The sequence below is a fragment of the Chiloscyllium punctatum genome, chromosome 44 (assembly GCF_047496795.1).
Source record: "Chiloscyllium punctatum isolate Juve2018m chromosome 44, sChiPun1.3, whole genome shotgun sequence".
Taxonomy (NCBI): Eukaryota; Metazoa; Chordata; class Chondrichthyes; order Orectolobiformes; family Hemiscylliidae; genus Chiloscyllium; species Chiloscyllium punctatum.
The window spans coordinates 13,459,766-13,581,661 of record NC_092782.1 but is presented as its reverse complement, the minus strand read 5'-3'; the positions used below and the strand labels follow the sequence as shown (position 1 = coordinate 13,581,661).

General features: G+C 44.2%; 1 protein-coding gene across 1 annotated transcript; it reads left to right on the top strand.

The window, feature by feature from the left end:
• The first annotated feature begins 5,621 nt into the window (after positions 1–5,621).
• st8sia1 (ST8 alpha-N-acetyl-neuraminide alpha-2,8-sialyltransferase 1) lies at positions 5,622–97,901 on the top strand. The gene is made up of 5 exons (XM_072562272.1): positions 5,622–6,284; positions 42,187–42,331; positions 42,832–42,941; positions 72,361–72,453; positions 91,681–97,901. The coding sequence occupies exons 1-5, from the start codon at positions 6,103–6,105 to the stop codon at positions 92,156–92,158; spliced, it is 1,008 nt and encodes a 335-aa protein (XP_072418373.1). The 5' UTR covers positions 5,622–6,102; the 3' UTR covers positions 92,159–97,901.
• The last annotated feature ends 23,995 nt before the right edge of the window (positions 97,902–121,896 follow it).

Here is a 121,896-nt window from a genome sequence, read left to right as displayed (position 1 = left end):
TCAGGTGAACAGCTTTTAAAATATTCTTTGCACTTCTCCAGTGCTTCAATATATACATACTTTATGTAATATGGAGACTAGGGTTTTGCATGTGTGTATTAGTGGTGCTGGAAGAGCACAGCAGTTCAGGCAGCATCCAACGAGTAGCGAAATTGACGTTTTGGGCAAAAGCCCTTCATCAGGAATCAGAAATTTTACCTTTTTACCTTTTACCTTTTTGCATGTGTGGGCAAAGCAATGTTCTGTACAATTTTAAGCACTCAGATACTGCGGTGGTCATCATGGATTTGTAGCATGGTTACAATGCAGGAGAAGGCCATTCAGCCTCTCCAATCTGTACTGGTTCTGTGCAAGAGCATTTCAGCTAGACCCACTTCCCCATAACTTTAACCGAATATTCATCAGGCAATGCAATCTACATGCTGGTCACCCACTGTCTTCCTGTGTTGCCTTTTGGTTCATTCATTAATCATCTTAAATCTGAGTCATATAGAAGCAAAATACTGTGGGACGCTTGAAATCTGGAACATAAAAGAGAAAATGCTGGAAAGGACTCAGCAGGTCATCGAGTCATGGAGCACAAAATAGACCTTTCAGTCCAACTTGTCCATGTAGACCAGCTATCCTAACTTAATCTAGTCCCATTTGCTGGTATTTGGCCCATATCCCTCTCAACCCTTCCTATTCATAAACCCATCCAGATGCCTTTTAAATGTTGTAATTGTACCAGCCTCCACCACTTCCCCTGACAGCTCATTCCATACACACACTGTGCGAAAAGGTTGCCCCTTTGATCTCTTTTAAATCTTTCCCCTCTCACCTTAAACCTATGCCCTCTAGTTTTGGACTGTCCTAATCTGGGGAAACGACCTTGACTATTCAGGCTGGCAGCATCTGTGAAAATAGATGATTCCACAACTGATAAATCAATTATTGAGTTCTGATCTCTATATCTGCTCAAAAAGTGGACCATGCATTCTATAATTCTCTGTCTAAATAACATGAAATCTAATCAATGAATATAAAAGTTTAAACTGAGTCTAATTTGTCCTGAAGATGTCATACTGAACTCAAAATGACTTGGAGGAACCAGTGTTGGACTGTGATGAACAAAGTTAAAAATCACACAACACCAGGTTATAGTCCAATAGGTTTATTTGGAAGCATTAGCGTTTGGAGCGCTGCCTCTTCATCAGGTAGTTATGCACCACCTGATGAAGGAACAGTGCTCTGAAAGCTAGTGCTTCCAATTAAACCTGTTGGACTATAACTTGGTGTTGTGTGATTTTTAACTTGAACCCAAAATGCTAACTCGGTTTCTTCTTTCTGTGGATGCTGCCAGACTTGCTCTTGCATTTTCTGTTTTTATTTTAAATCAGAGTCCTCCATACCCCTCAGTCAGTGGGTAATTCTATCCGTCCACTCTGCCCAGAGCCCTTATGATCTTGAACCTCTCTACCAACTCTCCTCTCAATGTCTTATTGAGGGAAATAACACTGAGTTTCTGTCCCTCATCCCTGGAACCATTGCTTTCTGCTTCCTCTCAAAAGCCTTCACATCATTCCTGAAATGTGATGCTGAAATATAACTCCAGTTTAGGGAAAACCAGAGTGTTATAAAAATTCACCATAACTTCTTTACCTTTGTACTATATGCAACTATTTATAAAATCTAGGTCATTTTATGCCTTATTAACCATTTTTTCATCCTGACCTGTCAGCTTCAATGACTGGTGATTGTGATTGCTCTGTCTTCCTGATCACCCACCAGCCAAAATGATCTTTCTCTGGTTGTGCACAGTAAGGTCTGTCGATCTTGCTCACCCCTTTACAAGCTGTTCCTTGTCACATTAATGATGTTGATCTAAAATTTCAACACTCCTCAGGGGCTGATTGGCTTAGGAGCTTTGTTTATTTGAAATAGAAATCCACATTACATGTTCTATAACTAACATTACAGATGCAGTGAGTTTACCACTCATTATCTTGTGTGTATCATCAGATGCTGATCTGTTCATGCATATACGCCTGGTGGAATATCAGACTATCTGAAATAGTAGCCTGAAGGTACTTCTTGTGAATTGTGTTAGCGCCTAGCTCTGTGATGTTGTGTCAGTCTTTGTTCCAGTGCTCTGCCTCCACTAATGGCCTTCACTGCCGCATGCCATCCAAAACTCAGTGAAAACTGAGTTTATTTACATCAGACACATCTGTATCTAGACCTCATAGCTCAAATGCTATTTGAATTTTTTAAATTCTGTCAGGAGGTCTGCTGTGTCCCAACTTAAACTAGGGAATTGTGCGGAAATTCTGACAATGTGCCTTTGACTATCCCTTGTTAGCTATCAATCTAGATTTTTTTTGCTGTTGCCTATTCATTTTTAGAGAGAAAATCTTGCTGCATTTTCTTGTAGTATTGTAATAAAGCACTTGAGAAGCTTTTCAAGCATTGCAGAAGTGTTCTTGAATCTTTTGTAGACCACTTTCAAGACCTTTTAAATTTACTCAGTCTCCTTGAAACATCAGATGAATAACCTTAGCTTCTTTTCGAAACAAAATGCTGAATTTGCACATTTTCCATTTTCTACCCGCAGACTTCACAATTCTTTTAAAAAACATCCTTAGTTTTCAGGTGTTGACTTTTTTTTCTTGGTTTGGTTGGCTGATGCTTTGCCTAGCATATAAATGTATAATGTGACATAACAGTTTCAGTGTTAGTGTGTTGCCAAGAAGGTAGTCCATATGACCCAATGGCTGGTGGACTGTATCATGGGCGGCACGGTGGCACAGTGGTTAGCACTGCTGCCTCACAGCGCCAGAGACCCGGGTTCAGTTCCCGCCTCAGGCGACTGACTGTGTGGAGTTTGCACATTCTCCCCGTGTCTGTGTGGGTTTCCTCCGGGTGCTCCGGTTTCCTCCCACAGTCCAAAGATGTGCAGGTCAGGTGAATTGGCCATGCTAAATTGCCCGTAGTGTTAGGTAAGGGGTAGATGTAGATGTAGGGGTATGGGTGGGTTACGCTTCAGCGGGGCGGTGTGGACTTGTTGGGCCGAAGGGCCTGTTTCCACACTGGAAGTAATCTAATTCCAATTGACATGCCCTGTTCACCATTCACAGCACGAGCATGCTGATTGTCCTCAACCAGACTGTGCTTGCAAACCTTCAAAACATTTGGATGTGATTCGGCTAATGAAAATCAATTGTTAAATAAACCAGACTGTGCTAAGGATTACACCAAAAACTAATTTAAGATCACCATTGTGATACATTTGGATGTGCTAGGCACTACATACATAAGTAACACAGGGCCCTGTTCTAAGGAATTTGAAAACTTCAACTTTTTCATGAAAAAGAAGGGTGATGGGGACAACATAATTGTGCTGCATTGCCATAGCAACATCTTGACCAATCAAAACCCACCTGCCTAGCTCTGAGAATTCTTGCTATATCTCCAATCAATCAGCTCCTTCTTCTTTTGCTCTTTAAAATGAAAAAAAATTGAAATAAGGATATTAATCTATTACACTGGCACAACCAAGGGGAAGATGTTACCTCTCATGCCTTGCTTTGTAATTGCATCACTCTGATTTTCTGCTTTGTTTTCGTTGTGTTAGCTTTAGGTCAGTTGGCAGCCCACTTACCCCTGGATTCCTGGCATAAGTACAAATAGCAAAGCTCACCTTTCTGTGCAGTCCTGAGGGAGTGCTGCATTGTTGGAGGTGCTGTTTTTCGAATAAGGCATTAAACTGAAAACCCAGCTGCCTCTCAACTGGATTTTGAAGATCCTGTGGCAGTCTATTAAAGACGATCAGGGGAGTTATTCCTGGTAGCCTGCTTAATCCTCAATGAGCACCCTCAGAAAAAAAATTCTATATGGCCATTGCTGTTTGTGTGAGCTTGCTGGGGCGCAACGTTAGTTGTTACGTTTCCTACATTATAACACACATGCTTCAAAATATACTTAGTTGGCTCAGCATTTGGGGGCATTCTGTGGCTGTGAAAAGGCTCTGCATAAAGGCAGATGGAGGCTGGGTCATTGAACTCATTTGATGTTGAGTTAGATTGTCGATGGACAAGGGAATCAAGGATTTGGAGGGGGGAGTGGGGGGTGGGGGGAGGTTACAAGGCAGGGAAGTAAGTTGAGACCACAACCAGATCATTCAAAATCTTCTAATGGTGGACCAGGCTTGAAGGGGTTAATGGTTCACTCCTGCTCCTGAGTCCTCAGAGGTTCCTGAAACTTTAATTTATTAATACCCTTCCATTTAGCTGTCTCTGACCAAGTGCTGGGTCCCCACAAACCCTCCAGAATCACCATCTGTAGCAGAACAACCATTATCTTGGCCTTGCTTCTCTGAAGGGTTTGGGACCTTGCTTTTATTGATTTGATTTGTTTGATTTCAAGCCACCAAATAATAAATGCAGACTGGTACAAAGGACTGAATAGAAGGAAGTGACCTTCCCCTGCCACTGCAGGAATTGCTAAACCTGCATTCCTACCTCTCCCTCACCTCCGTCCAAGGCCCCAAAGGATCCTTCCACATCCAACAGAAATTTACCTGTACCTCCCTCTTGACCGTCTTTTCCATCTATCCGGTCTACCCTCCTCTCCGACTTATCACCTTCTCCCCCACCTTCATCTACCTATGACATTCCCAGCTACCTTTCCCCCAGCCCCATGCCCCTCCCATTTATCTCACTCACCCCCCAATCCTGGCCCACAACCCTCATTTCTGATGAAGGGCTTATGCCCAAAACGTCGATTCTCCTGCTCCTCAGATGCTGCCTGACCTGCTGTGCTTTTCCAGCACCACACTTTGGACTCTGAATTGAAATTTAGCCAATGCTGCCCCAGGCTACAAACTTGTGGCCAATTTCTTACCAGTTGATGGTGGTTTGAAGGTGAACAATAGAGGGTGGAAAAAGAATGACAGTTGAAGTACCCCAGGCTGGTGCCAGGGATAAACCTAGGCAGTTTGTAGAGGGTGGAAAGAGAAGGAGACAGTAGAGGGTGCTCTTCTGGTAATAGGTATGAGATTGGGGTTAGAATGAAGAGGACATTTGGGCTACAGCTTTCTGGCGAGTGTTCATTGTATAAAAGTAGATAGTTAAAGATCACACAACACCAGGTTATAGTCCAACAGGTTTATTTGGACTATAACCTGGTATTGTGTGATCTTTAACATTGTACACCCCAGTCCAAAACAGGCACCTCCAAATCATAAGAGTATAAAGAGCACCTCATTCTGCAGTAAAAGCATCGGAAACAAAAAGAAAACAGAAATTGCTGGAAAAGCTCAGCAGGTCTGGCAGCACCTGTGCAGAGAGAAATCAAAGTTAACGTTTCGGGCCGAGTGACCCTTCCGCAGCACTGGGATGATAAAGAGGCATTGATGTTTAAAAGAAAACTTAGGCGAATACCCATTGCTAAAAAAAAATCCTTGTCATGATAATAACTGGAGAGGGAATAACCCCTTCCATACATGTAGATTTTTTTCTGTTTTTCTAAATGAAAAGCCTCGAAGCGGATGATGAATGGGCACGGTGGCGGTTTTGATCAAGATGTGAGTTGGGGAGGGGGTGGGGGGAAGAGAAAGGCGAAAAATAGCCTGAGTAGAAACCCTCCCACTGCCAGCAGACGGGGCAAGAGGCGAATACTCTCTGGCTGTGGCTCCCACACAAGGAAGGCTTTGTGCATTGGAGCGACAAGATTGCATCTCTCCCCTCTCTCTCCTTCCCTCATGGATGCAGCAGCCGCTGTCTGTGATAACCTGCCTTTCTGATTTATCATTATTTCGTATTCCAGGCACCCTTCCTGCTTTATTGCCGATGCACTGAGATTAAAACAGAGAGAGAGAGAGAGAGGGGAAGGGAGGCAGGGAGAGCAGAGATTCTGATTGTTTTTGAATCCTTTTAGAAAGAGGGGCTTTTTTTGTGTGTTAGTGGTTACAGTGAAGCGATGGGGATGGGAGCTCTCCGTTCGCACATCCCCCGCAGACGCTGCATTGGCGTGACCTGCATCCCAGCTGGAAGGACACTCAGCCGGGGGACTATGTGAGGTTGGCCCGTTCCCTAAGCCCCTGTCTCCGGCCGCTGTTGGAGCATGCTGTGGAGGGGGCTATGCCCCCGCTCCCGGCTCTCTCTCGGGCTCGCCCTCTGTGTCTCGCTGCTGTGCTGGCTTTATGTCTACCCGGTCTACAGGATCCCCGACGAGAAGGAGATAGTCGAGGAGATCCTGCAGCAGGCGCGCTGGAAGAGGAACCAGACAGCTATCGCCGCATTCAGGTACGGCAAGGACAGGGGAGGGGGAGGCTGGCTTACACCGACATACATAACGGTACAGCAAGGTACCCGGGGGTGGGGGAGGCTACAGGGCACCGAGGGATCGTCACAGCAACTGACTCAGGCTACAGCACCTCAAATACACACACATTAGTATATCTCACATATGCATTTAAACATATCTCACACATCTTACACACAAACATATCTCACACACAGAAATATCACATACAGAAACATCACATACAGAAATATAACACACAAATATCTCACACAGAAATATCACACACATAGAAATACCACACAGAAATATCTCAGGCACAAAATTATCTCAGAAATATCAGATACAGAAATATAAGACACAAATATCTCGCACAGAAGTATCACACACACAGCAATATCACACACATAGAAATATCACGCACAAAAGTATCACACACAGAAATATCTCAGCCACAAAAATATCTCACACACAAATATCACACACAGAAATGTCACACGCAAAGAAATATCACACACAGAAATATCATACACAGAGAGATATCTCAGACACAAAAATATCTCAGACAGAAATATCTCAGACAGAAATATCTCAGTCACACAAATAACACATGCACAAATATCACACACACAATTGTATAACACATAAATATGTAGCACGCACAATATATAGATATGTACTGCATGTTATAAAGCATTGGAGGTTGGATAGGAAAATGCCTAAATTAATATATAACATAATATTTATAACAGACATTCGTATATGAAACATACATTTAACACATGCCTTTATGTATCATATAGTATATGCATAACACTAATGCACATGACATAAAGACAATGCACCTGAGTACAGCACGTGTTCATAGATTCATGCTATTTGAAGTGCATATATACAAATTACGTTATATATCTCATGACATATTATGCACGCATACAAAAATATAAAACACACCGTGCATGCAATATATATGATATATATAAAATGTCAATCAAATATGTATAATATGTATAATTAAATATGTATCAATGCAGAAGGCCACATATTTAGGTGTGTGTGCTGGACTTTGCACCACTAGGAGTCTGAGATCATTAACACAGCAATCCGTTCCCAATAAAAAGTCCCTTCTGTCCATACATTCTCCATTTGTAATCTTGATCATTTTTTGACTCACTGACAGTCAAGCGGTCTGATAGCCAAAGCCAGCTATCACTCCCAGTGTCTCTCAGATAGCTTTAATCTTCCTGTGAGTCCGCAGTGGCGAGACTTCAGGACTGGTGAGGTGAATTGATTTTACTTTGGTGCTGTGACTCTGCCTGCACACACACACACACACACCCACCACCCCCCCCCCGGAGCGTTTAATCATTCACCCATTCCTTTTGTTTCAAACTATGTGTGGAGCCGCAGGAGATGGGGGAGATACTAAACGAGTGTTTTGCATCAGTGTTTACTGTGGAGAAGGACACGGAAGATATAGAATATGGGGAAATAAATGGTGACATCTTGAAAAATGTCCATATTACAGAAGAGGACATGCTGGATGTCTTGAAACACATAAAAGTGGATAAATTTCCAGGACCTGATTGGGTATATCCTAGAACTCTGTGGGAAGCTAGGGAAGTGATTGCTGGGCCTCTTGCTGAGATATTTGTATCATCGATAGTCACAGGTAAGGTGCAGAAGACTGGTGGTTGGCAAACGTGGTGCCACTGTTTAAGAAAGGCAGTAAGAAAGGCCAGGCAACTAGAGACCAATGAGCCTAATGTCGGTGGTGGGCAAGTTGTTGGAGGGAATCCTGAGGAGCAGGATGTACATGTATTTGAAAAGGCAAGGACTGATTAGGGATAGTCAACGTGGCTTTGTGCGTGGGAAATCATGTCTCACAAACTTGATTGAGTTCTTTGAAGAAGTAACATAGAGGATTGATGAGGGCAGGGTGTGATCTATATGGACTTCAGTAAGGCGTTTGACAAGGTTCCCCATGGGAGACTGATTAGCAAGGTTAGATCTCATGGAATACAGGGAGAACTAGCCATTTGAATATAGAACTGGCTCAAAGGTAGAAGACAGAGGGTGGTGGTGGAGGGTTGTTTTTCAGACTGGAGGCCTGTGACCACTGGAATGCCACAAGGATCGGTGCTGGGTCCTCTACTTTTTTTCATTAATATAAATGATTTGGATGTGAGCATAATAGGTATAGTTAGTAAGTTTGCAGATGATGCTAAAATTGGAGGTGTAGTGGACAATGAAGAAGGTTACCTCAGATTACAACAGAATCTGGACCAGATGGGCCAATGGGCTGAGAAGTGGCAGATGGAGTTTAATTTAGATAAATGCGAGGTGCTGCATTTTGGGAAAGTAAATCTTAGCAGGACTTATACACTTAATGGTAAGGTCCAGGGGAGTGTTGCTGAGCAAATAGACCTAGGAATGCAGGTTTATAGCTCCTTGAAAGTGGAGTCGCAGGTAGATAGGATAGTGAGGAAGGTAGGAGAAAGTGAGGACAGCAGATGCTGGAGATCAGAGCTGAAAAATGTGTTGCTCGAAAAGCGCAGCCTGTCAGGCAGCATCCAAGGAGCAGGATGCTGCCTGACCTGCTGAAGAAGGGCTTTTGCCCGAAACGTTGATTCTCCTGCTCCTTGGATGCTGCCTGCCCTGCTGCTCTTTTCCAATAACACATAATGCAGAAGGTGTTTTGTATGCTTTCCTTTATTGGTCAGAGTATTGAGTACAGGAGTTAGGAGATCATGTTGTGGCTGTACAGGACATTGGTTAGGCCACTTTTGGAATATTGTTTACAGTTCTGGCCTCCTTCCTATTGGAAGGATGTTGTGAAACTTGAAAGGGTTCAGAAAAGATTTACAAGAATGTTGCCAGTGTTGGAGGATTTGAGCTATAGGGAGAGGTTGAATAGGCTAGGGCTGTTTTCCCTGGAGCGTTGGAGACTGAGGGGTGACCTTTTAGAGGTTTATAAAATCATGAGGGGCATGGATAGGATAAATAGACAAAGTCTCTTACCTGGAGTGGGGGAATCCAGAACTAGAGGGCATGGGTTTAGGGTGAGAGGGGAAAGATATAAAAGAGACTTAAGGGGCAACTTTTTCACGCAGAGGGTGGGACGTGTATGGAATGAGTTGCCAGAGGAAGTGGTGGAGGCTGGTACAGTTGTGACATTTAAAAGGCGTCTGGAAGGGTATATGAATAGAAAGAGTTTGGAGGGATATGGGCCAGAGATTAGGTGAGACTAGATTAGAGTGGACGCTCGGAAATTGTTTCCATTAGGTGAGGAGACTAGGACCCGTGGACACAGCCTTAGAATTAGATGGGGTAAATTCAGTACAGAAATGCGGAGACATTTCTTCAGCCAGAGAGTGGAGGGCCTGTGGAATTCATTGTCGCGGAGTGCAGTGGAGGCCGGGACACTAAATGTCTTCAAGGCAGAGATTGATAGATTCTTGTTGTCTCGAGGAATTAAGGGCTACGGGGAGAATGCGGGTAAGTGGAGTTGAAATGCCCATCAGCCATGATTGAATGGCGGAGTGGACTCGATGGGCTGAATGGCCTTACTTCCACTCCTATGTCTTATGGTCTTATGGTCTTAAGGTTAGGCTATCTGGTCGGCATGGACGAGTTGGACCAAAGAATCTGTTTCCGTGCTGTACATCTCTATGACTCTCTGATTCTATGTAACTTTATACCTACAGGACGCCACTGATTAAAGGGTCAGGAAAAAGATGATAACTGGGCTTTTGCTTTTTTTAGTAAATTAGAAGTCTCGCCGTCAAATCATCCACTGATTATAAAATGTAAATTCTCATGGGAGGAAGAAGTGTGTGGTTTTTGCAGAGCCTCATGCAAGAACCCTAGTGGCAGCTCCAAGTTCCAGGACCATTGCTAAGAGACCAGTCTCAAGATATGCTGCTGATAGTATTTCATCTTAACTGCCCTCTCGTGACCTCCCCCAGCTTGGAGAATGGTGTGTGGGGATTTGAATACAGCTTAGTCTGGGGTTATATATCAATAGGAAAAAGATGGCAGAATTCAATCTTCTCCTGAAGTATTGAGAAAGAAAGGTCCTTGCATTGAAGTGTTACCTCTCATGGCTTCAGGATGTTACAATCTTACAGTCAATCTTTTGAAGATTGTAATAGAGGAAAGGCACAGCTAGCAATTTGTGTGCTGTACAGTCTCCCAGAACTGCAGTGCTGATAAAGGCAAATTATTGCGGGTTACTGAAAATCTGACATAAAAACAAAACCGGAACGCTGGAAGTATTTGACAAGTTTGTCTGTAGATAGGGAGAATCTGCTCCTTTTCCTAAAAGATAAAAGAATAAGAGGACATAGATTGAAAGTGATTTGCAGATGAATCGATGTTGTTTCGACACAGTGATGTTTTCACACAGTGAACACTTAGGGTATAGATTGAGGTGAGTCAATTGATTCAGTTCAGGAGTTGCTGCATGATTATTTGGATAGAAATGCTGTGCAGGGACCTGGGGAAAATGTGGGAGAATGGTACTGGGTAGCGGAACACTGACAGATGTATTGGGCTGAATGGCCTCCTTCTGGGCTGTAACAATGGCGTGATTCTGTGATAAAGTTATTTTTAATTCATCATCATAGATCATCATAGATATAAATATTAGCCAGAACAGCCAGCAGAACTCCCCCTGCTCTTTTTTTCTGTCCTTAATGAGTGTGACTATATCATTTGTAATGAAGGCCAAAGTTCGATCCATTGCCACTGAGCATGACCGGACAGCCTCACTGAGAGGCAAGCTATGCAAATGTTTGCTGGTGCAATGTAAGAGCAGGGAGTTGCTAAGTGATGTATAGAATAAGGTATGTTCTCACAGCTCACTGTATCAGCCTACGACAAACTGCCTCTGCTGAAGTGCCTTTCCAGGATATTTTAAATGAGTCCTGTTTCTTGTGTGGTCGTTTCCTGATGAAGAGTTTTTGTTTGAAATGTCGACTCTCCTGCTCCTTGGATGCTGCCTGACCAGCTGTACTCTCCCAGCGCCACACTTTTTGATTCTGATCTCCAGCATCTGCCGTCCTCACTTTCTCCCCAATTCTGGTGTGGTCAACAATTAAAACAATACATTTTAAAAAAATTCATTCACGGGATGATGGCATGCTGGTTAGGCCAGTATTTGTTGCCCATCCTGGAGGGCAGTTAAGAGTCGACCATATTGTTGTGGGTCTGGAGTCACATGTTGGCCAGATCAGATAAGGATGGCCATTTCCTTCACTAAAGAACATTAGTGAACCAGATGAGTTTTTTTTCCTGACAATTAACAACAGTTTCCGGGTTATCCAGACTTTTACTGAATTCAGATTCCACCATTTGCTGTGGTAGGATTTGAACCCAGGTCCCCAGAACATTTCCTGGGTCTCTGGATTAATAGTCCAGTGATAATACCAGTAGGCCATTGCGTCCCCTCAAATAACTAAAATAGTGGCCTAAATGGAGCAAATCAAAAAATGGACAAAATTGGCATACTTCATTAAAGTGTAGCATTGGGCAGAGCATAATTTAATTATCATATTACCATTCTGTTCAGTCCTAGCTCAAATAAATGCCTGTGCAATCATAGGACTGTGCCGCACTTTGGCCGTATCACTGTGTTTGAAAATGTAAACTGGCACAATCTTGGGTTTAGTAAACTCTTGAACAAATTCGATAGAAGGTTTACCCATTTTTAGTTTACTTGTAACTTGACCTATGTTATTGCTGTCCAAAATGTGGTCTTCATTGTAACGTCTGTCTCAGATATACTAACAGCTGTTTGGTCATGCAGGACTTGACCTAAAAACAAAAGACACACTTTGTTGAAGCTTTTCATTTGCACTCATCAGGACATTTTGCAAGAATACTAATTCGAGCGGAAAACCACCATTTATACTCCATCAGAGGAGAGTACTGATTTGTTGGCAAACGGACAGTGAGTTGCAGAGGCAGTGTCATGGAGAATGCATCCATTAATGCTAACCAACGGGCACAGCTTCTTACTCAGTGCCAAATGCTGCGTGTGCCCAGTATTTCCCATATGGAACTCTAAGGTAGCTTCCAGGTGCAAATGTGGAAAGTTTAGAATATATGTTTGTAATTTTGTGAATAGTTGCAGAATCATTCATTTGTAATTTAACAATTTTTAATCCTGTGCAATTGAGAGAGATCATTAAAGCAAGAGTAGCAATGGTTGATTAAAGAAAATAGGAATTTAAAGATGAGCAAAGATAGCATCCTGGAAGTCAGACAACAGTATTGAAGTTGGTGACTTATTGTAGTGATCTCTAATCTCGCTCAATTAATGGTAGGGCTTTGGGTAGTGTTGTAGAACAGAGGGACCGAGGGGTGCAGCACATAATTCTTTGACCTTTACGTCTCATATAGACAGGGTCACAAAAATGGCGTATGGCACACTTGCCTTCATTGCTCAGTCTTTTGTGGATAGGAGTTGGGACATCATGTTGAAGTTGTACAGGACATTGGTGAGGCTTTGTCTGGAAAATTGTGTCCAGTTCTGGTCGCCCAGTTATAAGAAGGATATTATCAGGCTGGAGAGAGTTCAGAAGAAGTTTACCAGTATGTTGTCAGGTATGGGAGATTTGAGTTATAAAGAAATGCTGAATAGGCTGGGACTTTTTTCAGTAAAGTGTGGGAGGTTGAGAGTCAATCTGATAGAAGTTTATAAAATAATGAGGGGTACGGACAGTGTTAATGGTTGTTGTCTTTTCCCAAGGGATTTTAAGTCTATGGGACACATTTTTAAGGTGGCATTTAAAAAGACAGAGCAAGCAATTTTTTTTACACAGAACGTGGTTGATTTGTGGAATGAACTTTCTGAGGAAGTGGTGGATGTGGGTACATTTACAACGTATAAAATACATTTGCATAAGTGCATGAATAGAGTCATAGAGTCACAGAGGTATACAGCACGGGAACAGACCCTTCGGTCCAACTTGTCCATGCCAATCAGATATCTTAAACTAATCTAATCCCATTTGCCAGCACATGGTCCATGTCCCCCTAAATTCTTTCTATTCATATACCCATCCAGATGCCTTTCAGAGTCATAGAGATGTACAGCTTGGAAACATACCCTTCGGATCAACTTGTCCATGCTGACCAGATATCCTAACCTAATCCAGTCCCATTTGCCAGCGCTTGGCCTATATCCCTCTAAACCCTTCCTATTCATATACCCATCCAGATGCCTTTTAAATGTCATAATTGTACCAGCCATCACCACCTCCTCTGGCAACTCATTCCATACACGCACATGCTGGAGATCAGAGTCGAGAGTGTGTTGCTGGAAAAGCACAGCAGGTCAGGCAGCATCCGAGGAGCAGGAGATTCGATATTTCAGGCAAAAGTCCTCCATCAGGAATGAGCCTGATGAAGGCCTTCTGCCCAAAACATTGACTCTCCTGCTCCTCGGATTCTGCCTGACCTGCTGTGCTTTTCCAGCACCACACTCTTGACCATCATTTCGACATTCTCCATTCTACCACATTCTTAGATTAGATTACATTACAGTGTGGAAACAGGCCCTTCGGCCCAACAAGTCCACACCGACGTGCAACCCACCCATACCCCTACATTTACCCCTTACCTAACACTACGGGCAATTTAGCATGGCCAATTCACCTGACCTGCACATTTTTGGACTGTGGGAGGAAACTGGAGCACCCAGGGGAAACCCACGCAGACACGGGGAGAATGTGCAAACTCCACACAGTCAGTCACCTGAGGCGGGAATTGAACCCGGGTCTCTGGCGCTGTGAGGCAGCAGTGCTAACCACTGTGCCACCGTGCCACCCATTCTGTTTTATCTTCACTTGAAAGTAAAAGTTTAAAACATAACTGTCTTAGAAATCATTTACGCCACCACCTGCACATAATTTAATGCGATTAATATACATTTAAGCGATCCCTTCTATCTATTTAAGAAATAGTTAGAGCTTATATATAAAACCAAAATTTCAAAATAAATTGCATTAATAACTCCATATTCTGTACATTATGAGACATGTTGCCTGAAGGACCCCCAATAGTTTCTTCACTCCATGGCAAATAAGGTTAATGAGAACCCAAAGAGATTCTATAAATACATTAAGGACAGGAGGGTAACTAGGGAGAGAATAGGGTCCCTTGAAGATCAACAAGGCAGTCTATGTGTGGAACTACAAGAGATGGGGGAGATGCTAACCGAGTGTTTTGCATCAGTGTTTACTGTGGAGAAGGACACGGAAGATATAGAATACGGGGAAATAGATGGTGACATTTTGAAAAACATCCATATTACAGAGGAGGAAGAGCTGGATGTCTTAAAATACATGAAGGTGGATAAATCCCCAGGACTTGATCAGGTGTACTCCAAAACTCTGTGGGAAGCTAGGGCAGTGATTGCTGGGCCCCTTGCTGAGATATTTGTATAATCAATAGTCACAGGTGAGATGCCGAAAGACTGGATGTTGGCAAACGTGGTGCCACTGTTTAAGAAAGGTGGTAAGGACATATCAGGGAACTATAGACCGGTGAGCCGGACGTTGGTGGTGGATGAGTTGTTGAAGGGAATCCTGAGGGACAGGATGTACATGTATTTGGAAAGGCAAGGAATGATTAGAGACAGTCAACATGACTTTATGCGTGGGAAGCAACATCTCACTAACTTGACTGAGTTTTTTGAACAAGTAACAAAGAGGATTGATGAGGGCAGAGCAGTGGATGTGATCTATATGGACGTCAGTAAGGCGTTTGACAAGGTTCCTCATGGTAGACTGATTAGCAAGGTTAGATCTCATGGAATATAAAGAGAACTAGCCATTTGGATACAGAAGTGGCTCAAAGGTAGAAGACAGAGGGTGGTGGTGGAGGGTTGCCTTTCAGACGAGAGGCCTGTGACACGTGGAGTGCTACAAAGATCGGTGTTGGGTCCACTGTTTTTCATCATTTATAGAAGGTAAAGGAGGTACAGTTAGTACGTTTGCAGATGAAATCAAAATTGGAGGTGTTGTGGACAGCAAAGGAGGTTACCTCAGAGTACAATGGGATCCTGATCAGATGGGCCAATGGGCTGAGAAGTGGCAGATGGAGTTTAATTCAGATAAATGTGAGGTGCTGCATTTTGGGAAAGCAAATCTTAGCAGGACTTATACACTTAATGGTAAGGTCCTAGGGAGTGTTGCTGAACAAAAGAGACCTTGGAGTGCAGGTTCATAGCACCTTGAAAGTGGAGTCGCAGGCAGATGGGATAATGAAGAAGGCATTTAATATGCTTACTTTTATTGGTCAGAGTATTGAGTACAGTAGTTGGGAGGTCATGTTGCGGCTGTACAGGGCATTGGGTAGGTCACTTTTGGATTATTGTGTGCAGTTCTGGTCTCCTTCCTATCGGAAAGATGTTGTGAAACTTGAAAGGGTTCCGAAAAGATTTACAAGGATGTTGCCAGTGTTGGAGGGTTTGAGGGCTATAGGGAGGGGCTGAATAGGCTGGGGCTGTTTTCCCTGGAGCGTTGGAGCCTGAGGGATGACTTGATAGAGTTTATAAAATCATGAGGTGCATGGAAAAGGTGAATAAACAATGCCTTTTCCCTGGGTTGTGGGAGGCCAGACCTAGATGGCATCAGTTTAGGGTGAGTGGGGAAAGATTTAAAAGGCACATAATGAACCACCTTTTCACGCAGAAGGTGGTGTGTGTATGAAATGAGCTGCTCGAGGAAGTGGTGGAGGCTGGTACAGTTACAACATTTAAAAGACATTTGGATGGGTATATGAATAGGAAGGGTTCAGAGGGATGTGGGCCAAGTGCTGGCAAGTGGAACTAGATTAGGTTAGTATATGTGGTCAGCATGGACGAATTGGACCAAGGGGTCTGTTTCCATGCTGTATATCTCTATGAGTCTATGTATCTAATATTGTAAAGTAATCACAACGGTTGATGGCTTGCATCTTCTTGGTTGATTTGAGATATCTCTTTTCCCTTCAGAAATTGGTTCGAGCCCCGGCGATGTCAGTCAGTCATTTGACAGATGTTGCCATTTCTCACCGACACTCCTTGTTGTACATTATTCTTTAAGGAAAGATTGCCGAATAGTTGTAAATGTTTGCATGACCTTCAGCATGGTGATTGCACAGATGTGCAAAACATGTAAGAACTAAAATTCCATATCCAGTATTTCCTTAGGAATTAATGTTTCAGCAATGGAAGTACTTTTATTTGACCTTCCTGTTACATTTCCCATTTTTGCTGATACAAACAGCTGCACTCAAAACCCCAGCAGCATGGGAGGCATGTGAAAAATAACTGGTTTCATATTCCTTGGACCTAATGGTATGCAGTTAAACAGACTGAATTGTTTTTAATGCTTTATTTCCCTTTGAAACATTTTCTACTTTAGTGTGTTCTGTTGCAGTACTTAGCTCGAGCACATGTCTAAGTTCCGAACCAGCTCAAGTTTCTCAATTTCTCTGTCTCTTTTTGAGCTGACCTGGTATGTTTATTCAGGTTGAGAGTAACACTCTCTAAGTAAGATTGTCGATTTAAAGTTCCTCCAGACCTACTTTGAGGTCCTGTGGCGCAGTAAGTATAGTCCTTGCCTTTAAACTAGACGTTCCTGGTTTGAGTCCGACTCCAGGATCCTGATGGCCACTGAACCTATATGTTCATAACATGACTGAGGAGGTTGAATGTCATCCAGTACATCTTTCCAATGGCAGATGGTGAGAATGTCAGAGTCTCCTAATTAACCATGTTAATGTAGAGGGGCACCCCCTCAAACTGTTCCACCATCAACAGGAGATAATGACTGTGGAATTGAACATAAGAGGGTGCTTTCTCTGTCTCATGCATGAGTGGATGTAGAAGTCTTCTGTGTTTAGAATCTACTGTGAGTAGTATCTGAACCAGTGTGTTTAAATACCTCCCAATCTATTTCCCATTTTTAACATATTTATTCCAACATTTTTAATATTCTCAAATCCCGTGGTGAAAGAAATCAACAACATGCATCTTAAAGGTGCCTGAATGTTCTCTTTGTGACACCCATAAAATGTTCTAGTTCAAGTGTTTAAAAGACATTTGGATAGGTACATGAATAGGAAGGGTTCAGAGGGATGTGGGCCAAGTGCTGGCAAGTGGAACTAGATTAGGTTAGGATATGTGGTCAGCATGTGTTTAATTAACTGCAGTTAGTAAGCAAAACAGAGCCTGCTGAAATGATGATCGAGTTTCACTTGTGTATCTGTGCTGCCTTTTCAGTGGTGGCTGGGTGGCAGGGAAGATTTTGCGTTGTGCGGGCGTTGGGATTGTAGGTCTTAGTTTCTGAAGTATTTCCATCTAAGAGTTATTGCCCTGTGGAAATCTGGTTTGAATTTTGATTGGTCTGCACTCCTGTGGATATGTTGTCAAAGGACCAACAAATATTTTGAAGATAGTGTAGACAATTATGGGAGAGTCTATTCTAACAACCACACAACCCAGTCTCCCAAACCTTGAGCAGTTAGCTGCACTTTCGCTTTCTGACTCTCATTCACAAGAAGAAGTTCTAAAGATATCAGATTTGAAATGTTAACTCTGCTTTTCTCTTCACAGATGCTGCCACACCTGCTGAGTTTCCCCAGCATTCTCTGTGTTAATTTCAGAACTCCAGCATCTGCAATATTTTGCCTTTAATTGAACGTTGCATTCTCCATCACATGCTTGTTTGCGGATCTATGAGCCATCTTCTGATCCAGTATCAGAGCTTGCACTACTTTTTCTTACTCCTCATTCTTCCAGTGCATTCTGCCAGTCCATGGACCTCACGTCTTGGCCATTATCCGGAATATTCAGCTAATATTCAAACTTCCCAGTAGCATTTCCCTGCAATTTATGTCAATGGAGTATGCATTCTGGCCTGTTAGCTTGTGGATTTGTTATCTCTGTCATGATCACTCATGTTATCATATCCAACCAGTTGCCTAATGCATTTGGTTCCTCAAGTATTCATCAGAAAACCCAAGTGCCTCATTTATTTCATTATCTTTTACGAGTTAAAAGTTTGTAATTCGTACTGATGACTTGATGAATGAACTGCAACAGTTTCATTTCGTGATTTGGAGATGCCGGTGTTGGACTGGGGTGTACAGAGTTAAAAATCACACAACACCAGGCCAACAACCACCTGATGAAGGAGCAGTGCTCTGAAAGCTAGTGCTTCCAATTAAACCTGTTGGACTATAATGTTGTGTGATTTTAATCTACTTTCATTTCAATTTTGGTGAATACAATTTCCCATTATACCTATCACTTTACCTGGTCTTTCTGTTCCCTCTGACACCCCTCTTGTAAACTATACCAAATTTTCTGAATTGAAATCTCATTCAGATGGTCATATAGAGTCCCTCATTGATCTTGAAATATTTTCAAGACCTCGGCCTTGAGGAAATTTTGTCTCCTTGCTTCTGGAGAATAAATGGAACGACTTACTGTAACTTCCAGAGCAGGGTGTCTATTGCACAGAACAGTAGGCACTATTCATTGTTACTTTGATATCCTCCAAACATCTGGAGTGAACTCTGCATGAACTGTATCAGGTGGTACTCGAGTTGATCAGCTCCGGATTTATGCACCAATTTGTCACTCACCATATGATTCCTTTTGTAAAGTGTGTGGCTGAAAGGAGTTTTGGATGTTGTATTCAGGAACGTAATGTTTCTGTTTTCACATATGTCATAAGAAAAACCGACATGAGGAACAAATTCTCCATTCACAATAAAATCTGAGTATTCCAAACCAGATATCTGTTCATTTCTGTGTGATTTTGGGGATGATCACCCTTACTAAATATTATTGCAAAAAGACTATTCCTGGTAGTTGGGTGAAAAGAATTGTAAAATTGAACTATGTCTACTATTGCAGGCAAAAGTGAGGACTGCAGATGCTGGAGATCAGAGTCTAGATTAGAGTGGTGCTGGAAAAGCACAGCAGATCAGGCAGCATTTGAGGAGCAGGAAAATTGCGTTTCGGGCAAAAGCCCTCCATCAGGGATGATGAAGGGTTTTTGCCCGAAACATTGATTTTCCTGCTCCTCGGATGCTGCCTGACCTGCTGTGCTTTTCCAGTACCACTCTAATCTATTTCTATTATTGTCCCAGAGCATGACAATGATCGTCTTAAAGTCATATACCAAGGGAAGGCTTAGAGGAAGACTTAACGGCACTCTCCAATAATTTGTATAGACCTTCACAAGTCTTTTTTAAAAATTAATTATTGGAATCTGGATGTCACTGTCAAAATGAACATTGCTGCCCATCCCTAAGTCCCCTAGACAAGGTGGTAGTGAACTGCCTTCTTGAATTGTTGAAGTTCTCGAGATTTTGGGGCACCCACACTGCTTTAACGGTGGCAATTCCAGGATTTTAACTCAGTGACTGTAAAGGATGTATTTCCAAGTCAGGGTGCTGAGTGGTTGGAGGGGAGCTTGCAGGTGGCACTGTTCCATAACCTGTTTTCATGGTTTTTCTAGATATTAGAGGTCAGGGTTTGGAAGGTGTTATTGGAGGAACCTTGCAGTGCATCCTGGCGATGGTACACCCTCTGTCCACTAAGATCATGACTAATCTGATAGCCTTCAATTTCACTTTCCTGCCTTTTCCCCAAAATCATTGATTCATTTCCTGATTAAAAATGTGTCTCTCAGTTATGCACATACTTTGCAACTCAGCCTGGACAACTCTCTGTCGTTTTAAAAAAAAATCCGCAGATGCACTTCCCTCTGAGAGAAGAAATCGTCTGCATTCTCTGTCTTAAAAGGCAACCCGTCACTCTGAGGTGGTGTCCTCTGGTCCTAGATTCTCCCAGAAGGAGAAACAACCTCTCTGTGTCTACCCTGTCAAGTCCCCTAAGAATGTTTCATGTTTCAATAAAGTTGCCTTCTGTTGTTCTAAACCCAGTGAGTAGAGGCTTAACCTGCTCAACCTTTCTTCATGAGAAAACCCCTCCATCATCAGGATTAAACCTAGTGATCTTCTCTGGACTACCCTCCCAATGTCAGTAAGATCTTTCTATTGATAGTGGGACTAAAACCATTCACAATGCTCCAGCTGACCCAGGGGCTTTTATAGTTTTAGCAAGATGTCCTTGTCCCTATACTCCAATCCTTTGGTATCAAGGCCAACAATCCATTTCGGTTCTCTATTACCCACTGAACTTGAAAGCTATCTTTTTCTCATTGCTGTATGAGAACCCCCAAATCGCTTTGTCATTGAGTCATGCAAAATATCTCCCTTAGTCTAAGAATGAAAATGACTGTTTCCTCATAATTTTTTGTTGAAAGCACCAGATGCTGAATCCTTCTCTGAGCAGTTAGAACCAATTGATTCGCACAACCCAGTAATTTAAATACCCAGTAGCAATCCAGGAACCCCCCAGACTAATTTTGATAAATTTTTCCTTTAATTTTTAATGTTCAGTTAAAGTCATAGAGTCATACAGGGCAGAAAAGATCCTTTGGTCCAACTTATCCATGCCAACGAGATATCCGAGATTAACCTGCCAGCATTTGGCCCATATCCCTCTAAACTTTTCCTATTCATATACCCATCCAGATACCTTTTAAATGTTGCAATTGTACCAGCCTCCACCACTTCTTTTGGTAGCTCATTCCATACACATACCACCCTTTGAGTGAAAAAGTTTCCCCTTAGGTCCCTTTTAAATCTTTACCCTCTCACCCTAAACCTATGCCCTCTAGTTCTGGATTCCCCCACCCCAGAGATAAGATCTTGTCTATTTACCGTATCTGTGCCTCTCATGACTTTTAAACCTTTATAAGATCACCCTTCAGCCTCCAATGCTCCAGGGAAAACAGCCCCAGCTGAATCAGCTTCTCCCTGTCGATCAAACCCTCCAACCCTGGCAACATCATTCTAAATCTTTTCTGAACTCTTTCGTGTTTCTCAACATCCTTCCTATAGGAGGGAGACCAGAGTTGCAGACAATATTCCAAAAATGGCCGACCCAATGTCTTGTATAGCGGCAACATGACCTCCTATCTCTTGTACTCAATGCTCTGACTAATAAACAAAAGCGTACTAAATGCCTTCTTCACTATCCTCTAAACATTCAAGTTCTAAATTGGAGAAAGGCCAATTTTGACGGTATTAGGCAAGAACTTTCGAAACCTGACTGGGGGCAGACGTTCGCAGGTAAAGGGACGGCTGGAAAATGGGAAGCCTTCAGAGATGAGATAACGAGAGTCCAAAGAAAGTATATTCCTATTAGGGTGAAAGGAAAGGCTGGTAGATATAGGGAATGCTGGATGGCTAAAGAAATTGAGGGTTTAGTTAAGAAAAAGAAGGAAGCATATGTAGGGTATGGACAGGATAGATCGAGTGAATCCTTAGAAGAGTTAAAGGAAGTAGGAGTGTACTTAAGAGGGAAATCAAGAGGGCAAAAAGGGGACATGAGATAGCTTTAGCAAATAGAATTAAGGAGAATTCAAAGGGGTTTTACAAATATATTAAGGACAAAAGGTAACTAGGGAGAGAATAGGGCCACTCAAAGATCAGCAAGGCGGCCTTTGTGTGGAGCCACAGAAAATTGGGGGAAATACTAAATAAGAGTCATAGAGTGATAGAGATGTACAGCATGGAAACAGACCCTTCAGTCCAACCTGTCCATGCCGACCAGATATCCCAACCCAATCTAGTCCCACCTGCCAGCACCCGAGCCATATCCCTCCAAACCCTTCCTATTCATATACCCATCCAAATGCCTCTTAAATATTGCAATTATCAGTACTTACTATGGAAAAGGATATGGAAAATATAGACTGTAGGGAAATAGATGGTGACATCTTGCAAAATGTCCGTATTACAGAGGAGGAAGTGCTGGATGTCTTGGAATGGATAAAGATGGATAAATCCCCAGGACCTGATCAGGTGTATGCTAGAACTCTGTGGGAAGCTAGAGAAGTGATTGCTGGGCCTCTTGCTGAGATATTTGCATCATCGATAGTCACAGGTGAGGTGCCAGAAGACTGGATGTTGGCAAACGTGGTGCCACATGCTTAAAAAGGGTGGCAAGGACATGCCAGGGAACTATAGACCAGTGAGCCTGACCTCGGTGGTGGGCAAGTTGTTGGAGGGAATCCTGAGGGACAGGATGTACATGTATTTGGAAAGGCAAGGACTGATTAGGGATAGTCAACATGGTTTTGTGCGTGGGAAATCATGTCTCACAAACTTGATTGAGTTTTTTGAAGAAGTAACAAAGAAGACTGATGAGGGCAGAGCAGCAGATGTGATCTATATGGACTTCAGTAAGGCGTTTGACAAGATTCCCCATGGGAGACTGATTAGCAAGGTTAGATCTCATGGAATACAGGGAGAACTAGCCATTTGGATACAGAACTGGCTCAAAGGTTGAAGACAGAGGGTGGTGGTGGAGGGTTGTTTTTCAGACTGGAGGCCTGTGACCAGTGGAGTGCCACAAGGATCGGTGCTGGGCCCTCTACTTTTTGCATTTACATAAATGATCTGGATGCGAGCATAAGAAGTACAGTTAGTAAGTTTGCAGATGACACCAAAATTGGAGGTGTAGTGGACAGCGAAGAGGGTTACCTCAGATTACAACAGGATCAGGCATGAGCCTAATGAAGGGCATATGCCCGAACTGTCGATTCTCCTGCTCCTCGGATGCTGCCTGACCTGCTGTGCTTTTCCAGCACCACTTTCATGCTGAACATAATCCCAAACTGAACTAGTCCCATCAACCTGCTCCTAGCCCATATTTCTCCAGACATTTCCTATTCATATACTTATCTAAGTGTTTTTTAAATGTCATTACTATGCCCACATCCACCACTTCCTCAGGAAGTTCATTCCATAGGCAAAGCAAAAGTATGTGTAAAATATTTCCCATTATGCCTTTTTAAAATCTCACTCACCTTACATGGTTGGTTTGGACATTTCTATCACTGTTTGCTAGTGGTGGCAAGAACGAGTGTTTAATGTGGTAGAGGGGGTGCCAGTCAAGTGGGCTGCTTTGTCCTGGATGGTGTCAAGCTTCTTGAATGTTGTTGGAGCTGCACCCATCCAGGCAAGTGGGGAGTATGCCATCACACTCCTGACTTGTGTCTTGTAAATAGTGGACAGGCTTTGGGGAGTCAGGAGGTGAGTCACTTGCTGCAGAATTCCAAGCCTCTGACCTATTTGTGTAGCAATTGTATTTATATGGCTGGCCCAGTTCAGTGTCTGCACAATGGCAAGCCCAAGGATGTTGATTTTGGTGTCTCAGTGACGGTAATTGAATGTTTAGTTGGTTGGTTTCTATTTTGCTCAGATAATAATTGCCTGGCACTTTTGTGGTGTGTATGTTATCTTGCCACTTAACAGCTCAAGCTTCAATATTGTCTGAATTATGTTGTACATGAGCATGGACTACTTCAGCAGCTGAGGGGGCCATGATGCTTAACATGGTGTAAACGTCCCAAAATTCACAGTGTTGAAGGAAAGGTTACAGCTGAAAAAGCTGAAGATGCTGAAATTGAGATGGTTGACCTCCAATAAATTCTTTGTGAGCTTTTCCATTGGCTACACATCATTGTTGACCACACCTGCATTTTTTTATGGGGTTTATAAGTTTTGTCTAGTAGGGTGAGCACACTGACTCTATAATTTCTCGATAATTTAATTTTTGCCTTGCTAATTCCTCTCACTTGATGCTATTAACACTTGTCTAATACTCTGTTGAGAAAAATCAGTTTTTTTTTAAAAGAGATACAACAATTTTCTGACAGGGTCATCTATCCATCAGATTTCCAAAAGTAGTTGCCTTACCTCATGTCAGGACTTATTTGTGTCTTTCTCGTTAAAGTTTTATGACATCTCACTGGAGGATACAGCGTTACTTACGAAGTGGCTTAATCCAGCTGTTTTATATGGAGTTACAACTCTCCATAGGGATCTCACATTTACTGCCATTGCCAAATCTGAAGCAGGTAGTACTTGTGTGCTCATTAGCCTTGTATTGGTAAGTGATTTAAGTACTCTGTAGTACTGCATAGTTAAAGGAGTCTGTGACTAATAACTAATTAGACTGAAGCTCATTGTGACCATTATTATTTGTCTGGGTTCATCATTATTTTCATCTTCGTCCTTGGACTCTCACATGTCATTTTGAGAACTCAAAAAAGCTTAGAGTCATCTATTAACTGTTCTATAGTCATTCCTTGGATGTATTGGTCCATTATTGCTGTTTATTTTTGTCATTTGATGTAAACAGCAGAGTCCCTCGAGGTGCTTTTATACTCATTACACTTGCCTTCAATCCTGCCAATGGGTTAGTGCCTGCAATTGGCAATTCACAATCAGAGAAGTGTGAAGTCCTCAAGGCTTTGCATCACTGCAGAAGATCTCCTTTGGCCTAAGAATGAAAATGACTGTTTCCTCATAATTGTTTTCAATGCACCAGATGCTGAATCCTTTCCTGAGAAGTGAACAGCAGTTGGAACCAATCGATTCGCACAACTCAGTAATTTAAATCCCCGATAGTAATCCAGGAACCCCCAGATTAGTTTTGAACAATTTTTCCTTCAATCTTTAGTGTTCAGTTAAAGTCATAGAGTCATACATAACAGAAAGAGATCCTTTGGTCCAACTCATTTGTGCCAACCAGATATCCGAAATTAACCTGCCAGCATTTGGCCCGTATCCCTGTAAATGCTCCCTATTCATGTGCCCATTCAGATGCCTTTTAAATGTTATAATTGTACCAGCCTCCATCACCTCCTCTGGCAGTTCATTCCATATAAACACCACCCTCTGTATGAAAAAGTTGCCCCTTAGGACCCTTTTAAATCTTTCCCCTCTCACCTTAAACCTATGCCCTCTATTTTGGAATCCCCAACCCTGGGGAAAAGACCTTGCCTATTCACTCTCCCATGCCCTTCAAGATTTTATAAACCTCCATAAGTTCACCCGCCAGCCTCCAAGGTTCCAGGGAAAATAACCCCAGCCTATTCAGCCCTGCCCTATAACTCAAACCCTCCAACCCTGCCAACCTCCTTATAAATCTATTCTGAACCCTTTCAAGTTTCACAATATCCTTCCTGTAGCAGGGAGACCAGAACTGAACACATTCCAAAAGTGGCTAAACCAACGTCCTGTATAGTCATAACATGACATGCTAACTCCTATACTCAGTGCATTGACTAATAAAGGCAAGCGTACAAAACACCTTCTTCAATATCCTGTCTACTTGTTCATATCCTTCCATGCAATGCTCACCTAAGATTGATCCGAGTATAGCAGTGCCTCATACGTATTGAATAGATTGGCCTTTGTGGAGATCGCTTCCAAGAGCTCTGTTGGAAGGTCCAAAGCTTCATCACTAACAGACTGCTGGGCCTTCACCTCACCAGGTACTTCTGATTTAATTCCTAGCAGGAAGCAATTAAAACAAGGCAATACCTTGTTTCCTATTCAGTCAGGGTTTGCCCCTTGTCTAGATATCCACTTCATTCTTTTCCTCATCATGTGGTTCAGAACCAGAGAACATTGCAGAAGAATCAACCCCCAACAAGATACACAATGTTTGCCACTTTTTACAATAGCCACAGGATTTTAGTTCCTTTGATCCAATGTCTGTCTTTAGGCAGACATCCTCTGCTGCCATATAACATTCCAGGGAGCCGGCAGTGAAGGATGGATGTGGAGTCAATCCTTTTGCAATCCTATAAGCACTTATTTGCAGAGATACACATGACAGGTATGTGCCTCCCTACCTATATCCACAGTTTCACTCAGTTCCTTTTAATAGAATCCCAAGTTAAAGTTCAGCACCTGACATGCTTAATATACAGTAACACCTAGTGCATCTCTTTCTCCCTACACAATTTTTCCCCTTCCAACTATGTATCGAATTTTTTGTGATCATCCTACAAGACTCTGTCTTGCCAACTTTGTGCACAATCTTTCATGTTACTGTCGGAGAAATTTGCCGAATAAATTAGAGATCACAATGCACAGCTCGGAGTGAAATTGACAAACAGTTCATAACAAGCGAAATCGCTGGAAGAGAGATAGACTAGGCGAACACAGAACTGACAGTCTGTACAAGTAGATCAGAATCTCTCTTCCCAGAGCTGAGGATGAGAGCAGTTTTTATAATAATGCTGTACAATAGGTGATTAAGAAATGGGGAAAATGAAGTGTATCTGGAAATGGAATAATCTAGTTACAAGGATGCTCATTGGAAAACAGTTTTCGGATAAATGTCCTGTTCCTTCACACTATACAATATACTGACATTATCGATAGTTCCATTCCTCTTCACAGGTAGGTGTTAATGTCTCCTCTGAAGTGGTGAGGTGCTTTCATTGTCCTGTTCCTGGAGCTGGTGCCTCTCTGACCTGCTCCTTGTGTGGCTTTGATATTGCTTGGTTGTGAAACTGCCCTTGGGGATTTGAGATATCTGTGGCGCTCTGTCATTGTTAGAGAGCTTGAAGGGTATTCCCTTGTCTGTGTGAGCTGTCTGATTTGGCTTGTGAGCCTGCTTGAGAATTCTGGACGTTTTTGGTACAGTTTGGCCAATTTTGCTATTGTGGGCCTATCGTGGGTTGGCAGGGTGGCAGATCTTTTCCCACAGTTACATTAGCACATGTAATTAGCAAATCTCTTGCACCAGTATATCTTCATTATTTTTCACCTCTCCCATTTACTTTATGGCAATTTTCATTCCAGCACTGGAATTATTAAATTTAGTTTTGTGTTTTCATTGATACACCTTTGAGGGTTGGTCTGCCCTTTCTCCAGCTAGTACCAACTACCCAAAGGTAGGAAATCCTGAGAGAACTGTTCCATCACTGGGGTCAGATAACATCGTCTGTATAAGACCAAGAAACTGGGAGGGAAAGAAAATCTAGCAAAATGGACTGTAAAATCTTCTACACATTCATAAAAATGAAACAGTTGGCTAACTCATTGTGGGCCCATTGCAGGCAGAGTTAGGAGAATTTAGAATGGGGAATAATGACAGCGAAATAAATATTTACTTTGTGTCTGTTTTCACTGATGAAGTTAACAGGAATCTCGTAGAATCAGAGATTCAAGTGACTAGGAGTAGAACATATCATTCTGTTATGTCAGGGAGGCAATGGCCTAGTGATGTTATCGTGGGGCTGTTAGACCAGAGACCCAGGTAATGTTTCAAGGTTCAAATCCCACTGTAGTAGATGGTAGAATTTGAGTTCAGGAAAAGTCTGGAATTAAGAGTCTATTGATGACCCTTGAACTGTTCAGGAGAAGCCCACCTGGTTCACTCATGACTTTTAGGGAAGGAATCTGCCATCCTTACCTGGTCTGGCCTACATGCGACTTCATTACCCTCTGGGCAGTTACAGATGGGCATCAAATACTGTTCTTGCCAATGATGCCCACTTCCTGTGAATGAATAAAAACAATTCCAGTTTTTAGGGACAAATAGAACCAAAGGAAATTAGTAACAAGATTGTACCATGGAAATTAATGGGGCAGAATGTTAATGAGTCCCTGGGATTTGACAGTCTGCATCCCTGAATATTGAAGGAAGTGGCAATAAAGAAAGGAGGTGCATTGGTGGCCATCTTCCAAAATTCCTTGGATTTTGGAATTATTTCGACAATTTGTAAGCTTGCAAGTGTCACCTCACATTTTAGAAAAGGAACAAGAGAGAAAACAGGAAACTCCAGACCTGTCCCCTTCTTATCAATAACAGTGACAATGTTAGAATTGATCATTAAGTACTTGATTAATGGATGCATAGATAATAGTGATCTAATTAGCCATAGTCAGCATGGATTCTCAAATGGGAAATTGTGTCTGACAAATTTGTTGGAGTTTTTTTGAGGATGTCACTAACAACATTGATAAAGAGGAATTGATGGATGTAGTAGATTTGCATTTTTAAAAGGTGTTTGATAAGGTCCCCACAGGAGATTGCTTGGTCAAACTGAAGCACAGGGGTAGGTCATGGATTAATGATTGGCTAACAGACAGAAACCAGAGAGCGTTGGCAGACTGTGACTAGTGGGATATGCAACAATGCGTATCGATGCGGAGGTCAAACGTAATCCAAATTTGCAAATGATACAAAGCTGTTGTCTGTTTTGAGAAGGCTGTTAAGCAGTTTCAGAAGGATTTGGACAAACTTAGTGATTGAGCACGTGGACTACAATATGAAAAAATGTGAGGTTATCTGCTTTGGTAGGAGGAACAGTTGTACAGAGAATCTCTTAAACGGTGGGAGGTTGAAAAGTGTAGATACGGAAAGGGACCTAGATGTCCTTATTAATAACCACTGAAAACTAAAGTACAAGTGCAGCAAGTTATTGGGAATGTTAGCCTTTACCACAAGAGTTGAAAATGTGTTGCTGGAAAAGCGCAGGAGGTCAGGCAGCATCTAAGGAGCAGGAGAATCGACGTTTCGGGCATGAGCCGTTCTTCAGGAATGAGGAAAGTGTGCCAAGCAGGCGAAGATAAAAGGTAGGGAGGAGGGACTTGGGGGAGGGGTGTTGGAAATGCGATAGGTGCAAGGAGGTCAAGATGAGGGTGATAGGCCAGAGAGGTCAGGAAGAAGATTGCAGGTTAGGAAGGTGATGCTGAGTTCGAGGGTTGGGACTGAGACAAGGTGGGGGGGGAGGGGAAATGAGGAAAATGGAGAAGTCTGAGTTCACCTCTTGTGGTTGGAGGGTTCCTAGGGTTTACCACAAGAGTATAAACATAGGGAAGTCTATTTTCAATTGTATCCGAGAACATAGAACCAGAGGGCACAGTTTAAAACTAAAGGGGAAGCCACTTAGGTCTGAGATGAGGGGATTTTTGTTTTATACAGAGGGTTATGAACCTTTGGATTTCTCTCCCATGAGAATTGTGGAAGGTCAGTCTTTGAGTACAGTGAGGTAAAAATTGATAGATATCTGATTACCAGTGGCATACGGTGTCAAGGGGACAGTATGGTTAAAAGTGTTCGATCAGCCATGAACATATTGAATGGCGGGGCAGGCATGATGGGCTGAATGGCCTACTACTGTTCCTACATTCCCAAAAAGAGTCTTACATTCATTTAGGGCAGAGAGCCAGCAACCTTCTAATATGATGAAATCTTGTTGGACCAATTACGCTGAAGACTGCACTTTGTTCAGTAGCTCCTTGAGTTTTGAATGATTGGTTCAGACTAGTAATAAAGTACACCCGCTTTAATTACAATTGGCTTGATTCTTGCATCTAATTGAGATTAAGTGAAACCACAGAAGAAAGGCGAATAATGGCTGCTGAAACACCAGGCAGAATCTCTTTAGAAACAGCTAGGCTCCTGTTGAATACTCAAATGCTGATTCCCGAGCCACATTTTGGGTTTCACTAGTATTGAGCTGAATGCTACCAATTTATCCTGGTGCAGATTTCCGTAGCTTTGAAGTCACATGGACAATACCATAATTGATTAATTGAAATGGTCATCTCGGTGAGAAAGCTTCTTTGTACCTGAACCCAAAAGAGAAAAAATAGAATGCACTTGGACTTCTAAAGCACGTTCCACATCCTTAAGACATTCTAAAGAGCTTTGCGGTCAATTGATTACCTTTGAACTGTAGCCAACATGGCAGCCAATTTGCAAAGATCCATGAACAGGCTGAACTAACACTGAGCTAACATATCATAGAGTCATACAGCATGGAAACAGACCCTTCGGTCCAACCAATCCATGCTGAGACTTATCTCAAGCTAAACTAGTCATAACAGCTTGCTCCTGGCACACGTCCCTCTAAATCTTTCAGATTCATGTCAATATCCAAATGTCTTTTAAACATTGTAACTGTACCTGTATCATTCAGACTTCTTTGCTTTCAGTTAATCTGGGAAGAATGCCCTTTGCGAGTTTATTGAATCAGTAAAGACATTTGGCCATACAGGGATATTAGCTTGCCAGAGGTCTCCATATCAAAGAGGGTATTAGATTACTTACAGTGTGGAAACAGGCCCTTCGGCCCAACAAGTCCACACCGACCCTCCGAAGAGCAACCCACCCGGACCCATTCCCCCGCACTCACCCCTTCACCTAACATGACAGGCAATTTAACATGGCCAATTCACCTGACCTGCACGTCTTTGGACTGTGGGAGGAAACCGGAGCACCCAGAGGAAACCCACGCAGACATGGGGAGAACGTGCAAACTCCACACAGACACTTGCCCAAGGCAGGAATTGAACCCAGGTCTCTGGCGCTATGAGGCAGCAGTGCTAACCACTGTGCCACCATGCCGCCCCATGTTTTGGTCTGAGCAATGACTTTTACACACAGGAGTACACACTCTGACAGAGATGTCAGATTTACTTGTAAGCAGAGGCAGAGCTAGTTAACTTTGGAACCTCTGGGCTCTGATAGGAATTATTTGACAATTGATAATCATCATTTTGAAAACTTTATTTAATGGAAAACTAGGAAAGTTTATGAGACCAAGCAAAGCAGAAGAATGCTCATGTGCCATATATTCATTAGCATGGTCCAAATGGGCTGAACATAATTTGCAGTACTTAGTAATTTTGTAGTTTATTCATTCATGTATTTTCTTCAGTGCCTTGTTGTGTGCTCATTGGTCACTGACTAGGGAGTTTATCAGCCCATCTTCTGTGTAGGTGACATTGCAGGGATGGGCACTGTGTGAGACAGTATTAGTCACTTCCTCCAACAAGGGTACTGTGTTACTACACCCGGGTCTTAACTAGTCAAAACAGGCTTGGGATTAGAGAGAACTCAGAGAGCGAGTTTTGTGGGTGGCTGTTAGAGGTGAACCCCAGAGGATATTGAATGTAAAATTCTGGCAAGTTACACAAAGTCTTGGAAAATACGAGCAAAATGCGATTGACACACCAATCCTACAGTCAACTAGGCAATGATCACAGACACCAGGAAGATTATGGCCCATAATAATGTACCCTTCATTGTCTTCTGGGTTTGTTTCGGAAGGTTACGATGAATAATTGAGATGAACAGGTTAGTGCAATTCTCCATCAGTGTTCCTGGTGAGAACCCCCAAATATGGTGATTTTTGTCACCTCCAAGCAGCCACAAGTTGATTGAGTGCCAATGGGATTCTCAGCAGTCAGAAGGCACGATGCTGGAATGACTTATTAGAGATGTCTCCAGCAGTCTGATATATCTTCTCTGTGTATCTCTGTGAAAGAATGAACCCAGTTTACACGTACCTGAACGTGGGCTCATCACTGCCCAAGCTCCAAAGGAACTAAAGCAACAAGGTGCCTCAGTGGTTAACACTGCAGCCTCACAGTGTCAGGGACCCACGTTCGGTTCCAGCCTTGGGCAGGAGTCTGTGTGGAGTTTGCTCATTCTCCCTGTGTCTGCATGGGTTTCCTCTGGGTGCTCCTGTTTCCTCCCATGGTTCAAAGATGTGCAGGTTAGGTGGATTGGCCATGCTAAATTGCCCATAATGACTAGGATGTGTAGATTAGGTGGATCATGCAGAGATATGGGGGTGAGATGCTCTTCCGAGGGTCAGTGTAGTCTCAGTGGGCTGAATGGCCTGCTTCCACACTATGGGGATTCTATGATTTAACAATGTGAGTGCTTAAACTTATAACAACATGCAATCTTGCAAATGCAATATTCAGATAATGTCGTTTGATTCGGTCAACCTGCGCATCAGGGAGCAGTAATGTGATGCTATTTGACTGGACTTATTAATTCAGAGGAAACTATATTAAATTTTATCATAGCAATTTGAGAACTTGAATTCCAGTTTGAGATACAGGTTCAGGACGTTTGACACAAAAGGCCCAACTAATGCATAGGGGCATCACCCTGCCATTAGAGAGAGACGACTGAAGGGTGACTGTGCCTCAGGAGAGGGACAAGATTGTGACAGGGAGTCCTTCATGGTAACCTCAACCAGTATCATGTATATGAGCACGTTGTTACTAAGTTAAGTATCTGCATTGTTATTTTACTCCCTTTTGGATCATTATTGGGGTTCAGGGTAAGGGTCACTTAAAGAGGCCCGAAATATTTAAGCAGAACCTTCTAGTGATAACAGCTGCCGTTGAAGTGCTGTTGGTAATCCTCCTATTGAAAGGATGTTGTGAAACTTGAAAGGGTTCAGAAAAGGTTTACAAGGATGTTGCCGGGGTTCGAGGGTTTGAGCTACAGGGAGAGGCTGAATAGACTGGGGCTGTTTTCCCGGAGGCTGAGGGGTGAGAGATTTTTAAAATCACAAGGGTAATGGGTAGAATTAGTAGATGAGGTCTTTTCCCCAGGTTAGGGGGAGTCGAAACCAGAGGGCATCGGTTTCAGGTGAGAAGGGAAAGGTATGAAAGGGACCTAAGGGGCAACTTTTTCACTCAGAGAGTGGTGTGTGCATGGAATGAGCAGCCAGAGGAAGTAATGGAGGCTGGTACAATTACAACGTTTAGAAGTTATCTGGATAGGAATAGACAGGGTTTATAGGGATATGGGCCAAATGCTAGGAAATGGAACTGGATTAATTTAGGATATCTGCTCAGCATAGATGAGTTGGATTGAAGGGTCTGTTTCTGTGCAAAGTGATAGATTCTATAGAAGATTATTTTTAAAAAGATATTTCTAAGTCTGCAGTAAACTTAAAATCACTGTCTGACAAGATAACTGCTGACGATCTGCAAGTCCATGGTACTTGAGGATATTTATCCAAGGATGAAATATGGACAAACCAAACTGTGTACATACACAACCAATAAAATCTTCCTCATTATCCAACGTTTACAGGTTTCCATTCAAATAGAGACATGTAGGGAAGAATTGAAATGAAGTTGAAATGTTCAAAGGAGAAACTGCATTGTGATTAATCGAAATCTAAAAAAAAGTTAACCTTTTTTGCTGCATCTAAGCCTTTCCTCAGAACTTCACCTTTCCCCCCTGCAAAACAAAATTGTTCGATTTCAGGACAGTCAGCAAGAATTCATTGTTTTTAAACTTCGCCAATGCAGATATAGTGACAATGTTTCCCAGAGTTCTAAAGCAAATTCTATTAGTATTTTCGAAAGGTTGTAGGTTTTGTTTCAAACCCTTCAAATAACGGACAGACTACCGCAGCCGTGATGCACACACACGGGAAGACGTTACTCAAGTAAATAGAAGGCACAAAGGCTCATAATTCAGATGGTAGAAGCTGTGATGCTACTTGTATCTTCTGCGCTGAGTACAGTGATCTCTAGCTGTTCATGTCACATTAACAGTGAGTGCTCAGCAGCAGTTTCTGTCGTAAATCACAGTTGATTTGGTAACTTTATACTTTGATCACACAGTTTGGTCTGATATCTATACACAACAAAGAGTTTCATTTTCAGAGTGATTCCAGAAACACAGTTTGTGAACCATTGAATTGGCTCCAGAAGTCACTTTGTGGATGTAACCATCACTGTATGTGGGATATTGAAACACATGACAAAAATAAGAGAGACTGTAGAGTTTTATTTGTGAAATTTGCTGAAAAGAACAAATCAATGGAAAACGTTGCGTTTCCCCAAGTTGGTGACATGATTATGTAGCAGCAACCTTGTAATTTCATTGACTAGTGAAACAGAGTGCAAAACTCCAGTCAGAAAATGCCTAGGTTACCATAAAGGCCTCGCTTTCTGTCTTCCCCTGAGGCATGGTGACTCTAAGGTTAAACCGCCATCAGTCATTCTCTCAAAAGCGATTGAAATTGTTTGAAAATAGGTTGGCAGATTTTCATCTAATTTAGACTTGTTAAAAATTTGCTTAATTCCCTGTATTACAGCAACATGAGCTGCAACATTTTCTAAATCATCTTGTCAAGTCTTGACGGGAAGTTGCTTTAGGGTATCTCAAGATTCCAAGAAGTTTTTCTCAAATAAAATCTTTCTATTCTCCTTGACTCCAAACCAAGAGAATGGCTTCAGTTTTTTTTATCTTTTCAACGTCAGCTGCGTTTGAAGAAGTGCGGACAAACTTTGCTTTACTCTGTTGCCACGGCAATGTTATAATCCAGCAGCTACCTGCCCATGTTCCACTGGCATGAGATCCACCACCAGTTCAACAAGTGCTTGAGGTCTAATACTTGGCTTTCCCAATTGCCCTTAAACTGAGTGGCTACCTCAGCCATTGCAGTGGTTAGCTAAGGATTAGCCACATTGCTGTGGGTGTGGAGCCTTATATAGGCCCAACCAGGTATGCAGAATTTCTTTCCTCAAGGGCATTAGTGAGCCAGGGCATTTTTGCAACAATAAATGAGAGTTATAATGGCTAACGATCAACGAGGTGGGATTTGAACCTGTCTCCCCAGAGTCTTAGTCTCTTGAGAAGCAAGTTTAGTGACGTTAATATTACATCACCAGTTCTCTCTGTTTTGATGTGGAGCTGCTATTCAGGAATACATCCAGTGAAGTCTGGGAAATACATGCCTCATTGACCTTTGTGGATCGCAATTCAGCTTACAAGCAAAAACCTTCATCTTAAACCAGACCATTCTTTGTGGGTGAAGTAGGGACAGGTCAACAGTGCAGGCCTTGTGTTTTAAATCCTCTTCTCCTTCGGTTAACGTATGGTGGAATGGAATGGAATGGGACTGCACAACATGGGAGTTTAAACAGACATGCGGGCGAATGTCTGTAAAACACATGGGCACATGATAGGCCATAGTCAGCCTCCTGGAGACAAGATGAAATGTCGGAATTCGTTTGTCAGCGGATTGAGGTTCCGAGGACATGCTGGTAACCGCATAAAAGATGCATTGAGTTGCTCCCGACATGGAGTTGGGCCTTGCTGGACTTGTTGATACAATTCGCATCAGAGCCCACATCATTCAGGCCCCAAATGTTTTAGCCCTTTGAGATGTTAAAGATGCTACATAAATACAAGTTCTCGCTGTTGTTGCCGATTCCCTTGGGTGCAATAGTTTGATTTGCTGAGGCTCTCTATGTTGGTATTGGGAATCCTCACCTCAGCTTCCTCTTTCCCACCTACTACAATGTGTTGCTGAATCTGTTCAGTACTTTAGCTTCTAATTACATTTTAGACACATCTAAAAATGTTTAATGAGTGAAAAAATATTGCAACAGGGCAAATATTTGTTGAAAATAAAACAATATTAAAAGTTAAACCTGTAAACGCTGGGGTAAAACATCTCAGAAAGAATCTTCCTCTACTCGAGAACACACCTGATTTAAAATGAGCTTTGAGAACAACCAGACCTAATTTCTGTTCTGAGCCGATGCATCTGACCAGAACATCTACCCCAGAGAATTCAATGGGAATAATTTGAAAAATTCTTGGGAGTTACTTTCTTGGAGACAATGCGGTTCACCCAATCATTTTTGTGCTGGTTCTATGGCAGAGCTATCTAATACATTGTTCCAATTTATTTGTGGGACTTGGGACTTCTAGCCTGGCCAGTCCAACATTTGTTATCCATTCCTCATTGCCCTTGAGAAGGTGGTGGTGTGTTGCCTTCTTGAACCACTGCAGTCCATGTGCTCCAGTTAGACCCTTAGGGAGGGAATTGCAGGATTTTGATCCAGGGAAATTCAAGGAACATCAAGATATTTCTCAGTGAGAGTGGGGAATGACTTGGAGGGGAATTTGAAGGTGATGGTGTTCCCATGCATCTGCTGCCTTTGCCCTTTTAGATGGAAGTGGGCATAAGCTCAGAAGATGCTCTCTAAGGATCTTTAGTGAATTTCTGCAGTGCATCTGGTAGGTAGTACATACTGCTGCTACTGAGTGTTGGTGGTGGGAGGAGTGGACATTTCTGGATGTGGTGCCAATCAAGCGGCTTGCTTTGTCTTGCATGGGGTCAAGCCTTTTCAGTGTTGCTGGAGCTGCAGTCCATCCAGGCAAGTGGGGAGTATTCCCTCACACTCCTGACTTGTGCCTTGTAGATGGTGGCCAAGCTTTGAGGAGTCAGGAGGTGAGTTAGTCACCACCATATTCCTAGCCTCTGACCTGCTGTTGTAGCCAGTGGATTAATATGGCTGGTCCGGTTCAGTTTTTGGTCAACTAGTCCCACTCCCTAACTCTTTCCGCAGAATCCTACAGCAGTTTTACCTTCAAATATTTATCCAATTGTCTTTTGAAAGCTGATATTCAATTTGTTCCTCCATCCTTTCCAGCAGTGCATTCCAGATTACAGCATTCTTTCTAAAATGTGGTGCCCACAATTAAATGCAGTCCATCCACAATCCAAATCTAAATCCAAAAATGTGCAGAATAGGTGAATTGGCCATGTTAAATTGCCCATAGTGTTTAAGAGTGTATAGGTTAGGTGCATTAGTTAGGGATACATGTAGGTGTATGGGTCTGGGTGGGTTACTCTTCGGCTGTGGACTTGTTGGGCCAAAGGGCTTGTTTCCACGTTGTAGAGATTCTATGATCCGATGATCAGATGAGGCTTGGCATGTGTTTTTTTTAACAGCGATTTTGTATAACTTCTTCCATTCCTTTATTAATAATAGTTGCTTTATGTTTCCTTTCACAGCTTGCTTTAAATACTTTTCTACTTCCACCCCAACTTCCTGTTCCTGCGTACCTTTTAAAATTGCACCATTTAGTTTCTATCGCCTTTTCTCGTTTTTTTTTGCCAAATGTATCACTTCATACTCCTCTGCATCATCTGCCATGTGTCTGCTCATTTCAGCAAGTTATCTATAACCTTGGAAGGTTGGTACTCTCCTCATCGCTTATCACAATTTTAAATTTCATGTCAACGTGAAACTTTGGAATTGTTCACAGTACAGCCAACTCCACTTCATCGATATCTGTCAACGAAAACCCAGAGTTCCTGAAAAGTGGCTATTTGCTACTACCCTCAACTTTCTGTTCATTATCTTGCATTTGATGCAGAATCTTGAACTTTGTGCCTCGCAGCACAAGTGGTGGTTGAAGACTCTGTGGTACATCCTCAAAGTAGGGAGTTATGTGGAGAGCATGTTCAGAAAGGTGGTCACACCACAGCTTATGGTCTTGAAGGCAAGCAGGGAGTAGGTGACCACCAGGCCATTCCAGAAGAACTAGCCAGGTGGTGCAGGATTTCCTCGGGGTCCTGCTCACAAATCAGGTTTCCATTTTGGCGACAGGTGGTTGTACTGCTTCCTCAAGAGTGTGCAGTCAGAGCCACTTTTGTGTTCTTTGTGAGTGGCTTGTGACTCGAGGTGGCACAGTGGCTCAGTTGTTAGCACTGCTGCCTCACAGCGCCAGGGCCCCCGTTCGATTCCAGCCTTGGGTGACTGCCTGTGTGAAGTTTGCGCATTCTCCCCGTGTTTGTGTGGGTTTCCTCTGGGTGCTCCGGTTTCCTCCCACAATCAAAAGATGTGTAGGTTAGGTGGATTGGCCACACTAAATTGCCCATAGTGTCCAGGGATGTGTAGGGTAGGTGCATTAGTCAGGAGCAAGTATACGATAATAGGGTAGGGGAATGGGTCTGGGTGGGTTACTGTTTGGAGGGTTGGTGTGGACTTGTTGGGAAGAGGGGCCTGTTTCCACACTGTAGGGATTCTATACAGAAAGGGAGGATGGAGTAGAAGGAGTGACAGCAAAAGGAGATTCATTATTTAGGGGATCAAACAGGTATTTCGGTGCTTTGATGTGACTCCAGGATGGTATGTTATCCCCTGGTGCCAAGATCCAGGATATTGCCATTCTTCTGAGGTAGGGAAAACAGCCAGAGGTCATGGTCCACGCAGTGATGTAGGTAGGAAGGGGAAATCATTGAATTGCTACGGTGTGGCAGCAGGCCATTCGGCCCATCAAGTCCACACCGATCTTCTGAAGAACATGACACCCAGACCCAATTACGATGCACTGCATTTCATGGCCAATCCACCTAGCCTGCACATCCCTGGACACTGGTCAGTTTAGTATGGCCAATCCACCTAGTCTGGACACTGGTCAGGTTAGCATGGCCAATCCACCTAGCCTGCACATCCCTGGACACTGGGCAGTTTAGCATGGCCAATCCACCTAGTCTGGACACTGGTCAGGTTAGCATGGCCAATCCACCTAACCTGCACATCCCTGGACACTGGTCAGTTTAGCATGGCCAATCCACCTAACCTGCACATCCCTGGACACTGGTCAGTTTAGCATGGCCAATCCACCTAACCTGCACATCCCTGGGCACTGGTCAGTTTAGTATGGCCAATCCACCTAGTCTGGACACTGGTCAGGTTAGCATGGCCAATCCACCTAGCCTGCACATCCCTGGACACTGGTCAGGTTAGCATGGCCAATCCACCTAACCTGCACATCCCTGGACACTGGTCAGTTTAGCATGGCCAATCCACCTAACCTGCACATCCCTGGGCACTGGTCAGTTTAGTATGGCCAATCCACCTAGTCTGGACACTGGTCAGGTTAGCATGGCCAATCCACCTAGCCTGCACATCCCTGGACACTGGTCAGTTTAGCATGGCCAATCCACCTAGCCTGCACATCCCTGGACACTGGGCAGTTTAGCATGGCCAATCCACCTAGCCTGCACATCCCTGGACACTGGTCAGTTTAGCATGGCCAATCCACCTAACCTGCACATCCCTGGGCACTGGTCAGTTTAGTATGGCCAATCCACCTAGTCTGGACACTGGTCAGGTTAGCATGGCCAGTCCACCTAACCTGCACATCTTTGACCCAGAGGAAACCCTCACAGAAGCAATCTACAACATAGGAAGGATATTAATAAACTGCAGAGGGTTCAGAAAATATGTTGCATGGAAGGGAGGATTTCAGTTACAAAAATAGGCTGGATAAGCTGGGACTTTTTTCACAGTTGAGGGGTGATCTTATGGAGGTTTATAAAATCGTGAGGAGAATAGATAAGGTGAATGACAAAGGTCTTTTCCCTTTGTGGGGGGAGTTCAAAACGAGGGGACATCTTTTTAAGGTGAGAGGAGCAAGATTTAAAAAGGACATGGGGGGCAACCTTTTTTACACAGTGAGTGGTTTGTGTGTGAAGTGATCTGCCAGAGGAAGTAGTGGGTGTAGTTACAGTCACAACATTTCAAAGGCATTCGGATAAGTTCATGAATAGGAAAGATTTGGAGGGATATGGGCCAAGAACAGGCAGATGGGACTAGTTTAGTTTGGGAACATGGTCAGAATGGACTGGTTGGACTGAAGGGTCTGTTTCTATACTGTAAGACTGTATGAGGAAGTTCAGTTGTGAGGATAGATTGAAGAAGTTGGGACTGTTCTCTTTGGAGAGAAGAAGGCTAAGAGGAGATTTAATAGAGGGTTTCAAAGTTATGAGCCACTGGATAGAATGGATAGCAAGAAACTGTTCCAACTTAGAGTCATAGAGATGTACAGCATGGAAACAGACCCTTCAGTCCAACCCGTCCATGCTGACCAGATATCCTAACCTAATCTAGTCCCACCTGCCAGGACCTGGCCTATATCCCTCCAAACCCTTCCCATTTGTATACCCATCCAAATGCCTCTTAAATGTTGCAATTGTAGCAGCCTCCACCACTTCCTCTGGCAGCTCATTCCATACACGTACCACCCTCTGCATGAAAAAATTGCCCCTTAGGTTCCATTTATATTTTTCCCTACTCACCCTAAACTTATACCCTCTAGTTCTGGACTCCCCCACCCCAGGGAGAAGACTTTGTCTATGTACCCTGTCCATTTCCCTCATGATTTTATAAACCTCTATAAGGTCACCCCTTAGCCCCTGACGCTCCAGGGAAAACAGCCCCAGCCTGTTCAGCCTCTCCCTATAACTCAAACCCTCCAACCCTGGCAACATCCTTGTAAATCTTTTCTGAATCCTTTCAAGTTTCACAACATCCTTCCAATACAAAGGGGACAGAATTGCATGCAATATTCCAAAAGTGGCCGAACCAATGTCCTGTACAGCTGCAACGTGACCTCAAAACTCAATGCTCTGATCAATAAAGGAAAGCATGCCAAACACCTTCTTCACTATCCTATCTACCTGCGATTCTACTTTCAAGGAGCTATGAACTTGCACTCCAAGGTCTCTTTGTTCAGCAACACCTCCTAGGACCTTACCATTAAGTATATAAGTCCTGCTAATATATGCTTTCCCAATATGCAGCACCTCGTATTTAACTGAATTAAACTCCATCTGTCACTTCTCAGCCCATTGGCCCATTTAATCAAGATCCCATTGTAATCTGAAGTAGCCTTCTTCTCTGTCCACTACACCTCCAATTTTGGTGTCGTCTGCAAACTTACTAACTATACCTCAATATGTTCATATCCAAATCATATATATAAATGATGAAAAGTAGAGGACTCAGCACTGATCCTTGTGGCACACCACTGGTCACAGGCCTCCAGTCTGAAAAACTACCTTCCACCACCATCCTCTGTCTTCTACCTTTGAGCCAGTTCTGCATCCAAATGGCTAGTTCTCCCTGTATTTCATGAAATCTAACCTTGCTAACCAGTCTCCAACAGGGAACCTTATCAAACGTCTTACTGGCATCCATATAGATCACATCTACCACTCTGCCCTCATCAATCCTGTTTGTTACTTTCTCAAAAAACTCAATCAAATTCGTGAGACATGATTTCCCATGTACAAAGCCATGTTGACTATCCCTAATCAGTCCTTGCCTTTCCAAATACATGTAAATCCTGTCCCTCAGGATTCTCTCCAACAACTTGCCCACCAGCAATGTCAGGCTCACTGGTCTATAGTTCCCTGGCTTTTCCTTACCACCTTTCTTAAACAGTGGCACCACGTTAGCCAACCTCCAGTCTTCTGGCACCTCACCTGTGACTAAACAAGAATGAGAGGGTATAGACTTAAAGTGATTTACAAAAAGAGCAATGTGATGTTCACACAGAAAGTAGTTAGGGTGTGGAATGCCTGAAAATACGATGGAAGCATTTTCAACTGAGGCATTCAAAAGGACATTAAATGGTTATTTGGAAAGAAATAATGTGAAAAATGGGGAAAAGACGAGAGAGTGGCATGAGGTAATGATGCTCATTTGAAGACATGGTGAATGGAATGGCCTGCTCCTTTACTGTAATAATTCCGTGATTTTTAAAATATAAACTAGGATGTTGTCAAATACCTTTCAAAAGCCTTTTTACACATTGACCTTTCTTCCATCAGAAACTGTTTCATCCTATCAGGGGTCATAGTCTATAGATAAGGTCAGGAGAAATTTGTTCACCGCGACAGTGGAAGCCTATGGAAACCATTGTCACAGAAAGCATTAGAGACCAAACATTAAATGTTTTTAAGAATTAAGACATAGTTCTGAGGTGAAAGGAATCAACGGGTACCAGGAAAAAAACAGGAATAGGGACTGAGCTTGATGATCAGCTGTGATCGTACTGAATGCAGGAGGAAGCTTGAAGGGCCAAATGGTCTACTCCTGCTCCCATTTTCAATGTTAATTAACTTTACCAAAACCATTTATTGATCTTGAACACCATTGTCAAATATTCACTTAACCTTCTCTGGTCTGAGGGATAGTCTCTAGTCTCTTCAAGTAACTTAACTTCCTCATCACTGATATTATTCACTCACTAATCCTCTCCGTTCTCTCAACCAAAAGCTTAATGACATTAATTAGATAGCTCCTCTGTATTTTTCTATTCAGTCCATTATTAATGCTACCTTTACATTGGTAACATGCTCTTCTTCAGTGAAGACAGGTGCAAAGTACTCATTCAGTACCACAGCTCCTACAAGCCGAGGTTCCTTTTATTGATCCTTTCCCTTACCAGCCCCAACATTCCTTTGATTACAGGTTTATGTTTAGAAAAGTGTTCCTTTTTGAATTAGCTGTCCAGGGAAAACTCTGGACCAGGAGAACAGAGTGGTAAAATTTGTTGTCAATTCTCTTTCATTTAAAATGGCTCTTGTTTTATTGTAGGAGACTACTTGAGCAATGTTGTGATGCACAACGGCTGTTTGCTGTGACAAAGTTGAACTCACCCTTGGGAAAGAATCTCAGGTTTGATGGAGAGTTCCTCTACTCACTTGCTGTCAACAATGAAATCTTCTCCATGTTTCCACAGGTTAATAATGCTTTGACTTCAGTCCTAACCTTAGTCTCAATGGGTGCATGAAAAAGCAATGAACCAGGAACTAAAGTAGATGTGAAAACTTTACATATTGACAATGATGAAGGTTATTGAAGTTTGCGAAACAAAATGGTCAGAGACATGTTTTAATATGGCCAATAGGGCACGATTCTTCCTATAGTGTAAAACAGGCTTTAACCAAATGAAAATATGGGAATCTTAACTAGTCTTGTGCATGAAACATTTTAAACTGGTGTAGTTGCATATTAAGGCCTGGTATATTGTATAAGGGTTTTAATTCTTGTAACGTGCATGTAAGATCTTTATCATGGCGTAATCTTTGAAGGATATTGAAGCAAAACTAATCTTTTGTAAAGCCAGTAGTCTAAGAAATTGAGTGAAAAGCTCCCAGACCTTAAAGGTCAAAGGCAACTAAAGACTTGGAAGGGGGCAGGCTGAATCCAATAATTGAAAGCAGCTCTCTTTGTTGCTAGGATACACCATTCCAGTTGCCGCTGAAAAAGTGTTCGGTTGTGGGAAATGGCGGAATTTTGAAGGAGAGTAATTGTGGCAGTCGGATCGACAAGGCAGATTTTGTCATGCGGTAAGAGACCATTTTAATGATCTTTGTCTGCGGTTAAGTAACTCCTGCTGTTGAGTTTCACCTCAAAGGCTTTCTGTGTTTTGTCTGCTGCACACCATAGTGTTGGCTCTGTTATAAATACTCCACGCTGAACCACAATGTCGGTCCTCCTGAATTAAAATAACAATGAAAGAATCTAGTCAGAGAGATTGGGGAGGACTGTTTCATTGGCATGAAGCCTGATAAAGTCTGCACTTGTCTAGTATCTTCTGTTTTTACTTTTAATATCTGTAATGTACTGTGAGACACTGAAAATCTGACATTAAATAAAATTTATTGGTAATATTCAGTCAGTACTTGTTGGCAAAAAGCAGAGTTAACATTTTAAGTCAATGAGCTTTCATCAGAGCTGGTGAAAAAGAACGTTTGAAGCAAATGTAGAGACAGGGAAGAGGATGGAATTTCTGTGATAGAGTACCAGACTGAAGAGATTAAATGCTGACTGGGATGATATGCAAGGAAACAGATGGTAGTTATAGGGTGAGTAATAAAACACAAGATGGGTCCGTGTGGGCTTTAAATAGGAAAGCAGAAACATTGTTGAGAGTTGGATTTCAGAAATATGGAATCAATTTTTCTTGTTCCAAATTGTTGAACTCATTGTTGAATCTGGAAAGCTTTTAACTACCTGATCAAAAGATGCAGGCTGTTTCTTGAGCTACTGTCTTTGTGGTGATTAAAGGGGTATGGAAGAGGCCAAGTTCAGGGAAGTCAGAATTGGTATCAGGAAATGATTGAAAGTGACAAGTGACCTTAACATCAGAGTCGTGCTCCTGGGTTAAGTGGAATTGTTTAACCTGCATTCCTGATTTTAATGATTTGTGTTTTTTTTTTAAGAATGGCCTATTTTCTATAACTGTTGTACCGTTCTGTAGAGTATGGGGGAGGTAGGTTCAGTTGAGTCATTCAAGAGGGAATTGTGTTCTTATTAGAACAAGAGAATGTAAGGGGGGGAGGCAGGTGCCTTGCTGTTTGGAGAGCCAGCATCAACAAGATGGGTGGATTAACCTCCTGTGCTGTACCAATGCTGAGTGGTTTGTGCCCTGATTCACCTTGACTGCATGTAAATGGCCTCCATATTCCTCTTGTCACAGAAACATAGAAAATAGGTGCAGGAGTCAGCCATTCAGTTCTTCAAACCTGCAACATCCCACATTCACTGGCCACTAACAGCCTGGAAATTTGTAAATATCTTCCTGTATTTTGTTGCAGTCCTCCTCTGTGTTAACCATATTCCTCAATTAGATGTGATCCACATATTTAAGAATTGTAAAATTCACAAGTCCAAATTATGTTGTATAGAGAGAGAGAGAGAGAGAGAGAGAGAGCAAGCAATTTCCTGCCAGTATGAGTAACTTTTTTTGTAGTGATTGTAACAAGGTCAGCCAGGTAGACCTCATAGAATATGAGTTCCCTGATTGGGGCTGTTAATCTGGTCCAATCATGGAGCCCTGGCTGACAGATATACACAGGAGGGTCAGAGATTCTCCTCACTCTGAGAGGTAGCTCTGAGGGAGCTGGATGAGTGTCTGGGTCTCTCCACGTATAAATAAAGGGTGACTTGGTGATGGGATACCGACCTCTGTGGAGTTGTTTCAATCTTTACCTCCTACCTTCAGTTTGCTGTTTTGTAATCAGTTTATCATGTGTAACTTGTGCCTGACTCCATATTCTCTGACCATAGACATGTATCCACAATGTGGTACCTCAGGTAAACTCTTTTTTTTCACTTTTGACTGGACAAATATATTAGTTTTTACAATATCCCTTATAAAAACACACAGTTTTAGCTTTGATTTTCTACTTTGCATGATGAGAGTTATCAGGCAATGGATAATTTTGTTTCAGTTTTTTTTTGCCTCCCTGTTCCAGTTCTTGCCTCTCCCCAGGAAGGAGGAAATGATTTGTAATTTAAAGTCACGTATCAGTGGGCTAGCTTTGCTCTGATCAGAAAGTTGCCCGTTCAAGCCTCATTCTAGAGATCTCAGTATAAAAGCCCGGCTTATCCTTTCGTTGCAGTGCTGGGGGGGGGTTGCATTGTAGGAGGTGCTGTCTTCCACATGGAATTGTGTAGTGATGGTGTGTGTACGGTCTCAGTTGGGTGTAGAGTACCCTATGGCACTGTTTGGAAGAAGAGTCATTGCAGCATAGAAAATGGCTGTTCTCTGAATGGTGTCTCTCTGGAGACTAATCCAGTCAGTCCTCTTTCCCTGGCCTATGTCTGTAGTGCAGCAAGATTACTCTCTTCAAATGCCGGTCCATTTTCTGTGTAATAACTGATTGCCTCTGCTTCTACCGTGCTCACCTGCAGGAGGTCCCAGTCATTGTCACTCACTGTTCTTTCTCATATTCTCCTCTGCATTTCTTGCATATATAACTGTGTTCCCTAGCCCTCGTACAGTCAGCTACTGTTTTCTTTGTTCATCTCGCCAATACCTCTCACAATCTTGTCCAATTCTATCAGAATGTCCCTCAACCCCATTTTCTCCAAGAAGAATAGCCAGACTTTCCAAGCTTACTTCATAGATAAGCCCTACATCCTGAAGCCATTCTGGTGAATCTCCACTGCGCCCTCCTGAAGGGCATTGTGGGTCTACCCGCAGCGCATGGACTACAGTGGTTCAAGAAAGCAGCTCACCACCACCGTCTCCAGGGCAACTAGGAATGGGCAGTAAGTGCTGGCCCAGCAATGATGCCCATGTCCTGTGAATGAATATAAAGAAAACTCAATGGTCCCATTGGATCATTTCCAATCACCTTTAGACAGGAAATTGTGGGTTCAAGCCCCATCCACTCTCAGCACTTGACTTGATTTCATTTAGATTGGATTTATTATTGTCATATGTACTGTGATACAGTGAAAAGAATTGTTTTGCGTGCTAACCAGACAAATTATACCTTACAAAGTACATCAGGGTAATATTACAGAATGCTGAATATAGCATTACAGCTATAGGAAGGTGCAGAGAAAGAGAAGAGACGAGAGGTCTGTTCATAAGTCGGATAACAGCAGAAAAGAAACTGTTCTTAAATCTGTTGATAAGAGGTTTCAAGCTTTTGGATTGTCTGTCCGATGGAAGGGGGTGGAAGAGAGTGTAACCAGGCTGGGAGGGGTCTTTGATAATGGTGGTTGCTTTCCAGAGGCAGCTGGAAATGTAGTGGGAGTCAATGGAAAAAAACCAGGTCTGTGTGATGGAGTGGGCTGCGTTCACAAATCTCTAATTTCTTGTGATCTTGGGCAGAGCAGTCAAACATTGAGGTTGACACTGAGCACTAACTAACACAGATCCCGGAAGATTTCCCACTGTGAACACACATATGCTCCCATATATCCATACATAATTTCAATGGGAGTTATATTTTCTGCAGGGTTTTCCTCCCCATCAATCCCCGCTGGTGATTCCTAACCAGTCCCCGGACTGTCCCACACAGTGACTGCTCCCCGGTCTGTCCCACACAGAGGCTGGTCCCAGTCTGTCCCACACAGTGACTGCACCTTGGTCTGTCCCACACAGTGACTGCTCCCCAGTCTGTCCCACACAGTGACTGCTCCCTGGTCTGTCCCACACACAGGCTGGTCCCAGTCTGTCCCACACAGAGACTGGTCCCGGTCTGTCCCACACAGAGACTGGTCCCGGTCTGTCCCACACAGAGACTGGTCCCGGTCTGTCCCACACAGAGGCTGGTCCCAGTCAGTCCCACACAGAGACTGGTCCTCGTCTGTCCCACACAGTGACTGGTCCCTGGTCTGTCCCACAAAGAGACTGCTCCCCCGTCTGTCACACACAGTGACTGGTCCCTGGTCTGTCCCACACAAAGACTGGTCCCGATCTGTCCCACACAGAAATTGATCCCCGGTCTGTCCCATACAGAGACTGCTCCCCGGTCTGTCCCACACAGAAATTTATCCCCGGTCTGTCTCATACAGAGACTGCTCCCCGGTCTGTCACACACAGACGCCGGTCCCGGTCTGTTTCACACAGAGACTGTCCCCGGTCTGTCCGCACAGAGGCTGGACCCCAGTCTGTCCCACACAGAGAGTGGTCCCCAGACTGTCCCACACAGAAATTGATCCCCGGTCGGTCCCAAATAGAGACTGGTCCCCAGTCTGTCCCACACAGAGAGTGGTCCTCAGTCTGTCCCACACAGAGACTGGCCCCAGTCTGTCCCACACAGAGACTGGTCCCAGACTGTCCCTCACAGAGGCTGGACCCCAGTCTATCCCACACAGAGACTGGTCCCTGGTCGGTCCCGCACAGAGACTGGTTCCCGGTCTGTCCCACACAGAGACTGGTCCCCAGTCTGTCCCACACAGAGAGTGGTCCCCAGTCTGTCCCACACAGAGACTGGCCCCAGTCTGTCCCACACAGAGACTGGTCCCGGACTGTCCCACACAGAGACTGGTCCCCGGTCTGTCCCACATAGAGACTGCTCCCCAGTCTGTCCCACATAGAAACTGGTCCCGGTCTGTCCCACACAGAGACTGGTCCCCAGTCTGTCCCACACAGAGACTGCTCCCCAGTCTGTCCCACACAGAGACTGCTCCCTGGTCTGTCCCACACAGAGACTGGTCCCCAGTCTGTCCCACACAGAGACTGCTCCCTGGTCTGTCCCACACAGAGACTGCTCCCTGGTCTGTCCCAGACAGAAACTGCTCCCCGGTCTGTCCCACACAGAGACTGATCCCTGGTGTGTCCCACACAAAGACTGGTCTCTGGTCTGTTCCACACAGAGACTGCTCCCCGGTCTGTCCCGCACAGAGACTGGTCCCGGTCTGTCCCACACAGTGACTGGTCCCTGGTCTGTCCCACACAAAGACTGGTCCCGATCTGTCCCACACAAAGACTGGTCCCCGGTCTATCCCACACAGAAATTGATCCCCGGTCTGTCCCATACAGAGACTGCTCCCCGGTCTGTCCCACACAGAAATTTATCCCCGGTCTGTCTCATACAGAGACTGCTCCCCGGTCTGTCACACACAGACGCCGGTCCCGGTCTGTTTCACACAGAGACTGTCCCCGGTCTGTCCGCACAGAGGCTGGACCCCAGTCTGTCCCACACAGAGAGTGGTCCCCAGACTGTCCCACACAGAAATTGATCCCCGGTCGGTCCCAAATAGAGACTGGTCCCCAGTCTGTCCCACACAGAGAGTGGTCCTCAGTCTGTCCCACACAGAGACTGGCCCCAGTCTGTCCCACACAGAGACTGGTCCCAGACTGTCCCTCACAGAGGCTGGACCCCAGTCTATCCCACACAGAGACTGGTCCCTGGTCGGTCCCGCACAGAGACTGGTTCCCGGTCTGTCCCACACAGAGAGTGGTCCCCAGTCTGTCCCACACAGAGAGTGGTCCCCAGTCTGTCCCACACAGAGACTGGCCCCAGTCTGTCCCACACAGAGACTGGTCCCGGACTGTCCCACACAGAGACTGGTCCCCGGTCTGTCCCACATAGAGACTGCTCCCCAGTCTGTCCCACATAGAAACTGATCCCGGTCTGTCCCACACAGAGACTGCTCCCTGGTCTGTCCCACACAGAGACTGCTCCCTGGTCTGTCCCAGACAGAAACTGGTCCCCGGTCTGTCCCACACAGTGACTGCTCCCCAGTCTGTCCCACACAGAGACTGCTCCCTGGTCTGTCCCACACAGAGACTGCTCCCTGGTCTGTCCCAGACAGAAACTGGTCCCCGGTCTGTCCCACACAGAGACTGATCCCGGTCTTTCCCACACAGAGACTGCTCCCTGGTCTGTCCCACACAGAGACTGGTCCCGGTCTTTCCCACACAGAGACTGCTCCCTGGTCTGTCCCACACAGAGACTGGTCCCCAGTCTGTCCCACACAGAGACTGGTCCCGGTCTGTCCCACACAGAGACTGCTCCCCAGTCTGTCCCACACAGAGACTGCTCCCTGGTCTGTCCCACACAGAGACTGGTCCCCAGTTTGTCCCACATAGAGACTGGTCCCGGTCTGTCCCACACAGAGACTGCTCCCCGGTCTGTCCCACACAGAGACTGGTCCCTGGTGTGTCCCACACAAAGACTGGTCTCTGGTCTGTTCCACACAGAGACTGCTCCCCGGTCTGTCCCGCACAGAGACTGGTCCCGGTCTGTCCCACACAGTGACTGGTCCCCAGTCTGTCCCACATAGAGACTGGTCCCCAGTCTGTCCCACATAGAGACTGCTCCCCGGTCTGTCACACACAGAGACTGGTCCCGGTCTGTCCCAAACAGTGACTGGTCCCCAGTCTGTCCCACATAGAGACTGGTCCCCAGTCTGTCCCACACAGAGACTGCTCCCTGGTCTGTCCCAAACAGAAACTGGTCCCCGGTCTGTCACACACAGAGACTGGTCCCGGTCTGTCCCACACAGAGACTGCTCCCCAGTCTGTCCCACACAGAGACTGCTCCCTGGTCTGTCCCACACAGAGACTGCTCCCTGGTCTGTCCCAGACAGAAACTGGTCCCCGGTCTGTCCCACACAGAGACTGCTCCCCGGTCTGTCCCACACAGTAATTGATCCCCGGTCTGACCCATACAGAGACTTCTCCCCGGTCTGTCACACACAGACGCCGGTCCCGGTCTGTTTCACACAGAGACTGTCCCCGGTCTGTCCGCACAGAGGCTGGATCCCAGTCTGTCCCACACAGAGAGTGGTCCCCAGACTGTCCCACACAGAAATTGATCCCCGGTCGGTCCCAAATAGAGACTGGTCCCCAGTCTGTCCCACACAGAGAGTGGTCCTCAGTCTGTCCCACACAGAGACTGGCCCCAGTCTGTCCCACACAGAGACTGGTCCCAGACTGTCCCACACAGAGGCTGGACCCCAGTCTATCCCACACAGAGACTGGTCCCTGGTCGGTCCCGCACAGAGACTGGTTCCCGGTCTGTCCCACACAGAGACTGGTCCCCAGTCTGTCCCACACAGAGACTGGCCCCAGTCTGTCCCACATAGAGACTGGTCCCGGACTGTCCCACACAGAGGCTGGACCCCGGTCTGTCCCACACAGAGACTGCTCCCCGGTCTGTCCCACACAGTGACTGGTCCCCGGTCTGTCCCGCATAGAGACTGGTCCCCGGTCTGTCCCACATAGAAACTGCTCCCCGGTCTGTCCCACACAGAGACTGCTCCCCGGTCTGTCCCACACAGTGACTGCTCTCCGGTCTGTCCCACACAGAGACTGCTCCCTGGTCTGTCCCACACAGAGACTGGTCCCCAGTCTGTCCCACACAGAGACTGGTCCCCGGTCTGTCCCACACAGTGACTGTTCCCCAGTCTGTCCCACACAGAGACTGCTCCCTGGTCTGTCCCACACAGAGACTGCTCCCCGGTCTGTCCCACACAGTGACTGTTCCCCAGTCTGTCCCACACAGAGACTGCTCCCTGGTCTGTCCCACACAGAGACTGCTCCCTGGTCTGTCCCAAACAGAAACTGGTCCCCGGTCTGTCCCACACAGAGACTGGTCCCGGTCTTTCCCACACAGAGACTGCTCCCTGGTCTGTCCCACACAGAGACTGGTCCCGGTCGTTCCCACACAGAGACTGCTCCCTGGTCTGTCCCACACAGAGACTGGTCCCGGTCTGTCCCACACAGAGACTGCTCCCCGGTCTGTCCCACACAGAGACTGGTCCCGGTCTGTCCCACACAGAGACTGCTCCCCGGTCTGTCCCACACAGAGACTGGTCCCGGTCTTTCCCACACAGAGACTGCTCCCTGGTCTGTCCCACACAGAGACTGGTCCCCAGTCTGTCCCACATAGAGACTGCTCCCCGGTCTGTCCCACATAGAGACTGGTCCCGGTCTGTCCCACACAGAGACTGCTCCCCGGTCTGTCCCACACAGTGACTGGTCCCTGGTGTGTCCCACACAGAGACTGGTCTCTGGTCTGTTCCACACAGAGACTGCTCCCCGGTCTGTCCCGCACAGAGACTGGTCCCAGTCTGTCCCACACAGTGACTGGTCGCGGTCTGTCCCACATAGAGACTGCTCCCCAGTCTGTCCTGCACAGAGACTGGTCCCGGTCTGTCCCACACAGTGACTGGTCCCCAGTCTGTCCCACATAGAGACTGGTCCCCAGTCTGTCCCACATAGAGACTGCTCCCCGGTCTGTCACACACAGAGACTGGTCCCGGTCTGTCCCACACAGATGCTCCCTGGTCTGTCCCACACAGAGACTGCTCCCTGGTCTGTCCCAGACAGAAACTGGTCCCCGGTCTGTCCCACACAGAGACTGCTCCCCGGTCTGTCCCACACAGAAATTGATCCCCGGTCTGTCTCATACAGAGACTTCTCCCCGGTCTGTCACACACAGACGCCGGTCCCGGTCTGTTTCACACAGAGACTGTCCCCGGTCTCTCCGCACAGAGGCTGGACCCCAGTCTGTCCCACACAGAGAGTGGTCCCCAGACTGTCCCACACAGAAATTGATCCCCGGTCTGTCCCACACAGTGACTGGTCCCGGTCTGTCCCACACAGAGACTGCTCCCCGGTCTGTCCCGCACAGAGACTGGTCCCGGTCTGTCCCACACAGTGACTGGTCCCGGTCTGTCCCACATAGAGACTGCTCCCCAGTCTGTCCTGCACAGAGACTGGTCCCGGTCTGTCCCACACAGAGACTGGTCCCCAGTCTGTCCCACATAGAGACTGGTCCCCAGTTTGTCCCACATAGAGACTGCTCCCCGGTCTGTCACACACAGAAACTGGTCCCGGTCTGTCCCACCCAGTGACTGGTCCCGGTCTGTCCCACACAGAGACTGCTCCCCAGTCTGTCCCACACAGAGACTGGTCCCCAGTCAGTCCCACACAGAGACTGGTCCCGGTCTGTCCCACACAGAGACTGCTCCCCGGTCTGTCCCACCCAGAGACTGGTCCCGGTCTGTCCCACACAGAGACTGGTCCCCGGTCTGTCCGACACAGTGACTGGTCCCCAGTCTGTCCCGCACAGAGACTGGTCCCGGTCTGTCCCACACAGAGACTGGTCCCCAGTCTGTCCCACATAGAGACTGGTCCCCAGTCTGTCCCACATAGAGACTGCTCCCCGGTCTGTCACACACAGAGACTGGTCCCGGTCTGTCCCACACAGAGACTGGTCCCGGTCTTTCCCAGACAGAAACTGGTCCCCAGTCTGTCCCACACAGAGACTGGTCCCGGTCTGTCCCACACAGTGACTGGTCCCGGTCTGCCCCACACAGAGACTGGTCCCCGGTCTGTCCGACACAGTGACTGGTCCCCAGTCAGTCCCACACAGAGACTGGTCCCCGGTCTGTCCCACACAGTGACTGGTCCCCAGTCTGTCCCACACAGTGACTGGTCCCGGTCTGTCCCACACAGGGACTGGTCCCCGGTCTGTCCCACACAGAGACTGGTCCCCAGTCTGTCCCACACAGAGACTGGTCCCGGTCTGTCCCACACAGTGACTGGTCCCGGTCTGTCCCACACAGTGACTGGTCCCGGTCTGTCCCACATAGAGACTGGTCCTGGTCTGTCCCACACAGAGGCTGGTCCCGGTCTGTCCCACACAGAGACTGGTCCCGGTCTGTCCCACACAGAGGCTGGTCCCGGTCTGTCCCACACAGAGACTGGTCCCCAGTCTGTCCCACACAGAGACTGCTCCCCGGTCTGTCCCACACAGAGACTGCTCCCCGGTCTGTCCCATACAGTGACTGGTCCCTGGTCTGTCCCACACAGAGACTGCTCCCCGGTCTGTCCCACACAGAGACTGGTCCCGGTCTGTCCCAAACAGACCTTCTCCTTTGTCTGCGTCCTGGTGGTATTCTTCGTCTAGCCCTCCCCTGCAATGACAGGTTTCTCAGAGGAGAGAGAATCTTCTACTTTCTGAAATTACGATTGTTTGTAGAGGTCGGGTATAGCCATTGAGCTTCTAGCACATCCTGTTAGAAAATGTCCCTCAGCCAGGGTTAGTGAGGAATTAACCTTATGCCAGGTCCCTCAATGGCACTGCCGTGAGAATCCCCCCATTGTGATAAAAGCAGTGGGCAGAGCCAACAGGGAGCTGTATTCCTTGAATGAGCTGGTGACATCAGGACACATTCAATACCCCGACTTTGACAGCCTGACATTCTATCTGTTACTATGAATTCTCCGGCTATTTCGCTCTCTGACTTATCTGATTTCTAAATTTATCCATTCATGGCACTGGAGTGCTACTCCAATATTTATTACCCCATCCCTAGAGAAGGTGATAGTGGAACATCCACAGTGCAGTTAAGAGGTCTTTGACCCAGTGACAATGAAGGGCCTAGTCCCGAAACCAGATGGTGTGTGGGACTTGGAAGGGAACTTGTAGAGGTTGCTGTCCCTATGCGTCTATTGTTTTTATCTTTCTGGTGTCTGTCTAGAGCCTGTGGATTTGGGAGATTGTACAAAACATCTTTTATATGGCACGCACTGTGCATGGCTTATTCAAAGTGATGGACGTGTTGCTGATGGAACAATTTGCTTTATTCTTGAGGGTTTGCTGTTTAAATTGCTGTTTTGAGAGTATCTCAGTCTTGAGCTGTAATTGTACTTTGTGTTCCATTTAATCTGAGTGCACTGATTAATTGAGTCTGATGGCATTAATTAATTCTCTGACAGCCACGGCTCAATAGACAACACTCTCACCTCTGAGGCATAGAGTTCCCCTCCTGAAACCTGAGCACAAGAATTAGGGTGGCTTAGTAGTCAGCACCAAGGACCCTGAGGAAATTGTCTGTGTTGAGTTTGCATGATCTTCCCGTCTCTGTGTGGGTTTCCTCCCACAGTCCAATGATGTGCAGGTTAGATGGATTGGCCATGGGAAATGCAGGGTGACGGAGAGAGGGTAAGAAGCGGATCTGCGTGGGATGCTGTTTGGATGATCAGTATGGGCTGAATGGCCTGCTTCCACACCCTAGGAATTCTTTGAATCATAGCCAGCCATTGCTTTGCTGAGTTTAGGGCACACTGAGGCCTTAAACAAAAGCTCTCTTTGTCTTTTCCAGTTGGTGTTAGGATCCCATGGCCTATTTAAAAGAAGACTATTGCTGATATCCTGACCAATACTTATTCATCAACCAACAGTAGAAACTGCATGATCTGGTCATTATCACATGGTTGTGTGTGGGAGCTGCTGTGTAATAATGGACTTCTGAGTTAGGGTGCAATGTGATTGCATTTCTAAAGTACTTCATTGATTGTAAAGGCTTTAAGATGACCTCTCGTTATCCGAAGCAAGTTATTGAAGGCAAGTCTTTCCTTTTGACTTCCACTACATTCTGAATGCATCAGAATAAACCTAAATGGATATTTTTACTTGAGTATTGCTAGTCACAGAGTCATACAGCACAGAAACAGGCCTTCCAGTCCAACTAGGTAAAAACAATGACTGCAGATGGCTTTTGCCCGAAACGTCGATTTCGAAGCTCTTTGGATGCTGCCTGAACTGCTGTGCTCTTCCAGTCCAACTAGCCCACACTGACCATGTTCCCAAACTAAACTAGCCCTGCCTGCCTGCGTTTGGCCCATATCCTTCCAAACCTTTAATACTTATCCAAATATCTTTGAAATGTTGTAACTATGCCTACATCCACCATTTTGTCTAGCAGTTCATTCCACATGCGAACCACTCTCTGTTAAAAAAAATTGCCCCTCGTGTCCTTTTTAAGTCTTTCTCCTCCCACCTTAAAAAGGTGCCCCCTAGTTTTGAACTGCCCCACCTTAAGGAAAAGACCCTCATCATTCACCTTATCTGTGCCCCTCAGGATTTTATAAACCTCAATAAGTTCATCCCTCAACCTCCTAAGCTCCAGTGAAAAAAGCATCAGCCTATTTTTATCTCATTTCTGGCAACATCCTGGTAAATCTTTTCTGAACCCTCTCCAGTTTAATAACACCCTTCCTCTGACGGGACAACTCAACGATACACAGTATTCCAGAGGAAGCCTTAACAACATCCTGTACAACCTCAACAAGACTTTTGCAGTGTCAAAGACTTTCACACTTTTTCATCGATCTCCATCGAACTGATTGTAAAATATGAAGGTCAACATTGTGAAGTAAAATCAAGAGAAGTTTTCATTACGATAAATCTTGATCCCAGGCTCCTGGACTGTTTAAAGAATCAGCAGATGCTGCTACCGTCAAACTGATTGTAAAATATGAAGGTCAACATTGTGAAGTAAAATCAAGAGAAGTTTTCATTACGATAAATCTTGACCCCAGGCTCCTGGACTGTTTAAAGAATCAGCAGATGCTGCTAGGTCAAGATGATGTCTTAGGTCTCTTGGAAGACTCAGATAGATGGACAAGTGTATTTGAGCTTATCTAGTCATCTCGAAACTAACTTGTCTACATAATTTATTACATCAAGGCCATTTAGATTAGATTCTTTACAGTGTGGAAACAGGCCCTTCGGCCCAACAAGTCCACACTGACCTTCCAAAGAGTAACCCACCCAGACCCATTTCCCTCTGACTAATGCACCAAACACTATGGGCAATTTAGCTTGGCCAAACCACCTGACCTGCACATCTTTGGACTGTGGGAGGAAACCGGAGCACCCGGAGGAAACCTACGCAGACACAGGGAGAATGTGCAAACTCCACACAGATGGTCACCCAAGGCTGGAATTGAACCTGGGACACCGGTGCTGTGAGGATGCAGTGCTAACCACTGAACCACTGTGTATAAATTAATATATTTGAAAATTATTCTAAATTTAGAGCGTAAAGTTGTACAGCACAGAAACAGACCCTTCGGTCCATCTTGTCCATGCCGATCAGATATCCTAAATTAATCTAGTCCCATTTGTCAGCATTTTGCCCATGTCCCTGTATATCCTTCCTATTCAGATACATATCCAGATGCCTTTTGAATGTTGTAATTGTACCAGCCTCCACCATTTCCTCTGGTTGCACATTCCGTACATTCACTACCCTCTGAGTGAAAAAGTTGCCCGTCAGGTCATTTTTAAATCTTTCTCACCTGAAACCTATGTCTTCTAGTTTTGGACTCCCCCACCCCAGGGAAAATACTTTGTTTGTTTATCCTATCCATGCCCCTCATGGTTTTATAAACCTCTATGAGGTCATCCCTTAGCTTTTGATGTTCCAGGGAAAACAGCCCCAGCCTATTCAGCCTCTCCCAATAGCTCAAATCCTCCAACTCTGGCAGCATCCCTGTAAATCTTTTCTGAACTCTTTCAAGTTTCACTACATCTTTCCTAGAGCAGGGAGACTAGAATTGAACACAGTTTTCCAAACGTGGCCTAATCAATGTCCTGGCATCCCAACTCTTATATCGATGCTCTGACCAATAAAGGAGAACATACTAAATGCTACCTTCACTATCCTGTCTACCTGTGACAATTTTCAAGGAGCTATGAACCTGCACTCCCAAGGTTTCTTTGTTCAGCATCACACCCCAGGATGTCAGCATTAAGTCTTTAATTCCTGCTCTGATTTGATTTTCCAAAATACAGCACCTCACATTTATCTAAATTAAATCCCATCTGCCTCCCCTTGGCCCACTAGCATATCTGATCAAGATCCCGTTGTACTCTGAGGTGACCTTTCATCCTATGTTCACATCCAAATAACTTATATAAATAAATGTAGGCCTCAATTGTCGTAGAACATAGAACAGTACAGCACATAAACAGGCCCTTCGGCCCACCATGTTTGCGCTGACCATGAGGCTATTCTAAACTAATTCCACTTGTCTACATATAGTCCATATACCACTACTCCCTGCCTGTTCATGTGTCTGTCTGAATGCTTCTTTCCTAATCTTTGCTAATGTATCTGTTTCTATCGCCTTCCTTAATTCCAGGCACCTCCTACTCTCTGTTTTTAAAAAAAGTGCCTTAAGCTAATCTGTCAAACTTTACCCCCTCAGCTTAAACCTGGTTAACATTTTCACCTGGAAAAAGACACTGACTATCCATTCTACCTTGCCTGTCATAATTTTATATACTTCTATCAGGTCGCTCCCTTGGCCTCTGATGCCCTAGTGAAAACAATCCAAGTTTGTCCAACCTCTCCTTATAGCTAATACACTCCATTCCAGGCAACATCCTGGTAAATCTCTTTTGTACCCTATCCAAAGCCCTCCACATTGGTCCTATGGTGTGGTGACTAGAACTGCGCACAATCGTCCAAAAATGGCCTGAATAATGTCTTATACAACTGCGACATGACTTGCCAACATTTATTCTCAATTCCCTGACCAATGAGGATAAGCATCCTTTACGCCTTCTTTACTACCTTGACCACTTGTATTGCCACTTTCCGAGAGTTATGGACTTGCATCCCAAGATCCATCTGTGGATATCAGTGCTTCCATGGGACCTGCCATTTACTGTACACTTGCCTCTTGCATTTGACCTCTTAGAATACATCACCTCACACTTGTCTGGTTTAATCTCCATCTGCCATTTCTCACCCAACGTTCCACCTGATCTACATCCTGCTGCGTCCTTTGAAAACCTTTCTCACTATTCACAGCTCCACCAATTTTCATGTTGTCTGCAAACCCACGAATCAGACCACCTATATTTTTGTCCAAGTCGTTTATATTTATTTCATAAAATAGAGGCCTCAGCATTGAACCTTGTGGAACACCACTGGTCACAGATCATCAGTCGGAAAAACACGCAACTATTGCTTAGTAGTAAAAGCTACTGTAACTTGTTTCCTAATAAAGTTGGGACTGTCTTGCATTGGTACCAGCTTGTGTGTGTATTGTGGGACTCTTGGGCAAGTTCATTGATAACATTCTGGTTGGAGTTGTGTGACATGTTTTAGGAGACACAGGCAACCTCTGACATATATAAGGAGGGACTAGAGAAAAACAACAACCCAATAGCCAGTGAAAGATAAAGGAATAGATATGTAAGTAGGTCAGGGAAAGATGTAAAAACAACCCTGACCTGCTTACATATCTGTTTCTCTATCTTTCACTGGCCGTTGGGAGGCCATCTAACCCTATCATAGTGATTGCGCCTTTCATATTCTTAAGTCCCATCCATAAGGCCTCGCTGGATGAGTCCTCCAAGATGTCCTCCCTTGGTACAGATTCTCTTCAATCAGTAATTCAACTCCCCAACCTCCTTTTGTGAAGGCCCTGTCTCAATTTTGTGCTGCAAATTTGGCAAGAATGTGATCACAGCTACAAGAGAGATTTTAAATGGGCTGAAAATGAATTGTAATTAGGTTATCAAGTATTTTAAATTAACAATTATGTAAAATAGGACAAGATATCTAATTTACCGATGGTGTCTGAAAGCTGGAACAGCACAACATTGTGAGGGGACACTCATCTGCATTATTATTTGGTTCTACTGTTGCTACCTTTCTTCTGTTATTGTCAGGTTCAGACAACGCATTTCCCTACTCTCAATATCAGGGCTACACCGAAGTAAAAACCCAGTCTACTATTCTGATATGTGGCCAGCTAACACCTTATTAATGGTCTGGATCAGAATGGGTCAATTTGCATTTGCGTTCTTTTACAAGAGGCAAGGGCTGGAAGAAGCCAGCAATGACACAATAGATAGTTTATAAGGTTATTTAGAGTAAGCACGAGTGGTCATAAATTCACTGCTTTTCATTTACTTCATTCATGTGATGGGGATGGGGATAGGCCAGCATTTACTGCTCATCTCAGAGGGCAGTGAAGAGCCAACCACATTGTTGTGGGTCTGGAATCACACGTTACCCAGGCAAACATGGCAATCTACTTTCCTAAAAGGCATTAGTGAACCAGATGGATTTTTCCAATCACTGGCAATCAATTCATGGTCCTCATTAGACTCTTAATTCCAGATTTTTATTGAACTCAAATTCCACAATCTGGGATTGGAATCCAGGACCCCCGGAATGTTACCTGGGTCTCTGGATCAGCAGCCCATTGATTAATACCATTAGGCTTCTTCATGTGAGGGTGGTGGAAGTAGAGACGATCATGGATTTTGAAAGGAAATTGGATGCCCATTGAAAGAAATCACTTGCAGAACAGTGGGCACTAAGGAGTAGAATGTGACTGATTTAATAAACCCTCAGAGAACCACTATGCTACATAGAAATGAGGACAAAGTTAAAATTCACATAACACCAAGATATAGTCCAACAGGTTTATTTGGAGGCACTAGGTTTCGAAACACTGTTCCTTCATTAGGTGGTTGTGGAGCATAATCATAGACTTTATAGCAACAGGATTGCAGTGTCATGAAATGTAATATTAAACAAATGTTGCTTAAGTCTTTCATCTTTTAGTGTAAGTTCTGGTTCCTTCGGAAAGAGTAGGCCATTCAATATGGTCCTGACTGATCCTCTAACTCATTGCCAAATTCCTGCTTTCTCCTCACATCCTCTGATGCCTTTAAAGTCTTCAAAAAGCCTTCTCTGTCTTGAATATATTCAGTGCCATGTCCTCCACAGCCATTAACGTGAATGGTCTCCATCTATGTATCTATATAATCCCTTTGTTTAACAGCACTGAAGCAGCTGGAGTGTGTACAACAACAAGTCAGGCCATACAAAAGCATTCAACTGTCCCATTCCAGTGGACGTGCTAAAGGCATGTTGACAGCGTCAGGCAGAGTGAGTAGGCTCTTTCGGAGTGTGTAGAAAAGGCTGCACATGTACCACATTGAAAGAAGAATTCTGCAGAAACTTTTACGATGTCACGCAACCTCAAAGTGGCTCCTAGCTTTTTGCAGTGCGGTCACTGTTGTGGTGTATGAGCTGATGCAGACCGTTTTTGCACATTGACCTACTACAAGCAGCATTGTCGTTTGTTCTTTGGTGATGTTGACTTGTAGCAGGGACAGGAATACGACATACCAGAGCTGCCAACAGCCAACATTGAAATGCATTCACTTGCAACAAGTTTATCGACTAAGATTTTGAATCAGATACTATTCATTTGTGCCATTGTCATGGACAGAATGTATGTTATTCCTCCCACTGTCTGTGATCAGTTTATTTTGTTTGGAAAGGGCATGACATTTCTTGTCCTTGTTGTATGTGTCTAATTAAATACTTCCACAGCAAGCATTGTTGATTTTAATGTGAGGGTTATTTATTCCCACCCACTGAATGTAAATTTAAAACACATCTCTCTCTCTCTCTCACACACACACACACACACACACACACATGCGCGAACCAAGGCAGTAGAATTGTACAAATTATAGTTAATCTAGTCTCTAGCTCATAGTCTTCATCTCTAAGTTCGCAATGAGGGCCACATAAAGTACAGGGTTTGTAGCAGTTGTGAGGATCTCTGTGGCTGCGTTTCGGGTAAATTGATTCTCTGCTGAACTTGAAGGTGGAACATTTTGGAGAGTCCTTGTGTTCATTTTGTGTTCATTGTTCTATCTCCAGCTTTCCAAGGTTGGGTGGGGGGGGGGTGGGGTGGTGGTGGGGGTGGGGTGGGGGGTGGGGGGGGGGGGGGGTGGGTGGGCGGTGGGATCATGCTGTTTATTACCTTAGCTGCTCGATGATTTGCATCTAATGAATACACTACTATCCACAGGTTCTGGCACTGACAATGCAATGAAAGGCAGGAGACCATGTAATAGAAACTACTGGAGTAACTCCAGGATCTGCCAACATCTGTGGAGACAGAACACAGAATTAACGTTTTGAGTCCAATAAGGTTCTTTTTTGGAACTAAGAGTGGCTGAAAAATTATGTTTTTTATCCTGTTAATGCATAAGGAGGAACAAGTGTAGGGTCCTAAGTAAAAGCCAAAGGGAGTGCACATTATGGAGAGGAGCGATATAGATGGATAGCCAGTGTTAATGGTTGGTGGGAATAGTAGAAATAAATCAAAGGCATGCAACCAAATCCCCACAATCTGGGATTGGAATCCAGGACTCCCGGAATGTTACCTGGGTCTCTGGATCAGCAGCCCATTGATAATACCATTAGGCCTCTTCATGTAAGGATGGTGGAAGTAGAGACAATCATGGATGGGAGGAGGGGGTGTGGGGGAGTGGGGGTTAGAGAGTTTAAAAGGGCAAAATAATCTAAGTAGCTCCGACTGCTAGATTCACAAGTGTCATCATGTCTGAACATAAAACAATGTGTAAAAGCCGTTCTCACCTTTTAACTTTAACAGAAATAAAACTGATTCAAGCTTCAGTTTATTTATGTAAGTGCAAAGATAGAGGAGAATCATCAGCAAAGTAAGGTTTTCTTTCGAACTTTATCATCAATCCAACTCTGTAGCTCTTTATTTTTTATTCACTCATGGGATGTGGGTCTTGCTCACTGAGCCCAGCATTTATTGTCCATCCCTAGTTGCCCTTGAGAAGGTGGGGGTGAGCTGCCTTCTTGAACCGCTGCAGTCCACCTGCTGCGGGGTGACCCACAATGCCCTGAAGGAGAGAATTCTAGGATATTGACCCAGTGACAGTGAAAGAATGGCATTATGCTTCCAAGTCTGGATGGTGAATGGCTTGGAGGGGGATCTTGATGTTTCCAAGAAACCAGTTTTCCTAATTAGTAAGCAAAATGGCTAAATTGAACAGGTTTGTTCCAATGTGACAGGATGTCAGCTTTAGTCAGTCTAATTCTGAAAGTAAATGTGGAAAACATACCAGAATTATTGACGTGCATGCAGCAAAAATATGTATGTGTGTCTGTGGTGATACATGAAATACATCGCAGACATCTTAAACATCTACCTCTATAAGACATCTAAATATAGGTCATAGATGCAAATAGATATTCTCTTGAAACAAGTGGTGAAATTTCCCCATGACATGAACAATGTGGTTAGGTACTTTCTGAATAAAACATTTCAGAATGTTTTTATATACCTCTGGAGTAGGTGGGATTTGAATCCAGGCCTACCTGGCTCAGAGGTAGGGACACTACTACTGCACCACCACAGCCCAAATAACATGGCCTTGGTGAAAAATCTGGGAGAATAGTGAGAGGAGTCGAGTACAGCCTTTCTTGACATTGCCCTGACAAGTCGCATTTTCCAACCATGTTCCACATTCAAGATGTGATTCTTGTTAGTGAGCAACGTGCTGTGAGCAATTGGCCTTGCTAAATTGCCTATAGTGTTTAGGGATGTGTAGGCTAGGTGCATTAGTCAGGGGTTAATATAGGACAATAGGTTAGGGGAATGGGTCTGGGTGGGTTACTTTTCAGAGGGTCGGTGTGGACTTGTTAGGCTGAAGAGCCTATTTCCACACTGTTGGGATTCTATTCTATAACGGGAGGTCTATTAGTAGAGATTATCATTCATTATCATCTTCATTAGGACTGTATCATAACTGGAGAATGTGTAGGCTCCCATTCTCCCAGCCCCTGGATGGGAGCAAGGCATTGGGAATTACTGGCATGGAGGTTTGAGCAGGTACCTGGTGACTCCAGCTCACTTCTTGCTCCTGCGGCCCTCCATCTTGGCACCGTCACCTGAGGCCGCGTTCCATGGGAATTGGCCTCACGCATCCCACATCTGGGAACATTGGCATCCAATGTGCCCCAGCCCCTCTGCACCATTGTGGGACGTCTCCAATCCCACTGACAATGCGCTCCTGCCCTGTGTGCTGCACTTTGGGACCCACTGGGTACTCTCACTGAAAGACTGCTGCAAGGGCACTTTGAACGCAGACAGGCACCCAGGCCGCATCTCAGGGCTGCTCACTGGGTCAGAGCACTCACTCACTTTGTACTTACCCGCATGTTTTCAGCTCCATGCCTTACACCCTGAAGCACATGTTTTAAAGGCTTCTAGTATCTCCTTCAGACCTTGCAGTTTAATGCAGAATCAGTAGAGGGGGCACTCACAATCAGAGGGTCAGTGCCCCTCATCTGGGGAGTAGACCAAGGTCCTAATCCAATCAGTACGAGGAGCAGTGGGAAAGCCGTTGGGGTGACATACAAATCTCAGTCGGGTTGGTTGGGGAGGGGTGGTCTGGTCATTTCAGGGCTTTCTGGTTAAGTCGCTCAAGGAGGGTACGCCCCAGAGAGTCCTGGGGGTCTAAGCACTGAAAGTTAGGGCAGGTAATCAGTGCGCGAGGAAGGCTGGCTAACTTAATTGTGGGGTCGGGAGTCCGAACACTAAATACCAGAATGTGAAATACTGAGATGGGGGGGAGCAAATCAATACACTAGAGCAAGGGGGGAGGAGGTGGAATGGCAGGAAACGTCAATGTTCAGTAGCACCCTGGCTTCAATCAGAGGAGCTTCCATGCAGGGATAGCGGGCTACCAGACCTGGTATGTTTGCTTGATAAAATGGTGCTGGGGCAGTAACATGGGCAGACAAAGACTCAGAGAGTTGGGTGGGGATTTGGAGCATGCAAAACTGATGGGGTTGATTAGGGCAATCTGACGGGGGTGTATACATCTGAAGGTTCACCAAGATGAAGAGGCAGAGCCTTAAGACTCTCAGTTTGAGGCATGGACACTGCTGCTTTCTACTGTACTGTAATTAACATTGCACAAGGGAGATGAAAATGGCTGTGCCCACACCTGGAGAGGATGGAGGGGTGAAGTTGGGTGGAGAGGTGGGGGGAGGTGATGGATTAGGCCTCCACTTGCAAATGATGGGAGCCCCTTCAAAGGGTAACACCATGAGACAGACACCTACACGGAGGCTGATACACACTATGTGCTGTGGGAACCTGAGGTATTGGCCTACTGTGTGCAGTCCAGATCCTGGCCCCAAGCCAAGATCATTGAACACAAAATTGCCCCAGTGTTGCCTGTGATACAATAGCAGTGTTTGTCTGGAAATATTCAAAGTAGTGATCACACCACGAGCCATAAAACATTGTGTAGCATGAACAGTGCATGGGTTCTGTACCTTTAGTGTTAGACTTGGGGCTAGAGAGAGACTCACATGTACAGGAAATGGTGACAAGAGAACATATGATTATAAATGTGGCTCTGTATTTCGGAAGTTATTTGACTTATTTATTGTCACACGTATTTTGTTACTTCAAGATGGTGCCAACATGAGATGACTCTTTTTGAGCTCTCTACAGCAGATCTTTTTCTCACATTTCTCACAACCATTATGCCTCACTCAGTCTGGGGATCCTGTGATCTGTATGTCCTCGTTTGTTATGATCTGCCTGCACTGCTCACAGAACAAAACTTTTCATTGTCCTCAGGTACACGTGACAGTAAAAACTCAAATTGGATCAAACAAAATACAGTGAAAAGCATTGTGCAGTCTCGCCACTCTCCGGCGCCATCTTAAAATGCAGAAAAATAAGCCAAAACACAGAACATAAAGGCAGGAAAATAAAGAAATAATGTGTTAACTTTACAGTCCTTCTTGTGAAGTGCTCCACCTTGGGCCTGGTGGCCAGGCATGATTCTCCTTCACCGTGCCACCACCACTCGATTGAAAGTCATCACTCTTCGGTGCCATCTCCCCTCCACCCATGCCTTCACCACTGAGTCCACCCTGCACCATGCCATTGCAGATGCCACCGGTTACAGCACTGGCTCAAGCTCAACTCCACCGCCACCATGAGTCCAGTTCGGGCCCACTTTGCCGATGCAGCCTCTGCCAATGCCGTCTAGTCTCATGCTGGGCCCTAAACTCACCTCTGTGACATGGCATCTGTGCCATCCATGTGCCCTCAGATGATCTTCTTTCTTTCCCTCCCATTATGCCCACGCCTCCTTCGGCTACAAAATGGAAAATCTCTGCCTTAGACTTTGATCGGATTCCCTACAGCGTGGAAACAGGCCCTTCGGCCCAACCAGTCCACACCGACCCTCCGAAGAGTAACCCACCCAGATCCCATTTCCCTTTGACTAATGCACCTAACACTATGGGCAATTTAGCATGGCCAATTCACCTGACCTACACATCTTTGGATGGTGGGAGGAAATCTGAGTACCTGGAGGAAACCCACGCAGAATGTGCAAACTCCACACAGACAGTTGCCCAAGGCTGGAATCGAACCTGGGACCCTGGTTCTGTGAGACAGTAGTGCTAACCACTGAGCCACCATGCCACCCATTTCTGGAGCAAAAGGTCAACTTTGCCATGTCATCGAATCTATTTTGCACCTAGACCTTTACAATGCTGTGGTTAAAGTAATCTTTTATTTCTAAAAGCTACAGGCTATATTCCCAAGTTAGCATATCATGATTGTTAATCAATATAAGAAAGACAGTAAAAGATATTTTTTTTAAAAACTACAGTTTACTTTGGATATTTTTTAACATTAATTCTGCTCCTCACTCTTTGTATTCCTGTTTGCTTAATTTTGATTTATTTATTTGATTTATAAGGGAAATCCCTGAAGGAGCATGCAAAACAATTGATTCTGATGTTGTCTTTCCCAGAAAGCAGCATTGCGTTCCTCATTCAGCAGTAAATTAGGTTGAATTGAGAAAGGGCATGGAAAACTCGAGGCATTGTTTAAAGGTCCCAGTCCCTCCTTAAGTTTCTTGAACGTCCAGCATCCACTAATTGATTGTATGTAGCAGGTACTGAGGTGGTTTAGTATTATGTGGATTTCATGGAGGAGGTTAAATTACTGGCGTTTATGAGGAGCTTTAGGTTGGCAAGTTGGGGCACCCTTTTGAGGGCATTTGTGGCTAAGCAGCATTTCACTGTTAGGGGTTAGGGAAAGGTAATTGCTCGTGTGCAAAGGGCCACAGAACAACACACTTGGAGATGCAATCAGATTATATTTGTGAGGTCACTTACATCTTCTATAGGCGTGGAAAGAGCACTGAAGATCATGTACAGTAAGGTTTTACAGTGAGGAGTTGGTTGACACTTACTTGAGTAGTCAGTACCAACCATAGAGGACTTCATATCCCGACAGTTGTTACACAGTTAATATCATATGTGCCAAAGCACCAACTTCATGTGACAGCCAGCATGTCAGACAAAGAGCATTTCTGTGACTCCCTTGGTGACATTCTGTGGAACATTCCAAATTACAAGAGGCTGTGCATGACTTCACTGCACATTAATTCAGTGCAATGTATCTCAGTATAGCACTGTACAGTTCCTATGCAAATCTACTGTGAATGTGATCTCTATAAGCCAGGAAAAAGAAAAAAAAAGTAAGAAAGTATATACCTCTCTATTGCATAAATTTCCACAAAGTGTCAATATTGTGAGCAGACCATGACCATACAAGGCTTTGGAAAGAATGGGCTGTCCACTAAAGCCTTCCAGTCTCATCTGCCCCTTCCATTGACTGCTGTACAGTTTATTGGCTTCACTGTCAAATTTTCAGAGTGATAAATTGAATGAATGCAACACGGTTGTGCTCTAGATCCTATTCAGGCATCCTCATTTCTGTATTCCTGATGTTTTCCTCCCCTGCCGATAAGGTTATTGCTATATTGCAAGTTCAACAGGGCATCCCAAAGTGGGGTCCCAAGTTCTAAGGTGCCTGCTGTGGAGCTGTAACCAAGTTGTAATAGCTGTGCTGTTTTAAATACATTACCCACCTTTTACAGCCCTCGCCAATCCATGTCCTGATTTTTCAATGAGGGTTCATAACAATTTTCATTCCTTGAAAATTCAGTCACAGTGGAAAAGAACATTTGGGCAACCAGTGTCCACACTGGTTAATAAAGATCTGATTACACTCATCCCATTTTCCAACTCTTGGCCCATAGCCCTGGAGACCATGATAATGCAAGTGAATATTTAAATACTCCTTAAATATTACGAGACTTTCTGGCTCAACCACCCTTTTTTTGGCAGAGAGTTCCAGACTCAAGGCCATACATTTTGTAAAAATATTCTCAGTGATCCCGTTAGCCTTCTATTTCATTTTAAATCTGTGCTCCCTCTGCTAATGAAAAAGTACCTTTCTATCCACCCTATCTAAGCCCCTCATCATCTTATACACCTCCATCAGGTACCCTCTAAATGTTCACTGCTCCAAGACAAACAACAGCATCATATCCAATCTTTCCTCATAGTTCAGATCCTCAGCCCAGGCAGCAACATGGTAAATCTCCTCTGCATCTTCTGTAATGCAGTCACAACTTCCTATAATGTAACGACTGCCCATAGTTCTACAGTTGTGGCCTTAACCTCAGGTTTATACATTCCCAGCATAACTGCCTCCAATGTTTTTGAATACTATGGCTTGGCTAATAAAGGTAATTATTCCATATGCAACCTTAAGGGATCTGTGTCTCTGCACACCATGGTCCCTCCAATCTTCATTAGTTTCCAGGGTCCTACCATTGCATCCTACCAGGGTGCAATCCCTTGTCATGTTAGCCCTCCCAATTGCATTAATTCACAAGTTGAATGTCATTTTCAATACTCTGCCCATCTAATCAGTCAATTGATATGCTCCTGATGTTTACAGTTATCCTCTTTACTATTTACCACCTCAGATATTTTTGTGTTACTTGCAAACTTAATCATACCCCCTATACTTAAATCATAATGTTTCATGTACACCACCATAGTATGGGCCTTGCCAGTGAGCTTGTGGAACCTCAATAAAAACAGACTTCCAGTCACTGGAACATTGTACTACCGCCACCCCCACCCATCACCTTTTGTTTCCTGCCTCAGTCAATTTTTCTGTCCAACGAATCCCAAAGATTCTTACTTTCTTTACCAAACTGCCATGAAGGACCATGCCAAAATCCATGTAGACCATATCAAATGCATTACCCTCATAAACACTCCTGGTTTTGTTTTCCAAAACTGATCGCCTGATTAATTTGTTTCCCTCTAAGCACAAAAAAAAAATTTGAATCAATTGCTTGAACATGTTGTGACACAGCTCTGGGGCTGGTGAGATGTGAACCTAGAGGCAGGGACGTTATGATTGTACTACAAGAGCAGTTATGTTCTGTGCCTTAGCATTTTCCAATAACCTGTCACCCACTGAGGTTAGACTGACTAGCCTATAATTTCTTGGTCTATTCCTTTGTCTTTTCTTAAATAATTGGACATTCGTAGTTAGCTGAAACCTCACCTGTGGCCTGAGAGGATTTGAAGATTAATGCCAAGGCCCCTGATATCTCCTCCATTGCCTCTCTCAAAAGCCTGGGATACATCTAAACAAGACCTGTGGATTTATCCACTTTTAAGGTTGTTAAACTGACTAGTAGTGCTCCTTCTGTTGATTTATTCTAATATTTCATAGTCTTCCACCCTGATGTCTATACCTGTATCATCATTTTCCATTGTGAAGATTCTCTCAAGATATTCATAAAAGATGATGCCCACATTTTCTGAATCTACACATACATTACCTCTATGGCTCCCAATGGATCTCTTTACCATTACTTTCTGTGGATATACACTTGCCCTTTTTACATTTTTCCTTTCTTCTACCTACCAATACTTTATCATTATCTGAGCTTTCTGATAATGCTTTTTAAGTTCCGCCTTGCTCTTCTCCAGGAACTCTCCCATATTACACCATCATTACAGATAGAACAGGTTTAGGCCATTCAGTCCTTTGAATCTGCTTTGCCATCCAGAATGATCATGAATGCTCTTCTATCTCAATGCCATACTCTCAGTTTCTCCCTATACACTTTGATGCCTTTAAAAGCCTCAAGTTTCTTTTTTTCTTCTTAATCCTAACCTTTATATCCCTTCGCATCCAATTTTCTTTGGTCTTGATCCCACACGTTGCCCATTTGCTTGTTGTCTGCATCCTATCACTCTAATAGTTTCTTTCTATAAGCAATTGCTCCCAGTCCACTTGACCAAATCATATCTTATTAAAGTTTGTCTTTCCACAATTTAGAACTTTTATTCCCAGTCCATTCATTTCTCCAACTATTCTAAATCTAACCCAGTAATGAACACTATTTCCAAAATACAACCATGCTGATATGCTGTCCATCTGCTTGGGCTACTTTTCAAATGTTAGGTCCAGAACTGCTCCCTCTATTTTTGAGCTTTCTGTGTATTAGTTAAACAGATTCTGCTGGATGTAACTTAAGAAAATTTATCCCCAGTAAATATTTGGCAAGTTAAAAACTGTGCTGTAAGTTTTCTTATTCTTACACTTTTTTGAACAAGGCTTTCCTTTATTGGTCAGAGTATTGAGTACAGGAGTTGGGAGGTCATGTTGCGGCTGTACAGGACATTGGTTAGGCCACTGTTGGAATATTGTGTGCAATTCTGGTCTCCTTCCTATCGGAAAGATGTTGTGAAACTTGAAAGGGTTCAGAAAAGATTTACAAGGCTGTTGCCAGGGTTGGAGGATCTGAGCTACAGGGAGGGGCTGAACAGGCTGGGGCTGTTTTCCCTGGAGCGTAAGAGGCTGAAGGGTGACCTTATAGAGGTTTACAAAATTATGAGTGGCATGGATAGGATAAATAGGCAAAGTCTTTTCCCTGGGGTCGGGGAGTCCAGAACTAGAGGGCATAGGTTTAGGGTGAGAGGGGAAAGATATAAAAGAGACCTAAGGGGCAACTTTTTCATGCAGAGGGTGGTAAGTGTATGGAATGAACTGCCAGAGGATGTGGTGGAGGCTGGTACAATTGCAACATTTAAGAGGCATTTGGATGGGTATATGAATAGGAAGGGTTTGGAGGGATATGGGCCAGGTGCTGGCAGGTGGGACTCGATTGGGTTGGGATATCTGGTCGGCATGGACGGGTTGGACCAAAGGGTCTGTTTCCATGCTGTACATCTCTATGACTCTATGGCTCTAGGTATCATACTTTATACTCATTGCTAACATGAGGGAGGAAAAAGCGGGCCACATGGTGGTCTTTAAACTGAATAAGAAATTTCAAACTGGGTAAAAGGTAGAGTTCCTGGTTGGGAAATAAAGTCCCTACACCCACAACATCTAGAATATAATCACTGTGATCGATCAAGTGGGTATGCAGTCAGCACTGGAGAAAACATGAATGTCAGCTCTTTCTATTACATCTGTTTTGGATCTCAAAGTTTTGCAGCACTCTTAGAGCAAGTCACGTGATGAAGAAAAATGTGATAGATCCAAGAGCAATACATTTCAATCATACAGTGCGTGCGTGATGATCGTGAAGAGTCTTTGAAAGTGCCAATCGTGTGTCCGAAGTGAAAATGACACCACTCGTGCATCTCTGTTTTAGTCAGCACTATTCACAATCAGTCAAAACAAGGCAATCAAGGGAGAAAAACTAATCACCTTAAGCTCAGCTGGCGATGCAAACAATCATTTTTCACAACCAAGTTTTGGTCTGCGGAGATTGGACAAAGATGCCACTACATGTTGTCTTCAAATGATAAGCTTTTGTAAATGTCACCTGGCCAAAACGTCTGATCATCTCCGAATGTGGAAAGGTTCGATGGATGGATATTTGACCAAAGACAGGTCATGAGTGTGTGGCCCGTATCTCCATCTTGGGCAGAGTGTTTGCACCGAATGCCATAAATCAAGGTGATAGTAAGCCAAACCTTGTCGTTATTCCCAGGAGAGTAGTGAGTCAGTTAGTAGTGATGGATGTCAGCTACAACTGATCATTTAAACAGCAGATGCACCAAAAATGAAACCAGTGATTGTATCCTCCACCATCAAGTAACCCTAATTTTAATCATATTTTTAAAACATCACCCCACCGTTGGTATCCAGGCTGTTAGCTGCTTGCTGTCCCCTCTCTCTCTCCACTCCGAGCTTTCTAAGTCAAGAGTAATTGAAATAAAAGAACAACTTTAATCACACATGGCTTCATTCATTCTCAGCTGACCCCAGCATGTAATGGTGTTGAGGAAGCTGTTGTCACCAGCTCCCAGTTTCTCCCTACCAGTTGCTGCACATTCCCCACTCAGTGGGGTACTTCTATCATTCCCAGTCCTCACTGAGCTTTACCCTTCTCTCTTTCTTCATAATGCTACTTATATTCTCAGACTCTGACCAAACCAGTGGTCATCCGTCCCAATATTGCCTTGTCCAGATCAGCATTCTGTTACTTGATAATCTTACTCCTAATATGCCAAAAGTCAAATTGCTCAATCTCATATTTCTCAAGCTGCCAGTAATTTCTGCAGGGTTTTCCCTGATGAACTCACCATTACTTTCTGCATGACTCTCACACCATCTGACGTTTGATGTTGGAAACCCCTCCCATAAAGTCTTTACTGTGTTTAACTCCCTCTCCTCCTTTTCAATCCCATCATAAAACTCATCTCTTTGAGCAAGCGTTTGGTCAGCCCCCTCAGAGTATCTTTGGCTTTGACTCTGGGACCTTAAGCCTTTACTGAATGCCTTGACACTTTGTCCTATTTTAAGGGCACTATAGATCATAATTGTAAAGCAACATTGAAGTTTCCTGATTTATGGCCCCTAGTTTGGCTGTGATGTCTTTAATATTTTAATGGTCATCATGTAATAGTCATTAGACATAATGTTTTGTCGACAGATGGGACAGGAGCGGTATTATAGAAGGCAATACTTATCTGTGGTGCTTAATGAAAGTAAATATAGAGAAGACATTTCATATGTTATACTTATCATGTGTTTTGTTTTTGTCCACCTACATCAGACTCTTTAGGTGCTTAGGATTAGAACTTGGCATGAGCTTTAATGGTGTATGGAATTATTAAACCCATTGTTTTAAACCTGTAGTCAGTGTGCACGTGTCCTCCGTTTTAAGCTTGTGGAATGTTTTGTTACACGTCCTAGGTGATCTCCTTAAGCAGGTGATAAATACCTTAAAGTGTGAAGGATTCCATTCAGAAACTAGTCAGCTGTGAGTGGGACCGAACACTTCGGGATTCCTCACAACAAAATATTGTTTTCCTTAAAAATGATGTTTCTGTGTGAAATGACTCCTCAGAGGCTGGCATCCCATCACCAGTCACCCTTCGTTCACAAATGCATAGCCCTTGAACATAGCATTGCCGCTCTCTCACTGAGTCAGGCGTTCTGGGCTCCATATACCTGACATTCACCCTTTTATGTCAGCCAGGGCTCCCTGATTGAACCAGACAACTAGCCCCAATCAGGGAACTCATATTCTGTGAGGTCTAGCTGGCTGACCTCACTGCAATTACTACATTGTGAAGTGAGGAAGAACAGGTATGTACCCCCTTCTACCTCACCATGTGCCCAAAGCCATTGCCAGCTGGGTAGCTGACCCAACACTGATATCCCTGATTGAGCCAGTGGCCTATAGAGGCACTGGCAGTGGTTGTAGCTCTGTGTGCTAAGGCCCTAGGACCTCAGGAGCTAAGGGTAGATGCTATTTTTTTCATGATGAAAGTGAGGACTGCAGATGCTGGAGATTAGAGTTGAGAGCATGGTGCTGGAAAAGCACAGTATGTCAGACTGCATCCAAGGAGCAGGAGAATCAAAGTTTTGGGCATGAGCCCTTCATCGGGAATGGGCCCTTCCTCTTTTCATGTGTGTGAACAAGTAAAGTAAACACAGATTTCAATGATTTAAAGACATCTCTTTTTTTCCTCTCTTTGCAGGTGTAACCTCCCTCCTCTATCTAATGAATACACCAAGGATGCAGGGTACAGGACGCACCTAGTGACTGCAAACCCAAGCATCATTGAGAAAAGGTGAGTGCAGCGTTCTTACAATAATCCAAAACTCAAGATCAGAGCAGAGGCAGAGTCTGGTTCATTGAGATTTGTTTCTCCTGCACTGGAACATATCCAGTTCACAGAGTCATAGGACTGGTACAATGCAGAAGGTGACCATTCAGCCCATTGTGTCTCCCTAGTGCCAATCTGCTGCTTTTTCCTCATATCCCTGCACCCCGTTATTATCCAAGTTGTTCAGGCCTCTAGCTGACCTTCCATGGCATAACATCAATGATAAGGAGGATGAGCATACCAGCATTTATGGTCTGTACCTTTTAACTCAGTCTGCGCAGTTGAAGTATCATGTCACTCATTAATAATCATCATGCCTTTTGGACCTATTCCAAACATTAAATATTAGCAACCTGAAACGCTCAGTGAGAGCAAATGGCAAACTGTCTTCAGACAAAGGATAGTCTTTGCTTCTTCATATTTGAAGACCAGTGTCACTGTGCTAACATGATTTGATTGCGTTACTTATGTTTTGGAACCTTTCAAGAACAAAGCAATAGGAGACCATTCAGCCTCTTCCACTTATCCCCAGTTACATTGTGACTGATCTGCATCTTAACTCCATTGACTTATACACAAGCTTGGATTAGTGGTGCTGGAAGAGCACAGCAGTTCAGGCAGCATCCAACAAGCAGCGAAATCGACGTTTCGGGCAAAAGCCCTTCATCAGGAATTATTCCTGATGAAGGGCTTTTGCCCGAAATGTCGATTTCGCTGCTCGTTGGATGCTGCCTGAACTGCTGTGCTCTTCCAGCACCACTAATCCAGTATTTGGTTTTCAGCATCTGCAGTCATTGTTTTTACCTTATACACAAGCTTGACTACTGCTGAAGCAATTATGGTAATTTTACAGTTTTACTCTCTTCTTCAGCAAGTGAAACAGTTTCTGTTAGAAACAGAGTTGAGCTGGGATTCAATTCCTCCCCCAACCCCAGTTGCCCAGTTGCTACAGACTGGGAGGATCTCTGATGTGATTGTTGGTCCACACAAAGTAAATTGTTTTTGTTTAGGCCAACTATGGTCCCTAACTGTTACGACGATTCCCAAGTTTCTGTACTGCTTAAGGATCCCTTCCTCTGGTGGCTGAGCGATAGCACTCTCAAGTTCAAAGTCAATATTTGTGGGTTCAGGCCGGGACCTGAGCATAAATGGTGGGCCAACGTTTCACTGCAGTACTGAGGAAGTGCCACATTGCCGAAGGTGCTGCCTTTCCATGGGAAATTAAACTGAAGTCCCATCAGGTGCATGGAAAAGAATCTGGGGCACTATCGCAATGAAGAACAGGAAAGTTTACCTGAGGAAGAATTTTCCCTCTAAAGTCCATCCCTAAAGGCAGATTTCCGGTCACTCTATTGATTTTGTTGGATCTATCGCATTGCCCACATTACCACAGCATTTTGAAGGTATATTAGATTAGATTACTTAGATTAGATTACTTACAGTGTGGAAACAGGCCCTTCGGCCCAACAAGTCCACACCGACCCGCCGAAGCGCAACCCACCCATACCCCTACATTTACCCCTTACCTAACACTACGGGCAATTCAGCATGGCCAATTCACCTAACCTGCACATCTTTGGACTGTGGGAGGAAACCGGATCACCCGGAGGAAACCCACGCAGACACGGGGAGAATGTGCAAACTCCACACAGTCAGTCGCCTGAGGCGGGAATTGAACCCAGGTCTCTGGCGCTGTGAGGCAGCAGTGCTAACCACTGTGCCATTGTGCCGCCCTATACTGTTTGTTGTTTGCGTTGTGAAGAAGCTGTTCAAGCTTTGAGACCAAGTTCCTTCTTTTCTGAGAGTGGAAATACTCTGCATTACTGGAAGAGTGTGCCAGGTGAATATTTTACGTCAGTAATCTTTCACCAGCACCGTGATTTCCTGCTCTGCTTTATGATAGTGCCGCGGAGTTTGAATTCTCAGTCGAGTCTGCTGTAAGTGTTGTTCACAAAAATCCCAGACTCAATATTACCATCAAGGAATGTTCAGCAGCTTGTCGCAGTGTAAGATCAAATTCCATTCACCTGATAAGTTTCACTGTGCTTCAGATACAGAAAAATACTCAGAAAACAATCAAAGCTTAAAATAAACACTAACGTCTTCGAATCATAGACTTGTACAGCACAGAAACAAACCTTTTGGTCCAACGTTTCCATGCCAACCAGATATCCTAAATCAATCTAGTCCCATTTGCCAGCATTTGGCCCATATCCCTTCAACCCCTTCCTATTCACATACCCATCCAGATGCCTTTTAAATGTTGCAATTGTACCAGCCTCCACCACTTCCCCTGGCAGCCCATTCCGTACACGCACCACCCTCTGCATGAAAAAGCTGCCCGTTAGGTCTCTTTTAAATCTTTCTCCTCTCACCTTAAACCTATGCTGTCTAGATTTGGACTCCCCTACCCTGGGGAAAAGACCTTGTCTATTCACCCTATCCATGCCCCTCATGATTTTATAAACCTCGATAAGGTTAGCCCTCAGCCTCTGACACTCCAGGGAAAATAACCCAAACTGTTCAGCCTCTCCCCATACCTCAAACCTTCCAACCCTGGCAACAGCCTTGTAAGCCTTTTCTGAACCCTTTCAAGTTTAACAATATCTTTCCTATAGCAGGGAAATCAGAATTGAATGCAGTATTCCAAAAGTGGCTTAACCAATGACCTGTACAGCTGCAACATGACATTCTAACTCTAACACTCAATAATGTCTTTCAAGGTTTTTTGTAAGTACCAGTTACACATGTTTGTTACGTATAACAATACACAAACTCACAAGAGGTTTATAGTTAATAATCTCCTGTGTACAGCCATCTCTTGCAGCTTCAACTCTACAAATGGATGGAATTACTGGATTAGTGGTGCTGGAAGAGCACAGCAGTTCAGGCAGCATCCAACGAGCAGTGAAATCGACGTTTCGGTATTCCTGATGGAGGGCTTTTGCCCGAAACGTCGATTTCGCTGCTCGTTGGATGCTGCCTGAACTGCTGTGCTCTTCCAGCACCACTAATCCAGTATTTGGTTTTCAGCATCTGCAGTCATTGTTTTTACCAAATGGATGGAATTGCCCATTGCTGGTGGAGTACCAAATACATCTTTTAAAATATCCTCACAAGATAGTCATGAGTGATCTATTGACTCATCCGAGTTAAAGTATCAAAATCTACTCGACCACAGTATCCAATGATATGTCGAGTTTTTTCTTTAAATCATGGGGTTAAAGCCCGTCCTGATAAGAGTTCACCTTTCTTAAGCCTTTTTCAGAAATTTGCTACTACCCTGGATGCCGCAGATGTCCTGAGATAAATATTTCATATATTCTCAGGATACAACATCTCCACTCACACATTGAGCACTGCGCAGAGAGTGAAACCACCAGAGACCGTCCGATTAATGGGTCAGTGCAATTTCCTGCTTGGCAGCTAGAAAATAAACAAATTGACCTGATATTACAAAGCATAAAAGAAAACCGCACAAGCAGCTTGTAGATGGAGCTTTTCAGCATCTGAAAGAAAGACAAACTTTGACTTTATCGGCCAACGCTGGCTTGCATTGGAAGCTTGCCTTGAAATCAATTTGGGTGCGCCACGTTCAGCTGAACTCGTAACAATGCGAACCATTTTTACTGATCGTGTTAGTAGTCTCTGTCTGTTCCCTAGTCGGGTTTTTTTCCTAACCTCCCTGAAACCAGCATCATGAAGCGGAATTTTAAAGCGGCCTGAATGATGTGGTGAGATTTGTGGTGGAATCCCATGAGCAGTCAGTAAGGCCCCCCTCCCCCCACCTTGACGTTGGGAGCCGTTCCCTGCGGTGCTTATGCTCCTGTGGGCAGAAATGTGAGGTTTTCGCTCAGCAGCCGGTGAGGTACCGATGAAGAGGGATCTTGTAAAAGACCTTGTTATTGGCACAGCTCAGCTCATTAACGTTCACTTTCCTATCTTTCCAAACCCGCCTGGATACAGAGAATCCACGACGTGAAAGTCTGTGTGGGCACTTGGCAATTTCAGCCACCAGTGTCTCAGGGCATTTTCATGGGCACTGACCACGCACACGCATCCCCCATGTACATGGGCATTAGCATCCAGTATGTGCCAGACTTTAAGGACCCTCGTCACACATCTCCCATCTGCTTGCATGACAATTCTGCACTTCAGTGCTGTACCTAGGGCTGCCACAGGAACTCTCTTTGCAATGCTCAGGGGCACGCTGCCAGCTCACGGACTGGGTCAGGCTGTCTCCCCCGACTGTGCATTTGCTACTATTGTTCTCACTCACTCAGAGCACACCTGGATGCTCTTATCATCCCTGCCTTGTCTTTTTGCACTTGGCAGCACTCAGCCAGAGATACAAGGTTCACTGACCTTGCTGTTTAGCACTGACACGAGGAACGGAGGCTTGTCTGCTGACCTCCATCTGAGAGATAGCCTTTGTTAAAGGGAGATAGCCTTTGGTAAAAGGAGTCTGGGCACAGTAGGCAAGGGCAGCCTCCACGTCGGTCAGCTGCTTGGGGAGGTCAAATTCAGGGGTCCAGAGCTGAATGTCAAGGCAGCCAACTACCCCATCTTAACTCTTTCTGCCCTACTGGAGGCCATTTTCCTCCTGGAATGAGAGAGAGGGGCATGTGTTAAGGGAGATGAAATTGGGTGGTACAGCTATTAATGTAGGTGGTGAGATGACCTGAATGGGAGAGTGGGCTGTGCAGACGGCACCTGTTGTTTGATTTATTGTTGTCACATGTACCAAGACACAGTGAAAAGTGTTGTTTTGCGTGCTAACCAGGCAGATCATACCATACAAAGTGCACAAAGGTAGCAGAACAGAGTGCAGAATGCAGTGTGATAGCTGCAGAGAAGGTGGAGAAAGACAGGCAAGAATTAACATTTGAGAGGTCTGTTCAAACGTCTGGTAACAGCGGGGAAGAAGCTGTTCTTGAATCTGTTTGTACGTGTTTTCAAACCTTCCTACCTTAAGCCTGGTGGAAGAGAGTATGACAGGAGTGAGCGGTCTTTAATTATTTTGGCTGTGCCTGAGGCAGTGGGAAGTGTAGACGGTGTCTGTAGATGGAAGGCTGGTTTGCATGGGGGAGAGGAGACAGCAAACGAGGGAAGATATTGCAGATATTAGTGTGAGTGGTAGAGCACATACCTCGGTGGGAGCCAGCGACAGAGCGTGAGTGTGCGATAGCGGAGAGACGTTGGTGGTCCTTACCTTGGCGGATTGGAGAAGGTCACTGACTTCTTTCCTACGTTTCGGTGTATTCTTCCAGACAACTGATGCTGCGTTGATCCAGGGCAGGCCCGGCATGGTATGCCGTGGCATCCTCTGCTGAACAAGTGGGGAAGAACGTATCTTATGTGTACACCAGCCTGTTCTTGAAGAGCTCCAGGTTCTTGCCTACAAGACAGGGTGCCAAATTTCCCTTCTCTGCCTTATCCAGGACAAATTTCAGAAACTGTGTAGGGCAGCTCGAGACTGACTGATTGTGCAATGGGCTTTTAACGCTGTCATCAGAGCCCCTGGGTTAATTCTGGGACACCTCAGCATTGTTTCGGGAGCAGGGCACATAAGATGGGGTTAGATGAGAGCGACTGCATTGGAGAAGGGGAGCAGTTGGTTGTTTAGTAAGGAAAAAACTATTAGAACCCGCAGTGAAAAATCCTCAAAAAAAATGCAATTAACTGGCACTTAGCCAATTAATTACTGTATTCAGCAGCCTATCTTCAACTCGTGAACCAACTTTTGGGATCTGTTATCACTTATTTATGATCCGGTTTCCATTCTTATGAAAAATTGTAAAGTTTCATGAAGATTTGACTTTTGCGGTTCCACAGGTGTTATAAGGGGACACAGTTGGCTGCAATACAGCTGTAGGACCTATAGTGGGACATCTTTTGTTTTCTAATCTCTTAGAAAACACACCTTTACAGCGTGCCGCAATTTTATGCCACCTAAAGAAACTGCTGTACGTCTGCAAAGCACTTTGGGAAGCTTGGCTTAAGTGTGGCTCAATTGGCGACTGCAAATACACTTCTGTATTTGATTTGCACTGTTGGATGGATCACCTCCAACTCTCAACAGCAGGCCTAGCCTAAAATACCATTATTTTACTCTGAAATGTTAACCATTTCTGACAACAGCTCTCAGCTCTCTTGTCAACTCTGCAAAAACAGGAATGATAGGTGACAGGACTGCCTGATAAAAATGACCTTTATCATAAAAATCCAACTGATTCAGTGTTTGTTAGGAAAGGAAACCTCCTGATCTTTCTCTGTCACTCCTGTCCCACATTAGCGTGGTTGACTTTGAAGTGGCTGCCATCCTCCCTCACTGAGGGTGGAAAACGTACTCTGGGTGGGGGATTTCAGTGTCCACCACCAAGAGTGGCTCCACAGCAGTACGACTGATCAAGCTGGTTGGGTCCTAAAGGATGTAGCTGCTAGACTGGGTCTGCAGCAGGTGGTGAGAGAACCAACAAGAGGGGAAAGCATACTTGACCTCATCCTTACCAATCTGCCGGGCTGCAGATGCATCTGTCCATGACAGCATCAGTAACAGCACACAGTCCTTTTCCCCCTTTCACATTGAGAATAACCTCCATCGCCTTCAAACAGATCTAGCAACTCCAGACTAGGCATCCATGCGGCTTTGTGGGCCATTAACAGCAGCAGCCCCCACTCAACCATTACCATCAAGCCAGGAGATCAACCCTGATTCAATGGAGAGTGCAGAAGGGCATGCCAGGAACAGCACCACGCCTTCCGAAAACTGATGCATTAATATGGTGAAACTACCTAACAGGGCTACCAAACGGCATAAATGGCAAGTGCTCCCACAACCAACGGATCAGACCTAAGCTCTGCAGTCCTGCCACATCCAATCATAAGTGGTGATGGTCAATTAAACAACTCATTGGAGGAAGAGGCTCCACAAATATCCTCATCCTCACTGATGGAAGAGCCCAGCACATCAGTGCAAAAGATAAGGCTAAAGCATTCGCAGCAATCTTCAGCCAGAATTGTCGAGTGGATGATCCATCTCGGAATCCTCCAGTGGTCCCCAGCATCACAGATGCCAGTCCCCAGCCAATTTGATTCACCCCACATGGTATCAAGAAATGGTTGAGGACTCTGCAAAGGCTACAGGCCGTGATGACAACATCCCGACAATAGTACTGAAGACTTGTGCTCCAAAACTGGCCACTCCCGAGCCAAGCTGTTCCAGTCCAGTTACAACACTGGCATCTACCTGACAACTCTCTCCCCACCCCCACCCTCCTCTAGCTTATCTCTCCACGCTTCAGGCTCACTGCCTTTATTCCTGATGAAGGGCTTTTGCCCGAAACGTCGATTTCGCTGCTCGTTGGATGCTGCCTGAACTGCTGTGCTCTTCCAGCACCACTAATCCAGTAATATGGAAAATTGCCCTGGGGTGTCCTGTAGCAAATCCTAACCAGCCAATTGCCACTCCATCAGTTTACTCTTTATCATCAGTAAAGTGATGGAGGTTGTCATCAATAATGCTGTCAAGCTGCGCCTGCTCAGCAATAACCTGCTCAGCAATATCCTGCTCAGTTTCGGCCAGTTTGGGTTCTGCCAGAGCCACACAGCTTCTGGCCTCTTTACAGCCTTAGTCCAAACATGGACAAAAGAGCTGATTGCTTGAGGTGAGGTGAGAGTGACAGCTCTTGACACCAAGGCTGCATTTAACCTGAGTGTGGCATCAAGGAGCCCGAGCAAAACTGGATCAATGGGTATCGGGGGAAAGCTCTCCCCTGGTTGGAGTCATACTTGGCAAATAGGAAGATGGTTAGGGTTGTTGGAGGTAAGCCATCTCAGCTCCAGGACATTGCTACAGGAGTTCCTCAGGGTAATATCCGAGGCACAACCATCTTCAGCTGCTTCATCAATGACCTTCCCTCCATCATAAGGTCAGAAGTGGGGATGTGCGCTGATTGCCCAGAATTCAGCACCATTCACGACTCCTCAGATGCTGAAGCAGTCCATGGGAATACCACTCCCTGCCAGTTCCCCTCCAAGTTACTCACCATGCTGACTTGGAAATATGTCACCGTTCCTTCACTGTTGCTGAGTTTAACCCTAAAAATTCCTTCCCTAAGGGCATTGTGGGTCCACCTACATGGACTGTAGCAGTTAAAGAAGGCAGCTCACCACCACCTTCTCAAGGGCAACTAGGGATGGGCAATAAATGCTGCTTCAGTTGCATAAGTGAATGAAAAGGATATAAAATAATTGTCCTGGCCATTGATGCCCTTAGAACGACTAAAGAAGTGAATGAATTGAAGCCTGTTCTGACAGACCTCACATTGGGAAATGCTTTGTCTGCATTACTCACTGGCACACAGCATGATGACACTGAATGCATAAGCATCGTTTCTGAACTCACCCGAGAGGTCTGAAATCTGTGGCGGTTCACATAGCCTGTCCTTTACAGAGTTGCCTGTCACGTTTGTGTGTGGCTGGGTGCTTTTCAGCAGCCTTTGTGAGTTTGCAAAGTTCGCACAATGCTGATTAACATTTTGGTCAGACAATGGGAGTCTGGAGAGGGATATTCTGGGCTGCTGATTGACTGACACGCCTGCTTGTCATGGAAATATAGAAGTGCCATTGAAGTGCTGAAATTCGAGAAACAGACTTCTTTTTTGTCTCAATTGAATTTGAATGTTTTTAAGGAAATGAACTGAAGACAGTGGTAATTCTCAAGTTACTCGGTACACTTTATTAGTGAAAGAATCATGACTGTCATCTTCTCAACTGGTTTGAAGATGCCTGTACTGGGGGGTACAAAGTTAAAAATCACACAACACCAGGTTATAGTCCAACAGCTTTAATTGGAAGCACTAGCTTTCAGAGTACCGCTCCTTCATCAGATGATAGTGGAGGACCCAATTGTAAGACACAGAGTTTATAGCAAAAATTTACAGTGTGATGTAACTGAAATTATACATTGAAAAATACCTTGATTGTCGGTTGAGTCTTTCACCTGTTCGAATACCGTGATAATTTCACTTCTTTCATGTGTAAATCACAAAACCTTTTGTATAAAGTTGCATTCTCAGGTTAGCTGTAACAATGGGTGATAGCTAGACAATATGTTGAAGGCATTAGCCCACACCCCCACCCCACCTCACCCCCTCCCCCACCGTGTTCTCTGTCTATGCCATGATGTTTCGATTGATTCTAATCTAAAATGTGAAATAACAAGAGTTTTACACAAATTCATGCAGTTTTTGAGCAAAATACAATGTAACTCTGCAAATATGGGTCTTTGTCTGTGTGTGTCTGTGGGTGGGGGTTGTGAGTGTGAGAGAGAGTGTATATGTGTGTGTAGTGAGTGCAGAATGTCTTAAGTCTGTGAGGGGGTGTATATGTGAGTGTGGGAGTGTGTGTGCGTGTCTGGGGTGGGGGGGGGGTTGTCAGTGTTTGTGGGAGAGAGTGTATATGTGTGTGCATGAGCGTAGAGTGGTCTAAGTCTCTGAGAGGATGCCTGTGTGAGTGTGGGAGTGTGTGTGTCTATAAGGGTGTAAGTGAGTGTCTGTGTGCATGTCCGACACATACACAGCCAGACAAAGACCCACATGCACACATATATTTCGTGGGGTGAATTTGTACTTGCAGATTTACAGCGTACTTTGCTCAAAAACTGCATGAATTTATGTAAAACTCTGTTATCTCACTTCTTAGATTAGAATCAATCTAAACGTCATGGCATAGACAGAGAACACAGGGGGCTATTCCTGATGAAGGGCTTTTGCCCGAAACGTCGATTTCGAAGCTACTTGGATGCTGCCTGAACTGCTGTGCTCTTCCAGCACCACTAATCCACCTTCAACATATTGTCTAGGCTATCACCCATTGTTACGGCTAACCCAAGAATGCAACTTTATAAAAAAAGGTTTTGTGATTTACACATGAATGAGGTGAAACTATTATGGTATTCTAACAAATGAAAGGCTCAACAGACAATCAAGGTATTTTTCAATGTATAATTTCAGTTACATCACACTGTCACAAATCCTTTACCAATCCTCAAAGACTTTAGGTAGGCTAACGTGGTCTTTTAGACAACCCCCCCCCCCAGCCAGGTTCAACTGGCTGATTATCCAGCCTTTGTGTTAAACCTGTCCTCAACTAACCTTCATGTGCAGAATTGCTGCAAACTGTCCCATGAAAAATGTCAAAATTCTACCTTTCTAAACTTCTGTGCCGATTTTAAAGAAAAACTCCTTGGGTTAAGAAGCTTTTAATTGATGTGTGATTTGATCAGTTCATTCCAGAACATACACATGCGCTAATTTACTGATTTTTAAAATTCTTCCACAGGGCATTGGCATAGGCTGGTATTTCCTGCCCATCTGATTGCCCTTGAACTGATTTAGAGGGGATTTAAGAAGATTGTTTTTCATCCAGAGGATGGGGGTTAAGGTCTGGGCTACCTGGAATTCACTGCCTAAGAGGCAAGAACTGTTAAAACATTTAGAATTAAAAATCACACAACACCTAGTTATAGTCCAACAGGTTTATTTGGAAGCATGAGCTTTCAGAGTGGTGCTCCTTCATCAGATGGTTGTGGAGCAGGACCGTAAGACACAGAATTTATGGTCCTGCTGCACAACCACCTGATGAAGGAGCAGCACTTTGAAAGCTGTTGGACTATCACCAGGTGTTGTGTGAGTTTTAACCTTATACACCCCAGTCCAACACCAGCTTCTCCCAATCACAACATTTAGATTCATAAAGTCACAGCATAGAGGCAGGCCCTTTAGCCCAAACTGGCCCATGCTGACCAGAATGTCCATCCACTCTAACTCCATTTCCCTGCACTTGGCCCGTATCCTTCTAAATCTCTCCTATCCATGTATTTGTCCAAATGCCTTTTAAATGTTGTTAATGTACCCATCTCAACCACTTCTACTGTCAGCTTATTCCAAGTGCGTACTACCATCTGTGTAAAAAAAAAATTGCCCCTCATGTTCCCTTTTATTTTTTCCCCTCTAACCTTAAACTGATTCAGTCAAGTCCTCGATTCCCCAATCCTGGGAAATAGACTGCATTTACTGTATCCATTATCTGTTGTCACAACCACCTGATGAAGGAGCAGCGCTCCAAAAGCTAGTGCTTCCAAATAAACCTGTTGGACTATAACCTGGTGTTGTGTGATTTTTAATCTCATGATTTTATACACTTCTATAAGATCCCTCCTCAGTCTCCTATGCTCTGAAAAAAAAATTCCTAGCTTGTTCAACCTATCCCTATAACTCAGACCATTGAGTCCAGGCAACATCCTTGTAAATTTCTACTGCATTCTTTCCAGTTTAATAACATCCTTCCTGTAGCAAGGTGACAAAAAGTGAATACAATACTCCAAGTGGGGCCTCACCAATGTCCTGTATAACTGCAATATTAACTTCCCAATCTCTATACTCAATGCCCTGACTGATGCAGGCCAGTGTGCCAAAAGCCTTCTTCACTGTCCTGTCTATCTGTGACTCTACTTTCAGAGAACCGTGAACCTGAAGTCTAAGGTCCCTCTGTTCCACTACACTCCTGAAGGCCCTACCATTCACCATGAAACTCCTACCTTGATTTGACTTGCAAGAGCTAACACCCTTCCACTAGTGCAGTCTGCTTCCTACCATCAAGCCAATTCTGTATGCAATTTGCCAGCTCCCTCTGGATTCCATGCAGTCTAACCTTCCAGAGCAGCCTCCTATGTGGAACCTTATCAAAGGCCTCACTGAAATCCATATTGACTTTGTTTACTGCCCTGCCCTCGTCAACCTTCCTGGTCACTTTATCAACAAACTCTTAACACGTTTAAGAAGTATTAGATGGTCACTTGAAGTGCCTTAGCGTACAAGGCTTTGCGTTAAGTGCTTGAAAATGGGATTGGAGTTAACAGGCATTTGATTACCAGCGTGGATATGACGGGCTGAAGGACCTCTTTCTATGCTGTGCAGGCAAAAATGTTGACGGTTTCACAATATAGGGATGTGTGTTCTGTCTGTAGGATTCAGAGATTAGGTGAAAGATGACGTGATTGGGACTGGGAACATTTTGACCTCCATCGAGCATCGTGGTGCCACACCTTGACATAGATTAGATGGGAGGCAGGAATTGCAAGCTAGATCCTCATGATAGAATCTCGCTGACGGGGAGAATCGCTGAGACTGATAACTACAGAAATTGGAAAACCCAGTCCATTGTCTTTGGAATTTTCCGATCATCAACATGAGCAACAGAATAATAACAAAGAATATCAAAAAGACTCATTCAAAACCTATTTGGCTCAATCAATAAGTGAGACATCAACTTTTCAACCCTCTTCCGAGATCTTTTGAATTACTGAGTTTGCTTGGTCCCACCATCAGACCATAATCATAAGATATAGGAACAGCAGTAGGCCATTTGGCCTCTCGGGCCTGCTCTGCCACTCCATAGGGTCATGGCTAATCCAATACTCTTCATGCCCACTTTCCTCATGACTCTTGTTTCCCCTCCTCATCAAGAATCTATCCATCTCAGTCTTAATTATACGCAAGGACTCTGCCCCTACATCTCTCTGTGCAAGCAAGCCTAGATCATCTCTCATAGCTGTCCTCATTTCATCTCTTACTAACAGTGCTACCCCACCACTTTCTCCTTCCCTCCTGTCTTTCTGCTGGATCAAATATTTCAAAGGTGGTTAGGTTCTTAGCTTTGATGTCCTTGTAGCCATGTTTCCATAATGATTATGAGATCATATTTATTTTCCTCCATTTGCAGAGCAGTTCATCGACCTTAATCCGAGTACTTTGTGTTTAAAGATACAAAGCCTTGAGGCTTGGCTTTTTGCTATTTTAGCCATATTACCTTTACTTTTGCCTCTTGCTATTGGTTACCATGTTTTCATATTGTACTGTTCCGACTTTTATTGCTGTCCTGGTTATTCTTTCCTTGCCACCCTGCTTAGTTTCGCATTCTCTTGCTAATTTAGTTTCAACCTTCCCCAGTCACACTAACAAATACATACCTAGGGTAATCCTAGTCCTGCCCAGGTGGAACCCATCCAGTTAGTACCGGTCCCACCTCCCCCAGAACAGCTCCTCGTGTTGCATGAATCACTCCCCCATTGCACCACACGCGTACATCCAATAGATCCTGCTGTGTCTGCACAGACCAGCACATTGCAGTGGTAATAATTCTGAGATCATTATCTTTGAGGCCCTATTTCAACCTACTTCCTAACCCCCAATGTTCAGCTTTTAGGATCTCATCCTTTTTTTTAACTTACATCTTTGGTACCAATGTGTACCACAACCACTGGTTGTTGACCAGAATCTTCATTTCAGACTGTCCTGTAACCTTTCAGAGATACCCTTGATCCTAGCACCAAGGAGGCAACATACCAACCTGGAGTCTCATTTACGGTCACACAGACTCTTGTTAATTATCACAACTTTACCCCTACTTGATAGAATTACAGAATAGCACACCATTGATTGTCACTGGTCAGCTCCTCATGTCTCTGTGTGTGTAGCTTTGGCTCTTTCAGCACTTATTTTGGAGCAGGGACAGTAAGGACAGTCTCGGTCCTGGCTAATCCATGATAGCAATAGAAGAGGGGTGGGTTTTAATTGTTCCAAAATGCTTTTCATGTAAGACCCACTATATTTTGACTAAAAGGTCGGTCCTAAAAATAATACATGATACGAGTATTTATGCAGCCTCCAATGACTCCTCTTATCCAATATGCTTGCTAAATCCTCAACTATTACAGTAGATCTGTCAGACATAATTTCCTTTTCATATTCACTCTGTCAAATCATATTAGAATTTTCTTAATTCCCTACTCCCCCTTTTTTAAAAACAAATTAAAGGGGGAGGTGATGGCTGAGTGGTGTCATTACAGAGCTGTTGATCCAGAGTTGAAAAATGTGGTGCTGGAAAAACACAGCAGGCCAGGCAGCATCTGAGGAGCAAGAGAATTGACGTTTCAGGCATAAGGAATCCTGAAGAAGGGCTTATGCCTGAAACGTTGATCCTCCTGCTCCTCAGATGCTGCCTGGCCTGCTGTGCTTTTCCAGCACCACATTTTTCAACTCTGGTCTCCAGCATCTGCAGTCCTCACTTTCTCCTTGTTGGTCTAGAGTTCCAGCTGATGGTCTGGGGATCTGGGTTCAAATCCTACCACAGCAGATGGTGGAATTTGAGTTCGATGAAAATCTGGAATTAAGAGTCTAATGATGACAGTGAATCCATTGCAAGTTTACAGGGGAAAAAGTCCAGCTGATTCACTAATCCTTTAGGGAAGGAAGATCCTTACTTGGGCTGGACTATATGTGACTCCAGACCTACTGCAATGTGGGTTGACTCTTAACTGCCCTGTGGGATGGGCAATAAATGCTGGCCTAGCCAATGATGCCCTCACCTGTGAATTAAAAAAAACCTTGTCTTAGTGACTGATAATTGGACAAACTGGTCTGTCGTTCCCTGCTGTCTCTGTCTCCTTTCTCAAAAAGTGGTCAAGCATTTGTTAACTTCCAATCTGCTGGGACCATTCCAGAATTTGAGAAATGCATCCACTTTATCTGCAACCACTTCTTTTAGGACATTCAGCTATGAGCTGTTTGATGCAGGGAATTTGCTGAATTTTAGTCCAGTTGATTTCCCCAAAACTTTTTCTTTACTAATATTAACTATTTCTAAGTCCTTCCCTCTCTTAGACCCATCCACTATTACTGGGAGATTTTTGTCCTTTCTACTGTGAAGGCATTTCATAATTTCCTGATTACAACAACAACAACAATAACTCATTAGTACATAGCACCTTTAAGGTTGTAAAAAGTACCCGAGGTACTTCACAGGGAACAAATGACAAGGAGCCAACACAGGAGATATTAGTTTAGATTTCTTAAAGCTTGCTTAGAAAGCTAGGTTTTAAGGTGTCTTAAAACAAGGTTAGACTTAGTTTATTGTCATGTGTATCAAGTTACTAAAGAATAGGAAGACAGTGAAAAGTGTACAATGTCGCCAAAACATGGCGTCACCTGAGGTAGAAAGTACCTAGGTACAAAAAATAGAGAAAATAAAGAAAAAAGTCACAGTATCTTACAGGTGGACATAGTATAAGTTTGGAAAATAAGAAATAAAGTGTAAAAGGTTGACATTATGATCTTTCCACAAGGGCTTCCATATAGTTTGCCCAGATTCCACTGGTCCCTAACTAGTAGCAATCTTGGCTCCAGGCCACTGTGCCCTCTCTGCTCCAGGCCACTGTCCACTCTCCACTCCAGGCCACTGTCCACTCTCCACTCCAGGCCACTGTCCACTCTCCGCTCCAGGCCACTGTCCCCTCTCCGCTCCAGGCCACTGTCCCCTCTCTGCTCCAGGCCACTGTCCCCTCTCCACTCCAGGGCGCTGTCCCCTCTCCACTCTGGGGCACTGGCTGCTGTTTATGCTTCACTGAAGAAGAGGAATAAGACAGAGACAAAAAGGGAGAGAACAAAGTAAAGGAATGGATGGAGCAGATACGTTCCGGCTGGGGCATCCTACTCCGACATCATCTTGGGTCCAAACGATGGAGGGGCAGAGTGGGAATTGCAAAACGTGGAGCCGAGGCACCCCAATACTGCAAAGGGAAGGCGATGGCCTCGTGGTATAATCACTGGACTATTAATTCAGACATCTAGGCAATGTTCCAGGCATCCGGGACCAAATCCTGCCACGGCAGGTGGTGGAATTTGAATCCAATGAAAAATATGGAATTAAGAGTCTAACCATGACTGTGACTCTGTTGACAATTGTTGGAGAAAACCTTTTGGTTCACTAATGCCCTTTTGGGAATGAAACTGCCATCCTTACCTGGTCTGAGACAAAAAAACACAGATGTTGGAATCCAAGGTAGACAAACAAGAGACTGGAAGAACACAGCAAGCCCGGCAGCATCAGGAGGTGGAGAAGTCAACATTTCGGGTATGACCCTTCTTCAGGGTGGGTGTAGGGGGAACTGCAGGGTGGTGAAGGGATAGGTGAAGACAGGTAGAGGTACGACCTGGTTGGTCAATGGGAGGAGTGAATCCGGTTGGTGGCTGGGAGGGGCAGGGGCTTGGAATGGAGTCGGGGGATAGGAAAGGTGGTCATTTGAAATTGGAGTCCTCTTTACCACCCTGCCCCCACCACCCCTTTATCTGAGCTCCCCTTACACCCACACCCATTCCTGAGGAAGGGTTACACCCCAAACATCGACTCCTTCACCTCAGGGTGCTGCCTGGCTTGCTGTGCTCTTCCAGCATCCTGCCTATCCTTACCAGGTCTTGCCCTTATGTGACTCTAGACCCAAAACACTATGGTTGACTCTAACTGTCCACTGGGCAATAAAGTGCTGGCCTAGCCAGTGACAGCTTCATCCTGTGAATGAACTCAAAAGACAAATTAAACTTGGAGATGTACCAGAGACCAAAATCAAATGAATGCAGAGGGTTGTTGTGTAAAGATTATAAAGATATGGGGAGAATAGGAGGCAAGGCTAGGGGGGATTTGAAAATGGATGACCATTTTAGAATTGAGATTTTAATTTATTCCAATTTACAGAGAAAACACATTTGGGAGACTAGCCAGCAACTTCAAGGAACAGTCTGGTCTGAATGAAACGAAGGCACATTTGAGAGTTTCAGCAATAGATGAGCTGATACAAGATTAGAATTGGGTTTTATTGTCCCACATACTCAAGTACAGAGATACATGTGAGAAGTTTACAAAGTCCATTTATGGGGACTTAGAAAAAAAAACATTATAGCCTGTCTAAAGCAGAGAAAGAGGAAAAAATATATTAAAGCAGATGGAGCAGATGAGTCTGTACTGGGCCTTCACCCTGAGGCCGGGAGTCCATGCTGGGCCCTCACCCTGAGGCCGGGAGTCCATGCTGGGCCCTCACCCCGAGGCTGGGCCCTCACCCCGAGGCCGGGAGTCTATGCTGGGCCCTCACCCCGAGGCTGGGCCCTCACCCTGAGGCTAGGGGCCCACTCTGGGCCCTCACCCCGAGGCCGGGAGACCATGCTGGGCCCTCACCCCGAGGCTGGGTCCTCACCCTGAGGCCGGGGGTCTGCGCTGGGCCCTCACCCCGAGGCTGGGGGCCCACTCTGGGCCCTCACCCCGAGGCCGGGAGTCTGTGCTAGGCCCTCACCCCGAGGCTGGGCTCTCACACCGAGGCTGGGAGCCCATGATGGGCCCTCACCCCGAGGCCGAGAGTCCGTGCTGGGCCCTCACCCTGAGGCTGGGGTTCTGTGCTGGTCCCCTCACCCCAAGGCTGATGGTCCATGCTGGGCCCTCACCCCGAGGCTGGGAGTCCATGATGGGCCCTCACCCGAGGCCGGGAGTCCATGCTGGGCCCTCACCCCGAGGCCGGGAGTCCATGATGGGCCCTCACCCCGAGGCCGGGAGTCCATGATGGGCCCTCACCCCGAGGCTGGGGTTCCATGATGGGCCCTCACCCCGAGGCTGGGGGTCCATGCTGGGCCCTCACCCTGAGGCTGGGGGTCCATGCTGGGCTCTCGCCCCGAGGCCGGGGGTCTGCGCTGGGTCCTCACCCTGAGGTCGGGTGTCCATGCTGGGCCCTCACCCCGAGGCTGGGCCCTCACCCCGAGGCCGGGAGTCCATGATGGGCCCTCACCCCGAGGCCGGGAGTCCATGATGGGCCCTCACCCCGAGGCTGGGGGTCCATGATGGGCCCTCACCCCGAGGCTGGGGGTCCATGCTGGGCCCTCACCCCGAGGCTGGGGGTCCATGCTGGGCTCTCGCCCCGAGGCCGGGGGTCTGCGCTGGGTCCTCACCCCGAGGCTCGGCCCTCACCCCGAGGCTGGGCCCTCACCCCGAGGCCGGGAGTCCGTCCTGACCTTCCCCTCACTGGGTGAGATTGGGTAACCTTACAGAAATGGAAAAAGACAGTCTCAATGTGGCACAAATTGAGGTCAGAATCTCATTCTGGAATCAACTATGACACTAAGGTTGTGAATAGACTGTTTAATCTCAGATTGTTGCCAGGGAGAGCGATGGCGTTTTAAAGCCAAGGAACAAAGTTTGGAGTGGAACCTAAAAACAATAGCATCAACCTTCCCAGTGAGCAGCTGAAGGGGATATCTGTTCACTCAATATTTGATGTCAAATAAGAAGCCTGTAAATTTAACATCGGTGGAGGAGTCTTGAGAGGTGATGGTGAGCTAGAGCTGGGTCACTGTGGCACATGCATGAACTAACACCGTGCTGTTAGATGTTGCCACTGAGAAGCTGTAAGCAGATGAGAAATCAGTGGAGGTCAAAGGGTTAGCAGAGGTAGTGGCATGGGAACAGGAAGAGAAGCCTTTGCAAGTGTTTTACTGGCCATAAATAAAAAGATAAGGATGGAAAGCAATGGGCACAACTTCACCTAGCTGGATGACAATAGGGAGGCATTGATGGGAATGCACGTGGTGTCACAGGCTGCAGACAGGCCCAGAGGTCAGAGTGGGGGGGGATTGTGGATTGGGATACGATTTATATTTGACATAGTCACATGATGGTTGCCTGTGAAAACTTCTCTTGGCCCCAGCACTAGCGGGACCCACACCTACTTTCACTGCTCCTGTCTGTCTAAGATACTTGTAGAAATGACAACCACTTGTTTCAATGCTTGTTGCTGGTTGTCCCTTTCTAATATCTCATTCGATCAAGTTGCTGCTTTTGAAAAGTGTTGCCAATTCTCAGGCCTTGCTAATCGCCTTGGCAGTGTGACAATCCTATCCTTTTAATTTAGCACTATCCTTAGCCTCTTAGTTAGCCCCAGATGGATCATTCTTCCTGCGGACTGCTCAGTAGTATACATACTGAATGAGAATTATGAAATGCCTTTTTAAATGCCATTACTAACTTTGCAGTTAGATAGTGAGGTAGGAAATCTTTGTCCTAGTGCAATGCCAAACCCAGAGGTGAAAGGTGAGATCAGTAGCTCACTGCATTGAACTGTTCAAAATTTTCAATGGAATATCTGGAAACAATAAAGTTGGGTAATTCATGATGCAATAAATAGGTGTTCTACCAAGTGTGAAGTGTTGAGTGCCATTCATTGCTATTTGTAAGATTAAAAGTTTAAGAGAATTTATGTCAAAATTTGACAGATAACGGCGAAGATTCAATTTTTCTTTTGTTTTCTTCCAGATTCCAGAACCTTCTGTGGTCCAGGAAATCCTTTGTGGAAAGCATGAAGGTGTATGGCCATAGCTACATTTACATGCCTGCCTTTTCCATGAAGACAGGGACAGATCCTTCCTTCCGTACCTACTACACATTGTCTGACTTCAGTGCCAACCAAACCATACTCTTTGCCAATCCGGATTTTTTGCGCAATGTTGAGAAGTTCTGGAAGGGCAAGGGAATCCATGCCAAGCGCTTGTCCACCGGCCTATTCCTTGTCAGTGTTGCCTTGGGCCTCTGTGAAGATGTGACCCTTTATGGATTTTGGCCATTTTCAATGGACCTGCAAGGGAGGATAATTAGCCACCACTACTATGACAATGTGATGCCTTTTTCAGGCTACCATGCCATGCCAGAGGAGTTCCTCCAACTCTGGCTCCTGCATAAAAGTGGCATATTAAAGATGCAGATTGGCAAATGTGATGAGAATACAAAGCAGTGAATTGCAGAAGTGTGGAGGGGCGTAACATACAGATTTCTGATGTAGCCCTTGCAGGGTAAATCTATTGACTTGCACAGACATTTCATTTTGATATCGACCCATATCATGTGAGAGAAACTGTGACTGAACACAAAACCAGAACATCTCTCTTCATTGTCATAGACTGCGAATGCATTTACTGAAATAAGTAAAGGAGTGACCTAGATCCGTACTGACTTCTACTTCCAACACTTCACCTGCACTGTGCATGGAATATCTTGTTGAAAAGCGTGTGGACAGACTGGTAGAGTTGATGAACTGTGTCAATTTTTACCAGTTGGTAGGCACATCCATTGTTAGTTAATGCGTAGACTGCCAGAGGCTTAGTTTTATAAAAGGTTGCTTGTAAATATTATCTTAGTTGTTGTTTAAAGATTCCCATGGAAGCAGCTGGTAACAAGATCTCTGTTGTCCTCGGATTTGTCTGTGAGTTATATTGGACCCAGACTAGTCGATCTGGTCAGCTCCATAAACAGATTCCTAGCATTTCCTTACTTTTTGATTCTTTTTGCAAGCCCCAGTGCAAAGCAATTAGCTTCATACATTTTTAAAACTGAGTGGGGTTTTCTTTTGGACCTGCATAAATAAGTCAATCTCAATCAGTTTTTTTTTGCCTTAACTTCGTAGATACAGAATAGGCTTCCACCTCTTGTGTCTGTCTTATAACTTTGTTGCATCTTTCCGTGATCATTTACTTTCTATTCCTATGCTGTGGGTCAATGCAAAATGTCACTGAGGATATCTATTTCTCCCATTGCGAGAATATCATTGAACATACCAATATTGACAAAAAATCCAATTGGAATCATTTATTACACAAAACTGACAGCAATTGAATGCAATCATTTATTGTATAGACTAGACAGCATGGGAGGTCTTTAGTTAGTTGCAACTCCTTGGCCTTGAAATTTTAAACAGAAGAATTTTGTTTTACATTTTCCGACTGCAGGATGGGCAAGTCTTTAGTGCTGGCTTGGAAACTCATTGGATAGAAATTTAGCCCAAGGGACTGCTGGTGAGTGTGATGCTGTGCTCCCCACAGCCATGGAACCAGGCCATGTTGGGAGTGAATCATACAAATTTACTTCTTGCTAGCAGCAATAGTATGAGATTTTCAGAGAATTGCCTTTCAGGCCAAGATATTTCATATCGTTACTGTTGATTTGCGAGAGAAACCTGACTTTTCTGCTTTGCTGTTGTGAGAATTTTGCCTTTGCTTTCTGGTTGTGTATCTGGTTTAGAGAGACTTGGGGACGGAATGAGAAATGTCTGTTGTCAGTGTTGTTACAGTGTTTTTTCTAACTCAGGTTTAAAACTGTTTCCAATGCTGAATTTTCTCACGGCAACATTTTAATGTCAGATTGACATATTATTTGAAGCAAGTTCATGTCAAATCTTGGGAAAATAGAACTCCTGGAGACAGTTGATCTGTCTCCAGCTCGGAAATCTATTTGGGGTTCATTGTCACAGTTTTCAAGATGGAGTGATATAACAGCCAACTCTGCAAATTTGGGACAATACTGACCCTGGTCCTGACAAATATGTCTGCCTGGATATTTTTCTGAAGCATGTGTCGAATTTAGGAAACAGGTTTTGAATTTGCAAAATTTGTTAATGTTTTTTGTACGTTAGTAAGGAGAATCATATTACAATGCAAAAGAGGGTGAACTCAATCATCAGCAGGATCCCATTGCAACCTTCGCACTTAGATCTATTGGTATTTACAATGCTGTGTTGCCAATAAAGGGGACTTTCAACCTGAATTGCAATTGGAAGGGATTGTGTGTTGTTGGACGTTGAATTCAGATAGGCCCAAGTTTCATTCCAGTTGTTCATTTAAGAATGCTGTAGTTTCATCCCAGAAGCTGCCATCCCCATACCCCAATTTGACATTGTTCAGCTGTGTTCAGCAAGTAGGAGTTTGATCATTGGTTAGAACCGAATGCTTCACTTACAAGGGCAAAGGTGAGTCCCACTCTATGAAAGCAGCTTCCTGTATGCTCATTGCAAGGCAGAAATTGATGAATGGTTAGAAAGATGGATCTGACCCAGCCCAGACCTTCTTTGTCAGAGTTGGGAAAGCCTGTGAAAACAGAAAAATGAGAGTGTCTGTGTTTAAATGTAAAAAGTATAGCAGTCAATTGTGACCAATGTGTTCAAAGAAAGTGAAAGATCCGTCTGTGCGTGTTGCAAATCCAGCTGGGTGGATATATTAATCTTAACACAGATAGTAGGTATTAGGTGGGTATCTGTGAATGTATTGTCTATGAAATGCTGTAGCAAACTGTCATAGAAACCCTGTCGAAACTCCCCATATGTTTCTTAAAAGCATTAGAATAGATCTTGTAGAACCCTAGTGGAAGAATTGCATATCCTGTAAGGTTTTGCTGATTTACTGTGTAAAACAGGGCTGTCTTTAACCTTTGTAACGTAGTTGAAAAGGTGGAAGAAATCCTTGAATCTCCATGTCTTTGCCTCCCGTTACTATTGTAGCTGCCTGTCAACATAGGAACTTCAACTCCCTCAGTGAGGCCCAAAGGATTCCGCTTGGGATCCCAGTATTATTAAGGTGCAAACCACCATTTCTGTGTGCTGATATTAATTGTTTCTTGATCTTTTAAAAGGGGCAGTGTTGTGTGTGCTGTGTGCGCAGTATGTGTATAAGCCAAATGTGCAGCAAGGTTATGTTGCACTGTACGAATATTTCAGCTAATTGGCCTGTTCCTTTACCATGAACAGGAGATTTGATTTCACCTGATTTCATATTTGGCTACCTCAGGTATGTATCTGACTACTGGCTGCCTTAATTATTCTCCCATCGGTTAATGAAAAAGGGCACAAGTCTGTAAATGGATAGAAGACAAATTTGAATCAACTGATCTTTATCATTGTTATCCAGTTAATTTACATCATTTTTACTCACAATCGATGAATCCTGTCCTTTTATTATGACACCCATTCCAGTAATATAAAGGCAACTGGCTCCTTTTTTATATTCAACAATGCTGTTGTAGTCTGGATCAACATTGTATAAGAGTGAATTGTGAGCTTTTTCATGGTCAATTAGATGAATCTTCTACTGGACTTGTAGTTTTTCTTGGTGCTATTAATGTAGCTTCAGATTAATAATTTTATTTTTGTTTTCTTAAACATTTCATCAAAAATATGTACATCAAATGTATTTATGGTTTTTGATATGTGCCCTCCTGTTTGAGTAGATTATGGCATACTTTAACAATTACTGGTTCAGTCAGTTCCACAACAGATATATAAGTCAATAGCAACTGATGTTTGCACACATATACATTAGCGATCTCCTTCTCAAGGTGTTCATTATAGGACAATAGAGCTTTAGTCATTGTAACGTATTAGTTTTGTAAATCAGAAAAAAAAAACTATTGTACTTAGTTCATTTTGTGCAAACTGTTGCATACATTGAAATCAATTGTGTACCTGCAGACAAATGAGATGGCTGTCCAGCTATTGGGCTCGTGATTTTTTTTTGTGAATGATGCAATCACTGTTGATTGTTAGCATTTTAAGTGTAGCATGTGGAGAATAACAAGGTTGCAGAATTGCATGAAGACATGATTAGTTAATAGCCTCCTCTCCTTCATTCTGTCTTCGTTTTTGTTTCTGAAACCTTAAGCTCTTTGCAGCTTGAGTTGTTTATGATATTTCTGTCAGTATAGATTTTTAAGAAGTATGTGCACTTGGAATTGAAACTGTTTCCACATGCAACTAGGCAGAACACTCCACAGGGTGAAGTACAACTCCAGGGGCCTGAGCTGCTGTAGTGGATACAATTACATTTTTGAAGGGAGACAATGTATAAAATTGCATGCAAAATTCAAGGAAGGATAATGGCAAAGATTTTGTTTGCTGCAAAGTTTTATCGATGTTTGACTTTTGACATCTTACACACAATGTCGCTGGTGTCAGAATAGATTCACACAAAACTTTTGGTTTTAATTGGAAGAATTTGTATTTCAAAGCCAGTGTCTATATTTTAATCGTATTCTTTTGTGAACCCCAGGTTTATGAACATTCCTGACATACATCCAGTAGTCCCACAGAGAGCAGTCAGATTTCCCAGCATTACATTTGAGTGTCTTCGTAACTCACTGAACGCAATGTTAATACCACAAGGGGAGATCTTTCTATGTCTGAGCTATGAGCTGGGGAGTTACTGGGCGTAAGGAACTCATCCCATTTTCCGGTTTAATTACAGATAAAGAGAAGCCATTCCACTCACTTTGTTGATCCAGTCGATCCTACATTCCCTCATTTTGGCATTTATCTGGCTGATTACTGACCCCCAGGAGTTTTGCTTCCATTTTTTTCTTGGAGGGAGTTCCCTGAAGGAATATCTAAGTTTGTCTCTCACCAATTCAGCTGGTCTAACCTTCTCAATTTAACATAATATTCTGAATTTTCTTTATCTATGGAAATATTGAAATAGGAGTGGGTTATTCAAACCCTCGAGCCTATTCTGTCTCATCTACAGTCTAAACTCCATTTATCCATCTTGATCCCATAACGTTTAATACCGTTCCCTAATGAAAATGTGCTGTGCTCAACTTGGAGACTTTCAGTTCCTTTGGGAAGAGAGTTACAGGTTTTTATGACTCTTTGGAGTGCTTCTTGACATCTCCTGTGAATGGCACAGCATAATTTTTAACACTGTGACCCCTAATTCTGGACTTGCCTTTAACTATGAAATATTTAGGATCATTTTCTTCTCCTTACTTTGTTGCTGGAGGAGCTAACTCATTTATTCCAAAGGGGTTAAATAGTCCATGATACAAAAGGGGAATTTGACTGAATTATTATGTTACTGAATAAAGAACCATGTTGCAAACTTATACTTGTTGCACTCATCAGGACAAATGCAAGAATGCCAAATTTCAATTGCTCACAACAAGTTATGCAACAGACTTTGGGGAGGTGATGGCCAAGTGGTATTATCACTGGACTGTTAATCCCGAAACTCAGGTCATGTTCTAGGGACCTGGGTTCAAATCCCACCATGGTATATGGTGAAATTGAGGATCTAAATGATGACCAAGAATCAATTGTTGACTGTTGGAAAAAACCATCTGATTCATGAATGTCCTTCAGAGAAAGAAACTGCCATCCTTACTTGGTCTGGCCTACGTGTGACTCCAGACCCACAGCAATGTGGTTGATTCTTAACTGCCCTCTGGACAATTAGGGATGGGCAATAAATACTGCCCAGCCAGCAATTCCCTCAACCCGTGAATGAATAAAGAAAAAAATTTGGCATTCAGGGTAAACACAAGAATGCCAAATTTAAAATCTGATGTATAGCTAGTTGTGATCAATTAGAGTTTGGCAGTCTTGCGTTTGTCCTGATGAGTGCAAGATTAAACGTTTCAGCAACATGTCTCTGAGCAAGTTTTGAGTTCTGACCTACCAAGTAACTGTATATTAATGTTGCTCTATTACTTCCAGGCTCATCTCTGACTGTGCTTGAGACAGTGTACCCCATGCACCTATGTGAGAAGGTGACTTAGAGTCAGCTTCAACAGATCTCAGCTTAACACAGTGGCTAACAATGTTTATTGACTAACTTTGTATTGAGAGTTTTTAACGGATTCAGAATTCTTACTGGTTTAGGCCTTGTGAATGTCAGTAGGCCCCAATTTGTGTCAACATGCAATAAATTTCTGCAAGTTATAAAGTGTGACTTTTGACTGACTTATTTCTTGTTGCTATATCAAATCATTGTGAAATTTAGTGCGATGGGCCCCTTGCCACTGCCCCCCCCCTCCCAAAATTGGGAGGGAGTCCCACCTCCAGAAGTTTTAACCCAACTAGCTCGCGTGAGCCTCCTGCCATTTTATGTCATCCATTCGCATCATCATACCTTTCTGTTCATTTCTCCCTCATGTATTTATCTGACTTCCCCTTGATCATTTTATACCATTCATGTAAGTTACACCATATATTGGGAACTCCACATTCTCACCACTCCCAGGATAAAAGGTTATTTCCTGGATTCATCATCACTTTTATTAGCTTGTATTTACAATCCCTAGGTTTTAACTACCCTGGGCGGCACGGTGGCACAGTGGTTAGCACTGCTGCCTCACAGCGCCAGAGACCCGGGTTCAATTCCCGCCTCAGGCGACTCTCTGTGTGGAGTTTGCACATTCTCCCCGTGTCTGCGTGGGTTTCCTCCGGGTGCTCCGGTTTCCTCCCACAATCCAAAGATGTGCAGGTCAGGTGAATTGCCCATAGTGTTAGGTAAGGGGTAGATGTATGGGTGGGTTGCGCTTCGGCGGGGCAGTGTGGACTTGTTGGGCCGAAGGGCCTGTTTCCACACTGTAAGTAATCTAATCAACATTACTCGGTCCTAACAAATCGTTTTCATTACTTTTATTTTTACATTTAGGTTACCACTGAACCTTCCCTCTCCTAACAAAAGACCTCCAGACGCTAGTTATAACCTTCCAGTGTGACAGTGCTATTCTCACAAATCATTCTTTGCTCCTTCAACACTTTCTCCGTATTCTCTCTGTAAAATGGAGACCGACCAGTGCATTCCCAACGCCCCTCCCCCAAGTCCCTCCTCCCCACCTTTTATCTTAGCCTGCTGGACACACTTTCCTCATTCCTGAAGAAGCGCTTATACCCGAAACGCCGATTCTCCTGCTCCTTGGATGCTGCCTGACCTGCTGCGCTTTTCCAGTAACACATTTTCAGCTCTGATCTCCAGCATCCGCAGTCCTCACTTTCTCACCGACCAGTGCACCAAGTATGGTCCATCCAAGGTCTTATGCAATTGAACTTCCCAGCCTTTCAATTTTATCCCACGAGGAATACGCTTCTGTGCTTTGGACGTTTTTATGAAGAAAGGTCAGAGAACCCTCCTGCTGCAGCCTCCATTCCAACAGCCTTGCCCCTCCACCAATTCATCAAATAATTTTGATGTCTAGTGAGGAATGTACAAGAACTTCCCCAGGGTTGGCACTATTGTTTTTCAGATGCAATACTTTGGTTAAGATTAGATTAGATACAGTGTGGAAACAGGCCCTTCGGCCCAACAAGTCCACACCGACCCGCCGAAGCGCAACCCACCCATACCCCTAACCTAACACTACGGGCAATTTAGCATGGCCAATTCACCTGACCTGCACATCTTTTGGACTGTGGGAGGAAACCGGAGCACCCGGAGGAAACCCACGCAGACACGGGGAGAACGTGCAAACTCCACACAGAGAGTCGCCTGAGGCAGGAATTGAACCCGGGTCTCTGGCACTGTGAGGCAGCAGTGCTAACCACTGTACCACCGTGCCGCCCATAAGTGTTAAGTGTTCCAGCATTGAAATACTCTGATGTTGTATTGTTCTATGAGTTGGCCAATCTTCAAATGGGGGAAATTAAGACTTTCAGAATCATAGAACCCCAACAGTGTGGAAGCAGGCCCTTCGGCCCAAGATGTCCACACCAACCCTCTGAAAAGTAACCCACCCAGACCCATTCCCCTATTAACCTATATTTACCCCTGGCTAGTGCCCATAACCTACACATCCCTGAACACACTCTACACAATTTAGCTTTGCCAATCCATCCAACCTGCACATCTTTGGATTGTGGGAGTAAACCTACGCAGCCACAGGGAGAATGTGCAAACTTCCCACAGGCAGTGGCCTGAGGCTGGAATTGAACCCAGGCCCCTGGTGCTGTGAGGCAGCAGTGCTAAATACTGAGCCACCATGTGACCATTCAATGGATAATTACCTCAGAAATGTTTCATATCTCTACATGTGAACAAAATGTACCTTGGTACCATGGCCAAGTAGAAGAGAGACATTGGCTTAATGCGGATGTCAGGGTAAGCCTGCCTCTCTTGGCTGAAAGACAGTGAACAGCTGCTTGGCTAAACACTGACTTGGGTTGGGTCGTCTGCCGGCCAACTGGGAGGGAGTCCCACCTGCAGGAGTTGCCAACCAATTAACTGACCAGCAGCCCTGTTGTCCCAGCAGGGCACAATAACCAGGTTCAAGATAAGTCCAGGTACAATAAAAGACAGTTCTTTTGTGGAACCTCTTTTGCCAGTGTCTCAATGCTTATTTACAGAAGATTAAGAGAGTATGATGTTTGAAGCCCCTCTCTTAGGCCATTCAGGCCATTGAGTCTGCTCCGCCAACCAATCACGGTTGATAATTTTCTCAACCCCATTCTCCCACTTTCTCTACATAACCCCTGATCCCTTCAATACACAAGTACCTATTTATCCCAGTATTAAATATATTCAATGACCTGGCCTCCACTTGTTACTTTCCTGGCCTGTTTAATAGACACTTCTACAGAGGAACAGAAGTTTCTTTCATCAAAAAAAAATTGTGAATTTTTTTTTCCCTGATGCCATTGTGACTCTAAGGTTCATTGGTTTTATACAAAGTCTGTACTGAGAGAATGGATTTTGAAGGTATGCAATTTAGCATGGTGCTTATGAGAGGGAGATCGGGGATGGGAACAGGACCATGGCAATGTACTGAGTTGGCATGGAGGGGTCATGGTGAGTGGATGTGGAGCCAGAAACCTCGCAAGTTTTTCTGCAAGTGGGGCAAAAGCTCCAGTGGACTCAAACAGACCATTTAGCCATCCCATCTTGACCTTCAGCTGACCCTGTGGCCACCTCCGCTCAGCTTCTTTGCCACAGTTGTCATACATGGAGTGAAAAGCGTCCCATGTGGGGCATACCTTACGCACCCCAACAGCAGAAATCCAGGCCAGGGGGGCAGGGTCATGGCTAAATGTGATCTTGGTCAACTTACACAGAGGATTGCTCTATGCAAAACCAAATAGCACCTCCTCACACTATCATTCAAATTTAAGCCAATTTACCATTCACCATGTTCCGTATGGCGTCCTGGGCTTGTATTCCCACACTCACTGTTGGCAAAAGTTCTCGCCACTCCCGAAAGGTTCCAGCATTCCTGGTGTTATTGTTGAACTTCAGCTGAACAACTGGTGGAGTGTTGGTGATCCAGAGTTGCCTTCCTGTGACACTTATGCTTCACCAGGTACTGCCTACACTTGCTTTATTGTGTGGCTCACCATTGTCGTCTCTGTTTAAGCACCAAGCCACACAGCTTAGCCATTCTTCACCCCACTCCCTCTTATCACCCTGAGTCAGTGCTACTGTTTCCCCAGTGCCCAGCCATCTTCCCATGGCTCGATGTAGGACCATCACATACAGGAAATGGTTCAAAACATTCACGTATATCCAGCTAGAGTAAAAGTGAACAAAAGACAAACAGAAACTGCATTTGGTTCTTGGAACGCAGAGGGGCTGCTTACATTTCAATCATTGACAAATCCCCAGTCAATGAATGATCATTGCGCCCTGCTCAACATCTACTGGAAATGGGTGTCAGTTAAGCCCCAACATTGCTGCCCTCACTCCTGTCACGCAGAGGGGGACATTCAGCTTGTTCGAAGGTCTCACTTTCTGTTTTGCGGTCTGTCCGCCCTCTTCAGCCTTCATCATATCCCTGCTCATTGCCTGCTCCAGTTATTCAGAGCATTGCAGGTTCGGGTAGTGTAGCACACTCTGCCTGGAGTGAACAGCAAGGTCCCCTCCAGACCGATCGATCCTAGCACCAGAAACTCAACTGTAGCAGCGTGCTCCATCATGGCCTTGGTCAAAGAATGGGGCCACACTGTGTCTGCTCTCAGCCTCAATCGGGGGCTTGTGGAATGGTCATTGGCAATGGTCAAGGGGCTAGCCCTTGTCTCTCAGTAACCATCAATGGAAGGCATCTAGCCCCTCAAACACAGCAACTGCGAGAGTTCTCATGGATATAGGCAACACAGCAGCTCCCCGGATACTTGGCACAAATTTCTGGGATGTGGTACCAACGATCACAGATGGCTTGTACATTAGTGGAGTGGAATCCTTTTCCATTGATGAACTCCACTGTGTTATGATGGAACCCCCTTGGTGGGACGTGTCCATCACACCCTGCACCTAGGGAATGTCAACAAAACCTGCATCCAGGCTGCAGTACTGACCATCATTGTGGGGATGGTCCTGTGTGATATAGTCTTGATATATCTGCGGGTTGGGGATTGAGAGATTCCACACAGGTCACCAGAGCCTCATTAGAAAGAGCCAGGTGAATTAAAGTTTTATTCAGTTGTTACCCTGGCGACCTAGCAGGATGGGATGGCCATACGTTCCATGTTGCAGGTTCTGCTTCAGCACTAGCTACAGTTCTGTGACAGTATCCTGGGGCGCACTGAATCTCAATGAAGGAAATGGGCAAAAGACTCTCTGTGTCCTGTACCTCCTGCACACCCTGAAGGGACCTTTAGCTGTGACCACTTCATGTGGATGATTCTGTTACCCACTGGAGGTCCAGGACTTGCTGGTGGTTCTGTTCCTCCTCCATTTCTTGGGACCTTTGTTGTATCACAGCAAGAGCGACAATAACTCCCATTATAGCTGGATCCATCAGTTACACTTGCCATGCCCCTGTGTGGATAATATCAGAAACAGAACAGTCTCTTAATAATGTGAGCAGTCAGCTCACATTTACAAGTGATGGTTTGGCACCGTCCTCCATCCAATGGGATACAGAGCACTCTGATAAGAGAGTTATGGAATGCCTCTAACTGGAACTTTGATGCTGGATCTTATAGTCTGATGACTACAGCACCATCATGTTGTAAAGAGGCAGTAGGAGGTTGTAGGTGCAGTGTGAAGACTGAGACTTTGTCCTCCCACCCCACATTACCCAAGAAAAACACCATTGTATTTCAGACCATGTCGGTGAATAAATTACAGTTCAAGATGAGAGGTAACCAGTTCTGTGTCCCTATGCAGACTATGTTTTATGGCCTGTGTTTTATGGCCTGCAAGTTATGATGTTCAGAGATGACTGTGATCACTTTGCAATGACCAACGACATGGTGAAGCTTGTTGTGGTCAGGATTTGAATCCCACATGGTTGGACATTGTATAGGTTTCACATACAGGGGTGTAGGAATACAGATGACTGCGCCCTGTACTATTTAAGCCTCTGATTAATGCACTTACCTCTTCTTCGACCTTGCATTATTCACATGTGGACTCCACATGCTGTGTCAGAACAGAAACCCTGACTTCGTCCACACAAGTAGCCATGTTCAATTTGCATTAGTCACGACTGAATATGTGAGACAGCACAGTTTTCCCTTAGCACACTGGGGCTCAGGCTGTGCCTGCTAATCAAGGACCCAATGAACCTCCATGGTCCTTTCTTCCTGGCACACCCTGGCCACACCATCACTCCTGATTCCCCACGTATTCCCACACACCACCTGGAATGGCATCACCTTTACTCCCTGAAGGCTGTATGGTGGGGGTGTTGGGGGGTTGAGGGGTCTCAGGGAAAGAGCTTCCCCAAGGTTCATGCCCCACCCACTCACCCTAAAGTTGCGTTCAACTGGCTGTATCGTAATCATTCACAAGCCCAGTATCGGTTATGATTAGATATTCTATACCACCTCTGAATCTCGCAAAGCAATCACAGCCAAAGGGGTGCTTTCGAAATGCAGTCGCTGTGGTCATGTAAGAGTTAGTAGCAGCTGAAATCAGCACAGAGAAGGTTCACACACAACAAAGTGACAGCGACCAGATAATCTTTTTGTGTGATGTTGATTGAGGGATATACATTGGCTGGGCTGCCAAGGATAAATCCCTGTACTTCTTCCAAGTATTGCTCTGGGATTCCTTCCAGCCACCTGAGAGGGGAGCTGGAAACACGGTTCTGATATCTCAGCTGGAACATCGGTGTGTGACATCTAATTTTTAATTAACATACAAATATTTGCTTGTTGCATTCATCATTGGCGGACAAGACTGCAGCCTCTGTCTGTTATTATTACATTTTCATTCCGAAGAGTGTGTCAGCTGAGGCTTGGCTGTCGAACAATAGTCTCTGAGTGAGTCACAGAATTGCAGCCAGAGCAGATTGAGGTCATTCAGTCTATCACATCCACAGTTCCTCTTTGAATGATCAATTCACCCCATGCCAACCTCCTGCTTTTACTCCAGTGCCCTGTGCATTCTTCCTTTCCAGACCATAGTCTAGCTCCGTTTTGAATTCCCAGTTAAACCAGTGCCTACCACACATTCGGGCAGGGCATTCCAAATCCTAATCACTCACTGTGTGGAAATCTCATGCTTCTTTTGACAGTTACTTATACAGTCATAGAGTCATAGAGGTGTACAGCATGGAAACAGGCCCTTCGGTCCAACCTGCCCATGCCGACCAGATATCCCAACCCAATCTAGTCCCACCTGCCAGCACCCGGCCCCATATCCCTCCAAACCCATCCAAATGCCTCTTAAATGTTGCAATTGTACCAGCTTCCAGCACATCCTCTGGCAGCTCATTCCATACACGTACCACCCTCTGTGTGAAAAAGTTGCCCCTTGGGTCTCTTTTATATCTTTCCCCTTTCACCCTAAACCTATGCCCTCTAGTTCTTGACTTGCCCACATTCACCAAGCAGCACTACCTAATTCCTGTCACTCAGCCAGTTTCATATTCACCTCTGGTGTTGCTGCTGTCCCTTTATTCCATGACCTCTAGTTTTGTTCATGGGTCTCTGTATTGAACACCTTCTGCAAGTCCATAAACACCATCACTCCTCTCTGTTATTTTTTATTATTTACCCTGGGTAGCATCCTTGACCTGGCACTCAGGGTTAGCCTCACACTCACCCTTAGACTCCAAGTGGGAAGGTTAAGGGTTCAAGTTCCAACTCCAATGCCTTGAAGTATAGAATCTAGGATGGAGAGAGAGCTGTACTCACTATAGTAAGTGCTGTCTTTCGAACTATATCTGAAACTGAGACCCCCATCTCAGATTAGAGTTACAATTAGATCTTATTGTCACGTGTATTCAAATACAGGAATACAGGAATACAGCAGTACTAGCGAAAAAAGTGTGCAAAGTCACCATTCTCCAGCGCCATCTTGGTTACAAAAACCAGAATTATAAAGAAATAGCAGAAATAAAAGAAACAGATCCAAAACGAAAGAAAAACATCTAGATCTTAAAGTTGCGTCCCAATAAAGGTGTACGTTACGTTCAGCCTCCCATGCAGGCACCCAGCCCGAGTTGTGGTCTGTCGTCCCAATGCTGCCGCTGTTTTCCTGATCGATGGGAGGCTGCTGCCATTCTGTGAAAGGATAGATGACCCCCGTCGTAGAAACCTTTAAAGAGAAGAAAACAAACAAAAGAAAAACAACTGAGAGCAGGCGGGAGCAGACGAGTCCCTGGCTCAGAGGCCCTGCTACTCCGCCGCCATCTTGGAAATCAAACCATCAAAAAGATGGACATGGCAGACCTAGATTGGAAGCAGAGCGACTAAGTCTGTCTTCGTGCCCTCACTAATCTTTCAACCAGCATCACTAAAAATATCATTTGGCTATCTTCCAAATTTTACACCGAGTTAGACACTGTGCCTGTGTTGGTGCTGGGTAAGGGCAAAAAGGATAACTTGCTGCAAGATCGCTCCACAGAAAGAATTCTTCAATGTAGAAACTACGTACAGGTATCAAGAGGGTAAGATGCAATAGGGTAGCTGGAACTGATGGATCTGAGTAATGTTTTCAGGAGGAAGGGGAATCGAAGAAAAAAAAGATGAAAGGAAAATCTTAGCTCTTTATGAGCAGAAATGAACCGCGAGATTAGAGGTCATGCGCACTTCATCTGCGATCCTCATCTGTGGCAGAAAATGTGACATCTTACGGAGAGCATGTGAAGAATATTTTCTGCACATAGATGGGATGAATTTAATTATGAGCACGAATGGCTTAGCTGTGTTTCAACATAATAAAGTATTTGACCAGAACCTGCTCTGTTATTTACAGCTCCTGATGAATGAAGCTAATTCATCTGTCTGCTTTCAAACAGCCGGTTTCATCCTGTTTCAATAGATTCTCAGATCAGTGCCAGTTTGATCAGTCTTGAAGCGCTGGATGCAAACCAGTCTTTGATTTCATTCTTTAGCTGAGAAAGTACAACAATAGCCTTATAATAATGTATCCAATTGAAAGTACTACTGTGACTCAGTGAGTAGCTCTCTCTTGACTCTGAGTCAGAATCCTGTGGGTTCTTAGACCCACTCTAGAGACTGAACCTCATCACCCAGATTGAAAACGAGCGGAGGAAAAAATGACTTGCATTTGTCTTTCCCAACCTCAGGATATTCCAAAGAAGCTTTGCAGCAATTGGAAGTGCAGCTAGCACTGTATTGTTGGAAACATGGCAGGCAATATGGATGTAGTGTGCTCCCAAAAACAGGAATTGTGTTTCTGTAATGAGGATGATCAGTGACTGAGACATTTTGGTGAACTTTTCTGCTCCAATGCAAAAGACATTTAAAAATGTTCAGGATTTTTAAAATGCACCTGAAAAGGAAATCACAGCTTCAATTTATCTGAAAATTAACATTTTAGGCCTTGTAACACCATTTGATACTGCGCTGGAGTGTTAAGCTTGATTTTTGTTCTCATGTCCTAGAGTGGAACAGTCAGTCAACAACGTTCTAACTCTGAGGTGGGATTGCTGCTAACTGAGCGGTAGCTGACAGTTAGGTTGACGCTCAAGGTGTGTAAATATAAAGGCTGCTTTTGTCAAAGATTCTATCTTTCAAAAGAACTGTTTTTAATTTGATTTGATTTATTACTACTGAGGTACAATGAAAAGTGTGCTCTTATGTGCTTTCCAGGCCGATCATACTATATAAAGTGCATCAGGGTAACAGAACAGAGTGCAGGATACAGTGTTACAGCTGCTTGGAAGGTGCACAGAGAGATCAACGTTAGCGTTACTGATTACAGTCTGTTGGCCAGGAAATCGAGAATGCAGATAGGGGAGCAGAGACCTAAGTCCAGGAGTTTGGAGATTAGTTTGTTTGGAATTATGGTGTTGAAGGCTGTGCAGTCATCTATAAGTTGGAGCCTGATGGAGGTATCTTTGTTATCCAAATGTTCCAGGGCTGATTGTAGGACCAGGGACATGGTGTCTGTTGTGGACCTGTTGCACCAGTAGGCAAATTGTAAAGGGGGATCAAGGCAATCTGGGAGTCTGGGGTTGATGCGAGCCGTGACCAACCTCTTGAAGTACTTTATAATGAGCCACTGGGCGGAAGCCAATGAGGGCATCTGCATGACTTTCCTTTGGCACTACTGATAATAGTTAAACCAATACCTGTTCTTCCACTCAAATGCACATAAAAGATACTTTTGAAGAAAAAGTGGTCAGTTTGCACCAATGTTTACTTGTCAATCAACATAAGATCATAAAACACTTGGAGTATCGTGCGCAGTTTTGGGCCCAATATCTCAAGAAGGATGTACTAGCCTGGAGCTGGTTCAGAGGAGATTCACGAGAATGGTCCCAGGAATGAAAAGCTTAACATATGAGGAACGTTTGAGGACTCTGGGTTTAATTGATGGAGTTTAGAAGGATGAGGGGGAATCTGATTGAAACTTACAGAATACTGCATGGCCGGAACAAGTAGATGTTGGGAAGATGTCTCCATTGGTAGGGGAGACGGGGACCCGAGGGCACAGCCTTCGGGTAAAGGGAAGACCCTTTAGAATGGAAATAAGGAAAAACTTCTTTAATCAGAGAATGGGGAATCTATGGAATTCATTCACCCCCCTTTTTGTGTAGAAGTGCTTCCTAACATCTCTCCTGAACAGTCTGGCCCTAATTCTCAGGTTATGCCCTCTAGTTCTAGAATCCCCAATGATTGGAAACAGTTTATCTTTATCTACCCTGTCTTTTCCTGTTAATGTCTTGAAGATTTCGATCAGATCACCTTTTGAAATTCCAGAGAAAACAGGCCTCATTTGTCTCATCATAACTGAACCCCTGAAGTCCACGTATAATTCCTGTAAACCAGCATTGTACTCTTTCCAAGGCCAATGAGTTCCTCCTGAGATGTCATGCCCATATCTGCTTACAGTACTCCAAGGGGTCTTAGCAGAGTTTTGTATAGCTGCAGTAGAGCTTCTGCATTCTGAATCCCTAGTCCTCTAGATATAAAGGCCAGCATTCTATTAGCCTACTTGATTATTTTTTTGCCGAGTGACTCTCTGTTTCTGTAACAATGACCTTTTGTCAGGCTCCAGTTCATGCAACGGCAGCTGTGTGTCAGATGCTTAGCTTAGACACTCAGCTCTGAAATTCTCCCCTTACAACCTCTTTGTATTTTTAACTCTCATTCTTTCTGTTATGAATCCAGCTGATGCTCTTACTGGACAGTAAGAAAACCAGCTTGATAGATCATACTTTGATTTTTTTTTGTTCTGATTTTAACACTGAAACATAAGCATTCAATGCTGCAGATTTGGTTTAAACAATAAAACAGAAGGATATTACACAAAGGAAATGATGATAGAACAGAATAAACCTAACTACTTACATATAATAGTTTAAAGATTTCAAAATTCATGGCAAACTGTAATCCCCCCTTTAATTCCAATAGTATGCCTTTACAATATTCACAGCAGAAAGAATTCCTTTCTCAATCATATCTACAGGGTTTGACTTACTTGTGGCTTCAATTCCTGTTCTTGAGAATCTGACAGCCTCTTTGTTCAGTCTATCATCGATGTAGCTTAGACGTTCTCAGCTTCAAATAGCACCGCCAGGGTTTTAACCAAACACTTCTGGTGTTGTGTCGAGAATGTAGTGCTGGAAAAGCACTGCAGGTCAGGGAGCATTTGAGGAGCAGGAAAATTGAAGTTTTGGGCAAAAGCCCTTCTTCAGGAATGGCTTCTGGTGTTGAACTTCCATCCTAAACTTCTTACACTGAGATATATTACTTCTCAACTGTTCTGAGCTTCATTTAGTTAGGAATGCTTCCACTTTATTGTGCTGTGAAAGCAATGTTTTTGACAACAAATTTATTCTGCTTACATTTCTTAAAAAGCTTTGATTGTCTGGCAATGAGGTTTTATGCAGTAGATCGTATACCGCAAAATGATCAGATCTTTTCACATCAGAAATAAAAACAGAATGAAAAGTTAACTGAAAAGGAATAACTGAATTGAATGCATTTGCAGAATCAGAAAATAGTTAAAGCATGAAATGAGGCCTGTTGAGTCCATTCTGGCTCCTTCTAAAGGCAAATCAATGAGTTCCACAAGCGATGAAGTGATATATGGTTAGAATAATAATGTGGAAACTTGGGCTGAATAATGTGGGCCATGACATGAAATGTGGCAGAATCACACAAGAAATCCAGTGATGCCTATCTCAAAGTTAGGAATAACTTGTTACCTCTGTTAACCAAGTACTAGGCATTCAGGCACAATTCTCACTCATTGCCTATTACGGCAGATTATTGCTTGCGAACAGCCTTCTTAACTGCACAACCTACTTCATTATTGGGTTGTTTTCTATCATATCATCCATCATCTGCAAACTGGGCATTGAGAATGGAAATCTTCCATTGACATGGAAGTCAGACTGGGCACCTGGTGATGTCAACTCATCGGTGGCTGCAAAATGCCTCTATGTTGGTCACCATACAACAGCAACTCCTCCCCCCACCCCAGGTATGATCCATGGATACCAATCTCATGTCAATGGACATTGGCATCAGACAATTGCCAACTGCATTGCACCTCTCTGATTCACTTGTAGGATACTTAGGAAGTTGAGACCTACATTTCAATGTGCACTGGCAATCAGCATTGAAAGGCAGCTGCAAGGCTACTTGGTGAACAGGGACAGGCACCCGGCTCACAGCTTCCACCAGGTTGCCTCTCAGGGCTTCTCACTTGCATTCTGCAGGTTATCTTACCTAACCTGCTACCCCAAAACTATGGCTGACTTCGCATCCAATTCGAGCCTCATTCCACCACTCGCTGTATGCAGAACAACCCATCATTGCTAGGATATCCCAGAACGCATTGGCATCCCTGGCACCAGTGCCTCCTTTAAAAACCTGTTTTGCACCTAGTTAAATACCATCAGATGGGTGCTGCCTTGCACGGTTCCTGTCATTAGTCCCAGAACCTTCAGGGAAAAAAATGGCATCCACTTTGAGGGGATCTGGGGGTCATGCTGGACAAGGTAACACACACTGCTATACCCGCAGAACCAGCAGTAGAGATCATGGCATCAGACCACACCAGCCTGGTTGGAGACTACCATCTATATCAATGCAGTCTCAGTCATCTGGAGGGATGCCCAACAATGCAGGTAGTAGGTCAGTTACTTTCTCCACTCCACTGGCAGAAGTACTACCATCCTATCTCCAAAACCTTACTCCATCTCTGCTATTGTGCCCACCTCCCACCATGGCTCATGCTCTACCGCTCTCAATACTGCCTGCAACATCTTCCCTCACCCGCTATCACCCGCCATCACCCACCCCAGCTCTCAATGCCATGAACCTTGCGTGCCCTCTGTGCTGCTCTCTCACTCACTCAAGATACCTTGGTCCCCTGCACCCACAGTAACTGTTATGCCACCCATCTCCCTTAACACCTGCCCCTCTCTCTCGTTCCAGGAGGAAAACAGCCCCAGTAGGGCAAATGGGGTGGAGGGCTGCCTGCCATTTAGCTCTGCACCCCTGAGCCCAGAATTTGACCAACCCCAAGCAGCTGTGTGACCGTGTTCAAGCCTCTGATTTGTATTGGAGGCTGTCTTTAACTTACTATGCTATGAACACCCAACCAAAGGTTACCTCCCTTGACTTGTGTGAGGTCTACTGACAACAAGCTTTCTGTGCACTATGGCAATACAGTAGTAAGGTGAGCCCAGTATCTTTGGCTGATATACAAGACAAGGAGAGGCAAGGCAGGAATCCCCAAACATCCAGGTAGGCTCAAAGTGCGTGAGGACCAAGAGAGTAAAAGAACAGCCGATACAGGCAGCCTGGTCCAGTCCACGAGCTGGGGGCATGTCCCTGAGCATAAAGAGTCCCTTGATGCAAGATCACAATAACAGCTACCATTGTACCTTAAGGTACAATATTGAGGTGTTAGTAGCATCCTATAAATGGATTGGACATTTGCCGTGAGCAATCTTAGAGGTGGCACGTATTGATGCCAGTATGCATGGATGTGGGGTGTATGTTGCCCACGGAGTGTGCCTGAAGCTTTATTGCCTGGTCTCCAACAATGAGCTCCTTTGGAGCAAGAGGTGAGCTGGGGTTGCAAGGCACTTTACCCTAACCACCATGTTGAGAATTGTTGATGCCTATTTCTCTCATGAGAGATGAGAGCATAGAAAGCTGAAGATGAATGAGTCAAGCTCTGTAGTTGAAAATGTCATTAACCAGCAAGAACTCCCTTTAATAGGCAAATTGCTGCTGTCTAGTGCAAATCTCTGCTCAATATTTAGATCTCAGTCTGAAAATGCAATGAATCGCTCCCACTATCAAGAATCTCACATGATTCTACCAGATTTCTCGTCAATGCCCACATAGTTCAGGCCCCTATAAGATTCAGCCCTTAGCCAAAAAAAAATCAGCCCTTGGTTTTTAAAGTGTACATAACAATGTATAGCTTTAAGTCTGATTTTTGTTTTTACATTGTCTGTGTTAGGAAGGAGAGACAGTTTTAGTTTAACCTTTAAGTTCTGTGTCAGGTTGATGGAAATTTGTTGACACACATTTAAATGATGCTTCTAAAAGTAGTTCAATGTCTTGCGAACAAACGTAGAGGAGAGACAAGTTTAACAAAATTGGGTTGTTGTCTAGTAACTAGGTTTTAATGACACAAGTGACATGGACAGATACTAGCACCTTTAGAAAGACCAAGCAATCCAAATATCAGTGTTTGTGCAGATTTCATTCAGAGAAAGTATGCCATTCAGAGATAAAAAGACCTAAGACATAAGTCGTACAGTTTTGCGATGTCCAAAACAAACAGGACAGAGGAAATTTAAGTTGAGAGTATGTTGCTGGAAAAGCACAGCAGGTCAGGCAGCATCCGAGGAACAGGAGAATCGATGTTTCGGGCCGGAGCCCTTCATCAGGATTCCTGATAAAGGGGTCCAGCCCGAAATGTCTATTTTCCTGCTCCTCGGATGCTGCCTGACCTGCTGTGCTTTTCCAGCAACACACTCTCAACTCTGATCTCCAGCATCTGCAGACCTCACTGTCTCCCAGAGGACATTTAAGCCATTCAGGACTAATGTCAGAAAAACTGTTGTAACAGTCTGACTGTGGGAGAGGGGCTTACAGAACTCATGTGAACTGTGTTAGGTGTTTAGTTAATGATCTCACAAGAGATGTTATTTCAACAAATGACACTGGTGAATGCAGATGTTTGCTGAAAGAAACCAACTGAACAAGGAACTTTAAAATAGGAACAACATGACCCTTCATTGAGCTTTTGAGTATCTTTCTGATTATTGCTGATAGTATAAGTTAGATCTTTATTCCCAATATTTGTTGAAAGACAGGTTTAACTAGTTCTTGTATAGTGTAAAATTGTTCATCTTTTTCATATTCCTCTGGTTCTTTTGTTTAAAGTACATTGATAGCCTGTTGTGAATAAACTCAGGGATTGTTCAGCATGGTAAACAAGTGGTTATAATAACTCTATCAAGCCATGTCTTATTCCGGGATTGGACTTACCCAGTACTGTCATTAGTTGATATCAAATCAAATGACTCTTTTCTCTAACCTTAATCCAGGCAGTTATCCCATTCCCTTTTAACAGCCACATTGAATGGGATATGTTTGATTGCAAGCTCCTTCCAGGTTCAGCTGGTGCCTCCATACAGTTGTGTTTACTCACTAATGTCTTTGAGGGAAAGAAATCTTCTGTCCTTGGCAAATCTGACTCACAGAAGTGTGGTTGCTTTTTAGTGCTCTTTGGAATGCTACTCAAGCTCCTCAAATCCAGGGCAGTTATAGATGGGCAACAATTGCTGCACGTGCTACATCTCACAGAAGAATACATATTAAAATGAAAATCTTGATCGCATTATAATCATTTTAAAGCATGGACCCCAATGTTATCATGGAGTTAATCAAGAGGAACAGACAATTTCCTATTGTAGACTTGGGCAGAAGATAGAGAAGATCATGTTTTCGCTGGTTCTGGTGACATTGTGTGAGTGTCTCATCGAAAGAACAAACTCAGTTCTGTTGGTCTACATAATGTAAACTTGTTTTAAAATCCTTTGAGGACCAGTGCTGGCACTTGCACTCTTAGATAAAATAAGATCCATTATTCATGTCTGTTCACTGTCAGTGCATTGTCATACAAGCATTAAGTATTTGTTTGGCATTTTTCCAGGGCTTCTCAATCTCAAATGTGCTTTTTTAACACAGGCATATCCAACGTTTGGATTTTGCAGGTTGCACTATTATGTAATGCAGGATTTTAGGAGATTCAAATAAAATCTATGATTATGCCATTGTTAATTTTTGTTAGCTATGGGTGACCGGCTTATACAGGTCAATCTGAAGCAATAGCTATATGCTTGTACAACGTTGCCACATTTCTCAAAATGTTGAGAACTCAAAACAGCCCAAGGACAGATACAAAGGACAGGACAGTTTAAAGAATTCAATTTGTACAGCTTCTCATGATCTCAAGGCTTTCCAGAGTACTGTGCAATCAGTGAAATATTTTTCAAAGTGTAGTCACTGTGTAATTGTAGGAAACATGGCAGCTTATTTGTGCAAAGTAAGCTCTCACAGACAGTACTGTGATAAAGTGAAGATAATCTGTTCCACGGCTGTTGGTGAAACTATAAACATGGACCCCAGAAAGTTCTGAATGTTCCATTCTTAAGTAAATTTAATGCTGAGATGGAAAGGACTTTTGGTTTCTTAAGGAATCATGGGAGATAGGGAATGGGGAAAAGGGAATGGTGTTGAGGTGGAGGTCGAATACGATTATACTGAATGGTGAGGAAAAGTCGAGGTGCCATATAGTTCACAACTGCTCCTATTACTTGTATATCTGATTTCGTTCCCAATTTACCAATGGAGATCAGGGTCAGTGTTTTTTGAGTGTGAGTTAATGCAGAGGCTGCACTGTTCATCTACCAGGGGATTTCTGGTACATTCTAATGATAGTTGTGTTCCCCCTTCCTAACCCACAGTCTTTGGAGTTGAAATTTCAATGAGGGTAATGCTTGGACATTTTTCTTGTGGAACTCCCGAACTTATTTTCTCCTCTGGCTTGATCTGCTCTTTCCTTGTTGAAAGCGTCACAGTGGTGCTGCATATTCTCACTGCAAACTCAGATTTCGAAACCTTCAGTCCTATATAACGTTAGATCACTGTCAGCTGTGGTTTGGAAAAGCACTTGATATATCTATGTCAAATACCATTCTTGACGAATGGAGGGATTAACCTGTCCAAAATTAACAGTTTAAACTTGTCTTTCATTTGGAGATAAAATTATCAAGTTGAGGAGAAAACTATCAACTACAACAGGGTGTATAATATGGGAGCAAATTCTTGCAGATACTGGAATCTGTACTGAAAACATGAGATGTTGGAGATCACACAGGCTCAGACAGCATCCATAGAGAGAGAGAGAGCAAGCTAATGTTTTGAGTCTAGATGACTCTTCATCAGTCGGCTCTGATGAATAGTCATCTAAACTCAAAATGTTAGCTTGCTCTCTCTTCATGGATGCTGTTTGATCCACTATGATCTCCAGCATTTCATGTTTTCAGTGTATAACGTTGATTGGGTATCTGCAATTGTTAGAGAAGGTAATGGTTCTGAAAGGGTTAATACTGGAGACTGCATTAAGCTTCACCTAAACTGACAATATCATGCGCTCTTGAAATTGGGAGAATAGCTCTGAATCTCCACAGGGACAGATGTGACAACTATGTCTCCCAACACTGACAATGTCTAACTAGCTAATATACTTCACTGCTATTATGCAGCAAACTACCTCTTGTTAAGAGGCAAAAGTGAGAACTGCAGATGTTGGAGATCAGAGTCAAGAGTGTGGTGCTGGAAGAGTACAGCAGGTCAGGCAGCATCCGAGGAGCAGGAGAATCGATGTTTCAGGCAAAGCCCTTCATCAAGAATGAGGCTGGGAGCCTCCGGAGTGGAGAGGTAAATGGGAGGGGGCTGGGGCTGGGGGGAAGGTAGCTGAGAGTGCAATAGGTGGATGGAGGTGGGGGTAAAGGTGATAGGTCGGAGAGCAGGGTGAAGCAGATAAGTAGGAAATAGCTAATAACTTCCCACCTATCCGCTCCACCCTCCTCTCTGACCTATCACCTTTACCCCCACCTCCATCCACCTATTACACTCTCAGCTACCTTCCTCCCAGCCCCACCCCCCTCCCATTTATTTCTCCACCCTGAGGCTCCCAGCCTCATTCCTGATGAAGGGCATATGCCTGAAACGTTGATTTTCCTGCTCCTCGGATGCTGCCTGATCTGCTGTGCTTTTCCAGCACCACACTCTTATGTGTTGTTAAGTCTTCTTGTTAAGGCTTACTCACTTTTGGTTATTCCTCTACTACGGTAAACTAAACAGGGCCTGAGACCTAGTCACGGAGAGATGAATGGTGGCAACATCTTTATCCTCTCAAATACAGAAACTCAGAATTGTTATGGCACAGAAGGAGGCCATTTGATCCATCGTGCCTGCACCAGCTCTATTACCTAGTGTTCATCTCTTGCCTTTTCCCCCGTATCACTGCACACTATTTCTCTCCAAATAGACATCTCAAACTGATCTTGCCTCCGTTACATTCCCAGTACATTCCTAACTACTCGGTATGTGAAAATGGTTTTTCTCATATCACCTTCGCTTCATTTGCATATCACTTTAAGTCTATTCTGTCTTGTTCCTTTTTCTTTTACAAGGAGAACAGCTTCTCCCTATCAACTCTGTCCAGCCCCGCTCACGATTTTGGAAGCAAACATGCTGTACACGCTTTCATTTACATGACAATCTCATGTAGGTTTATTTACAGCCAGAACAAACACATAGAATACAAATGCTCTTCATATCATTGATCCAAGGTGCTGGCCATATAATAATATCCGAGCTCTTTGCCAGTTTGTGTATTGAACTTTGAAGCAGTACAACTTTTAAACCAAAAAACAATGATATATGCCTGGTATGCTTAAAGTAAAAGCATATTAACACTGGGTAATAGCATTATTAGTTATATAGAGTTAAGACTTGTAAAAAAATTGCCAGTACAAGATAAGATGTGAAATTGGTTGCAAAAGCCTAAGAGTACACCTATATTGTTTTGTTATTTCCACAACTCTTCCAGAACACTTTCTGGAGATGTGGATTTTTGCCTTTAGCTACTTTTGACTTGTGGATACATTATGAGTATGTTGATTGTTCTGTCCTGGTGTTCCATCATCATCGGAGGATGATCTGGGTCTGCAGGGTGTAATTGGTATATTGCATTTTTCCCTTAGCTTCTGGTCCTCCTCAATGTCGCTTGCATTTATTTTGAGAGGACTTGAATATAAAAGCAAGATGTACTTCTGAGGCTCTATAAGACTCTGGTCAGACCGCATTTGGAGTATTGTGCGTAGTTTTGGGTCCAATGTCTCAGGAAGGATGTATTGGCCCTGAAGCGGGTTCAGAGGAGGTTCACAAGAATGGTCCCAGGAATGAAAAGTTTTCCATATGAGGAACGTTTGAGGGTTCTGAGTTTACACTCGATGGAGTTTACAAGGATGAGGGGGAATCTAACTGAAACATACAGAATACTGAATGGTCTAGACAGAGTAGAGGTTGGGAAGGTGTTTCTGTTGGTAGGAGAGACTAGGACCAGAGGACACAGACTTAGATTAATGGAAAGACCTTTTAGAATGGACATAAGGAGAAAGGTCTTCAGCCAGAGAGTGGTGAATCTATGGAATTCATTGCCACAGAAGGCTGTGGGATGCCAGGTCATTGAGTATATTTAAGACTGATGTAGATAGGTTCTTGAGTATCAAGGAGATCAAGATTTACAAGGAGAAAGCAGAAGAATGTAGTTGAGAGACTTATCAGCCATGATTGAATGATGGAGCAGGCTTAATGGGTTGAATGGCCTAATTTCTGCTCCCATGTCTTATGGTTTTATTGGGTTTTGTGACTTCATACGACCAAGGCTTACAGTGTGCTTTAGCTATTCCTTCCCAGCGTAGGGTGCTTAACTCTGAGCTTTCAACCTGGTATTGTTGAGGTACTTGCATACCTCCTTGCCAGACAAGCACCATCTCCATTCTACCTTGTTGTTTGAGAAGTACATTCGGAATCTCAGAATTTGAATGAACAGTGGCTTGGCAAAATCATTGTCATTCATCTTCCAAAAGTGATCTGTGCTGGCGATGGCAACCCTATATCCAGAGGTAAACATGAACAGTAATCGCTGAAGAAGCTCAGCAGATCTGGCAGCATTTGTGGAAAGAAAGCAGAGTTAATATTTCCAGTCCATTGACCCTTCCTCAGAACTCTGGACTTGAAACATTAAATCTGCTTTCTTTCCATAACATTGAGTCCAGAGTTTTCAGGAAGCGTCATTGGACTTGAAACGTTAATTCTGTTTCTCTCTCCGCAGACGCTGCCAGACCTGTTGAACTTCTCCAGCAATTTCTGTTTTTGTTCAGGTTCTGACATCCACAATTCTTTGTTTTATTTTGCTTTCTATCCAGAGGTGTCGTTCTGAAGTGTAACGTGGTGACATGAAAATTGTCTTTCTTTGTCCAAACTTTAGGATAAATGACTACACAGTGAACCATTTAATTCATCGAGACATTTTGGTCTTTGCTAAGATGGGAAGACTGACAGATTGGTCATGCCCCATTCAGCACAATGGCTCAGTGGTTAGCACTGCTACCTCACAGCACCAGGGACCAGGGTTCGATTCCAGCCTTGGGTGACTGTGTGGCGTTTTCACGTTCTCCCCGTATCTGTGTGGGTTTCCTCCGGGTGCTCTGGTTTCTTCCCACAATCCAAAGATGTGCAGGTCAGGTGAATTGGGAGAAAGTGAGGAAAGTGCCCATAGTGTTCAGGGATAGTAGGTGAGGTGCATTAATCAGGGGTAAATGTAGAGTAATAGAGTAGGGGAATAGGTCTGGGTGGGTTACTCTTCAGAGGGTTAGTGTGGACTTGTTGGGCCTGTTTCCACCTTGTAGGGATTCTATGAACTCTATCTCAGTAAGGTCTACCTGCATACTGTGGCCCATTGTCAGAAGTGGTCCTTCAAGGTACTCCAGACTGAACATGACACTCCATCTATGGACAGGCATGAAGTACTCTTCATCTGTCTGACAATTGAAAACATCAGAGAAATAAATGATGACCAAGATAAAATTATCTTCATTTATGGCAAATAAATCAATGGTGATTTTGGATCAAGGGACTGATGGAACCTCATGATGGTGTGGAGGTTCTCTACTTTGCTGTGGTTGGTTCCAATGGCATACCTTGTATATTCTCATTAATGTTTTGTTGCCAGCATTGATGCCCGACCAATAAACTATAACACAAACGAGTTATTTCCACCAGTCTATGCCCTCAGTTGTGACTATAAGCCCCGATGAAAAGGTTTGAGCACAGATATTTGTTTCCTATTGAAACTGATGCTTCTTGAGATACTGAGCTCGTCTCTGTGAGGCCAAAAGCATGTTTAAGTACCTTCAACTGTGTCAGGCAACTCTCAATGCGAACTATCCAAGTGGTCATTGGCATTTTTTGATTGAAGTTGGTCAGATTTATGCTGACTAAAATGCATTAGATCGATTTGAGCACATCCTCCTCCTTGGTGACCGTGCGTCTATTTGTAGATCCAGTGAAATGTCTGCATCCTTGTTCAGATGTGGCGATCTGCTTAGTGCAACCCAGGTGCCTGGGTAATGAGATGCCCAGCAAGTAATAACATTACATTCCATGTCACCATGAATGTGTGTTTTGCCAGTATTCATTGGGTATCAGACACTGATTATTTCCTGATGAAGGGCTTATGCCCGAAATATCGACTCTCCTGCTCCACGATGCTGCCTGACCTGTTGTATTTTTCCAGCGCCACACCTTTCGACTCTGATATTGATTATTAGAAAGCTTCTTGTTGACTAGCTCTGTCCATCAAATCTGTTATATTTATAATGCAGAATTTATCCTCTGGTTGCAAGTTGTTTCACTCTGGGTCTTGTCCTGGCTACTCTGTCTTGACGTGAACCTCATGCATCGACTTAAGTTTATGCAGTTCTCTGGTGCATTCCTTGTTGCTCTTGCCATATTTTCCTGTCCTCTGTTTGGTTGTGCCCTATTTTTAGCCAGTTTTTACAGCCAGATTTCTGGCAAATGCATCCCAGAATTTTGTTGTATACCAAGTCACGTACTGATCTTGCAGAACAGTTTTGTGATTTATCACACATCTTGTTTGCTTTGTGTGTCCTTGCTAAAGTGCCATTACTGATAGCCACACCTAGCGATTGTTTACCTGCTAACTAGGCTACAATGGGTTTATATTTTCCATCATCTGCTAATAGTTCGTCGCTTCAGTGAACGTTCCCTCTATGTTTGTAGAATTCTCTGATAGGCATCGAGGCAATTAACAATTCCATTATCCACTCTGACAGTTCAGTCACAGACAAACACTTCCATTCCCTCGTGGCATTTACTAATAAATTGATCTATTGACTTCTGCAGCTGATGCTTATAGAACATCAATTCTAAGCAATTAATTCAAGTACTTCCTCTAACATGCAGCTGATCCTGGAGCCTGTATTATTTCTATGTGGGATCTTTATTGCGCTTTTCAGATAAGATAAAAATATTAATTCTGAGAAACCTCTCAATATTATCAACCGGGCTGAAGGATCTGTTCCTGCACTTCACTGTTCTCTGTTCTATGTTCTACATTCCACATTCTATATTCCACGTTCTATGGACCCCCTGGTCCTCACCTTCCACCCACCATCCCTCCCAACAAAACAAGGGCAGGAAACCCCGGGCCTCACCTTCCACCCACCATCCCTCTCAACGCAAAATGGGCAGAACCCCCACCGCCCAGTCCTCACCTTCCACCCACCACCCCTCCCAGTGCTACATTCTATGTTCCATGTTATACATTCTGCATTCTACATTCTACGTTCTATGTTCTACCTTCCACATTCTGCATTCTATGCTCTATGTGTTCCACATTCAACATTCTATATTTTATTTTCTGCATTCTACATTCTATGCTCTATGTTCCACATTCTGCATTCTATTTTCTATGTTCTACTTTCCACTTTCTACATTTTACATTCTATTTTCTATGTTATATGTTCTACATTCCACATTTTACATTCCACATTCTATGCTCCATGTTCTACATTCTACATTCTATATTCTATGTCCTACATCTCACATTCTACATTCTAAGCTCAATGTTTTACATTCTACATTCTGCATTCCACATTCCATGTTCTGTGTCCTACATTCCACATTCTGTGCTCTACATTCCACATTCTACAGTCTATGCTCTGTTTTACATTCTACATTCTATGCTCTGTGTTCTGTGTACTACATTCATGTTCTATGTTCTATTTTCTACATTCTACTTTCTGTGTTCTACATTCCCCATTCTACATTCCACGTTCTATGCTCCATGTTCTACATTCCAATTCTACATTCTATGTTCTACATTCTACGTTCTATGTTCTATGATCTATGCCTTGCTCATTTGGTTCTGTAATTGTTTGGCCTAAGGAGGATCACAGTATTCTTTGTTTAAAAAAGTCTGAACTTGGGTACAACAATAGTGGCCTTTCACTTCATTTGGTGTCTGCTCATTTGCTTTTCGTAAACGCTTTAGATGTCCAGCAATTTGCAGAAGTCTTACTGTTATGGAGAAACTTATTGGGTCTTTAAAATAATATATTTGCTGTACTCTGCTGTTTCTGTTGTATAGTTTACTTTGACCAACTCTCTGTGTGGCTTTAGCACCGTACATGGAATGATTTTTAAAAATTTTTGTGCTTAAAATCTGTTCTGCTGTCTCTGCACTACTCCCAATAACAATCTGCTCTGTTTGGATTCATGTATTTTTCTTTGTTATGTATATAGGTGGCACTCAATGGTCCATTAAATTTTATCTAGCATGATCTGACTCAACTGGCTGTCTACACAGCCCAAGTCCTGTTGGGATGCACTTGCAACTTTTGAAGAAACCTTTTTTTCTTCTGTTTTCTGTATCTGGGAATTTCTGGATTGTTGTTATCTCTCCTCTAACTTATTTTGCTGTCTTCTTCATTCTTTTTTAAAGAGACAGACATTGCTGCACACCTTTTAGTAGATCCTTGTACTATCTCAATGTAAAACACATGAATCCATTCTTGCATGTTTATTTACAATTAATACTAATGTATACAGTAAAGGATTTATAGACAAATCCTGGACCTGAGACACTGCAACACAGTAAATCATGTGTCGACATCCTGGCCCTTAGCCTATCTGAATATTACTCTTAAAGCATCAATGCTCTTAAAATGATAATACTCACATTGCATTCCTCAGATTCTACCTGACCTGCTGTGCTTTTCCAGCACTACTCTAGTCTTGACTCTCATCTCCAGCGTCTGAGTACCCACTTTTGCCTTATTCATAATGCAACTTGGTTCCAGCTCTAAGCCCCTCCATATCCGATACAAGTCATGGATTTGTCCATCAATTCAACAGTTACACAGATCTTAGTTCATATTCAGCTCATTTAC

Excerpts from the sequence above, each read along its gene's own strand:
- st8sia1 (XM_072562272.1), top strand. The coding sequence starts at position 6,103 with ATGCTGTGGAGGGGGCTATGCCCCCGCTCCCGGCTCTCTCTCGGGCTC. Across the intron at positions 42,332-42,831 it reads TCTTCTCCATGTTTCCACAG|GATACACCATTCCAGTTGCC; the intron begins GTTAATAATGCT and ends CTTTGTTGCTAG. Across the intron at positions 72,454-91,680 it reads CCAAGCATCATTGAGAAAAG|ATTCCAGAACCTTCTGTGGT; the intron begins GTGAGTGCAGCG and ends GTTTTCTTCCAG.